The sequence below is a fragment of the Tiliqua scincoides genome, chromosome 6, assembly GCF_035046505.1.
Source record: "Tiliqua scincoides isolate rTilSci1 chromosome 6, rTilSci1.hap2, whole genome shotgun sequence".
In the NCBI taxonomy this organism is placed as follows: Eukaryota; Metazoa; Chordata; class Lepidosauria; order Squamata; family Scincidae; genus Tiliqua; species Tiliqua scincoides.
This window is the reverse complement of record NC_089826.1, coordinates 84,749,229-84,892,092: the sequence shown is the minus strand read 5'-3', so window position 1 is coordinate 84,892,092 and position 142,864 is coordinate 84,749,229. Positions and strand designations below refer to the sequence as shown.

Here is a 142,864-nt window from a genome sequence, read left to right as displayed (position 1 = left end):
CTGAATGCAATGGAGCATTTACACCAGTGTAAATATTACAGCCTTAGTATAGCAGGAGATCTTCAAGCAGGGGCTTGATTTCTTGCCACAGTGGGGGGATTTCCTGCTGCAGTGTGGGGGGGGGGGTTGGACTAGATGGCCTTGCAGGTACCTTCCAACTCTGTGATTCTGTGTTTGGGCATTGAAACCTTCTACATTTTGCCTACTATTTTGGTAGGCATTTTCAAAGGCTGAAGTTACAGCAAGCGTCTTTTCAAACTACCCAGTGTAACTGATGTTCTGATCTTAAAATCCCAAGTAACTATTGTTCTATCTCAGTTCTTAAAGGCCCTGATACTTGTATTTTTTTAGTGCTGATAACAAAGACTCATTTATACCCAACATCATCTCTAAAATCAAAATGTTTATAAACATTGAAACATGAACAGGAGGGAGGAGATGTTGGGTATAAATGAGTCTAGAATGTCACCAATACCAGCTGTGAAAGCCTTAGTATTTATATCAAATTAAAAGCGCTTCAGTTCCATTGACGCCTTAAGTCCTATATGGGAGAGATGAAGCACAGTCTTAACTTGTCAATTGACATTGAGTTAAGGCACCACCCACAAGTACTTTTATGCCCAAATAGGTATTTAAGTGATGAAACTTGAGCAGTTTTAAATTTACTTGGCACTATTATATCCCTGAACCGTAGAGTAACTAGCACAGCGGGCTTGTCTAGGAAAGTTGTTTTGCTGTCCTTAGATAAAGGCTTGCTTACTCTTCAATGTGTTTCTAGTTCACATTCACATGCACTGAGTTCTGACAACCAGTTTGTGTCACTGGCTTAGAAACAGTAGGGACCTAGATTCAAATCTCCAGCCAGCATGGATTCAGTAGGAGACTTGTTCTTCCTACCCTTAAAATGGCACAATCATGTTTGTGGCACATCTAGGACCAAACAGTTAAAATCTGGTGCTGGCATGTAGCCTAGACGCCTTTAAAAGGGGATTGGACAAGTTTCTGGAGGAAAAATCCATTATGGGGTACAAGCCATGATGTGTATGCGCAACCTCCTGATTTTAGAAATGGGTTATGTCAGAATGCCAGATGCAAGGGAGGGCACCAGGATGAGGTCACTTGTTATCTGGTGTGCTCCCTGGCGCATTTGGTGGGCTACTGTGAGATACAGGAAGCTGGACTAGATGGGCCTATGGCCTGAACCAGTGGGGCTGTTCTTATGTTCTAAATCTGTTGATGGGGCTTATTCAGACAGGGGAGGTCCCTGTTTTTTCATTATGGAAGCAGAAGTAAAAGACCACTGCTACTTTTTACAAAGTGTTTCCTTGTCTTAGGCATGCTTGCCGTCATCACCACAACCTTGTTAGCAGTTTGCAAATGAGAGGTACAGAGTTTAGGCTGAGAAATGGAAACTTTCTCAAAAGGCGTTGCACAGAGCGGGCCAGGAATGATAAAAGGGGGAGGCAAATGGGCACAAGGGTTAAGTCATTTTTTCTCCCTTCCCCTGGCCTTTCTGAGATTTGTCCATGTGGTTCCTCCCGCACCATGAAGTTCTGGTTCCTGCCAGAGCACATGTGGAACAGCCCATCATGAGGTCTATAAGATCTTCTTCCACCAGAGGGCACTCCATGCCTTCAGTATGAGGCCAGCTTGTAAAGTGCTGCTCACCAGCTTTGTCAATTATTGTATTTTTTTTTCTTCCCTTTTTAAAGACAGGGATACAGAGACTGATCTTGGAAACCTGCAACTACAGCACAGTGTGTCACAAAACAAGGTGATAGGGAAGGAATACAAGAGAACCTACTGCAGAGCTCAAAGTGATTGATCAAGGGGTCAGGGCTGCTAAGACCTGGCATTGGTCCCATGGAAAGATGCCCAATTAGCCCCTAAATGTATTGGGGTAAAAGAAATGTACTGAAAATGGATTAGAGCTGTAGTGGAAATGCGTTCCTGGATAGGCTGAGGCTGAAGTACCCACATTGATTTTGTAATCTGTTTTGTACTGTATCGTGTTATCATGGCCTTGGCCCTGGAGGTTTTGCCTTTTCAGGCCTGCAAGTGTGTTGGGGGGGGGGAGGGTACTGCAAAATGCAAATAGCTGAGTCTGGAACAGTGACATAGTTTGAGGGGGTGCAAAGCACTAAGTTTTGCAGGCTCCTGAATGCATTTTGCAAGCAGCCCCTTCAGAGCCATTCTGGGCAGCAGAGCAAATGGAAGTTTTCACCTCCCTGCAGTCACCTCCATTTTGCTTTCCCCACCTAAAATGGCTCTGAAGGGGAGGGGCCTTTTGCATGGCATGCAAAACTTAGTGCTTTGCACCCCCTCTATCTACTCCACTGATCTGGAAGATCCTATCTGTAGCTTGAGAACATGCTTGGTGCAGATCAAATTGCGCAAGGAACACCAGTCACTCACAAAGTGATAGGCAGTAAAGAAAAAACAAAAAATGCATCCAGGGGCTCTTCCCAGCATGCCCAACTGCTACTCCACCTACTGTATTTATTTTGCCCTGCTTGTATACTGCTTCTCTGTTCTGACAGTTCTCAAAGCATTTAACAGTAACCAGATATGATGGGCAGACCTGGAGCATGAGTAGACCATCCCAAAGTGACACTGGAGGCGGCTCTGTTGGATGCCCAACCACCCCACCCCTGGTAGAAGGGGCTGTTCAGGAGGTCAGAATTAAGGACCTCAGCTTAAGGGATGGAAAGGATGTGAAGAAAATGGGAACAAATTGTGTCCTACACTATGTAGAATATAGTGGGTAGCTTAAAGATGCGGAAGCTGTTGAAGATAAGAACATAAGAAGAACCCCACTTGATCAGGACAAACCCATCTAGTCCAGCGATTTCTTTCTTTACTCGGTGTGTAGTTGGCCTGTGGAACTCCTTGCCACAGCATGTGGTGATGGCATCTGGCCTGGATGCCTTTAAAAGGGGATTGGACAAGTTTCTAGAGGAAAAATCCATTACGGGTTACAAGCCATGATGTGTATGTGCAACCTCCTGATTTTAGAAATGGGCTATGTCAGAATGCCAATGCAAGGGAGGGCACCAGGATGCAGGTGTCTTGTTATCTGGTGTGCTCCCTGGGGCGTTTGGTGGGCCGCTGTGAGATACAAGAAGCTGGACTAGATGGGCCTATGGCCTGATCCAGTGGGGCTGTTCTTATGTTCTTAACTACAATTCCCAGGAAGCCTTGCAGGTCTCTAGTTATCTGGTGTGCTCCCTGGGGCGTTTGGTGGGCCGCTGTGAGATACAGGAAGCTGGACTAGATGGGCCTACGGCCTGATCCAGTGGGGCTGTTCTTATGTTCTTAACTACAATTCCCAGTAAGCCTTGCAGGTCTCTTGTTGTCTGGTGTGCTCCCTGGGGCATTTGGTGGGCCGCTGTGAGATACAGGAAGCTGGACTAGATGGACCTGTGGCCTGATCCAGTGGGGCTTTTGTTATGTTCTTAGCTTCCTGTTATCTCACAGTGTCCCACCAGATGCCTCCAGGAACACACATGACAGCAAGATCCCTGCATCCTGTAGCCACTTCCTTGCATCTGGCAATCAGAGTTGCCAGGAGGTTGCATTTACCTGCCCTGGCTTGTAATCTGTAATAGACTTTTCCGCCATCATTCTGTCCAATCCCCTTTTAAAGGCATCTAGGCCAGATGCCATCACTACATCCTGTGCCAAGGAGTTCTACAGGCTAATCATATGCTGGGTAATGGCACGATTGTGGGAGAGAACAGGATGGATGAGCAAAGAGAAGGATCTATGAAGTGGGATGAACTCAGGACAGAGGGGGAAACAAATCCTGAAATGGTTCCTGCATTCTAGAACAAGCATGAATTTTGTGACAGATGTGGGGTTGCAGCTTCTGTGGTTGCACTCCACACCATGTGGACTTCATGAGCAGCTTTAATGAGAGCCAGAATCAATGTCTCTGTAGTACTATATGCCTAAACACAGGTCATTGAAACAAGCGGGCAACTTGCTGTGTAACTGTGTACTGTATTTATGTATTGGTTATGAAAAACCACGGTGTGATTTTTTTTTGTTGTTGTTCCAAAGCAGAATATAAATATTCACGATAACTTCAGTAGATTAGTCCTAGGAGCTCCTGATTCAGGCTGTGTCTTTAACACTTCTGGCCTTCCCACAGCCAAAAATGTTCAAAAAAGAAACACCTGTTTCTGAGGCATGGTCTGAGGACCTGGGCCACAGGATCTTGTTGAGGTTAAGCAGGATTAGGTGTCATCAGTGCCCAGATGGGTGACTATCTAAGCTCCCCATCAGCTGCCTTGAGTTCCATGGCAGAAGGTAGGCGGGATATAAATGTAACAAATATATTCTTCTAAGCTCTCTCCCACACGTATCTGTACACAACCTCTGTGCGAACATCAATCATAAAAAAATTGCTTTCATTCTAACAAAAGATGCCCTTGGGAAGAGCACAATATCAAGATAGCCTTGCAGGATGCTCAGCAGTTAGATGTGTTTCAGTTGCACTATGAGGAAACAAGGAGGGGGGAAATCCATATGCACAGAGACATAACAGCTGAGCAAACAAACCAAGATGCAAGTCTTCCCATAGACTCACTGGCTGCACAGATGATAACTGTGTGTGCTTGTGACATTTAGGAAGACTGCAATAGCCTGAGGCGGCATGAAGGAAACATGGGCACCAGGGCACCCAGCTGTACATTTGGGGATGAAAGATGCCTATGAAGTTATATAATTTCTTTACTAGTAAATCCTGTGACTTCATCACCAGGAGGAATGAGTAATTCCATGGCATTTTATGGGGCAGATTTTGGATCGGTTCTTTTGCGTTCCAAAGAGATTGTTCTCCCTTCAGCTGTTTTAGTTCTTGCCATCTTGTCGCATTTGGCTTCTCTTTTAATTTTATCTTACTTATTGGATACATGAGATCTTACCTTTCTTCCATTGTGGAACTCAGACAGCAGTATACGGTGGGAAGGGAATTCCCAGGTGATCAGGTCATCTGTTCAAGGACTGACCAGATCTAAATCTGCTTAGTTTCAATAAGTAGAGGTGACAGAAAGCGGTTTTATTTTTTCACAGATTTCCATGTTTTCCAAGAGTTAGAAGTGCAGAACTGGGTGTTATGTGTTTTTCTTCAAAATTACATTATAATTGCTTTAAAAGTGTACTAGGTAGGTAATATCGGTGGTATCGTGTCAGCAGATGCAGCCACAGTCATTATCCATGCACACACAGCCCATTAAGTAATAAAAAACCAAGTAAAACAGTTTTATTTTTCACGAATTTTGGAGTTTTTCTCTTACAAAAATGAGAAGTACAGAAAGTGGTGTTATGTGTTTTTATTTCGTTATCACCGTTTTCCCCCACCTCTATCTATAAGGCATCATAATACATGAGACCATTTACGTAATCATCATTCCTTGTACTGTAATAAATACATGAAAAATCCAATTCAACCAATTCCTCCATCTAGTTAGCCTTAGGAATTATTATTTTTTACTGACGGAAGTCATCATTAATAGGAATAATGTCAGAAGCTGTCTAGGTTGGGTTCAGCCCAGGGCCCAGAACCATTGGAGGATCTACCTGGCAGGGCTACCCCAGGAACTCTCAATGCCAGTGCCCAATGCGCCATTGGGGGCAGAAGCGTTTCCAGGGGCAGTGTCACAGCATCACAAGTTGTTGTGATGTCACGTGGATGCTGTGATGTCACTTCTGGGTTCAGAAGAGGGTGATGGCAACTTCACCAAATTGCTGCCACTTGCCTCATTCCTTCTCCATCAGCTTCCTGGCTGAGTGTGGGCTTCTGCTGGGCCATTGCAGACCCCTGAGCGGAGCGCTGTGCTTGGAGATTTTCAGCAGCTTGGCAGAAGCCAAGAGTCATCCAGAAAACTGCTACTCAGTGGTGCCCCCTTCAAGTGGCACCCAGGGCATGTGTCCCCGCCTGCCACACGGATACACCTCTGTAAGCGGGTGAGGAGGGGACCAAGAGGAGGGCTTGTCTCAGGGCCCCCACCAGTTGCTGGTTCTGATCATTTATTATTTGCCCTTTAGATCCTGTGTATTTGTTTTTTCTTGAAACAGCCTCTTAAGTTTCCTTGTAACCAGTTTGACATGATGAGTCATTAAATTAAAATTGGCCACACTTTGAGGTTTTTTTTCTCCCTAGCTGTAAGCCCCAAACTAGGCACAACACAGACGATTTGTGATCAGGATCTCTTGTGGTTTTATAAGAAGTTAACAGCTGCGGGAGGGGGGGGGTGTGACCTGGATGGGGGCCACACACTGGGGTGTGTCTCTGTGTTGCGTCTGTGTCATTTTTCCACCAGGCCTTGTTATTCTGGTTAAAATCTTCATCACCCACTGGATACCTCTATGTTTCCCTCCATGGGACAAATAGTAGCTTCATTCAGGAGCAACAGGAAAGAGCCCTGAATGAACAGGAAATTAGTATTAAAAAGCTTTCAGTACCACTTTGTCTGACCACATGAGATGGCTGGTGATGAAATTGCAGTTTTTATTTATAAGGCCATAAATCTGACCTGAAGAAATATGGGAGGACAATACAGAAAACAAGGACTGCAAATGGTCTGAATGCTCTGTGGAAAATGAATGGACAAAGATGGCAATTCTACAGGCAGAGACAAGCATGGAAACAGAAGAACAGCAGGAGTTCAGTGCTGAACAGCTCAAACCTCTTTGGCGGCTGTGTTGCTGGAATGTGCGTTCCAGTAGCGCACGCTTTACAGCTGGTGCAAAACACGACACACCAGAGAGCACAGCCTGGCTGCCGCCGCAAAGGGTGAGTAGGTGCAACAGCAACATCTGTAGCAGCCCCAGTGCTGATATGTTGGTGTGGGGGGTGGGCCGAATGGGGCAGAGGTGGGGATGGGGGTCTGTCAAGGCAGGAAGTGGGTGGTTATAAACTCTGCCAATATCATACCCCCCTACCCAGTCTCAAGCCAATCGTCTGGGTCCGCTCAGACTTCCTTGAGCAAAATGGCTGGTGCAGACCCATTGAGGCAGCTGAGGCTTATCCTGGGATAAGGGAACAACTGTTCCCTTACCTGACATAGACCTCTGGGACTACCCCACCACCCACCAGAGGATGCCACAGGAGCTCCAGTGGCATGGCTGCATTGGTGGAGGCGGGGATTTCAATAGGATTGGGCTGCTAGTTACAAGGTTTGGTTTTGAAATGCCCAAAGGTTTTCCAAGTCCTACCTTGTTGATGCTTTTCCTGTATTACTTGAACAGCCCAATCCTATCCATTGGGCTCTGCTGGGGGAATACATGTTCTACCAGCGGAGCTGGCAAAAGTGCCTGGACACCACACAACAGTGTTGTGTGATCTGGCACTGTCAGCGAGTGCAACAGTGCCCCAAGAGCAGTTGTTGGCTACCACACACACACAGACCAGGGCAAGGCTTACATCTGCTGGTGGGAAGTAAATAAGTAGGTGGTGGGTAGGACAAATGGGGAGGGAGTGGGAGGGTCAGGAGTGTTCCAGGACAGGGAAGGGAGAGGAAGAACGAGGGGGACTGACATAATTTTGTCCCGCCGTGTTAATTCCTTCTTTTGGACTGAGCAGTACAGTATTAAGAATATGTGCTATGCTGGTGTTTTTCCCCAGAGACTGACGCTTCATCGGACACCACCATCTGCATCTGAGCTAGTAATTCAGAAGTAGATTAATTGTATGACCCGTCTCCTCAGATGTTCAGTTCCTCCCACTCAGATTTATGACCAGATGGTTGTTTTAGGCACACGGCCTCATATTGACTTCATAGTTGGCCCAATTTATTTCAAAGAAAGTCAAACAACTTGCAATATTAATCTGTTAGAAGCCGTTTCTGCCCAAAGTTGCATATACGCAACAGGGATCAAATGTGTACACCTCTGAACAGAAGTGGGTTAAAAAAAAAAAGTGAATTGCCATGCTGAATTTGATCATCTGTCTCAGAATTCTGTTTGCAGACTAAAGGCCAACCAAATGGCCCATGGAGCTTTATGGGATTTCATATATAAAGTGTGTTTAATAACCCTCTATGAAAACCCTCTGTGGACCCTCTATGAAAGCACTGAATTATAGAATAGAATTTCTGCTCTTCTATACCTTATGGATTTGTGCTAATTATGTATTACTTTAAACACTACTCTAAACAAAACAGCAGTTGTGTCCTGCCATGCGCTGAGTAGAGCCCACCTTCTAAAGACAGGATTTTCATGTCCCAAATGTCAAATAAATTGGAATCCTTCAATGTGGCATCTTTTCACTCAAACCTGAAAATTCTGCTTGTCTGTCTGGCCATAAGCTTGGCGTAATCGCCAAAGCCTTGACACTGTCTGGGTGATGATTGGCTGGTTGCTTCTGTCTCATAGTCCAAAGCACTGTCTCACAAAGCCAAATCTCACTGGGTTTGTGAGGATAAAATGGGGCATGGGGAAGAGCGCATGTATGCTGCCCTGAGCAACTTGGGGGAACGGTGCGATAAAAATGTAATTCATAAAATAGAGGAATAAAAACAGAAACGTTACTTATATATCCAACACTCTGTGAAGCCAAGTTTGTTTTACTTTTGATATACGGATGCTGTGACTAGCCTTCCCTGTAATCTGTGCAGCCATGCTGCTTTAATCGAAACCTGCGCAATTTCCCTCTTGGGTCTCCAGAGGTCACCAAGGAAATGACGATTGCCTTGCTTTCGACGGCTGCCCGCCCCCCATGCAGCCACCATTGGGCTCAGTGTGCTCTGGAGGAAAATGAGAGGGAACATGGCTGTGACCTTCATTTGTTAGCCATTGAAGAGCTGCCGAAGTACCAGGGTGCTTTCCTCTTGTTGTCACCTCTCCTTAATGTGGTTAATAAACACACAACGCAATTAGTTATGCAAGTTACAGAATTTGTGTACAGTGCACCCTTGGTATCCATGGGGGATCGGTTCCATGCTCCTCTGTGGATACCAAAATTTGTGGATGCTGAAATCCACAGGGGGAAGGGGTCAGAGTTGCGGTACCACAATCTGGAGACTGTGCCAGCCTCCTCACCTCCCCAGAAGGCCTCCCAGATGTGACTGAAAGCCACTTCTGGTTGCTGGCAACTTCTAGTCACATCCAGGCGGCCCACTGAGGCATCCGTGGACAAGAAGGGCCCACTGTAGTTTGTATTCCTTCCATTTTACTTTTCCTGTGGTGCGTTTGGTTGTCACAATGAAAGATTTTTAAATTATGTGCCTGAATTGGCTGCACTTGAAGGAAAACCATCTGGATAGATAATCAAAAGTGCAATAAAGCTATTTGAGTGTCTATGAGATTGCTTTCATATGAAGGAAATTCTAGGGACAGAGAATAAATTTGATGAACTAGACATACTGGAGAATTACAAATCCCAGAATTATGCCAGAAAGCATGATGTCAGGATCATGTCCCTGAGAATTAGAAAAGTTATTCTTGTTCATCCTTCATGTCAGGGCTAATGCAAAGTCTCCCCTTGCTTGAAATGGCACTGGGAGAAATCTGAGGAAGCAGCTCTGTATTTGTTAGGGTGTTTCATAAGGACACCTGTAGGCTACTGTTCCTTTATGTTTCTCTACCACAATCATTATCTTTCTCAGCTACTTTGCTGGCCTCCCCCACCCACACTGTGGTACAGTGGTGTTCCTGTATTCTAGAAGCTACTGTCTAATCTGGAAATTGAATTCAGGAACAGACGACTGAGCGAAACCTCAAGGACATATTCAGAAGCCCCAGTTCTAGTTACTAACAATTGTACATCAGTGACAAGCGGCAGAGCCAAACTTTGGCCCAAGCCAAACGTGCAGCTATTCCATGGAAAATACACCTGTGAATCACATCAGTGGGTTTCAACTCACGTGGGATTTGCAACCTCACATTCAGGGCAATCCAGGGCTTTCTTGGGAAAAAAGCTGTGCTCCGGCAGCTGTCATCCTCCGGCAGATTCCTGTCTGCATATATCCCAGCAGCATTTGCCAGCTGAAAGGAGTGGGGGCTTTCTTCTAAGGCAGTGGTTCCCAAACTTACTGGGTCACAGTATACCTGCAGCTCTTCCTCCCGGCTCAGCCAGGCGCCTCCACCTTGGATCTCATAAAATCTTGCAAGATCCAAGATGGTGGTATCCTGAAGAAAACGTTGGAGGGACCACCAGGGACACAACATACACGCACCCTATCCACTGTGTTTTGGAAGATGGTCTCTCTGTGAAGGGAAGATTGATGCAAGTGGAAAAGCAAGATAAAATGTGATGCTCCTTCCCTGTGCGTTGGGCTGCAGTCTATTCTGAGAGAAAGCCTCATTGAACACAATGGGACCTACTTCTGAGGAGGCAAGCATAGGACATTATAAATAGTGGCACTTCCTCCCTCCCCCCCCCACAGGAAAAAGATCAAAACTCTAGCGAGTGAGGGCTCTGTTGACTCCCCCTGCCCCAAGATTCCAACCATGTTTTGGTAGATAGTCTGCTCAGTGCTCAAATGTTTGATGCAGGCAAGGTCAGCAAGGAGACCAATGCAAGTGGAGAAGTTATAATTTGCAATACAAATGAGCAGATCATTATCACTCTGACTTTCGGAAAGATAGGAAGGGGTGTCATGTCATCTCATTGCAGTCCTGATACTGTAGTCTCTCTTAATACATAAATTGAAATTCTGTGCAATTATGAATTTTAACTTCGTCTTTTAACTCCAATTTTAATTGCAATTCGTCTTTTAACTCCACAACCCTGCCCTTCTCTAGTGCTCCACAAAGCAGTGAAATGGAACAGATGACACAAGCAAAGCTTGAGCCAGCTAGCATAACTCTTGGAGAGTAACGTTCCTGTCAATGTAGACATTTCCCTTCTGCATTTTCCTTGCTAACTAGGCAAAGAGGCACCTTCAAATTGGGGTCTTCTTATATTTAGCAGGGGGAGAGCAACTGTCCCACTGCACCCCGGTACAGCATCTTTTCCAGTGGCTGCTGCTGGTGTCTCTTCTGTATATTTTTTAGATTGTAAGCCCTTTGGGGCAGGGAACCATTTATTGAGTTATTTTACTAGGTAAACTGCTTTGTGAACCACTCCTGTTGAAAAGCGGTGGATAAATAATAAATATTCATAATAATACTAGAGCCTGGAAGTCATCACTTAGAAATGATGAACCATTTCAAAGCAAGAAAAAAAAATGGCTCCCTGAAGTCCTTAGAGGAGTAGTCATTTAGCTGTGACTGGAACCCAAACCCAGCTGGAGCATGTCATGCTTACCAAGGTTCAGAACTACGAATCATGGCCACAGTGTGAAAAATTTCCACTTGCTTACTTGAGCGTCTCAATTGCTGTTCAATAGCTACCTTTCCAATTGCTCTCTTCGACAGTTTAAACTCGACAATGGACCACGGTCTGTACAAATGCAGAGTTGTTGGACTAGACGTATTTGCATGACTCTGTAAATGTATTGTGCAGGCTGAATTTTTGTTAGCTGTATTTTTAAACGCTATGTATTTATTTTGAAAGGTTGCGGTCAGGGATCTTCCAATTCGGAGTCAGAAAGGCCTCTCGGCTGAAACCCGCCTTCAGGCACTGAAGCCGAGCCAGGGAGAGCAAACACAAGCAGCACGCTGCAGGAAATGGCATTGGGATGAAGTCAGAGGGAGAATGTGCAACGGTTTCAAGTATGCTGTGGTTGTGAGCCAAGAGAAGGAAAGAGGAGCTGTGCAGGACAGCCACGTACATGGACGTTTCATGGCAGAGTCAACTTCCAGAACGCCTTTCTCACTAATTACCTGAAGGCACAGGTGTGAAATAATAATAATAATAAACTTGATTTATATCCCGCCCTTCACCCCGAAAGGGACCCAGGGCGGCTTACAACAGGTTAAAAACAGATTAAAAACATAATTTAACAGCAATTTAAAACATATTAAAACAGATACCATAAAAACAGTAGTCAGATAAAAAGTCAGATAAAAAGAGCAAAAAGCAGCAAATCATAGAGAAATCAGGCCTGTAAAAATGCTAAAAGATATAGAAAAGATGTTAAAAAGGCCATGAACTCAGAAGGCTTGTTTAAACAAAAAGGTCTTCAGGCCTCGCCAAAAAGTCTCAGGAGAGGGAGCCATTCTCAAATCAAGGGGCAGGGAGTTCCATAACGTTGGTGCCACTACAGAGAAGGCCCTATTTCTTGCCGCCGCCCCACGTACCTCCTTAGGCGGCGGCACTTGTTAAAAGGCCTTCTCTGATGACCTAAGAGGACGAGCCGGATTGTACGGAAGTAGGCGATCTCTAAGATACCCTGGCCCAGAGCAGTATAGGGCTTTAAAGGTCAAAACCAGCACCTTGAATTGGGCCCGGAAAAGAATGGGCAGCCAGTGTAGTCCCTGGAGAAGCGGACTGACAGAGTCAAACCGCCTAGCTCGAGTGACCACAAGGGCCGCCGCATTCTGCACTAATTGCAGTTTCCGAACCGTCTTCAGGGGCAGCCCCACATAAAGTGCGTTACAATAATCTAACCTCGATGTCACCATGGCATGGATCACTGTGGCCAGGTCTGCACGATCCAAGTACGGCCGCAGCTGGCGCACCAGCCGAAGCTGAGCGAAGGCCCCCCTGGCCACAGCCGCCACCTGGGAATCCAGAGCAGCTGCAAATCCAGGTGGACCCCCAAGGGCCAGGGTGTCGAACAGGCATCCCCAGCACCACCATCTGACACCGACCCTCCAAGTAGGAGCGGAACCACCGCAAAACAGTGCCTCCAACTCCCAACTCGGCCAATTGGCCCAGAAGGATACCATGGTCGATGGTATCGAAAACTGCTGAGAGGTCCAGCAGGACCAACAGGGACGCACTCCCCCTGTCCAGTCCCCGGCGTAGGTCATCCACTAAGGCGACCAAGGCAGTTTCCGTCCCAAAGCCCGGCCTGAAACCAGATTGAAAAGGATCCAGATAATCCGTTTCATTCAAGACCCTCTGGAGTTGGGCCGCCACCACCCGCTCAATTACCTTGCCCAGAAACGGGATGTTGGAGACTGGCCGGTAGTTATCCAACACCGTGGAATCCAGGGAGGGCTTCTTCAGGAGGGGGCGAACCACCCTGAAAGTTACTTGCATTGTCCCTGTGCCTGCCCTCCCTGTTAGTGTGGGTCTGACTCTGTCCTAGTTGGTCATGACCAGGACAGGTCCCAGTAAACAGAGGGTCAGAGGCAGAAGGCACAGCCAGTGCCAGGCTGGGGTCAAGTGCCAAGGGAACCATGCCAGCAGCAAGGCCTGGCTTGGAGATGTGGGCTAGCAGTTGGCATTCAGAGAGGACTCCCGAAAGGACACATTCCAGCTGGACACTTAGAAGTTCAATTTACTTCTCATGGTTAATAGCAGTTGATAAATCTGCCGTCCGTGAATTTGTCTAAGCACCGGTGTGCAAATTGGGTCCGAGAAGACCTTTGGCCCCAGGTACCACCATTGGGGGGGGGGTGACAAGCTGCTCCTGCCCCCCCTGCCCCCAATATGGCAGCAGCAGCACAGCAGGCACCCACTGCAGCTGTGTGGCTTCAGACATCAGCTGTAGCCTGCAGCTGAGCTCCCAAGTGGTGCGGCTGTACCACCCTCTTTCCAACTGGGAGGAGCTGGAGGCAGGGAGATGAAGCTGTGTGGAGGCAGTTGCAGAGTCAGTTCTTCTGTCAGCGGTGGGCACGCCTGTGGAAAACAGCAATGTGGGGGGTGAGCAGCACAGGGAGGGAGCAACTGCCCTCTGGGGCTTGCAAGCAGCAAGGGCAGGTGGATGGATGAGTTAGCCAGCCAGCCAGCCAGCCAGTGAGTGCTGGGGGAGCCGGGGTGCTGCGGCAAGTAGTGGCTGCCTCTGGGAGGGTGGGTGGGAAGGAGGGTGGGCTGGTGGGTGAGCCAGCCAACCAGCCAGCCAGCTAGCAAGAGATGGGGGGGATTTAGGGCACTGCGGTGAGTAGGGGCTGCCTCTGGAAGGGAGGGCAAATGAGCCAGCCAGCAACTACGGAGATAAGGGAGGGTGCAGGCCAATATGGCAGATGACCCTGGCTGGTGCGAACAGCATTATTGGCCCAGCCGAAGGGGAGCCACAAGAGCCTCACATCATGGCCTCTTGCGACACCCCCTGATTGGCTGGTGCTGCTCAGTCTGCAGTTGGGACTTAGGAGGAGGAGCCAGGAGGGAAGGAACCTGCTTCTTCTCCCTCTCCTTGCGGTGGCTTGTGCAAGGAGGGAACCTCGTGCCACACCAGAAAAAGGAGAAGCCAATGCTGGTGGCTGCCTGTCTGGATCTGTGATTGTGAAGAGGAACAAGGGAGAGTGGAGTTACTCAGGGTGCCTGTCTGTGCTCAATTCAGTGAGAGTGAAACTGAGTTGGGGGTCTGAGGAGGAGTGGGGAGAAAGGTGAACAAAGCTGTTGGGGGGTTAAGAACATAAGAACAGCCCCACTGGATCAGGCCACAGGCCCATCTAGTCCAGCTTCCTGTATCTCACAGCGGCCCACCAAATGCCCCAGGGAGCACACCAGCTAACAAGAGACCTGCAAGGCCTCCTGGGAATTGTAGTTTAAGAACATAAGAACAGCCCCACTGGATCAGGCCACAGGCCCATCTAGTCCAGCTTCCTGTATCTCACAGCAGCCCCACCAAATGCCCCAGGGAGCACACCAGGTAACAAGAGACCTCATCCTGGTGCCCTCCCTTGCATCTGGCATTCTGACATAACCCATTTCTAAAATCAGGAGGTTGCACATCATGGCCTGTAACCCATAATGGATTTTTCCTCCAGAAACGTGTCCAATCCCCTTTTAAAGGGATCCAGGCCAGATGCCGTCACCACATCCTGCGGCAAGGAGTTCCACAGACCAACCACACGCTGAGTAAAGAAATATTTTTTTTTGTCTGTCCTAGCTCTTCCAACACTCAATTTTAGTGGATGTCCCCTGGTTTTGGCGTTATGCGAGAGAGAAAAGAGCATCTCTCTATCCACTCTATCCATCCCATGCATAATTTTGTATGTCTCAATCATGTCCCCCCTCAGACGCCTCTTTTCCAGGCTGAAGAGGCCCAAACGTCGTAGCCTTTCCTCATAAGGAAGGTGCCCCAGCCCAGCAATCATCTTAGTCGCTCTCTTTTGCACCTTTCCCATTTCCACTATGTCCTTTTTGAGATGTGGTGACCAGAACTGGACACAATGCTCCAGGTGTGGCCTTACCATCAATTTGTACAACGGCATTATAATATTAGCTGTTTTGTTCTCAATACCCTTCCTAATGATCCCAAGCATAGAATTGGCCTTCTTCACTGCCGCCGCACTTTGGGTCGACACTTTCATCAACCTGTCCACCACCCCCCAAGATCTCTCTCCTGATCTGTCACAGACAGCTCAGAACCCATCAGCCTATATCTAAAGTTTTGATTTTTTGCCCCAATGTGCATGACTTTACACTTACTTACATTGAAACACATCTGCCATTTTGCTGCCCATTCTGCCAGTTTGGAGAGATCCTTCTGGAGCTCCTCACAATCACTTCTGGTCTTCACCACTCGGAAAAATTTGGTGTCGTCTGCAAACTTTGCCACCTCACTGCTCAACCCTGTCTCCAGGTCATTTATGAAGAGGTTGAAGAGCACTGGTCCCAGGACAGATCCTTGGGGCACACCGCTTTTCACTTCTCTCCATTGTGAAAATTGCCCACTGACACCCACTCTCTGTTTCTAAACTACCCCCCCCAAGTACTTTCCATTGCCTGCTTTGAGTCTACTGCCAGTCTATTTCATTGAGTGACCTCAAGTGAAAAATGACTTTGCACATGGGCCCTCCTTATCCGAAGGCTCAGCATCTGTGGATCTGACCAGCCGCAGAAGTCTCCCCAGGTTTCCCAGGGCCTCAGAACAGCTCCCAGACATGACCAGATGTGACTTCCAGTTCATGTCCAGAAGGTGTTCTACAGCCCAGGGGAACCCATGGTGTGGGCCACAGGTTGCTGCAACCTCTGGAGGGCTCGGCGCAACCAGCAAGTAAGTGATTGCATGCTGGACTCCAGCACCCACAAAATTCAGTATCGGGGGGGGGCAGCACCAAACCCCCTGCATATACTGAGGGACTACAATAAACATCTATTATGTCTCCCTTAAGTTGTTTTTTTTCTAAACTACCCCTCCCCCAGTTTTAGCTTTTCCCTACCAAGAAGATACTCCCAATCTCTTGATAATTTGGATTCTTTTTTCAGTACTCCAGCTCCACAATACCTTTTAGGAAGTAGGATGACTAGAATTCTACAAAGTATTCCAAATGTGTCTGTATAACAGATTAATATAAAAGCATAGCCAGGCTGAATTACCATTTTCCTTTCATTTCCTAATAAACTCTAACGTGAGGTTCTCTTTTCCACAGCTGGCAGACGTCTACTGTTTGGTTGCCCATTCATCCCGTTTTGGAGAAATATAATGAAATCTCCACAGTCCTCTTCCTTACATGTCTCTTAGTGCTTTTGCTACTTTGCTCTGATGAAATCAATAATATGGTACCATCTGCAAACGTGGCTAGCTCACTGCTAACTTGACTGTTGATCAGTTATGAATTAAAAAGCACCAGTTCTAGTCCTGAGGGCAACGCATTGCTTACTTCACACTAGAGATGTAAAATTTCTGCAAATTTTGAAGCCACAGCAAATACTGGATTTTTTTAAAAATTGAAATTTTGAGAGAAGGTTGAAATAGACAGTGGGTCCTCTTTATCCACAGGTTCTGAACCCATGGGTTTTGGTCCCACAGCTGGAGCACCTGCAGAGGACCTCCTGGTTATGACCAGAGGTCACGTCTGGGAGGTCTTCTGAGTCATGGGGATGAAATCCACGGTCTAACCTGTTTTCTGATGCACTGGGAGGTCACAACCTCTGCATGACTCAGAATGCCTGCCCGACCTTCTGGCAGACACTTCCGGTTTTTGTGTGTAGGGGGTCTTTGCATCTCTTCACACCTTCATATCCATTGTGAGAACTGTCAATGTATCCATGCTCTCTGCTATCCATTTAAATCTCATTGAAATCAATTTTAATTAAACATTCATAGGATTGGACTGCACATTAGTCTTGATAAATAATGCCATACTTAAGCAAATGGCAGCAAAATGCAACACATTCATACAATCACACTGCTGTGTAGCCCTGGAGCAAGCTTGAAGAAAGTTATGTCTGCCAGGACATTGTTTGCTCTTCAAACCCAAAAATGCATGCTATGATTTTGTTGGGCCTAATTTTACAAGACCTAAGTGCTGTTATTTAGAAATTATCTACTTCCTAATCGGTCACTTCATGTGCATCAGAGCACATGAAAACAGAACCAAAGTGGTAGTGCAGTTCAAAGTTGAAGGTCAGCTGAGCACCCGATCAGTCATATATCTAGTTGTAGATTATGGGCACAAACCTAATTAACTTTCCAGCACTGACATAGCTGTGACAGTGGGGCATGTGCTGCATCCTGCAGTTGGGGTGGTGGTGGTCACGGAGGCCTCCTCAAGGTAAGGCAACGTTTGTTCCCTTACCTTGGAGTTGCATTGCCCTTACCTCAGTGCTGGAAAGTTTGTTAGGATTGTGCCCTTAGTAGAATGGAAAATAATCTGAAAATGACACTGCTGGGGCATTAAGGCTTTTGCACATGTGTTTTTCATTACTCTGCCCAGATTTCATCCTTTGGATCAGCAACATTCACGTAATGAGCCAGTAGAAACAAATATTAAAGGCAGAGAACCTTGCAGCATTAACTGTATCTGTTGTTTTAGCCTTGAAGTTTTGAATGCCACTGGTTTAGTTTTGCACACTACTGTATTTTCAAGGATTGTATTAGGGCAAAGAGATCTTCTGATACTACTTTAAACTTTTTGCATATGGAACACACAGAGAGAGAGGGAGAGAGGGAGAGAGGGAGAGAGAGTACTGACTTAGAACGAACAAATGACTGGAAGAATGAATTGAATCAACTAGAATGAACGTTTCTGCAAACTTAGTGGGGTTCCATTTGTTACTGTCTCTTACTCTTAATTCCTGTAATCGTGTTATCTCCTTTCTCCTCATATACCGTGCCAACAAACATTACAAACATTTCCACATGCACTGATTGTATCATCAGATGTATCATCAGACTCTCATTGCCTCTTCCAGTCCCACGAGAATTGTAACATTTATTCCACAGGGCAGTGGATACAGTACAGCTTAGGCTCAGCCTGCCCGTTTACTCCTCCTGTTTCTGTTGCATCTGGGTATGCTCAAAAAAGATGTAATGGCAGGACTAACAGGAATCCATACTGTTCTTTATTGAAAACTTTGTTGAAAAGTTATTGAAAATACTGCTGTTCTCAGAAAAGTTTGTTTTTTTGCATTGATGAATGTGATGACTTAAGGACGGGGATTCAACAATGGATGGATGAGGCCTTCAAGCGGAATTTTATCAGGGGGTACAAAGTTTCTTTTGGGCCCCTTCTCAAAGGGGAAGGAGTGAAACATAGCAAGGGGGAGGGTAATGATGGGGGCAGGCAGAATGGGGTGCGGAGGGATGGAACAGGACAGGGAAAGGTGTTGACACCCAGAAAGTCTTTGGACTCCAGGTCTACCAGGCTTCCTGACACAGAGCCAGTGTCTACTTGCCCATGCCACATCGGCAACTAGCTACAGTAATATGGAAAAACAAACACACTCCTAACAGCCCCATCCTAACGGGCAGCCCAATCCTGAGCTGCCCAGGGTGCCCCCCGCTCGGCAGCACTACGAGGGCTGCCGCTGAATCCAGCGCCTCCTGTGCTACCGTGAGAGGCACCTTGGGAGTAGGGGACGCTTCTACCCTTCCCCCGGGTAAGGGAGGCAGCCCCGCAATGGGGCTAGTCTCTTTAGCGGCACCCAAAGGTGCTCGTGTAAGGCATGCAGCCTCCACAAGCGCGGAGGATCCTGCAGAGTGGAGCTCCGCGGATCCTCCTCCTGCCCGCCCCCAGGCACACCTCTGGCACACACCCTCTCCCCGCATCACTCTGGCCTCCCTGCCCCCTCCCCGCGTCACACTGGCCTCCCCCCTCCCCGGAACGCCCGTCCCTGCCCCGTTTGGCATTCCACAGCCCGGCGGTCACAGGCACGGCCGAGCTGCGGAACGCGGGCGCCCGCCGGGCAGTGGCTCAGCGCTGACCAGAGCTGAGCCACCTCTGGTGGGAACCCAGCGGTAAGCCCCGCAAACGTGCCTTACAGCACATTTGCAACTGTGGTCCGTGCCACGGAGGCGCGGAGCAGACCATAGGATTGGGCCCTAAGTCTCTCTAAAATCTTTTAAATGTAGAAAATCATTGCAAAAAATTAGAATCATCGTATTTAGACTCATGCTAGAATGGAAGTTGTCCTGTGTGTGCCAAAACCTACTTCTGCAGCAATTGTAGTCCCACAGCTGTGTCCTTGAGCTCCTATACACTTCTTTGTGGTCAGTGGATCCACAAGGCAAAGAGCTCCTGTAGCAGGCCAGTTTCCTCCCAGATTTGACACTGTGTTAAGGAGTGTCATGTATGCATTCCTTGGCCTAGCATATCTGGCTTGCTGCAGCAACTGCCATTGCACACCCAGCATCCTTCCCACACAGTCAGAGAGTCTGGAAGAGTCTTATGAGAATATTGCTTTGTCCCGCTTGGCCTACAGGCAGTGGCATAGTTAGAGGAGGTGCAAAGGCATCTGGAGGTGCTGCTTGCATGCTGCAGTGTGACACTCTGCAAAACTTAGTGCTTTGCACACTCTCTAGCTATGCCACTTTCCACTATGCCACTTTCCCCTGGGGGCTGAGGATAAGAATAGGCCTCAGTTTGGCTGTACTTGTCGTAAGAGGCGACTAAACAGCCACCGGGTAGATGGGACTCATCAGCCTGGGAAGGCAGCTCATCTGAGAGAAGAAAAACTCTGATCCCAGACCTCCACTGCCTTGTGGCTACATCCAGTTATGGAAAAGGCTTCAGGAGTCAACCTCGAGGCAAAATCCAGAGCCAGAGTCCCTGAGGCAGTTCATGGCTGAACACAGTCACGTTCTGGCAACTCCTGTGACGCCACTGGAACCAACCGTATTGGCCTCTGCCTTTCCATTGGACCATTTCAGCGACGTGGAGAGGGGGGATTTGCTGCATGGGAAACAGTCTATCCTCCATACCTACTTTACCCAGGCTTCGCGCACTGGAGAGGACACTCTGTTCGAGAACCACCATTCAGAGCATGACACCATAGTCTTCCGAGACTGAAGGATGCCAACAAAAAGCTATGCCACTGCAGGATAAGAATGCCAGTTTGCACTGCAAGGCACTGATTACCATGATCCTACTAAGGTTGTCTTTGTATTTCATTCTCAATCCTCTCAAGCCTGAAAGAAGAATTTTGCATGTTGTTTTTTTAGGACATGCTTTCAGAATTTAGACTGCAGTTTAGACCAGGGTCTCCAAACGTTTTGGCCAAAGGGATGCATCAAATATCTGGCACAGTGTCGAGGTCAGGGGAAAAAATTTTAATATAAAATTTAAATAAATACATTAGAGATGGAATTTCGATGAATGAATAAAGGGGTTCAAATTTCCAGGATTTCCCCAAGCACCAACACACATCACAGAAATAAGGCACACACTTAAATAGACCTCCATTCCCCCTCCCCACAAGTACAGCTCCATTCGTGTTTGGTCAACTGGGCCAGAGGCTCTCAGGGGACCAGAGGCTGGCTGCGGGCTGCATCTGGCCTCCGGGCCGGGGTTTGGAGACCCCTGATTTAGACTGTGGAAACATTCTTTGTTTCTTTTAGTAACATTTTTTTTTGGGTGCTTCAGCCACTTATGCAGAACTTTAGAAAGTAACCTGACCTCACTGGAGACTTTTGAGGAAAAGAAAGGTCTGAAGAGTTACTCTGGTGGATCAAAGGAGTGAAGAAAATTCTCACAGTACTCAGACAGATGTGATGTGGTTGTGGACGTCTGTTTTGTGTGCCCTCTTCTCTGGTGACACCAAATCTTGAAAACAAACTCGCAGATGTTCTCATGAGATTTTTGGGGTCAGAGGTACATGCAGACTGGGGCTGTGACTAATTCAGGAAATTAACTACAGACAAAAGAATAAATAAACACTGTTGCTGTTTCTCTGCACGGTCTCTCCCCCCCCCCATATATTCTCAAATATCATACATTAAACTGTAAATGTGCTTAACTTGAAATATGTGAAAGGAGCAGTCAAAGGAGTTTGAAGGAGGAATAACTAGCTATGGAATTCAAACACAGAAGTACAGGTGAATGTAAGCTGCAGCCATATCTTGAACATATGAATTAGTTTGTGCAGAAAATACAAAACATTTCAATTCAGGAAATAATAAAAATGCTGCTTTACATTTTCAGCTACCACTAGCCACCTACGCTGACTGCGGGCAGGACATTTGAATCAACAATGTACCTTTTAAAAAAAAATGCAAAAAATTTGTATTACAGTAAGAAGCTTGTTCTTCTTCCCGGGAAGCCAGACTGGGAAGATTTCCTCCTAACTGTAAGCTTATTGTATCCTACCACATCAACTGTGCCACTATCACACATTTACAGCCCATTCCTAACCAGCTTTCCAGTGCCAATGCAGCTGTGCCAATGGGGCACACACTGCACTCTGAGGGCGCAATCCTAACCAACTTTCCAGCACTGGCATAGCTGTGCCAATGGGGCACGTGCTGCATCCTGCAGTTGGGGGACAGTCGTGGAGGCCTCCTCAAGGTAAGGCCATGTTTGTTCCCTTGCCTCGGAGTTGCATTGCCCTTTTGCCAGTGCTGGAAAATTAGTTCGGATTGCGACCTGAGTTACCTACAGCAGTGATTCTCAATGTTTGTCTTCCGCCACAGCCCTTCACACAGTCCACCTATTCAAAGTACCACTGCAGGAAACGGGCAATGACATGATTGCCAGTTACTTCTGGGTTGGGAGGCCAGATGCGACGCAACGAACACAAGTAAGAGGCTCAAGTTGGATGGGAGGGCTTTTTCGAGTGCGGGAGGCATGCTTTGGAGTCTCCTATTGCTGTTTGTGGTCTTGTGCTCCTGTTCTCATTGCCAGGTGGCAGGTTCCAGGGCTCCCATGAGTACCACCAGACACCACCTCAGGTACCACTGGTGGTACCTGTACCACTGGTTGAGAAACTCTGGCCTAGAGTCATTGTGGCTTGTAACCTGTGATAGATTTTTCCTCCATAGATCTGCACAACCCTCTTTGAAAGGCACCTAGGCCGGGTGCCATCACAACGTCCTGTGGCCAGGAGTTCCACAGATTAACTTTGCGCTGGGTAAGCCCCAACTTCCTTTTTCCTGCCCCAACTCTCCTGCCACTCAGTGGAGTGGCTCCTCTCTCTGCCTGCAGACGTCTCCGGCCCAAGCCCCCTCCCCGGTGCCGGTGCCAGTGGGGCAGGCTCTGCGTGCGGTGGGGTGGACTCGACGGGGCGGACTTCGGAGGAGACGTGCGCAGGCTTTCCCGGGACTGCAGGGGGCCGGCTTGCGAGCAGCCAGGGTCCCTCGGAGCGCCTCGGGGCGGAGCCGCCTCCGCGCGCGGGCGTGTCCTCGCCGGCCGGCGGGGCGGGCGGGCGCGCGGCCGGAGAGCGGCTGGGGCGCGGAGGAGCGGCTGGGCCATGCGGGCGCTGCTGGGGCTGCTGCTGGGGCTGCTGGCGCTGGGGCGGGCGCGGGGCGAGGCGTGCCCGCGGCGCTGCGACGTGTCCCGCTGCCCGAGCCCCGGCTGCCCCGGCGGGTACGTGCCCGACGGCTGCAACTGCTGCCTGGTGTGCGCGGCGGGCGAGGGCGAGGCGTGCGGGCTGCCCGGGGACCCCCCCTGCGGGGACGGCCTGCAGTGCCAGCCCAGCCCGGGCCGCGGCCGCCCGGGGGGCCTCTGCCAGTGCCGGCTCAGCGCGCCCGTCTGCGGCAGCGACCGCCGCACCTACGCCAACGTCTGCCGCCTCAAGGCCGCCGGGCGCCAGGCGCTGCAGCAGGGGCTGCCCCCCGTCCTACACGCCCAGAAGGGCCCCTGCAGAGCCGGTAAGAGCGCCCGCGCCGGCCCCGGGGCAGGGGGGCTGGAGGGAAGTCCTGCGCAGGTGATGGGCAGGTGCGTGCCATTCGCCTGCGGCACTCCTGGCCACAGGATGGGGGTGGCACCTCACCTGGGTGCCTTTCAGGGGGGCTGGAGGGAAGTCCTGCGCAGGTGACAAGCCGTGATGGGCAGGTGCGTGCCATTCGCCTGTGGCACTCCTGGCCACAGGATGGGGGTGGCACCTCACCTGGGTACCTTTCAAACTGGGCTGGAGAGATGGATGAAGGGAAGTCCATCGCAGGTGACGAGCCATGATGGGTAGGTGTGTGCAATTCGTCTGTGGCACTCCTGGCCACAGGATGTGCTGATGGCATCTGGCCTGGGTGCCTTTCAAAGGGAACTGGAGATTGATGGAGGAAAGTCCATTGCAGGTGACAAGCCATGATGGGTACGTGCCACCTCCAGGGACATGCAGTGGGTAGGGAAATAGGTGAGGCAGAGCCTCCACTCCGGAGTTCTTTGGAAAGCACTGCCACTGTGTGAGGCACCCATGCACTCACAACCATGTGCAGAGCGTAACCCTGGACCCCAGAGCCTGTGGAGCACGTGGGTTGTGAGTCCTTGGGTGCCTGACATGGAGGTGGTGCTTTTCAAAGAACTCCAGTGGGGAGGCTCTGCCTCACTTGCCTTCCCACGCACCACACATCCCTGGCCACCACTGGGTTTTAGAAGTAGCCTATCTCTGAATGCCAGATGCAAGGGAGGGTACCAGGATGTCTTCTGTTGTCTTGTGCGCTCTGGGAGGCATCTGGTGGGCCACTGTGAGATGCAGGAAGCTGGACTAGATGGGCCTTGGGCCTGATCCTGAGGAGCTGTTCATATGTTCCTAAGTAATTAGTCTGTGGAGGCGATGATTCAGATTTTCAGTGGAATCCCCTTTTTTGTGGGACACCAGAGCTTGCAATGAGAGCCTTGAGAGCCCTAAAAAAAACAAACTGTGCACCAGGGTAAGTTAGCTGTAGTAGTAACACTGCACTGGCAAAAAGTGGCATGTTAGAATTCTCAGCTGGCTTGGCTGGCAGCTTGGCTAGTGAATGGAGACTGGGACATGTCCCAGGGAGATGAATGCCTCCTCTTAGTCAGTAGTGTAGCTGGAGGGGGTGCAAAGCACAAAGTTTTGCACTAAGCACAGTGTGCAAGTGGTTCCTTCCTCTTTGGAGCCATTCCAGATGGGGGGAGCAAAACGGAGGTGAATGCCTTGTTCTAAAGGGGAGGGGCTGCTTGCATGCTACAGTAAGGCTTTGCCTTGGCTGTTCTGTGGGGCCAGACTGCAGCTCCTTCCTTGTCCTGGATGTAACAACAGCCCTGCAGGAACAATATAAATTATCTAAAGGTCAGGTGTGGTCAGGATTTTCTGCAGAGGTTGGGTGGGAGTGTTAAATGTACTGGCAGAATACCAAGTTCTATGTCCTTGTTAGTTGTTCTGGGCGAGCTCAGCTGTCTAGTCACGGAGTACCAGCCAGAAAATCATGGTCCCTAATACTGAGCAAAAATAAATATGTCTGCAGCTGCAGGAAAAGTGCTACATTGACAGCACAAGCCAGTGCACATCTGCTCCAGAAGTCAGCCCCATTTTGCTCAATAGGATTTACTCCCAGGAAAAGGTGTACGCATAGGATTGCAGCCTTTGGCAATAAATGTTTTTGTGCTGACAAGGGGGAGAAGACTCCAGGGATGTGTGCTGGGTGGGGAGGCAGGTGAGGCAGAGCTTCCCTACTGGAGTCCTTCAAAAAGCGTCACTGTGTGTGAGGTGTGCAAGCACACACAACCCACGTGCACAGGCTCTGCCTCGCCTGCCTCTCCACCCACCGCATGTCCCTGGAAGACTCTGTGGTCTAGCCAGAGGAAGAGAAGAAAACTAGCTTGTAACTGCTTCTTAGGGGGGCTAAGTTGCGTGCAGTACGACCTTGTCCTATTAATGATAAACCCCCAATTACCCCTTATCCATGGCAAAGAGCCTTTGGGAAGGGGTGAGTCCCACAAGGTCTTTGGGAAGGAAAGTCCCAAGCCCTGCAATGGGGTTCTTAAATCTGCACCGGCAGCTGGTGCAGACTTGAGAGCCTCTGTCAGGCTTTGCAGACCCACATGAAGGATAGGAGCATGGCCCCACTAGTCCCACTCCCCTGCCCTGGAGTGTCCCCCCGCCCCCAAGGCCCTTACTGCCTCCTGGACCTCTTACCGTGCTTTGGTGCTGGGCTCAGTGCCGACTGGCACTGGGTTGGCTCTAACACTGACACTGACCCACTGGCTCTGGGTGTCACCCTGCACTAGAGCTGGAGCTTAACATCGGAGCTCAGCACTGGCGCACGGCCACAATAGGATTGGGCCCCAGGCTATCCACACTTACATTGAGTATAATGGGACTTACTTCTGAGTAGACATGCATTGGTTTGGGCTCTAAGATGTTGGACCCATTTTAATATCATGGATGTTCTGTGAAAAGAGGCAAAGCAAAGTCGCTTGATAAGTTTGTTCCCGCACTGCAAATGATTTCATTCTCATACTTCGTGTATCAAGTAGGTTGATAGGCACACGTACAAGATGTCACACGTTGTCTCTAGCTATGTGTTTCTGTCACATTTTCTTTCACTCAAAGCAGGGCATGCCTCAGCATTCATGAATCTTTGAATGGTGCCTTGTAGCACAGTTTTTGGAGGACTGCCTGTTCCTCATTGCCTGGCTTTGATAAGAGTGTAAGGATTGCTGCATTGAATCAGTCAAGGTCCATTTCCAAGGATGCCTTTGGAAACTGACAAAAAGCGCATGTTTTTTCACTGTTGATTGTCCCACAACATCTGGTGTTCCACCTACTGCCTTGTATATGGGCATATAACTCCTTTAGCCCTTGTGAGTAATAGCTGTTGATAAACTTAATATATTGGTCCTTGACATTGAGAAAAACTCATGTAATTAATTACATGCTAATTATTAACCCCTAATTAACCCCTGCTAATTGAGTAAGAGGCACTTTTTCAAGTGGGTGCTCCTTTTTTAGCAGGGGGAGAGTAATTGGCCCACCTCACCACAGCACTGTCTGTTCTAGTGGCTGTCTGCTGGTATTCATTTGCATCTTTTTAGATTGTGAGCCCTTTTGGGACAGGGAGCCATTTAGTTATTTGATTTTTCTCTGTAAACCGCTTTGTGAACTTTTAGTTGAAAAGCGGTATATAAATACTGTTAATAATAATTAATTAATAATAATTTTATAAACACAAGCCGTCAAATAATGTAGGAAGTGGATTTCTAAGGAGTACTGAGCTGCAGGTGCTTTTATGCACACTTTTTGCTCCAATTTTTGGAGGTCCTGGTGGGGATGAAAAGGGGATGAACTAGGCTGACCTGTTTTTCATTTCTTTGGCACTGCCTGATTCATGGTGATGATGGTGTTGGCGCACCTGGTGGCAGCTTTTTCCAGAAGCTGTCCTTGAAACACAGAGTCACTATGTAGCTGTGATATTGGGGGGGGGGGGGAGCTGATGACTGGTGCTGGCCACTGGGAGAAGTGCTGCTTCTGCTCTCAGTAGCCCCATCCTTTTGACCCATCCCTCCATCTCTTAATGCTTCCCTATTTTGTAGTCTTCAGAGGTTGGTGAAATGGGGGGAGGTGTTAGATCAGCCCTTCTGGAAAAAAACAGGTAAGGCTGCACATCTAGTTGGGCATATTTGGAGTTGAGCCCTATTGCATTAAATGGGACTTACTTCTGAGACATAGGACCAGGCTGCCCAGCTTGTTGATGTGCATCTCTGTCTAGCTCTGTGCAGCAAAAATACAGCTGAGTATACAAATGCTTGGCTAGTATTTTTGTTTTGGTCAAAAGATCCTCAGGACTGATTGAGACAGTGTATTATTTTAGTTGGGGGAACCCACAGCAAGAAATGCAAACGCTCAGACTGTGGAACATTCTTTTCTTGGTTGTTCTTTACTAGCTTCAGACAGTTTCAAAACATTTATTTTGGTTTTCTGTCTGCAAGAGAAATATTATTTGTGATTTTTTTTTAAAGGCCGCTTTACTGCTCTGCTTCACAGCCAAGTCATGGGCTGGAAAACACTTGGATAAGGGGCTGTGATTCTTGTTGGTGTGACATTGTCGTCTCATAAATCAGGTCACTTCATGAAAATTTGGTAATGCAAAGTTAAAGCTTCTGATTGAGTACATGGAAGTTCAGGGGGGAAAAATAAGAGAGAGAAAAGTCGACTTGCTTTAGCATGAACAACCAGCTCTGATTGTAAGTATATGAAGGGCAAATAGTGGTTGAATGTGTAAAACTCATTTAAAAAAAAATTCAGTTTATTAAAATTAAACACCAGACAGCCCAATTTGAACCTGTGCTGGAACAGGCAGGCCAAGTGACCCGTGCTGTATCCAGTGCAAGTGAGGAGGTGGCTGGAGAGCAACTCAGAATAAGGGGATATTTTTCCCCTTACACTGTGTCTTGCAGCAGCCACCCCAATGGAGCTACTTGGATCTGTACCAGTGAAATAGCTGTTGCAAATCCAAGCATCTTATGTAAGACCGATCAGGCCAGGAGTGGGGTTAGCATTTGGTCTAAGGTGCTGTGGTGATCCCACCCCCTCCCAGGCTTGATCCACCTCGCAGTCTGCACACCCTTTCCCAAAAACACCCCCTCTCCAACCCTGGAACGCCCTACTGCTACCATCTCCAACCGGCCTGTCTGGACTAGCGCAAACCCAAAGTCTCCAATGCTGGGTTCAGCTGTTCGGAGCTGCATGGGCCTCTGCGTCAGTTCAATTCCTGAAATGTCCCAGTAGGACTGGGAAAGACGTGTGTCCGAAACCCTGGAGACAGGCTACTGCCATTCAAGGTAGACGAAGTTGATCTAAATGAACTAATGGTGTGACTCTGTATAAGTCATATTCCTATGTAAAGTTCAGGACAATAACTTCCCATTTCTTTTGGCTTAAGTAATCATTAGGGTGGATTTCTGACTCGGAAAGAAACTAGGTTGAAATTAATCCAAATAATCCTCAATATCAGCCACCGCCCATTCTGGGCCCTAGCTCAGAAATGAGAGGTATGATACAGGACTATGATTATCAAAGCTGGTAGGATCCAGCAGAAGTTTCTTTGTGAGAAGGTCCTTCAGGGCAATATGGCAGGTAACACACCAAAATAGGTAATTGACTATCCGATTGCCCAAATTAATTGACTGTCCGATTGGCCATTTTTACCACTTCCGTTTCAAACAAGCAAATCTGTGCATTCATTAGAGGTATTTTATAGCATAAGTCATTAGCAACTTCAAAGAGAAAACTAATGAAAGGCTCAGATAATATTTTGCGTGAGGTACTGGGAGAAGAGGAGCTAATAGTCTTCAGAATAACAACAACGTGATAGAATCCAGTTTTGATATGACATTTGATATTTTTGAGGATTTCATGTAGAATTTCGTGTAGCTGCTTTCTTGTGATTGCATATTACAGGTGGGGCCTTGGTATCCATGGGGGATCCGTTCTAGGACCCCCTGTGGTTACCAAAAATTGCAGATAATCAAACCTGCAATTTCCATCCCCATAAGCCCTCCAAAGGAGACTGGAGTTGTGCTTTCTGAATCCTACAGAGGCAGCGTGTGTCCACCTACCTCTGCGGGCTTTCCCTTGGGAAACGGAAAGTGGTGTTTTATGCCGTATCGGGCATTCTGAGGCCCGGGGAAGCCTCTGGAGGGATCGGCCCAGGGAAGCCCCTGGAGCGCAGTTCTGGTCACCTCTGGAGGGCTCAGGTGGGGCGAAGATCTGTGGATACGGAAGTCCCACCTGTATTTCTGCAGATCAGTTCTATAAAAGAAGTAAGCCCCACTGCATTTATTGGGACTGAGAGCCCAATCCTGTGGGCTGGAGTGCCAGTGGTACAAAAGTACCGCTGGTGCTGGGTGTTTCAAATGTGCCACAAAGCACATTTATGGCACCGGGAGAGGAGGGAACGCTGGTGCTGGGCCAGTGCCAGTCAGTGGTGGGCCTCAGCACTGGAAGGACGCCAGTGAAGAGCTGTTGATGGTAAGTAGCACCACCAGATGGCAGTGTGGCTTTTGAGGGAGGGGGAGGTGTTTGGGGCAGGGGAAGGTGGAATGGGGGAGGGACCAGCCTGGGAGGAGGTGGGATTCTACATCTGCAAAGCCTGACATGGGGCTTCTCAAGTCTGCACCAGCAAAATAGCTGACTCATGCTCCAGTAGCCCCACTGTGGGGGGCCGGGGCTTTGCTCAGCGTAAGGGGATGACCTTATCAGCGCCGCTGTAACCGGCACTGCTGCGGAGGATAGGATTGGGCTGTTACACTCTTGTATGTGTATAGCATTGCAGTCTTATACACGTTCTTGTTTTGTCTATACATTTTTTATGTTTTGTTAAATAAGATAAAATAAATAAGGACATAGAGAATCTGATCACGATCTTCAGTGTCATGTTAGGTTTGGCCTTGGTGTCGTTTTTCTGACTAAGTTCAGCCTGAAGGCAAAGGCTGCATCTCGTTATCAAGCACAGCAGAGAGCTGGTGATGAGTAGTACCCTGGCAATGTCCTATTGTGTGCTGGAATGGGGGGGGGGAATGTAATAGTCACAGCAGGGTGCATTTCATAAGCCTTTCTTCCCTTTGTGAAACAAGCCTCCCTTTTCTAGAGATTTTTCAGGGAGTGTAACCATCCTCTGGAACTGATAGAACTGCAAGGTAAACATACTGAAAAGATTGATATGTGATTGGTGTAGAATGCTGAGATTTGCTTCCTTTTTTATTCTTCCCTGCCTTGTAACAATTTTGATACTGGCATTAATGGCTAGTTCATGTGTTAGGAACAAAGCTTACTTACCACTTGATGTGTAATCCATGGATTTGTGTTTGTGGTAGGAAAACTCTGCCTCTCTTTTGCATGTACAGATCATCCCTTGATGCTGCAGTCCTCAAGTGGAGAATATGAATTCTCAAGAAGTAGTACCAACCACCTCGTGGTAGAATTATTCTAAGTGGAACTCACATTTCGCCTTGACCATTTTGTGGCTACTGCCAGTTAAGACTGAGTTGTTGTTAGCATCCCCTCTCTGACTCCCAATGATTTCCTTTCCTAGGAAACACCACTCTGCGTGTAGAAAGGGAGCTACTATTTTTTGTTTTTAACATGGTCAGATTGTGATTTTTCCTTCTGCAATTTTAATTCCAACTTTGTTTCTGTTAGTGCCTGTGCACCTGGGTGGTGACGCTCCCTGATATTTCAGGTAGAGCACAGGCCAGCATCAATGCAGAGAAGAAATTAATATTGCCACTTGATCCTCACTATACAGACCCACTCTTTTTGTCTGCGGGTTCAGAACCTGTGGATTTGACTCAGCACGGATGGCCTTGGTCATCCATGTTGAATTACTAAAAAAATACCTGTTTCTTTTAAAATGGTTGAAGATGTAAAAAAAAAAATTCCCCTTACCTTAGCATGGCAAACTGGAGAGCTGCAGGGCAATCTATGGGCTCTCTGAAACCATTTCCAGGTCACATCGAAGTCCCCTGCCTTGCTCACGCATTGCGCCAGAATGCATCGTGAAAGTGTTTCCCAAGAATGCATTCTGGTGTGTTGGAGGGCCTAGGGAGGGGTCCTCTGCACTACCCAGAAATTGCTTCAAGGACCAGGTTTTTTTTAAACCATGATTTGTTTTAACACATTTTTTGTATCCACTGGAATGGATCCCACATGAATAGCAGGGGTGGGCTGTATGAATCTTGTGAAAATAAGAGAATAAAACCTGCTACTTTCTAATTTCTTAATAACTTTTCCACTTTTCTTTGCTAGTATAGATCATCAAAAACCAAACAGCCCAAGGTATAAGTTTAACTTCATTGCAGATGTGGTGGAGAAGATTGCACCAGCCGTCGTACATATTGAACTTTTCCTAAGGTAAGTTGCCTTCATTTTTAGGATTTAAAATATTGTCCAAAACCTTTTTTTGCCAGAATGAGTATAGCTTATGCCAACAGACATAGCTGATGCCCTGTGTTGTTATCCCTGAATGAACTTGGCATGAAGTATTGTACCACACTATAGAGAGCAGAGGACTCCTGTGTCACACAGGAAGACAGTTCTGCTGTCTACTGTATGGTTGAGCCGATGTTTCCTCTTTCCTTATGCATCAATTTGCAAGGGCAGCTCTCTGCCAAATCTTTAATCCTCCTCTGTCAGAGTTTTTAGAGGCTGCAGCGGGAACTTCATTGTAGATGGGTAGCAAACTTGAAGGATAAAACTATGATGTGCTGGCATAAGTGCCTCAAACCTAGCTCATCTGATTTGGATAATCATACCTGGAAACACAAGTTTTGTTACATGATTTTTTTTTCTGTGAATCAGATTTTTACAGTGCATTCAGCTTCCAGTGTTATTTTATCTATGTCTGTTGTGCAGATTATTTATCTCTCCTCACTTCAACACTGTATTTTGTATTGGTCATGGTTATCAGAGAGGTTTGTGGGGAGAGACAATGAGAGAATGTTCTGTTTATTCCTGTAAAAGTTTACAATTTAACCTGATAAATCTGAAAAGTAACCAGAAAGTTTGTTTAATTTGAAATGTAGATTTCAAGGCTTTGATTTTTCTGTAGAGACATTTCAAAGTCTACCATCTGATATCTTTTCTTAGATAAGAGCTGCTGCTAGTCATTTGCTTTCAAATTTATTATAAGTCAGCATGCCAGTTGTATGCTGTGGTCAGACAGAGCTGAGCAACATGAAAGACAAACAGATGTATTGACTCAGAAGACATGCAGTCACACTGAGCAAGATAGTTTTTTTCTACAGTGCTCTGAAGTATAAATTAGTCTTAACATGCTCATGCGCAGAAATCCAGATTATCTTTAAAATGAAGTCTAGATCCCACACTAGCAAAGCTTATTGCTCTGCTTAGCAACCTGGCTATTGCTCTGACACACATACAACACTTTTGTATAAGTAGATTTCCTTATTTACTTCCATGGATGCTGCTCCACGGAGGATTAAGAACCCGGCAGGGTGTAGGGTTGTACTTGTTTTATTCTAAACGTTTAAGTCCTGCCTTTCTTCTCTGGGAGCCAAGGCAACTTACAATAAAAAACATTTAAAAGGCCAAAGTAGCAATAAAACAAAAGCAACGCAAAAGCTTGGGGTAGAGCTGGTTGCCTTGCTTGCTCACTCCAGACACTTTCTGCAGACTCTTTTCCAGGACATATGAAACCGTTTTCTATTGAGTCAGGTCATTGGTCATTCTAGGTCAGTATGGTCTACACTGATTGGTCGTGGCTCTCCAGGATTTAAGATCAAGATCTTTTCCAGCCTACCTGTTCCCTCTAATTTTGCCCCTGGGTGCATGGAGTTCTAATGTGGTTGTGTGGAGACGGTCATGAAGCACTTGGTGATGACGTTGTTGTCATCACCAAGCTCCGGAACATGAGAGGGAAGCTATGTGGGCTTCCATTGTTGCTGCATGGGGAAGGCTGCCTGGAGATACCAGGAACTGAACCCTGGGCTTTTTGCATTCAAAGCAGGTTCCTGCTTTCTTCCTGCCTGAGAGAATCTACCACTGATAGCTAAACCATGCATATTTTCCTGAAAGCAGCTGTAGGATCCAGATTTGAATTGGGGCCAATGGAAGTGTTCTAAAAAAAACTCTCCCCCCCTGATTCTCCCCCCCCCCCCACTGATTCCCCAGTGCTAATTACACAGGCCTACAAAATTGAGGGTCAGAAAAGTTTTTCCCAAACTTTATGGTGGTTTGATATAAATTTGGGGTGCCAATTCCAAAAATAACATCCATTTTGCCCTATCACGTCATGGCTCATGAGGAAGCCATGGTGTAGGCTTTCTCATGAGGAAGCTGCTTAAACCATTCACTAAAGAGGCTATGCTGTATCTCCAAAACTAGACGTGATAGGGCAAAACGGATGCCATTTTTGCAATTGGCACCCCAGATATACCCAGGAGTTGGTGTAACGTTTAAGGAAGCAAAATGTGTGTTGGCCTGTGTTATGGTTCCCCTTCAATCTGCTATAAGCTTGCAGCTGAAGAAAACTGGGAGGTGAGGCGTGATCAGATGTAGGCTGCTCCTGAAGGCTCTTCCTAGTGAATAACCAGTCTGCCTCTTGAATGATTGATGAGAATGTGATGGTGGGCTCCTGGATTTCTGTAATTTTTTTTGGTGGGCCGCTATGAGATACAGGAAGCTGGACTAGATGGGCCTATGGCCTGATCCAGTGGGGCTGTTCTTATGTTCTTATGCAACATTCCATGATTCTTCTCATATGTGAATATCATTTATCAGCTTTATAATCTTTGCAGTATTTCTTATGAATAGGTACTCTCAACTTTTGTACTCTCAACTTTTCTTCTCTTGGTTGTGGATAAAAATGTAGACCAGCCGTTCCCTACCTGAAGGAGACCACAGACCACTGCATCCGCACTAGGGTCTGTTGTGGACCACAAAGTGCGCAGCTGATGCAGGTGATGGCACAATGATGTCATCGTGCCATTGCCAATGGCTGCCAGATTGCCCCAATTTTGGGCCATTCTGAGCCATTGGAGGGCAGGATGGTCAACTCAAGTGCCAGCGAAGCAATGAACACACACACTTTGTTTACCTGCCAACTGCCTGGCCTAGCCAGCTTGTGGACCACCTCCTGAGTTCCCCTGGACCACCTGTGTTATGCATGTCACAAGCTGGTAACCATTGATTTAAAATAGATGATTCCTGTGGCCAATTTCAGTTGTTCTATAATCTGTCTTAAGAGGTGTCCTTGACTGTGATGGCTTCATTTGCAGGCATCCGTTGTTTGGCCGCAATGTCCCACTTTCCAGTGGATCTGGGTTTATTATGTCAGATGCAGGCTTAATTGTAACCAATGCCCACGTAGTGACCAGCAGCAGCACATTGGCTGGGCGGCAACAGTTAAGTGTGCAGCTGCAGGATGGAGATACATATGAAGCAACAATCAAAGACATTGATAAGAAATCTGACATAGCAACAATAAAGATTAATCCAAAGGTAAGGAGCCAAATTTTAATTTTAAGCTCAGTCTTAACTCTGACATCATTTCTCACATTCTTGGGGTATCACTCCATCTTTTCACATATGCAAGTAATTTTTGCTAAAATAAAACTTACGGTTTTGCAGACTTCAAATTGGGTAGTTTTCCAAGTTTCACTTAAACCCGTCAAATGAACATGTCTTAATTTTGCAAAACAATTCAAAGGTTGATTGAAACGACTCCTATCCCACGGTTCTTTCTCCTCTCTTCTCCGCAGTGTCTTGCTATGTGGGTGGGGGAGACGCACATAATTGACAGTTGGTGGTAGGAATGGAGCAACATACAGTGTGACTACATCACTTCAAATATTATGTTATTGCATAAACTCAGATCCAATTCCCCCCTAAGGAACTGATTTTAGAATGGCTGATAGTGAAGCCTATTCAGGCTGGTGATGTCTTACTGTGATAAACACCAGCTGAAGAATGACAAAATATCCTTTCAGTACTGACTTTTGCAAAGTTTATTGCACTGGTGCAGTTTATTACTACTTAAGAATGCTGTCAGCCAGTGGCATAGCTAGTGGGGGTGCAAAGCACTGAGTTTTGCAGGGACCCGCACCACTGTATCCAGACAGCCCCTCCTCTCCTTTGGAAAATGGAGGTGAATGCCTGGCTCTGAACGGAAGGGGTTGGTTGCATGCCATGGTGAAGCTCCCTGCAAAACTCAGTGCTTTGCACCCCATCTAGGTACACCACTGTTATCTGCAGTCTTACATCCACAGGATCAGCATACAGGGTAGATGCATCCCTTAGAAATGGATTGATTGTAGTGTATATCTTAGAACAGTGAGTTCCAGCATTTTAGTGCTCCAACCCACTTTGTCGCTTCCTGTAGCACCACAATGCCTTCTGTGAGACCCTGAAGACTGCTTGTGGGTTGCGCTGGGTCTGCGGCCCACTCTGTTGGCCTCCACAGGTACCAGGAGGCCACGCAGAAGTGACCTGCGGTCAAAACGGAAGTTGCGTCTGTGAACTGGGTTTGCAACCCACTGCACATGAGTTCAGGACCTTCAGTTTGAGAAACACTGTCTTATAAGTGAAATGCGTCATAACTGAAATATGCCATAAATGGGAGCATGTTACATTTCCCTAAAATTCTTTCAGTGCCTTTAGTGTGGGAGCAGAATTTCAGAAGACCGTATTGGCTCTGAAACATCTAAAATGTAACTTGGGCCTGGAAACTGCATGAGAAATTAGAAAGAAAAAAAGCAGTTCCAACTGGGTTCAGGTTCAAAAATACAGTTTTTGTGTTTCTTTTCACTGCTATAAGTTTAAAGGCTAGATTGAGTTTTCTATGGTAAGGCCACAAGGAAGAAAATTAGTGATTGGTAATTCCAGAATCTCCAAAAGCAGAGCTCAGTCTTCAAGGTTTGTGGCAGAAAACCGCACTGATAACACAGGAAGGTTAGATACCCAAGCCGGGCTCCTGGGATTTCTGACTCAAGATTTAATCCACCCCCAGGAATCTCTGATCTGGAATTGCAGCTTAATTTGTGGCGTTCTAGCTTTTGATCAAAGGTAGAGGTGGATGAAAATGCTGATAGTGAAATAAAAACACATAACGCTGCTTTCTGCACTTCTCATTTTTGTAAAAACAAAACAAAAAGACACTCCAAAATCTGTGATAAAGTAAAATCATTTTATTTGGTTTTTATTTATTTAATGGGGTGTGTGTGTGTGTGTGCATGATGGTAGCTACATCTGCTGTACCACCTATATCACCTACTAGTACACTTTTAAAGCTTTTATAATTTGTAATTATAATGTAAATTTTGATTAAAAACACATAACATCACCTTTTGCACTTCTAACTTTGGAAAACACTGAAATCTGCAAAAACCATTTTCTTATACCTCTTCATAGGGATCTTCTTCCACCCACTTCCCCAACCCCTAGATCTGATATCACACTTTGAAGAAAAAGTTATATTTGGATTTGGTGGGGTTTTTATCTTTCAGAAAAAATTGCCTGTCCTGTTTATGGGCCAGTCTGGTGACCTGAGGCCTGGGGAGTTCGTTGTGGCTATTGGGAGCCCCTTTGCCCTACAGAACACAGTGACAACAGGGATTGTCAGCACAGCGCAACGGGATGGCAAGGAGCTTGGCTTCAAGGACTCTGACATGGATTATGTCCAGACAGATGCGATTATCAATGTAAGTGGCTGTCTGTGGCTTCGGTCAGTCTCAAACCACAAAGACACGAGTTAGCCACTTGCTCCAAACCTATCCAAAGCTTGCCAAGAATGAAAAAGTTGTTAAAGCACCTCCAGGCCTCGCACTAATAACAGACTTTGCAGTTTCTGCAATTTATGGCAACCTGGCACAATCTAGCACAGCTCAACACATCTTTCAGCACTTCAAAGAAACCTGTGCTGTTTTTAAAAGGGGTATGTAATAAAGAAATAACAAGTACTGTATGGATATAGATCTTCAGAGACAGGCTTATAGAATGCTGCATTCTGACTCATTAAATCTTCAGTTTGATGGTTCAGTGTGTGTACTTTTGAATAAGGCTCCTATCCCAAACTTCCATTCACTGTACCTGATTCCTAACTACTGCTCCTTTCATTACCTGACCCCTACCCACCCTGTTCCTAGGGCTCATGGGGCCAGACGGATTGCCTAGTGTATCCATTTCAGCAGCCTGCAGGGATGCTCTAGACCAGTAGTTTCCAAATTGTGTGCCACAGTGAAGTAGGAGGTAGGCAGGAGAGCAGCTTTGTATTGTCTGACCTTCCCAGGGACTCTCGCTCTCTGTGTGTGACAGAGTAGGGAAGTGTGAGTCAAGCCCTGGGAAGAGAGGGCGTGTGGAAGAATGCAGGGCTTTTTGACTTGATGACCACCCTCTTCAACCATTGACGTTATGCCCCGTGAAGCAAAGCACTTTGTCTTTTGTATAGATGCTTTGTGTATAGGCATAGATGTGGAAGGCAGTAACTACAGGTTGGTCCTTGGCATTCATAGACCCCCCACCCACAGATACTGAACCCATGGATATTAAGAATCTGCAGGGTGCTTTCAGAGGACCTCTGGACACGACCAGAAGACACTTCTGGTTGTGTCCAGGAGGTTTGTTGAGGCCCTTCAGGTATGGATTGGAACCTGCATTAAATAAAATCTGCCTGTCTCAAACCTGTGGATAAGGAGGGTGAACCTATACTTTAGGTATTTAAGTTTCTGCCTATATTAATTTTTCCTGATAATTTTGACTGAACTACAGCCTAACTCATTTAAATATCATAACTACAATAGTCATGTAAATAAATGTCTTCATGTGTGTGTGATTATATGCAGTTGTTCTGTACAATTAATACGTGTGTGCACATCTGTGGGTGTTTCTGCAAAGGGTAGACTGGATGTAGAGAGGAAAATATGGATTGGCTTTCATACATCTTTCAGTCTGTTCTTTAAGAACATAAAAGTCAGTTATGTACTTACAATATACCTTCCATGAGGTGCAAAGCATTGAATTGCCTTTTGAAAACACAGATTTCATTTTCTGAAATAAAGCCTACCTTTTCTGACATTTTAACATTTACTGTTTTACAGTATGGAAACTCAGGAGGACCTCTGGTAAACTTGGTAAGAACCAATTGCATCTATCTGTTTGTATGATGTAATAAAATAGTTGTTTTGAAAAGAGAATCAGAAAAATAGTTACCAAAATAGTAATTTTGATACCCTGGGTTTGGCCACATTGGTAGCAGTTGTGGGAGGGAAAAAGTGATTTCAGATGGCGCAAAATCAGAGCATTGGATTTTTTTTTAAATTTACCTTTCTTTCATATGCCATGAAAACAGGAGGTCAACTCTGTCAACGCATTTAGTGACACTCAGATTTGACTCCCCTTTTAATCTGATTCCATTCCTTTAGTGTTGGTCTCTAAGGCTGCAGTCCTGTACATATTTACGTGGAGTTTGTCCGATTGAATTCAGTGGGGCTTAGTTCTAAGCAGTTACAGATAGGATTGGGCTGTAAGTTTCCTCTGAATGGTAGTAGCTTTCCATGGTCTCAAGCAACAATATGGCTTCCTAACTTTGCTCTCTGAAACTTGGAGCCCAATCCGATGCAGCTCTACTCAGAAGTAAGTCTCATTACAGTTAATAGGGCTTGCTCCCAGGTAAGTGTTGATAGGATTGTAGCCTTATTAACCCAAGATGTCAAGAACTGAGCATGGAATCCTATAAATTCAAAACACACGCTGTTTTGAATTTGCACATCTATTTTGTGCACAATAAATGCACATCTATTTTGTGATACCTGAAAATGCCCTAGAATGCCAGTCCTCTGGCCTACCAGAAAAGTCATGGCAAGGGGACGGATTAGGGTGCAAAGGCCAGTTCAGTGTTGATTCTGTGCAGCTAAATGCCTAGGGCGTTCCCCAGAGACAAGAACTCAAAATGGGGCCACTATTTGGTGGAAGGCACTGAAATAATCAAGTGAGGGGGAGGCAAGGGTAGAGAAAGGCAACACCAACCACAGCTCTGTCCATGTCCAAAAGGTAGAGTCCCTTTTTCTGGGGAGTGCCAGCTCAGAAAGCAGAGCAACAAGTGTGTCAGAAAATAACACCTACAAAACTTGAGTAGACACAAATAACTACATGCTGTCCATGTGGCATTTCAGCCCAGTGAGGCAGTACTGAACGACCACACTCCCAGTGGTGATGGGTCTGCTGACCACAGAGGGAGGATGGGGACAGTGAATGAGTGTGAAGTCTTCTGAAGAAAAGGCCTGCACAGCAGATTCCTGGCTGTCATGTTATGAGCATCAGATCTCCTAATTGGGCATGAATGCCTGTTTCATGCTTTCAAAACACTGGAGTGTCTAAGCAAATGTGACTGAAGAGCTGCAAGCAAGGAGCTAACTAAGCAGATGAAAGAGAGAAAATGTAGAAATCACTAGTTTTTACCGCAGCAGTGCAAGTCTGTAATATGTTGAGAAGCTTGAGCACTCCAGATGGAAGTAGAGTGAGAAAAACCCAGCTGGCTCTCTGTGCACACTGATGTTCTGCACTTGGAGTACATTGATGGTCTGCATCTGGAGTACAGGTTGAGCCTCATAATTCGCATGAGCCTCATAATTCGCATAATTTCGCATCCATTCTAAGCAGGCACCTGGATGGCAAAAATGGTACTATAGCAAATCAATTTAAAAAGCAAAGTTTCTTTGCTCCTTTGTGTGATTTAAAGACAGCCTTGCTGACCTTTGTGTTGTAAATTAAGAGTCATTAAGAAGACAATCCATCAATCAGTCCTCCTCCAGGTACTTCACTCAGCCCCTCCCTTCACCAATGCAAAGTAATAACCTTTCTTTCACCACTGAGGGGGAAGGGAGGGGTCGCCTGGAGAGAGAAGGATTGATGGATTGTCATCCAGCTGCCCTCCCTCTCTCTCTCTCTCTCTCTCTCTCATTAAGGAGGCTATTGTTAAAGGACTGTTCAGTTTTTTAAACTGATTTTAAAGGGATGATTTTTCCCCTTCTCCAGGGATCAGCACATTCCTTCTCATTTACAGGGGCCATTCGTGTCCGTGTATAAAAAATCCGTGTATAAATAGGCTGGACCTGTACTGCCTTCCTCTTTGGTAACTAGCGCTGTGCTTCCGAGAGCTCTGTTTCAAAACAACTTGAAGCTGCACAGTGCTTCTTACTGTTCTCTGGTAAACCACTCAGGAAAGAGTGGCAGCCATTTGCCCCGTCAAGCGGGAGAGATCCTTGAGCAGAAACACGTCTTTCCCCATGGATCTCCTTTGCTGTGAGCCTCATCACACTTTGGCTTTCGCGCATCTGTGGCTTCTGTTGCATGCTTGTACAGCAGTCAAAGTAACCTTGGCTCCCCCAGCTACCCATCAGGTTATCAGGGTCGTCAGAATTGACCAGGTGCATGTGGGGGTAGGGTGGGGAAGACTGGTGCACAACAGGCGTGGAATTGGGCCAGTTCCCTAGAATGAGGCACATGTGCACTTCTTGTTGAAAAACACCTGCTCCAGATCCAGCTTTAAGCATTGGGACGAATTGCTCCCACCTAAGGGGGCCCCTTGCTAGGGTAATCTATTCTCGTCTTGTCAAATACTCCTAACAGCACTTTGCAATGTATACGTTAACACCACTTTGCAGGTTTTGTCTAGAAAAGCAACAATTTTAATCTTTTTAATTCTAAAAAATTGTCATGTTTGTTTATACTGGTTATCTTTTGAAAATGTTTTCCTGTGCTTGACTTACATAGTATGTTAATTCATAATAGCAGTGTTTCTCAAACCGTGGGTCGGGACCCCCTAGGTGGGTTGTGAGCCAATTTCAGGTGGCTCCCCATTCATTTCAATATTTTATTTTTAATATATTAGACCTCATGCTACCATGGAATGTGACTGCATTTGGGGAAATGTTAAAAGTGCAGGTCGGTAACAAGCTACAATGTATATTCTTTTAACAATGATAGTCAATGGGACTTACTCCTGGGTAAGTGTGGGTAGGATTGCAGCCTAGGATTGTTAAAAATTTTCATGCTTGATGATGTCACTTCTGGTCATGACATCACTTCCAGTGGATCTTGACAGATTCCCATTCAAAAAGTGGGTCCCTGTGCTAAATGTGTGAGAACCACTGTATTATAGAACAGTGTGAAAAAATATTTCTCTGACAAAATGTTTCTAATTGGTCCTTGCAGCAATTGATGGGTGGAAGAACTGTGACATGTTCTCCAATCCTGTGCATATTCAGAGGTGCCCCTTCTATGGAAGTGATGAGAAAGCACATTGACGCAGACACATTGAGCATATACTGATATGCTCAGTATATGCATTGATCCTACTTGCTAATCAGGTGTAATTTTGATAACATGGTAGAAGCACAAGCTGCCTATTATGAATGCATTTTTAAAAGGTGAAATGGTTTAAAATAACAAATGAAACAAGTGTGTTTGTCTTATTTCAATAGGACGGAGAAGTGATTGGCATCAATACCTTAAAGGTTACTGCAGGGATTTCGTTTGCGATTCCTTCTGATCGCATTGCCCGGTTCCTCTCAGAGAATCATGACAAACACAGTAAAGGTAAAGATTTGTAAGCTACAGTTGTTACATGAAAATCCCCTTTTAGTTGTGATTTTCTCTCTATATCTGGTTATGTTACTATGGACTAAAATATCATGCAGGCTAAACTTCTCACACAGGCCACATTTCCAAAACTCTGGTCAAGTCACAAGCTCATGGTTACACAACCACCACCTCCCCATGGTCACACATTATGGGAGGAAGTCTGGCATCTTAAATCACTGTTTAAGTGTCTCCTACATTACTGTATTCATTGTATCGTTTTAACCCAATCACTGTTTAAGAACTGTATGCAGAAGTGTCTCCTAACCCAATCACTGTTTAAGTACTGTATGCAAACTTGAACTGCCTTCTTGGGTTGCTGATTCATTGTATTGTTTAAGTTCCCCCATCTAGGAAGCCAGCCATAGACCCCATTGAATGTTGCTGATAACTGACATCCTGATCCTTTCAATGTTTTATACACTCCAAGCACGCTGCTGTGTGGTAGTAATCCAGCTACCATCCAGCTGAACCCCTTTTAAGTGAGGGCTTCCTCTCACATGCTCTCTCTCTCTCCAAGGACCAACACATCTGTGTTGTGTCAGAGGGTCCACTTCACAGGACTCTCCCCCCCCCCATCCAACTGCTCTACAGGACAGGTAACTATTTTGCGCCTGGAACTCTTTCCCTTCTCCCCCCTTTTTCTCCCCTTCTCTTCCCATCTTTAGTTAGCAGCTGGGGCTTGGCAGACCAGGGACCCCTAAAATCCTTCCCTACAACCTTTCCCTTTTCTAATTTCATCGGATGCACCAAATACCGTATTTTTCGCTCCATAAGACGCACTTTTTCCACCCCAAAAAGTGGGGGGAAAAGTGTGTGCGTCTTATGGAGCGAATACTGCAAAAAAAAAACCCCAAAACTCCGCCCCTGCCCTGGCCCCGCCCCCTGCCCACTCGGTCTGCTGCTCTGCTCGGCTTCCCTGGGCAGTCAGAGGTTGAGCTGGCTGGGGGGCTCCTGCATTCCCTCAGCGCCCGCGCAGACTGTGGCAGCGCTGGAGGGAGCCCAAGCCCATGTGTCTACTTAGAAGTAAGTCTCAGAGTCACTGGGGCTCACTCCCAGGAAAGCGTGGGTGGGGTGGCAGTCTCACTGCCCAATCCTGTGCATGCCTACTCTGAAGTAAGTCCCATTAGAGTCAGGGGGGCTTACTCCCAGGAAAGCCTCTCTCTCCCCCCCAAGCCTGGAGCATCACAGCTTCTCTCTTCCGCCCCCCAAACCTGGAGCATCACAGCCTCTCTCCCCCCCCCCAAAGCCTGGAGCATCACAGCCTCTCTCTCTCTCCCCCCCCCCCAGCCTGGAGCATCACAGCTTCTCTCTTCCCCCCCCCCCAAGCCTGGAGCATCACAGACTCTTGCTTCCCCCCCCCAAGCCTAGAGCATCACAGACTCTTCCCCCCCCCAAGCCTGGAGCATCACAGCCTCTCTTTCCCCCCACCCCAAGCCTGGAGCATCACAACTTCTTTGCAACACAAACACTTTCCCCCCTCTCTCACACACACAGGTTGCCCCCTTCTCTTACACACACAGATGCTCTGCCCCCCCCCACACACACACTCACACAGCAGGGGAGGAGCGCTTTCACTCACCACATCCAGCATCTGAATGTAAGCCCCCCCCCCCCCATCACAAAGAAAAAACTGTCTCCTTGGTCAGAATGCCAGTGTTTGCTTATTGCACAAGCCTCAAGTAAATCACCATAAATTCAGAGGTTTGTTGTGTCTTGAGAATTCAAGTTGCGGTTGGACTTTCCACTTGTTCATTTGTATTGGAATCACGGAAGAACTGGCGAGGAGATAGATGTGGTGTCAGCAGTGGCCCCTTTAAGGGTAAGGCCTGGGCATCCAGCAGAGTGTGCTGCACAGCTGCAGCCACTGGAAGGCAATAGGGCCCTCAAGGAGTACCTGAGGCAGAAAGGGTTTGTGGGTTTTGAAGGAGTGCAGGTTGGAGGTAGGACAGGAGACTGACTGGGTTTATTGAATTTGGAATCTGACTGTGGATTGTGACTGGACTTGGATACCCTGACGGATTTGACTAACCTACCTGGAACCTGACCTTGGACTGTAATTTGGCTTATTGGCTCTGGACTCTGATTTGGCAACTCTTATTGATGGGACTGATTTACTTGGCATCTGTGGACTAGAACTGGACTCACTTTTGCTTGCTGCACTGGTGAGTTGCACAAGGGGGACTGATCAGCCTTAAGCTGGCACGAGGCCCAGTGGATTGGAATTTGGCAGAACATCATTGTAGCAGAAAGATGATGTGATCCCCTATTTGTGTGCACCTGCTTTTGTGAGCTTCATAAATTCTGACTCTAGCGATGATGAGTTCTTGGCGTTTCCAGAAAACTAGAGTACTCAAACCTTTAAGTCTCTCCATTTGTTAATGACAGTGATAATGGTTCTTAATGCCATTGTTGACTGCTGTTCACTTTACATGGTTCAAATGTTATTCTGTTATAGTTTATTAAATATTTTATTACACTATTTGGTTCAGAATATTTTTTTCCCTGTTTTCCTTCTCTAAAAACGAGGTGCATCTTATGGAGAGAAAAATACGGTACTCTTTACATGCAACCACCATAAAAGCTGTAGTTGGCAACCTTCAGTCTCGAAAGACTATGGTATTGCGCTCTGAAAGGTGGTTCTGGCACAGCGTCTAGTGTGGCTGAAAAGGCCAATCCGGGAGTGACAATCCCTTCCACACTGGGAGCAAGTGCAGTCTGTCCCTGGTCTGTCTCCCTGGCTATGGGCCTTCCTTCTTTGCCTCTTAGCCTCAGACTGTTGGCCAAGTGTCTCTTCAAACTGGGAAAGGCCATGCTGCACAGCCTGCCTCCAAGCGGGCCGCTCAGAGGCCAGGGTTTCCCACTTGTTGAGGTCCACTCCTAATGCCTTCAGATCCCTCTTGCAGATGTCCTTGTATCGCAGCTGTGGTCTACCTGTAGGGCGCTTTCCTTGCACGAGTTCTCCATAGAGGAGATCCTTTGGGATCCGGCCGTCATCCATTCTCACGACATGACCGAGCCAACGCAGGCGTCTCTGTTTCAGTAGAGCATACATGCTAGGGATTCCAGCATGTTCCAGGACTGTGTTGTTTGGAACTTTGTCCTGCCAGGTGATGCCGAGAATACGTCGGAATACCATAAAAGCTAGCTACATTGGATTCAAGTACTAGGACCAAGAAACATACACATCATTTCTCCATGTGCATTATGTTTATCTTTGTGCTTTTGTAATAAAACTATAAACTTTTATTAAAAGTTATCTTTCTCTCAGTCTCCACTTTAAGCAAAAGGGAATTTCTCTGCATTACGCCGTCTTGTTATCCAGCCTGCGATCCTGAGGTTCCAATAAGGGCAGTGTAATAATTCCCCTAAACAAAACAACCCTTTTGGTAACACAGTGACTAGAGAAGGATGCTTTGAATTGGACATACTGCAGATAAAAACGTTTCCTGAGAGAGACGCTTTGGGACCAGCAGTGTTCCAAAATGATATACCTATCCCAACCGGTAGCATAACCAGAGGGGGTACAAAGCACTAAGTTTTGCAGGGAGCCGTGCAAGCAGGCCCTCCCCTTCGGAGCCATTCTAGGTGCTAGAGCAAAATGGAGACGTACTAGCTGTTGCAAGTTTAAACAATGGGTAAGACTGCCACAGCAGAAGGAAAAGCAACCAGTGTGCAGAGGCAGCAACGGGCAAGAAGTTTGTTTTGCTTCTGACTTCCCACTGTTGCTGGGGAGCAGAGGTCTGTATGCTTCCAGAACGGTTCCCCAGCAACAAATTTACCTTTCCAGCTTGGTTTTGTCTTTTAACACATGTGTTGTAGTTGTGAAGCTTCACGTGTCACGTTTTTACTATTTCCTTAAGTCATCATCTCCAGAGTTATGGAGTTGCAACTGGAATATCCATCGGCTGTACTGAATTACACTGGGGGTGTACAGCAACTGTACACTCATTGTAGCAGACAGGTCCAGATCACATGTTACATTGAACACATGATCAGGGCTGATGTGCTTTTTATTTTTTTAACTCAAGTAGCAGCCATGGGGGGGGGGGTGTAGCAATTTGGACTTGCACCAGTCTGAATTGAATTGTGCCACTGCTGTTTGCCCCAGGAAGGAAACTCCCATAGGCAGCAGGGAGTTTCCCTCCAGGGTCATATAGCAGGCATGGTCTGTGAGATTAGGGCCATGGTGGAGGCAAAGCCTGCCCTCACCATGGCGACGTCTTAGTCCTGTTCGGTCCCTTCATGGCAGCGGCTGAAGCTATAAATTGTTTTATCAGCCGCAATCACATACTTAACCTTTGGTTGGCCCTAAATCAGGATTACAACTTATAGTAATATTCATCATTAGGTGAATGCGCCTCCGACGCATCCTCGGCATCACCTGGCAGGACAAAGTTCCAAACAACACAGTCCTGGAACGTGCTGGAATCCCTAGCATGTATTCACTGCTGAAACAGAGACGCCTGCGTTGGCTTGGTCATGTCGTGAGAATGGATGATGGCCGGATCCCAAAGGATCTCCTCTATGGAGAACTCGTGCAAGGAAAGCGCCCTACAGGTAGACCACAGCTGCGATACAAGGACATCTGCAAGAGGGATCTGAAGGCCTTAGGGATGGACCTCAACAAGTGGGAAACCCTGGCCTCTGAGCAGCCCGCTTGGAGGCAGGCTGTGCAGCATGGCCTTTCCCAGTTTGAAGAGACACTTGGCCAACAGTCTGAGGCTAAGAGGCAAAGAAGGAAGGCCCATAGCCAGGGGGACAGACCAGGGACAGACTGCACTTGCTCCCAGTGTGGAAGGGATTGTCACTCCCGGATTGGCCTTTTCAGCCACACTAGACGCTGTTCCAGAACCACCTTTCAGAGCGCGATACCATAGTCTTTCGAGACTGAAGGTTGCCAATACAATACATCATTAGGTAGATGTGAGTCTCCTGTCTCTGATGGTGAAATGAGAGCCTTTGTTTTTTCCACTAAGAAGAGCCAGCTCCTCCCTCACTAAACCTAGTATGAGGGGTTTTTTTTTTCTTTAAATGTGAAATAGACAATTTCAGTAAATGCGAACAACTTACTATGGGCACAATCCTAACCAGGTCTACTCAGAAGTAAGTCCTATTTTGTTCAATGGGCCTTAATTCTCAGGAAAGTGTGGTTAGGATTGCAGCCTATGTGTGGTAAGTTGCTGAAGTCCTTTTGAAGGTTGATATTCTTTCTTTCTTTCTTTCTTTCTTTCTTTCTTTCTTTCTTTCTTTCTTTCTTTCTTTCTTTCTTTCTTTCTTTCTTTCTTTCTTTCTTTCTTTCTTTCTTTCTTTCTTTCTTTCTTTCTTTCTTTCTTTCTTTCTTTCTTTCTTTCTTTCTTTCTTTCTTTCTATAACCTTACAGCAACAATGTTTACTCCCGTTTGCCAGATTAACAGCTCTGGGGATTGCTTTTGCACAGAACAGACCCAGCGAAGTAAGCAGTTGGCCCAGCTTTCCCTGTGCTGCTCCTGGGCAAAAGTGATTCCACCTTCACCTCGGAAGCAGCAGCAGTGGAGGCAATGAAGTGCTAAGAGCAGTGTGTTGAGGTCCAGGTTTTGTTGCTGAGCCAGCCAGCAAAGCAGCCAGTATGAACTGCTGTTGGGATTTTCTTGCTCATATTTCCGTGTGTGGCTGTGGCCGTGGATTAGAGTCCAACTGTGGCAGCAACAAATGCAGAGATACCTTAAAGCTGACCTAATTTCTGATGCTGTTCCAGCCAACTTAGGAGAGCTCAAGCCCCAGCTCTGCATAAGTAATTAAAATCTCTGTCCTCTGCCTGTTTTTTAAGAAAGGAAGAAAATATGTTTAAATTGTTACGTTGCCCTATTTTTATTATTATGATATTTTCACACGGTCAAGCAGATGTTATGGAGTGGTTTGAACATTTGAACTGGTTTATTATTATTAATTCACATCAAAATGACAACATGGCTGATAATGATCGTATATGTGCACACAAAAATCACAACATTTATCATGGTTCCATGTTTTTCTGTTTTATGTGCACTGTGTCTATTCTAATACTGTTTTTAACCACATTTTGTTTGTATTTTATGCTGCTGGTTGATTTTGTTACCTCTTCTTTTTATTGTATAATTTAAGTACTGTGTGCATTTTTTGTTATTTTTATGCACTGCAGTCTGCCCTGGGTTCCCCATTATGGGATGGGGGAGAGTGGGGTAGGATTTAATTAAGTAAATAAATTTGGTTTCCCATCCAGCTGACATATGAGTGCGGACGTCCATGTGTTGTATCTGGACTTTCAGAAGGTGTTTGACACGGTCCCTCACCAAAGGCTACTGAAAAAACTCCACAGTCAGGGAATTAGAGGGCAGGTCCTCTCCTGAATTGAGACCTGTTTGAAGACCAGGAAACAGAGAGTGGGTGTCAATGGGCAATTTTCACATTGGAGAGAGGTGAAAAGCGGTGTGCCCCAAGGATCTGTCCTGGGACCAGTGCTTTTCAATCTCTTCATAAATGACCTGGAGACCAGGGTGAGAAGTGAGAAGTTTGCAGATAACACCAAACGTTTCCGAGTGGTGAAGACCAGACGTGATAGTGAGGAGCTCCAGAAGGATCTCTCCAAACTGGCAGAATGGGCAGCAAAATGGCAGATGTGTTTCAATGTAAGTAAGTGTAAAGTCATGCATATTGGGACAAAAAAATCAAAACTTCACATATAGGCTAATTGGTTCTGAGCTGCCTGTGACAGATCAGGAGAGAGATCTTGGGGTGGTGTCGGACAGGTCGATGAAAGTGTCGACTCAAAGTGCGGCAGCAGTGAAGAAGGCCAATTCTATGATTGGGATCATTAGAAAAGGTATTGAGAACAAAACAGCTAATATTATAATGCTGTTGTACAAATTGATGGTAAGGCCACACCTGGAGTATTGTGTCCAGTTCTGGTCGCCACATCTTAAAAAGGACAGAGTGGAAATGGAAAAGGTGCAAAAGAGAGCGACTAGGATGATTACTGGGCTGGGGCACCTTCCTTATGAGGAAAGGCTGTGGTGTTTGGGCCTCTTCAGCCTAGAAAAGAGACACCTGAGGGGGGACATGATTGAGACATACAAAATTATGCATGGGAAGGATAAAGTGGATAGAGAGATGCTCTTTACACTCTCACATAACAGCAGAACCAGGGGACATCTACTAAGATTGAGTGTTGGGAGAGTTAGGACAGACAAAAGAAAATATTTCTTTACTCAGCATGTGGTTGGTCTGTGGAACTCCTTGCCACAGGATTTGGTGACGGCATCTGGCCTAGATGCCTTTAAAAGGGGATTGGACAAGTTTCTGGAGGAAAATTCCTTTATGGTTTACAAGCCATGATGTGTGTGTGCAACCTCCTGATTTTAGAAATGGGCTATGTTAGAATGACAGTGCAAGGGAGGGCACCAGGATGCAGGTCTCTTGTTATCTGGTGTGCTCCCTGGGGCATTTGGTGGGCCGCTGTGAGATCCAGGAAGCTGGACTAGATGGGCCTATGGCCTGATCCAGTGGGGCTGTTCTTATGTTCTTATGTTGTGCCCTTAACTGATGAGAGCAAAAAGAAATAAGCCACTTTGGGGCTATTTTAATAACTACTTGGAGTGGGGTGATGGTGGTCAGGAGTGTGAGGGGAAAGAATTAACCACTCCATACACTACAGTTGTGATTAGGATTCAGGCCCCCCCCCCAGAGGTTTTTGGGGTGAAGGAGGAGGCACTTTTGATCACAAGCATGCCTCTTCAGCAAATATTGGCATGCTCATCTAGTTTGATCCTTAGGCTAGAATCCTAACTAAGCACCATTTGCTAGGAGTAAGTATCACTGAACTGAGTTGGACTTACTTCTGAGCAAATTAGCATATCATTGTTAGTGAGCTACAGGCTGCAGTACTATCCACACTTACCTGGGAGTAAACCCCATTGGCTATAGTGTAACTTCTGAGTAGACACTTATAAGATTGAGCTGACATGCAGATATCAGTCATCCCTTAGAGCAGAGGTCTCCAAACATTTTGGCCAGAGGGCCGCATCAAATATCTGCATGGTGCTGAGGGCTGGAAAAAAAATTTAAATATCAAATTTATGTAAATAAATTAGAGGTGGAACTTAGATGAGTGAATAAATGAATGAATGGGCTCATTCATTCAAACTCTCTGGCCCTTAGAACACCCTCCAGATGCAACCAGAGCACAGTTCCAGTCATGTTCGGCCAAGTGGGCCAGAGGCTTTCAGGGGACAAGAGGCTGGCCATGGGCCAGATTGAGGCTCACCATGGGCCTCATCTGGCCCCCAGGCTGGAGTTTGGAGGCCCATGCCAGAGTATGCAGTGGGCACCTTAGCTTCCTTGGCTCTTGCAGAGAAAGATAAATTCAAGAACTAATGTGCTTTTTAAAGTATAAAAATTTAAACGCCTGATCACCTTTCTTTTTGTCTTTCACAGTCATCCTTTGGGTGAAAGTTTGACTGCCGGCTAAGCAGATGTGTATAGATTTTATAAGCTGTAAGATCTAAAAATATGAGGCTGCCACTTCATTAAGAAACTTGGCAGATCACCTGGCCTTTTCATGAGGAAACCATCTCCTCTCTGAGTTGCAGTTGAGCTTTTCTCACAACCTGATGTTACAAGTCTGTTCTTTCACATCCTGTGCAAATGGGAAAGAGAGACTTTCTACTTTGCCTTTCTTATAAACTTACTGCTAGGACCCTTCATTACAGAGGGCCCTCTTTACCCATGGGCTTGACATCTGCAGATTTGAGCTACTGCGAATGCTGAACCTAGAGGGCCTCTTGGATGCAATTGGAAGTGACTTCTAGTGGCATTTGGGAGGTGTTTTGAGGTGCGGGGAGGCCAATGGGGGTCTCCTTGCGCCTCAGAACACCTCCTGGATGCAACCAAAAGTTGCAGACATGAAGCAGATGTTGCTTCCAGTCACACCCCAGAGGCCTTCTGAGGAGGCAGTGATGCCAGCACGACTTTGAGAGGGCCTGGCGTATCCTTCAGGTAGGTCATTGCAGCACCCCACCCCACCCCCAGATTCAAGCATCTTTGGATTTCGGTGTCTGTGGGGGTTCCTGGAAGTGATCTCCAATAGATACCATGGGCCCACTGTATTGCCTAAGGGAAAATTTCCGGTTTGTTTCCTATCCCCATCCTCAGAATTCTGCTTGTGTGGCATAGCTGTGCCATGGATAGTGCTAGCACTGGAACCAGGCACAAGGGGGCAAGTTTTCACCTTAGGTAGGGCTACCAATGGGACACAACCAGGTAGCCCTAACGTCAGACCTCCAGAGGGGTCAGTGTTAGCAACCTTCTGTCTGTGTTGGGCTTAAACGTTCAGTCACTGTATCTTCCATGTACTAGTCTTACATCTTTCTGTTTCAGGCTAAGCTTGTTCTCAAGAATATATATATATTTAAAAAATAAATCCTTAACCAAGGCTTTTATTTTTATTCCAGATGGGAAAAAACGGTTTATTGGCATCAGGATGCTGACCATAACGCCTATGTAAGTCTCGTCTTCGTACTCTCAGATGCAAATATCCTGAGCTGCACTGATGCCTGTAATTCCCATAAAATAAGTGGCTTTCCCTTGTGTGGAACTGGACCAACATTCAGGTGCAGTTGCGGGTAACTAATCATATACTGTATTGTAACTGGTAGGCCAGATGAGTATTCTCATTTAATAAATAATAATAATAATAATAATACAGGTATTTATATACCGCCTTTCTTGGTCTTTATTCAAGACTTTATTCAAGGCGGTTTACATAGGCAGGCTTTTATTTAAATCCCTTATTAAATAGGGATTTTTACAATTTGAAAGAAGGTTCTTTCTTTCAAGAGCCACTACATTCAGATGTTTCATTCTGATCTGGCCTCCCTCCTCCCACGCTCAGAGCAGATGGAATAACTGGGCTTCAGCTTCTCAGCTGCTTCAAGGTTGCACGGTGCCGGTGGCCTCAAACTGGCAACCTTGTGGACGTTATCTTCAGGCAAATGGAGGCTCTACCCTCTAGACCAGACCTCCTGCCATTTACATTAAAAATGGCAGAGTCAGCATCAAGGGTCAGGATCTTCAGGTCACTGCCAAGGCCGCAACACCAAAGGAAAGCACACTAGCACTTCTCCACATACAGTCAACCCTCCTTATCCGCAAGCTTGGCATCAGCGGGTTTGAATATCTTCAGGTGCCGAACCCGTGACTGGAGGGCCTCAGAACACCTCCCAGACACAACTGGAAGTGGCTTCGCGTCATGTGTGGGAGGTGTTCTGAGGTGAAGGGAGGCTGTGTGTCATGTCTCTGTTTCTCAGGAGGCCTCCTGGGCATGACTGGAAGGCACTTCTGGTTTGTACTGGGATACTGGAAGTGCCTTTCAGTCACAGGTGCCTTTCAGGCCCAGGTTGGCACATGCTACTTCCGGAGGGCTGGGCACGGCCCCTCAGGTTAGTAATGCAGTATTGTTCACCCTCCCCCCACCTATTTCATTATCCATAGAATTCAGTATCTGTGGGGGGCCTGGAACAGATTCTCCATGGCTACTGAAGACCCACTCTACCTGTGCTTGAGCAGGGGCACCTGCCATCTCTCTATGGGTATTGAGGAGCCATCCTTTCCGTGATTCATCACCTGCAGTGATGGCTCCATCTGTCCTCCCCTTCCCATCTCACCCTGAGTGTGATGGCACACACTGCAATAGTACCAAGAGCTTCTGTTCTTTGTGGCACCCTTGCTGGTTGCTTGCCTTAGAGGACCAGCAACAGAGCAAATGCGTGGGAGCGACAAAGAATAGTGCAACAGTAGAAATGTTTTCAAAATTGAATCATTATGATATTTGGGTGCTTTATTTTTTTTAGGCTAGTTGAAGAACTTAAGCTTCATAACCCAGACTTTCCAGATGTCAATAGTGGAATTTATGTTCATGAAGTAGTCCCAAATTCGCCATCTCAGAGGTATGTTGTTCATCCCAAGTCAGCAGCAGGCATCTTGCAGCAATCATGCTAATGTATAGATACCAACAGTGTCACATTTAGATTTGAGGTTCAGCTCGGGGTTGATGATTTTGATCTTTGTTTTCTGAAACGAAATTGTGATGAGATGTGTGCTTTTATTTCAAGATCAGTATACCTAATGATCATGTGTTGTTTTCAGGATTCACTCTACAGTCACTCTAGACCAGGGGTGTCCAAAGTTTTTGGCAGGAGGGCCACATCAGCTCTCTGACACTGTGTCGGGGGGGGGGGGAGAATTAATTTACATTTAAAATTTGAATAAATTTACATAAGTTTGCATAAATGAATATATTAAAGATGAACTTATATGAATGAATGAAGGTCTTGCAATAGCTCAAGGCCTATAAAAGGCCTTACGCAAAGCAAGGCTGGCCTTTCCTTTGCTGCTGCTGCTGCGTCACAGATGTGAAAGAGCAAGCAGTGGAGGGAGCTCTCATCCCACAGCTCACATGAGAGGTCAAACAGTCGCCCTCACGCTGAGAGAAGTTGCATTGGGCCAGTGCGGGCTTCAACAAATCTCCAGAGGGCCAGAGGCTCATTGGAGACTGGGGGCTCCCTGAGAGCCGCATTGAGAGGCCTCGAGGGCCACAAGTGGCCCCCGGGCCGGAGTTTGGGCACCCCTGCTCTAGACCTTCATGTACCTAAATTAAGAGACAGTTGATAATGTTTGCTTTTGAAACATAGAACTTTTGGAAGCAGGGCTGCTTTCAGCCACATTTGTTTGTCTTTAAAAATTCTCCCCTCTCCGCTGATCATAACATAGCAGCTCCAGTGTTGACATTTCTGCACCTCAGAATACATTCAGAGACTTTTACAAATTTCAGAACACTTTCAGTGGTAGAAGTGTGTTTGTGATGAATTTCTGGATGCATTTTTTGTAAGGAAAAATATTAGACACATTTTGGTATGTGAAAAAATGAAACTGTTTAGATAGTAAGGGCAAATACTTTTTTTTAATCCTCTTTAGACAATCTGTTAACATATTGTAGGATAAATCTTTGGTTTAAGAGAAGGTGCTTACAAATTTACTCATGCACCACGAAGAAGAAGTTGGGTGTCAGAATTAAAGAGTTTAAAAGCATTTTAAATTACTATTTCTGCTCCAGATACAAGACAAAAAATATATACCAAATAATTTCTAGGTCCAGGAAAAGAGAAGGAAATGAAAACCATAAGTGATAGTTATGTAAAACCATATTTTTAGAACAATTTTATATGGCTTTCTCTGTTTTGACTTAATGGTCTAACTACAGGTTATATATGCATAATGTGAAATGATTTTTTGTTTGTTTGTCTGTCTGGAGGGGTGTAAAAAGGGATGGAAACATGGCAGGGAGAAAAGTTTCTTTTAGGATTTTCCCCCCATTACTGTTTTGATCCAGTTGCCTCCCCACCATGTGCTATTTTATATGGGGGAGGGGGAAGAACACTTCTCTTGACTTTCAGTTGAAAGTGTTTTTCCTGTGTAAAATAGCACATGGGTGGAGCTGAGATCGGAATTGGTACCGCAGTGAAGACAGGCTTACAATCCCTTTACCTCTTCTGCGGTTCTGCCCTATTTTGCATCCCCCAACCGCAATTAAAAAAAACCTCAAGGCTAACCACATTATGCATTTCAAGCTTGACCCTCAAAGGATATCTAATATTTCTTCTTAAGCCATCAGTTCTATAAGTACTTTTCCAAAAGCCCATAAAGACATCCATCTGTCTACAAAAAAAATTGTCAGGAGTTTTCCCTGCCTGCCCATGTATGCACATTTGCTGTGATTTTACTCATTAATGTTGCCTGCCAAGTTTTTTGGAGCCAATATTATATATTAGGAACTTTGGTCTTTTTCCAGTTTTGTGCAACAATCATTTTTGCAGCTACAGTATAAGTGCACTGCCAGACATATCCCTGTTCTGTTTTTTAACATATACGGTAATTAAATGTCATTCAGAACAACAGTTCTTAGAGAAGAAAGCCATTTGTCTCCTGTAATTTCATATATTAATTCTAAATTCTCATCCAAAATGGTTTTATAACTTTATAACTCCACCAAAAGTGGAAAAAGTAAGTTTTTTAAACATCTTGAACATCTATTACTTTTAGGTCCATACATTTTTCATGCAGTGCCATAGTGAGATTATTTTAGAAGTGCTTTAAAATATTTACAGTTTTAATATGAAAGGCTTATTTTAGCATTTCTCCTGTTGCATACTAAAATAATTATTTTGAATATCCGTGTGCTGCTTTTCAAGAAAAAAATAACTCTCATAGTAGTTTGGAGAACAAAATTACAATTATAAGATATTTCATTTTCCCAAAGGAACTTGCAATATGAGAAGGCATGGAAGGCACCAGCAAACAGCAGTAGGAGAGAGGGTATGCTGACATGAACAGACCCTACTACATGTAAAAATAAAAATCCCACTACTTCAAAAGGTATCTCTTTGCCCAATTGGTTGGTTGGCAACCTTCAGTCTCGAAAGACTATGGTATAAGCCTACAGCACCCAGTATTCCCAGGCGGTCTCCCTTTCAAGTACTAACCAGGCCTGACCCTGCTTATCTTCCGAGATCATGGTATAAGCCTACAGCACCTGGTATTCCCAGGCGGTCTCCCATCCAAGTACTAACCAGGCCCGACCCTGCTTAGCTTCCGAGATCATGGTATAAGCCTACAGCACCCGGTATTCCCAGGCGGTCTCCCATCCAAGTACTAACCAGGCCTGACCCTGCTTAGCTTCCGAGATCATGGTAGAAGCCTACAGCACCCGGTATTCCCAGGCGGTCTCCCATCCAAGTACTAACCAGGCCCGACCCTGCTTAGCTTCCGAGATCAGATGAGATTGGGCATGTGCAGGGTAACAGTTGCTTTGCCCAATTAGCAAGGGTTTATTGGGTTCTAATTCCATCGCTACAGGTGCCCCACTGTAACTGGATCCGGTATCCACAGTTACGCTCATCTGCAGATCTAGGGGGCCCTATACACCACCATCAATCACCTTGCCCATGACCTTTGTTTTTCTTTAGCAGCAATGGAAGTACAGGTGATTCTTGTTAAGAGAGGAACATTCTTTAACTGAAGAATAGGACATGCAGGCAACCAGCCTGCAACCTAAATTAACAGGAAGCAGGACAGTTCCTGCTTCCTATTAGTGTTCAAATAGTCTCCTCTCTGTAGTGTTCAGGCTGGTTGCCTACATGGCTAGTTCTTCAATTAAGCAGAACGTTCCTTTCTTAATAAGAAACACCCACGCTTCCACTGCTGCTAAAGAAAAACAAAAGTAATGGCACAGGGGGGCACTATTTATATAGGGTTCCCCTATATCTTGGTTTCTGTATCTGTGGGGGACAGAATGGAACCCCCACGGGAATGGGGGGAAGGCCCTGTATTTCATAAATACACAATACACATTTCACCTGATACCCAAATTATTTTTTCTTTTCATTTTCATGTATTGGAAAATGAGATGACTGTAGTTCTGAGTGCTTTCCACACAGTGCCATGAAAGGCAGAAAGGGAGAATTTTTACTGTCCATTACTAAGTCTGCAATTCTGTGCACACTTACCTGGGAGTAAGCCCCACAAACATAGTGGAATTTACTTCTAAGTAAACAAGTATAGAATTGCACTGCAAGTCCTGCATTCTCAAAGTTAGCTGATTCCCATTTTGAGAAGTAATTCATGGATCAAACTGCTATGACTTCTTTATAAAATATTATTTTCTTCAATGTTAAGCACCTTTGACCTTTTGAGAACAGCTGCGTTTTCATGGAACACTAAACAGTCTTGCCTAAGTGCCCAGGCTCAGCTTACATTTTCTCTGTCTCACCTTTGACAGATATATACTTAACGATGTGCTGAGCTTACTGAGCGGGATAGTGAAGGCCCCCATCTGCTATTCTTGTTGTACTGTCCTAGAACAAATTCTTTGAGTTTTATTTACCCATTTATTTATTTGAGTTTTATTCTTTGTGTTTAATTTCTCTGAGTGATTTTCGGAGTCAATGCTATTCTCCACCTCCAAGGGAACGTTCATTCATGTTTGTGCTATGTTCACATACCAATTTATGTGTTCACATACCAATTTGGTATGTGATAAATACCAAGCTATAGCTAATGCGTTTTATGAAAACAGTATGGATTGAGTTAGGAGCTGATTAGGAACAAGTCTTTTCTCTGATCGTGTTGCAAAGCCACCCTATGTGTCATTGTTTTTCCAGAATACAATTAATTCTTTGATTGACCTGCAAATATGTCTGAGTATGTATGTTATCATAGGTAGATAGATAATTCCCCCTCCACTGTGTCAAGTGTTTCCCCCCCTTCAGAGCGTGTGTGTGTGTGTGTGTGAGAGAGAGAGAGAGAGAGAGAGAGAGATGATTAAAAACGTATGATGTGAGAAAATTAAGTTAGTAAATTCTGGCCCTCATTGCCCAGCAAAATGCCAAAGCCCACCACAAAACACATGTTTGGAAAACAATTTGGTATGTGATAAATTTTCGCTTCTAACTGTTTCTCTCTCTTGACAACACAGAGGTGGGATTAAGAATGGAGACATCATTGTTAAAGTGAATGGACGTCCATTGATGACTTCTGCTGACCTACAAGAGGCGGTGATAAACGAATCGCCTCTACTACTTGAAGTTAGACGAGGGAATGATGACTTGTTGTTTAACATAGAACCTGAAGTAGTTATGTAACGTTGAACTGAGGAAGATCATTGTGACACAAACTCCTTTATTCTGGAATATCGGATAAGATACCTCCTTTGCCAAGACAATAATGGTACCTCATATGACAAGGTGATCTAACAAGTGCCTGAGCCATTGCTGTGCCTGGCAGCCAACAGTGAGTGAGGCGTCAATAGCATTGCTTCATATTTTGAATCATTGCCAATGTATTTAGAGCCAGCTTCCTTGGGGTTGTTCTTCAGCTCAGATAGTATCTAATACTGCAGTACCTTGACTTTCATCCACTTGACTTTTATCGCTTTGCTCTTTCAGCCATTTTAAGTTATAACCACATTTCATATTTTGTCCATGTGCTTTCCTTTTTTGTCCAATATCATCCAACCTTCCATGACATTCATTGACATGTTTATTTTTCTTTTATTTCTGTTTATTTAGGTTTCACACACATTTGTGTGTTAGTTTTTTTTCTGTTTTTGCCAGCCAAAATAAATGTGCAAGCTAAATAAGGCTATGCTTTGATATTTCTACATTCTTGACTTCCATCCATGCTCTGGTCCCTAACCAGGCTAAAGGGCAAGGGCCTGTTATATGAGATGGCTGTATAGGGAAGTGCCTTACCGTGGTTGTTTTGAAAACCAAAAAATACAGTTCTTGTGGTTTAAAAATTTGACTTGATTTGAACTGTACACACTAAGCAGCAAAATATGCCTGCCCCCTGCCTTCATCCATCCTTTGTGTGGACCTTACCTAAACTGCCAGCTTCTGTGTGGTTTGTGAGTGGCTGTGTAACTGAACTCTTGGCAGACTGGTTTAAATGTGAGATGCTGTATTGGCCCTAAGAAGTCTTATGTTGCATGGGAACAAGGCTGAGAAATCATAAATAGCAAAAGGAAGGAAAGTGAGCAGATGCACAGACAGGTAAAGATGTTGGCATCCAAGTGTGATGTATACAAAAGCAGTGGTGTATGCATGTTCAATTTACAATATCTGTGTAAATGACCATACTGGGCAAGCATAGTTAATTCTGGGATGGAAATAAACTTCAGACTCAGAGGCTTGTAGAAAAATGTTTCTGTTTCGTAAAGGATCTTCACAGTGAAGTTCACCACTACCACCATCACCACAAAAAGGTTTGAATGTCTCCTTAGTAGAAAGTCCCACTCTGCTCTTACTCCCAGCTGTATAAGATTGCAGCCTTATTTAGAGAAGTTCTCTCCAGGCAACAGCTCTGTTAAAGGTGCAGGTCAACTTAAATGTGTATGCAGTCTAGGTTGTCTTTTTTTTAAGTTTCTGAAGCCTGTAGGGTTTGTAGAAGTGTGGGTCAGCAAATGTGATTAGGGGTTCATGGTTGTGTTGTTCCTAGCGAAAGGGGTGTGTTTGCACAAAATCCAGGATGCGTGGATTGCATATGTGATAGTGGAGTTTGTGTGTGTGTGTGTGTGTCTGTGTGTGGCAAAGGGAGTGTGATAGGGATTGTGTGCATTAATGTGAAGAAAGCCATGTGTTAAATCATTAAGAGAGTGAAAAACACTTGTGAATTCCAATCTGGCATTGTCACTGAAATACATAAGAAGAGCCTGCTGGGTCAGGCCAGAGTTCTTTTAGTCCAGTATCTTGTTTCCTCCAGTGGTTCACCAGCTGCCTCTGGGAAACACACAAGCAGGTAAGAAAGGCACCCTTCTTTCCACCATTGCTCCTCTGCAACTGCTATTCAGAAGGCATACAACCACACTCAGATTGTTTCATTTGCAGCCCTTTCCCCGGAATTGCCACCCTTTGTTCACTCATTAAAAGTTAACTTTTAAAGTAATGGAGCACCCAGACTATGCCATTGTCGACTTGTTGCACCCAGTGTCTAATGTATTAACCACTTTTGTTATTTCCAACCTGAGTTCTGGTGACTTGTTTATGATAAAACAAAATTCCATAAAGCAGCCATAAGCAAAGCCCAGTTAAGACTTTTAGGGCTCTTGTACCTTTTAATTAAAACATTTCCTGTTTGCAGGTTCAGCCCATTTTATTTCAGCCTATCTTCATTGTCCCAGTATTGTATTCCTGCCCTGGTGAGGGAGGTTTTTGTTAGTGACTTCCTTTCATTCTTTTTTTCTTTTCTTTTGGAGCAAAATAGAGCTACTTAGTTTAAAAAAAATAAGAAGAAAGGAAATCAGTAAAGTCTCTGCCACGTTGCAGGAACAGAGACTGGCACTAAGGCAATTACGATATGCTCTTCAAAGGCCAATTTACAAGCTGTTCATCCCTCCCCACCTAGCTGAAATAGGAATCAATGCAAGGAGCTGAACTTGCGAACAATAAACTTTTAACTGAAGCTTCCAGAGACCTTTACCAAAATGAGATTTGCATAGAAAAATTTTGGCCATAAGAAAGGACATTGCTAGATGATGTGCCATCAAGCATCCATTTTTGTTGGAGAATCCAGTTTAATCCTGTTTCCTCTTAGTTGCAGAAAAGGTAAACCTCAGCAGTGCCAAAGGTCTCTACAGCAGAAGCAGTTTTAGATGGAAGGTATCTTCCCCTCTGTTCCTTCAAGCATTGAATTGCCATGTAAATATCCATGTTTGAACCCCATCCAGTTTAGTGAGTGTTCTCATATCTTCAGTAATTTTTTTCCAGTGTGCCAGGAATGCTCCAAACAGAGGTGAAAAGGAAGACAATTGGTGGGGTAAGGAGCAAAGGTACCCATGGCTATTAGGGATAGATAGGCAGGTGTACAGGCAATACTAGCCTTGAAAGAGGACAAGAAGCTGTGCAGATTATGGAAAAGCCACCTTTCACGAGAAGCTCTGATTTATGAGACTTCAGTAGGTGAAACCTAGATGTGCTAGGGGTTCAAATTTTATTATTATTTTTTAAATGCAGGCTTAGTTATGGCTCCATTATGCTGTATGTATACTGAGGTCATGAAAAAGTAGAATGTAGCAAATGATTCTTATAGAATTATTGACTGATTTAAACTCAAACAATGTGCAAGACAAAGCTGAAAGCTTTGAGAAAATGCACAATTTTTCAGGGGTTTAAAAATATTTTTTTCATTGTATTGGAAAGCATCATTGTACAAATTGTATGCATTATGACATGTACTGTATGTTCCTACTGTACAAAAAATAAAGTTTACACAAATGAAAGTTTCATTTTTGTTTGTAATTCTGTTGAATTTGGTACATTCGTTAGTGCTGACTGGATTAAAATTCCATTAGTAGAGGTGTTTGTTTACGATGAGTAAGATAGGTTTACAGGCTAAGTGTACTGAACACAATAGGTTTCCTTCTGAGTAAAGTAAACACATTTTCAAATACCTCTACTCATAAGAGAAAATCAAGGTGCTTTGAAAACATCAACATAGGTTATTGCTAAGCTCTTCTTATTTGAGTCACTTAACTGTGGTTGCTTGTGGATAAAACTAATGAAGTAAGTGCCATTTGTGGATAAACTCAGATAAACCTGCAGTGCCAAAAGTGGATAAACTCAGAAGTAAGTGCCATTTGTTTTAATGGTACTTACTCCCATGGAAGTTTGTATAGGATTGTAGCTTTAATTTGTCTTGCCTTTGGCTGATCTTTATATTCTAAGAACTGTTCCAATCTAATTTAGACTTATTAAGAACATCAGAACAGCCCCACTGGATCAGGCCATAGGCCCATCTAGTCCAGCTTCCTGTATCTCACAGAGGCCCACCAAATGCCCCAGGGAGCACACCTGATAACAAGAGACCTGCATCCTGGTGCCCTCCCTTGCATCTGGCCTTCTGACATAGCCCATTTCTAAAATCAGGAGGTTGCACATACACATCATGGCTTGTAACCCGTAATGGATTTTTCCTCCAGAAACTTGTCCAATCCCCTTTTAAAGGCGTCCAGGTCAGACGCCATCACCACATCCTGTAGCAAGGAGTTCCACAGACCAACCACATGCTGAGTAAAGAAATATTTTCTTTTGTCTGTTCTAACTCCTCAACACTCAATTTTAGTGGATGTCCCTTGATTCCGGTGTTATGTGAGAGTGTAAAGAGCATCTCCCTATCCACTCTGTCCATCCCCTGCATAATTTTGCATGTTTCAATCATGTCCCCCCTCAGGCGCCTCTTTTCTAGGCTGAAGAGGCCCAGGATTTCTTATTGGGATTTCGAGTTCCTGCAAAGACAGAGAATCCATTAGAATGGGTTGATCTAGAGATGCATTGATCCAGATGGTTCTGAGGGAGTTTCATGGTACTGTGCTTTTATCCCCTTGCCCTGGGAATATCAGCTGCTATGGAGCAACACAAACCTACACCAGCTCAATTGTTGGCACAAGTCCACATTGTTCCATCAGGGTGGGTCAGGCCTGGAAAGGGGCTTGGGATTCACAAGTGCCACTGCTTCTACCCCCTCCCACACCTAATTCCTTTTCCCCTACCCTATTCCATCACTGTTTCATCCTGCCCACCCCTTCCCCACCCTGTTCAACCCCTTCCCTGCCTCCCTCCAATCCCCTGGGTGAGCTTACCTGCTCCAGTGGATGTCCATGGGACCACGAGCGTGGGAGGCTGCTGTGGCCTATCTACTGATGGGCCTGCAGCACACGTCAGCCAAGGGTGCTTTGTGGTCATCCTAAAGCAGCTTCTATGGGCACAATGCTAGTTACGTCGTTGGGGACGGGCTTAGGATTGGGCTGTTTATCTGGGCAGCAACAGATACTACTGATCATGGAATAGGCATACCACATGTTTTGGATGGGATTGCAGTCTCCCTGAAGACTCTGGTCCACACCCTGGGAATGCTCCTTGACCTGGGCATATTCAGGTCAGTGACCAGACTGCAGCCAGGAGTGACATTTGCCCAGTTTAGATTGATGTACCAGTTGCACTCATTCCAGAAGCAGGAACTGGCCACAATCATGTGTGTCTTAATTCTTTCCCAAATACAGATGAACAGTAGACAGTCAAAGAACGACACCTACAAGGGAATTTGGGAATTCCACTGGCCATTTTGTGCCTTAGCATCACATTGTTCACTCAGCCTCAGTTTGTGGCTTATTGAGCTTTACATCCTTATCAGAAGTGCTGCCACCTGGTCTTTTATCCCCCCATTTTCTTTCCTGTAACACTTCCCAGCTGCTGCTGTTGAACTTCTTTTGTGCTGCGATTCATGCAGCTCATGCTGAATTTATCACTTTTCCTATAGCAAGTTGTTATTCCGTTTAAATACTTGATGACAGAAAGGTGAGGCTTGGAAATTCACCTTCTGCAATGAGCTAAGAAGCAAAAGGCTCAACACCTATTTCGGGCTAAATGATAGGAAAATCTTTCTAGCCAAATAAGGAGACAATTGAATGTCTTTCACTATGTACTTTTCCAGAAGAAAAAGGACATGCCTATCCTTTGGAACTCTCTGGAGCATGCTGTTAGGGAAGAGCTTGGCACTGATAGTCCATTGGGGCTTCTAATAGTTAAACTCTTTTAATTGACTACGATGCCATTCTCTTCTTACCACTCACAGAAAAGCTATACTTTTGAACCGTTAAGTACTTGGCTGCCTATTTAAAACAAAATGTTCAGTTGGTTTTTGTAAACGCCCTGTTACTAAGTCCATATCCAAGACAAAAATATAGGTTACACATTAAGCCTGGGCTTTGTAGATGGAAAAAAATTTGGCAGCCGTTAACTTGTTTCGGTCAAATTCAGGTCAAGCGAATGAATGCATTTGAAATGCATTAGCTGACTCGTTCTGTTCCCAGAAAGATGCATCAGTCCATCACCTTACTCAGAATTTGATCAGCGTCCCAACACAACTAATGAGAAAACTTTAGTGGAAAGCTGACGTGAGTCTTCATAACAAGCTATGGAATGCTAGGACCGTCAAAGAAATCACCAAGTACTCATCAAGCTTTGGAGTAATCCAGATCTCTTCTCAGATTAGAGGGTAAGCAAAACAGAAGGGAAGAGGGGAGGACCAACTGGGTGAAAGAACCCAAGCTGTGCAAGATGGAGTTATGATGATGGGGGGTGCGTTCTCATGTGCTGGTGCTACAGTGCCTTGTGGTTATTGACTAGCACACAATCCTGTTACCATACACTGCTAGAAGCCCAGTCAGAGAGGAGGCCACCTTGAAGAAGCTTGTCTCCCATCCAAGAGTAATAAGGAGCCCCTAAAGCTCTGACAGATCCACAGGAAGCCAAACTTCTGTGAAGCTTTTACAATCAAAGGGATGCGGCCGCCCAACCTTCCCTTGTGAGCAAACACTAGGCTGTTAGAACAGTAAAAAGACGAAAGGTTTATTAAAAGGGGTTACAAGACCTTAGAATCACAGGGGAGATAATCGCAGGCCAGAAAAAACGTATGCATCTCTTGGCAGAACAACAAAAGGTGGAAGTAAAGGTTTAATGGCAAGGAGATTACAAAGCAACCTAAAAATAAATGAATCCTGAAGCAAATAAACTATGGTCTCTATCTCAGGCTCCTTGTACTAGCCAAGCTCCCAGTACCCCAGACTGAAGCAACTATTTCAAAGCAAAGGCAATGGGTAGGTTTTCTTTCATTCAACAGACTGTTAGTAGAGATTGCAAGAGGCTCAAATCAGAAAATACAGCATTTTCAGAGTACTTTCAGTGCTTATATTGCATGAATTTTATCTTGACACTTCCATCTCTTCGCTGCCTAATCCATTCTGAAAAAATTCCCACCACAGGCAATCTAAAAGTCTTTTCAGACATGTCATACACAGAAAACAAATTAGGAGCCGGGGAAACAAAGGCCTCTTTGGCAAGCAAGCCCGCACCAAGAACCAGGCACAGCCAGCTGGGACAAATCAGCTCCCAAGTAGGTCTGGGTGATGTAGCCAGGATACTGATGACACCCACTCATCATCTGGATGAGTTTATGAAGAACTACAAGGAACTCCTATCTTCAGCTGAGCACAGCATTAAAAACAGTTGATTTCTTAAGAACATTTGATTCTCTTTAAGAGAATTTCTCTTAAATAAATTGCCTTTTCACTTCCCATTATGTTTAATACACCCAGGACCCAATCCCATCCAACTTTCCAGTGCTGATGGAGCCGTACCAATGGGGCATGTGCAGCATCCTATTGGGGGGCGGCAGTCACAGAGGCCTCCTTAAGGTATGTTTGTTCCCTTACCTTGGGGCTGCATAGAGGCTACATTGGCACTGGAAAGTTGAATAGGATTGGGCCTTCGATGGCTTAAAGTCCACACTCTTACCTGTCTGTCAACACAACTGTCACTTTCCCAAATTTGGAACTTAAACTTTTCACTCATCATCTTTTGTGAGCATGTCCTTCATTTATCCTGCTGCACGTGGATACACACACTTCCAATTGTCCAGGTTACAATGTTATATTGCCTCCTAGTTCTTTTGTTTTTTTTATAGTGTTGGGGATTTCTTTAGCAATACATTTCACTTTTAAGCCTTTTCACTGCCAAAGAAGCAGATGATACAACTTCTGAGCTTGTCTCACATTTCATCAAAAATGCAAGCATTAAGACTCTAAACACAGTGGTTCCCAAATTATGGATCGGGACCCACCAGTGGGATGTGAAACTGACAAGCTGATAGCTGAGAAGAAAAATGTATTGAGTCCTATTGAGCACATGTACAGAGCAGCATGTGCACACTTACTCATGAGTAGGTGAATGTGCCTCAGGTCACATTGAAGGGCAGAACGAGGGGAATACAACAGTACCAGAATAGTCCCAATCCAATTAATGCAGGCCCCAACAAACTCTCAAGAAGGAAGGCCCCCCCCCAGCTGACAAGGAAAACGTATTGAGCCCTACAGAAAGTGAAACAGTCACATGTGCATGTTTACTTGTGAGTAGGCAACTGTTTTTCAACACTTAGCAAAGGCAGGTGAAGGGAAGCACAAGATCACTGGAATGGTCCTGATCTGATGAAAGTGGAGCTAAACACATGCTTCAGAAGGCGATTCCACCCCCACCCCCAAAGTAAAAAGAATAAAAACAGAGGCTTGAGCAGCAGTAAAGTGAAACTTTTTTTTTTAAGTTTTGTAAAGCTAGGTGGGTCCTGATAAGAGTGCCTTTTTAAAGTGTGTCTTGGTGCTCAAAGGTTTCTCGAATGTGCACAAGTGGTCATTTGTTTCATGTACTGGCTGAGTAGAAACCTGGCTGTGTTGGCTCTCTGCTCACCAACCCTATTCTCCCACCACTTCTCTATTTGACCCCTTTCACCTCAGCACCACCTTCCACTGTAGTTTCCCCTTGGAAACTTGGATTGTGCATGGACAGCCTGAGGTCTTACATGTTCTGGGGAGAGAGGAGGAGATTTTTGGTTCCCCATTTTAGCGTGTTTAAAATAAATGTATGGGATCCATGGAGTGATCCCTTCTACCCTGCCCTTCCACCTGTTGCAAAGACCAGAATGACCTCTTCACTAATACAGAAAGTGATCATATTAGGCAGCAAAGAGAAATCAGAACATCTTACAGCAGCTTTTCTAGCCATGCTTCAGTTCTATTGGAAAGTTATTTCTTGTCCCACCCTGGAAGCAAATGTTTAAAACAAAGCTGACAGTCATCACAGCTCATACAAAACTGAGCCACGCTCATCCCAAAGAAAACCTCATTGTATTTGGCAGCAAGACATGGGAAGCTCACAGACAGAAAGAGAACAATGAGAGAAAATGAAGAATGGAAAGGAAAGAGGGAGGACAAACAAAACATTTGCCAAGGAAAAGACGCACACAAGAGCAAAGAGGGACAAGGCTGGGGTGAGGGGGAGATAACATGGGGCTAGAAAGGAAGATTAAAAGGATAGAATTGTTTGTTCTTCTACAGTTGTTGGTGTTTTGAAGAACATCCTCTGTTGCTCTCTGCAGAGCCCTTGGGAGACAGAATGGATTACATATTTGAATAGCCATCAGACAAAACACTTAACCGCCTTAAGGATGTATGCAGGATAAATGTTTTTTATTAACAGCCCACTAATAAAATTCTATTCTCCAGATACCAAGCTGAAGTCGACTCTCCACGTTCACCATGTAGATGGACACAAAATATTTCAGGCCCACACAAAACAAAAGGGCAGTCCTGGTCAAGGATGTCCTTGTCCTTGACATCCATCAAGGACATCCATACAAGGACATCTGCAAGAGGGATCTGAAGGCCTTAGGAGTGGACCTCAACAGATGGGAAACCCTGGCCTCTGAGCGGCCCGCTTGGAGGCAGGCTGTGCAGCATGGCCTTTCCCAGTTTGAAGAGACACTTTGCCAACAGTCTGAGGCTAAGAGGCAAAGAAGGAGGGCCCATAGCCAGGGAGACAGACCAGGGACAGACTACACTTGCTCCCAGTGTGGAAGGGATTGTCACTCCCAAATCGGCCTTTTCAGCCATACTAGATGCTGTGCCAGAACCACCATGCAGAGCACAATGCCATAGTCTTCCGAGACTGAAGGTTGCCAACAAGGTCAAGGATTTAGATAGAATTAACAGTGGGCCCTCCTTATCTGACTAGAGGGTCTCAGAAGGCCTCCTGGACACAACTGAAAGGCACTGGCACAGCTACAACAGGAATGTCAGAGGCTTCTTGGTGTTTAGAGCTAGGCAAGGATTCGGGAGGGGTGGGGGACATCTGGTCAATCCAAATCTAGGTGCACATACTGAGCAGAATTGCCCAGTGGCACTTCATATCAGGGCATCAGGAGACACCAGGGACTTTTAGGTCTGTAGAATGCTGGATGGTTCATCTAGAGAGAACCTTACCTCACGCACCTGTACAAGACATGTTTCAAATCATGGAAACTGTTTTGCATTCTCCCCCATTTCTAAGATTAGTCCAAAATATTTTCCAAAAAAATAACTAGCAGTTGTAATTACAGAAATTAAGCCTGAGTACTCAGAAATCAGTTTCTTTAGGCACTCACATTGAAAATAAAAACGCAGGTTTCATGTGGACGTTTGGTACGGCTATATTAATGTTTAAAAGCATATATTTGTTTTGCCATCAATTAAGCCACAAACAAAACAATAAAACAAAGATACAGAAAACATAATTAGTCAAAGTTAGAAATTTCTGATCTATACGGAAAGAATAAAGAACTTATAAAGAACTCCATGGGGTAGGTTCTGAGAAGGTCTAAATTCATCCAGTCAGTGTCTTTGATCAGAATTGTCACCAACTTTAACAGAACCATTTAAGTTCACTGTAACAAAGAATTTAGCTGACTTCTGTGGGCATCATCTTCTTTCGTTCTATCTAGTCACTGTTCAGCAAGAAACCGGATTTCAGACTTAACCTACCATCAACTGACTGACCTACTTATGCTTGCAGAATTGTTCATTATAAAAGGGCTTCATTTGCACAGGTTGAGACAGCATTGCAGAAATTGGAATTGCACTAACTGACTGTGTTGTTCTTGATTATTCCAACAGTCTTGGGAAGGAAATTAGATGCTGTCTCTGAACTACGTGCATCCTCACATTCCCGTCACACAAATCACCTTCATTTACAATGTCTCAAACATGATCTCTTCACCTCCTCGCATCAGATTCAGATCCTTCTGGCCATTCCTCTATACTGTTCCTTTTACATTCTTGACTTCAGCCTACCTACAACAGGCTTATTGGTACAGAATTCAGGCCACCAAGATGGCCTCTCCAGCACCTTGCTGCCTTGAAGGACGGAACTCCACAGGTTTTTGTAAAGCTGCAAGAAGAACCAAAGAGGTTTTAGTTAGAGCAGCAGTTTCCAACCGTTTCAGAGAAGGAGCTTTAACCAAAAGCTGCAAAATGGGACATACTTTTATTTGTTCTGCTGCATGTGCCCCCCTCTTCCCTCTTTGTGGAATAACTGGACATAAAGGAGGGAATTTTGGCAAGTGTAAAGGATCACACTGGATTCCCTTTCCTACCCAACGACTGAAAGTAAAGAATTCTGTACTCTTCTGCATTTGTTCACTTGGACCCTTTCTGATTTTTTTTTCTGTCCCATCTATTTAAAAAAACAAATTCTTTTTAAATGTTTAATTTAATGTTTAATTTTAAATGTTTAAGTTTAAAAATTAAATGTTTAATTTTTTCTTTTTTAAAAAACCCTAAATAAAATAGAACAAATCAAGTTCTATTACTGGTGGTAATTCTACCAGTGCAATTCAACTTAGCCTATGATACTAATATGTTTGTTGCATCAACCCAACAGATGAAGACCAAGCAAATCCATACTTGCAAAGTGACACTGCAATGGTTAAACTGAATTTGCACTGCTGCCTAAAAAGTTCATTTGCAGCTTCACACACTAAGATCTAGTTCTCAAAACCACCAGCAGCAGAGAAAGTAGGTTTGTTTCTATTTCAGTCTGTAGGCAGAGCTTAGATCACCAATTTTCAAGTGGTGTGCCATGGCACACTAGTGTGCTGCAAAAGGTCTGCAGGTGTGCCCTGAGAGTTTGGAGCACAGTGGTTGAAAATCACCGAAAAAAACTCTTCTGGGTTCTGTTTCCAAGGCAACTGTCTATAGTAATTTAGAAATAAATTACTAAATAAAATTTAGTAATAAATTTAGTAATAAATTGTCTGCTGGTGGAGGCAGAGGGACAGACAATTCGTTACTACTGACAGTTCCCCTAGAAACAGAGCTGCAGAACCCGGATGAGTCTCCCAGAAGCTGAAAGTGACATCACAAGAAGTGAAAACCGTAGAGAAAAACGCTGAAAATAGCTGGCTTACAGCCCAATCCTATCCACACGTTCCTGGGAGTAAGCCCCATTGACTCTAATGGAACTTACTTCTGAGTAGACATGCAAAGGATTGGGCTGTCAGATGATTAAATGCTCCTTCATACAAAATAACATACAAACATAAGAAGAGCCCCGCTGGATCAGGCCAAAGGACAATCTAGTCCAGCTTCCTGTATCTCACAGTGGTCCACCAATTGCTTCAGGGAGCACACAAAGAAATTCCCTACACAAACTAGTATATCAAGGAGAAAATTAAGGTAGAATCTCTCTCTCTCTGGCATCTGAGTAGGTAATATTTCTGTACAGAGAAGGATTCAAGGATTGGAGCCCTACCTGCAACCTGGGATGGTACAGCCCACACACAGGTTTACCCCTCCTCATCTGTTAGTTGTGAGAGCTAGACCTGGGGAGCCAGTGTGATGCAGTGGTTAGAATATTAGACGAACTGGGGAGACCAAAGTTCAAATCTGCACTGAAGAGTGAGCCTCACCAAGATTTTGGGCAAGTCACCACATTTCTCCCTGATTTCTCACCACATTTCTCCCTACACAAGGTCAACTGTAAGGAAAAAACGGTGGGGGGGACTGATGACCATGTATGGCACTCTAAGTTCCGAGGAGGGAGGGTGGGAAACATCACATGTGCAAACATGACATTTGGCTAAAGATCATTTGTCTTTTGTCCTCAGCAGACTGCAGCTAGAACATAAATCTTTCCTTGTTTCCTATTGTGTAACGCATGACACTTGTAAGCACAGCATTCAAAAGGTCAGAGTAAACATATGCTGGAGCTTTGCAAAACCAAAAATGTATTTACCTCGCCATCAGCTCTGCCAATTGGGGAATTGAGAATGAAATCCGGAGGCGCAATAACATCCACCAAAGACACAGCCTCTTGCTTCAGCTGTGCAGAAAAAAAAAACAGAACACAAATGAAGTTCCATGTTGAGGTTTCTATGGCCACCAACCAGCTACAGAGCAGGAGCGTAACTGTTATGACAAATGTCTGGCAAACAGCAGCTGAGTTGAACACTTCTAATTTGGAAAATTCCATGACAGCACCCATGTTTGCTTTCATTTCAGAGCAGTTTGTGTAAAAAGTTAAATTTGTGCCTTTGTCTTGCAAGCTTATGTTACCAAGGAATCTTGCTCTCTTTCTGTAGTACTTTTCATTCTCCTAGAAGTGTGACTTTTGAGATTTATTACCACCAGTAGCAAAATGCCTGTCATACTGACATACTGTGCCTGAAAGTAGGGTTTTCCCTATTGCAAAAACCTTGCTTGGCCTGGGTAGTATTTGGGGCTGCACCTTTTCTTTACCATGAAATATGAAGCTCACACAGTCATGCAATGTTCCAAACATCTCAATGGGGTAAAACTGGCTCTCTCCAGGCTATTGACACTGGTGCCACAAGTAACGCTGGACCATTGCAAACATTTCAGCTATGCAGGGGCAGTTGGCAGCAACGGAATGGTGACAAAACATGTAATTTCAGGGACTGAAGTGAGAAGTTAGTTTGGCAAGGAGAAAAACATTTATATAGGGTGTAATGTTAGCAGGAAGAATGGAGGAGGCAAAGGTGATGAGCAAGGATACCAGCTCTGTAGAGGCGGGTGTAGAGCAACATTCTATAAGAACACAAGGAGAGTCTTGCTGGATCAAGTCAAATGCCCATCTAGTCCAGCTTCCTGTATCTCCCAGTGAACCACCAAATGCCTCAGGGAGTACAAAAGACACCTGTTGCCACTCCGTTGCACCTGGCAATCTGACGTAGCCTCCTTCTAAAACCAGGAGGTTGCACATTCCTATTATGGCTTGTCAGCTGTACTGGACTTTTCCCCCATAGATCTGTCCAATCCCCCTGCAAAGGCATCTAGGCCAGGTGCTATCACCATATCCTGTGGCAAGGCATTCCACAGATTAATTACACACTAGGTAAAGAAATATTTTTTTTTGTCTGTTCTAATTCACCTGACACTCCATTTTAGTGGATGTCTCCAGAGGAAAGGTGGCTGAGGACACACAAGAGAAAAGTAAGAATCTGGAGAAAGAAGGTGTGGGGGAGGCAAAGGTTTAAAGGGGGAGGATGGGGGCTTTCTTGGAAAAGAAAAAGGAAGAGATGGACAGGCGTTGATGGCTAACAAGAAAGGGGGAGATGTAGGCAAGGGAGTGACTGGGCCACGTGCCTTACTGTGGGTCTTCCAGTCTATGTAACAATGAAGTCGATTAATAGTGAGATGACACAAGGACATAAATGCATATCGTGGCTTCTACCAGTCTGCCACAAATCATGTAAACTGAAAGTGACAGAAGACAACCTGGGCATACCTTCCAAGTACTTCCTCCCCGCCCCCCCCCAATGGTGCAGTGGAAGCCACTGGAAGCACAAACTCCAAGTGGCTTCCAGAGCACCCCTGAGTGCCCTGCAAATGGCATGTTTTTGCAGCACCACAGTAGGAAAGTCCACTACTTTCTGACTTATTTTGACTTTTAAAATCACTTTTAAAAGCTGACCATAGCACCTGCAGATCTTGATACTCGGGGGGGGGGGGGGGAAGGGGCGGAACCGAACCCTGTGAATACTGAGGGCCGACTGTATTACAGATAGTCTTCTGGTGCTGGAGGAAAAGGCCCCAATGTTGTCTAAAGAGTGTCTGGAGTCTGTGTGCCCCTAAAGACACTGCTGCCTTTTTTCTCGGGTATTGAGCAAGGCAGCAACCTATGGCACAAAGAGTTTCTCCTGCCCTAGCCTTCCTCTCTCTCTCTGAGCATGTTCTCCTGTTGTTCTACTGACATAAAAGGACGGACAGGCGTTGTATTCGGGTCTTCAGAGAACTGCTCAAGTGCAGGGAAAGAGGTGAAAGAGGACTAACAGGACAGCAAACTCTCCAGAAATCTGAACAGAACCTTCATCCTTGGGAATAATTGGGATAAACAGTTAATTGAAATCTCATATCTAACATGAGAAACTACACCAACGTTAGAATGGGGCTGCGTACTTGGAGACCAGTTCTCTCTAGTGTCTCACCCAAATCTATGAGGTGATCTCTCCAAAACTGAAGCAGAACTATTCTATAGCAATATGCTTAGCATCAAACATTAACACATCACATTCATGTGATATCTGTTAATCTGAGATTTGGACATGAGTTTTGGTGGCTCTGAAGGCTCACCTCAAAGAAGGGGTCCCAAATTCTTCTCTAGATTGGAATAAAATCTGAATGCGAGATTTCCTGCAAAATTCTGACGGATCTCAGTGCTGGAGGGCTGGAGGAAGCCCATCAGATAAAGACATTACTGCAGGTGCCCCAAACCGCAGCAGAATATCCAACGTACCTTTGAACAAAGTTCTAGGATTGCATCTTGCACAAGTCTACCAGGTTTCTCACCTGAAACGTAGCCACCTGCAAAAAACATTTACAATGATAATGCAGCCAAAGAGAAATGTTTGGATCTCCACATTTATCAGGTGTACGTAGAACTAATTTCTGGTATTAATTCAAGGTGCTGATCATTTCAGTGGCAATCCAAGGGCCCCCATGCCATGTTGGCATCCAGGAGCAGAGATATGTCTGGTCTTGACACTCTTGCCTCACAACTCTTGCAATGCATCATGCCCCACCCAGCAGAGATGAACTGGTAACTTTGGTCCTTGGTGCAGCCTGGCCATCAACTCACAAACTCCTCTTTATCTTCCCATGTTCCTCTCATGTGCAGTCAAGACTGGGAACATGCTGTCTGCCTCTACCATTTTCCTCCCCTGTGCAAGTCCTTGTTGTTTTAATTGGTCCAATTGCTTTATTTTTATTCCCCTTCTCTATTACCGTTAACTTATTTACTGTTAACAAAATAAAGTTTGTAAGACCTTTCACCCTTGTCTCCTCTTCATTCCTCATGGAATGGTCATTGCTACAGGCCATAACGCCGAATTCCAACTCATACAATAATTTTCCCCTTGCATGTACATGCTATGAGTGTTTAAAAGTACACTTGGTAACACTCCCTTTTAGAAAGAAACTTAAAGCTGTTTTCTTTTCATCAGACCTGAGGTTTTTTTTGGGGGGGGGGGGCGCACTCCAGCTCTACCTTTCTATGCTGCTTGTATCTTTAATTTTTTTAAAGATGCATAATTATATAATATATTTTAGAATTTTAACAAGGGCTTATTTGGAAGAAAGGTGGGAATAAATTAAAGTAAGAACTTAAGAAAACTGCTGCAGAAGTTTGGGGTGTGTGTGTGTGTGTGTGTGTGTGTGTGTGTGTGTGTGTGAGAGAGAGAGAGAGAGAGAGAGAGAGAGAGAGAGAGAGAGAGAGAGAGAGAGAGAGCCTTATGGCTGACTGGAAGACAAATCACATCAGTCAAACCTCTCATCTGTTTTGAGATGTCTGCCACTGATTAACTTGATTTGCAATCTGCAGTAACAGCCCCAGGTTGCTGTAAGCCTGTTTTGGGTTCAGCCCTTCCCCCCTTGTGGTATTATGAAGATAAAAATCAAGAGATCAGGGCACAGCTTGAAACTTGCAGCAAAGCATAAGGCAGCAAATAAAATTCAAGATTCACAACAGGGTTGATGGAAAGATTACTGAGGCAATTTGAGGGATGTACTTTCAACACCTTAATTTGAAATATAAAGCTAACTAATATTAGCCTTCCCACACAGCCATGGGTGCAGCCACACTGAAAACATGCATGCTGTATCCAGTGGGGGGGGGGGCAATTAGGAAGCTTCCATAGGGAAATTCCTTTACCCCTCTGTAAGCCTCCTGTTCCGCAATGGGTCTGCTCAGACCTGTACCAGCTCTTTAGCTGATGCAAGTCTAGGAGTGAAGGGGGATTGGAAGGCTTGAAAAAGAGGGGATAGGATCCTGCGTGTGCCATCACAGCTGGATCCACCCCCTCCCACAGCTTCTTTGTCTCCCCGGTCCTCCCCCCTCACCAGTTCCACGCCCGCCCCACTCTCTGCTGCCGCCTTACCTGCTCTGCCAGGTCTAGGGAGGTCTGCCAATGGAAGGGGAGCACTGCCACCTTTTGTGGCAGCGCTCCCCAAATGGCCACTGATGGAGAGCTGCGCACTCCACTGGCAGCCATTTTATGACAGTGGAACTCTGTCTTGTAAATAGCAAGACAACCCAATTCTGGATAGGATTGGGCTGAAAATAAAGGTAAATCTCCTCCACACCAAAAAAAGAGCTTGTGTAATTCAGTCAAGAAGCTTTCAAATTTCAAATAAATGTTTAACAGCACAGTCCTATGCAGGTTTACGGGGACATAAGTTTCAGTGAATTCAACAGGATTTAGTTCTACAAAAGGGTAAATAGGATTGCAGCCTAAGGATCCAATCCTATCCAACCTTCCAGCACTGATGCAGTCGTGCCAACAAGGTGTGTACTGCATCCTGTGTTGGGCAGACAGTCATGGAGGCCATCTCAAGGTAAGGAAACGTTTGTTCCCTTACTTCAGGGCTGCAATTCAGCTGCATCAGCATGGGAAAGTTGGATAGGATTGGCCCTAAATCTTTTACAAATTAGTACACGTACTAAAAAGCACAAAGATTCCAAGTTAAGGCATTTTCCTTAAACTTAAATTGTTAGACTTTGCAAGTAGAGAGGAGCAAATCTGCAAGGCTGATGTTCTGATAAATGCTTGAATAGTTACTTTGCTGATTTCTTTTTGGTTAAACAAAATTTAGCTCGATGCAGTGCTGGGTTAATTGTGGGGGGGGGGCTGCTCTTTCAAAGATTTTTAGGTGTTCTTTCCAGTTTCAAAGGGACCAGGCACTGAAAACAGTCCCTGAAAAACTAGTAAAAGTGCTACACTTTTGGGTTGGGGGAGGGCTCAGGTACTTTCCTGAGAGTAGTGTAGCAGAAATAAAAGCTCTGCTTGTGTACTGGGTACCTGGCAGCTCTAAGAAGCTCAGAACTTTTCAGAAGTTGATGAAAGTTGCAGAATCAATTTTTAAGGCAGAAAAGGGCATTCCCCCAACCCACAAATGCATGGGATTGCCCACAAAAATCAAGACCATTTGCTATTTACTTTGATATTTGAGGGCTGGAGAAAATGGCAGGGGAGGTTTGAATGAACTCTGCTTTCCATTTTAAAATAAGCTTTGTAAGAGATTTGTTCTCAGAATTAAACCTTTAGAACTTTAACAAGTATATTAAAGATTGACCTATCACTCACCCTAGTTATAGTATCGTCTGCAAGCTGGAGATGAAGAGGATTTGAGCAAAACAGCCTAAGAAGTATGGGTATATGGAAGTTATGTTGTAAGTGAGCATTATGTGTGAGACTATAAAATGTTCACTGCTTACACAGGAAGGAATTAACAGCCCAATCTTATTGACAATGAGGGCTGCTGCAGCAGCTGCTGCTCTGCCAATGCTGGGTGTCCTAAAAGCTCTGTCAAGCGCTTTTGACACCTGGAGTGTAAGTGGCACTGGCAGAAAGGCCTGTGCCATCCTGGAGGCATCACATCCAGGCCCAAGGCCACTGGGGTAGGTAATTGCTGCACCAGGTGGCAGTGGGGTGAGGAAAGAGCAGAACAGAGACAGAGAGGAGGTGTTTCAGGGTCGGGGGCACTTCAGGCCTCAGAAGGGAGTGGGGTCAGCAGAGGAGGCCTCCACCATATCCTAGCTCCTGCCCTGGGCCTGAAAGCCCCACATGAGGCTACTTGGTTCTGTACTAGCAATTTAGCTGACAGAGATTCGAGCAGCCCAACTGATTGGGCTTAGGGCTCTACACAGGGTAGGGGAACATATCTCCTTACTCCAAGGAGACCTCCAGCTCGCTCAGTTTCAGTGCTGGATACAGTGGAAGCCCAGTAGTCCCACTGTACCAGCATTGAAGAGGACTGGTCCGCCTGAGTGCCTGAACTTATTATTTCTTTGTTTTGAGGGGCATGTGTGAATTTGTAAGAGGGTTGCTGATCCTGGAATTTACTCGATAGGAAGAATGTTGATCTCACCTTGGTAAAGCACAGCCATGTGCTTATTTAAAGACCACAGTCCATACAGCGAACAGAGACACTTCAGTACCGCCTGAAGGTTAGCTGGTGTGTTGGAACTGTGAACATGGTCATGATATCGTTGCAAAACCGTGTGTTCAATAAAAGCTATAGCTAAAGAACGACAGTAGTACACCTTGAAAAAAAGAAAAAGCAGAATTCAAAGTCAATGCTGAATGAATAATAATAATAATAATACAGACATTTATATACTGCCTTTCCCTTTATTAACAATCCCTTATGGTGGTCCACTCCTTTGTCCAATTTATTTACAATAATAAATAAATCTGGTTTAATTCCTGCTACTTGGCTAGCCTCTGTAATAGTTCCAATTTTTAAAAAAGGAGACCCAGCCTCCCCTAACAACTATAGGCCAATCAGTCTCCTTTCATTCATTGGGAAGTTGTGCTCCAGGTATCTTTTAAATAAACTTACATCCTGGGCTGATTCAATAGGTCTCCCGGGTAGGGAACAAATCGGTTTCCGCCCCGGAGCCTCCACTATAGATCATACATTTACTCTTTCTTTTTTAGCTAGCAAGCATTCTGTGCATTATGGCATCAAATTATATTCTGCTTTTATTGATCTTAAAGGTGCCTTTGACTCTATTAATAGAAATATTCTGTGGAAGAAATTGACTAAATGGGGGGTTGACCCCCACCTCCTCTTTCTGATCCAACAATTGCATTCCTTTAACACCTGCCGTATCCGTTTGGATCGTTCAGGTGTCATGTCTGATAGTATTCTGGTGAACAAGGGTGTCCGACAAGGATGTATTCTGGCTCCTTTTTTGTTTAATCTTTATCTTGCCGATCTCCCCTCTTTTCTTCCTACCTTAGGAATTTCTGCCCCCTCTCTACATGGTACCTCTATCCCGATTCTCCCATACGCAGATGATGCTGTTTTACTATCCATCACCAAACTGGGTCTTCATAGATTGCTGATCTCCTTCCAAGAATACTGCCTTTCTAACCTTTCTGTCAATTCCGAAAAAACAAAGATTTTAGTTTTTCTAAATCTTGGACATTGTCCTCCTGGAGGATTGACAATCTAACATTCCAGCAAGTTAAATCCTTCAGATATTTAGGAATTATTTTTCATTATAGACATTCTTGGTTGTACCACCGTAGATCTGCTATCTCCTCAGCCTTGTTATCTCAGAATGCGATTGCTAGGTTCCATTTTTATAAAGGTAACCAATACATCCCTGCTGCCATTCACGCCCTCCAAATACAAGTTTTTCCTCAATTATTATATGGAGTAGCTGTTTGGATTGAAACAGCTAATCAGGAGATAGATAAGGCAGTTGCTAAATTTCTGAGAAGAATTCTTGGAGTTCCAAACTTAATTAGGTTGTCCACTATCATTTTGGAACTGGGTATTCATCTTCCCACTGCTATAGCTTGGACTTCCACTTTTAAGTTTTGGCTTAGACTCTATCTTAATATTCACCCGAATTCCATTCTCCTAGATTTATTAAAAGACCCTTTGTCATCTAATTGGTCTAAACTTATTCATGCTAAATTATCTTCTTTAGATCTTTCTCCTGAACTTTTAGCTGATATGGACCTTCAAAAAGCGCATCATCTCATTAAACTCAAACTTTGGGAGCAAGAATATGTAACACTATTGTCTAATTTAAATCCGACCTGTTCACCCCTTTTCTTTGGATTGTCCCCCTTCCTGGGCCGCCCTGCAAACTATTATGTCCAATTTACTAATCCGAGCAAAAGAAGGGCTTTCATGTTAGCAAGACTGAACATATTTCCATCTGCAATACACCAAGGGAGATTTTCTAAAACCCCACGTTCAAATAGATTATGTTTATTTTGTCCAGTTGAACCAGATGCTCTGGATCACATCCTTCTTCAGTGCACTGTCCATCATAATCTCAGGTCCCACTTACTTGACCCTTTTCTTTCTTCTCTTCCTGTTTCCCTTGTTGATCCTTTCCCAATTCTCCTTAGTGATTACTCCCCTTCCATCACCAATTTGGTGGCAGAATTTTTAGCGGTAGTTTCTAAGGCAAAGGTCAGAAGCTAATACCTTGTAAAGTTGCATTTACTTGTTATGCTATATTTATTATTGCTTGTGAACTCCCAATATGCCAATAAAGGTTATCGTAGTGAAGTATACCGCCTTTCTTGGTTGTCAGATTTCTCCTCAGACTTTAATTCAAGGCGGTTTACATGGACAGGCTGTTCTAAATCCCTGTAGGGATTTTTACAATTGAAGAAAGGTTCTATCTTTCAAGAACCACAACATTTCAGATGGATCTTTTATGGTCTGTTATCACTTTCTGGCCTCCAGAATCCTCCCACGAAGGCTGACAAGCAGCTCCTTCATCACTCCAAGAGCAGGTGGAATAACTTGGCTGGGCTTGTCAGCTGCTTCAAGGTCTCACCATTCATGGTGCCGGTGGCCTCGAACTGGCAACCTTCGGATGTTATCTTCAGGCAAACGGAGGCTCAACCCTCTAGACCAGACCTCCTGCCCCTTTATATCACCACTTTATATCAATATACAACATATTTTAAGCTCAAAGATTTGGAATAAAGGACACTTTCAAAGGAAGTCTACACCACCCTCTCTGCATGAAGCTGTTGCAGTTTTGGGGCAATCTATAAATTTGAGGCCAGCTCTAACCAGAATTCTCCCCACCCCCAGGTTGTTTCCCAGTATTTGGTGGGTTTCTTGGTAGTTGTGATATCATGCTCATAGCAAAATGTATGTAGAGGCTGCTGTTAGACTGAAAGCTTCACATTTTGGTTCTTTTAAGTTGCAGCTAGTGCATGAAGCACAACACCTTAGCTCTTCCAAGTTAGGGGACCTCAGCAATTTTTTACTTTGTTGTATTCTGCAAAAGTTGAGACAGAGAGAAGGGGGAGGGAGTATATGTGTAGGCCTCCAGGCTGCAAAACATGTTCTGGCCTTAGCATCTCTGAGCATAAGCAAAGTTCCAGTATGCTCCAAGCAGAGAAGTTAGTCAAGTTAGTCAGTGTTTGCTTCTTGTTCTGCCTGCCAACAGCCTGCATTCCAAGTTCACACTATTCTTGCCAAGCTGTCTTGGCAAGAGGCTTATCAGTTGAGCAGCCCAGCCACGCTCTAATTCTGTGCACCTGTTGTCTCAGTTATCTCTTAGTCTCAGTTCCCATTTGCATCACTGCTACATTTTATGGAGCTACATCTTCGCTAGTAGACAACCCATGTATAAATGCCATACTGCCTGTTCCAGTGGCTAGGGCACTTAAATAACTCCTTGCAAGCAGACTTTGCATCTGTCATGTCATTTCCTTGACATTGCAAAAAACCTGCAAGCCCACAACTGGGGACAGTAGTGTGCACGTGTTTGGGAGCTGGAGCATTGTGTACCAATGTGCACAAAAAATACTTGGCACTATAAAGCATGACATTACAGACATTTTTTTACCTGGCTGTTGTTCTTTGCCTCAAATTCAGTACAACCAGACTGTTCCTGGTCTCTCAACTTTTGGAGACTCTCTCGGAGCAAGTAACAAACAAGCCACTTGTATGCTTTTAGAGGCACTGGAAAAAGAAGATGTACTGTAAATATTTGAACCCCATGTATCAGAAACCATAATAAAAGGGATGGCAAAAAACAGTGATAGTTTGCAACCATAAATGAGTTCCAGTTTGAGTTGCATGCATAGAGAATCTTGTTCCCTCCCCATCCTCCGAAGGGAGGTTGAGCTGCTTTACATGTGGCTGACAGGAGACAGGAAAAGATGTATGAGGTAGCTGGGCTGGCCAAGGTCAATAAGGTATGTGGGTCAGTAATAGTATTCACATATTGCAGATATGGTTGAGGCCAAGAGGTTGTGGCTTCCCCAGTGCTACTTAATGAGTATAAGTTCACAGCAATCTTGGAACAATCCTTAGCCACCATGCGACACTAAGGGTGCAACCCTATACACACTCACTTGGGAGTAAGTAAGCTCCATTAAACTCAACGGAGCTTACATCTGAACAGGCATGCATAGGATTGCGTTGTAACAAAAATCAATTAACTGGCAATCAGCGCAGCACCTGGATAGTGAGCTCAGAACCTGGACAGAAGTTTATTGGTCTTCTAACAACCCCAGATGGCTGGCAAATAACTGCAGGGGGACCCTTGAACTGGCATCTCCCTTTTCTACCCAGTGATGGTCAACTGCAAAGCCCAAAGAGCAGAAACACCATTTTGGCTTTGAGGATACTATTCTCAAAACAAAACACACGGAATATAGTTACCTGAAGAATCCATGCAGTCTTGAACATTTGACACCGTGAATTTCTGGCGAAGAATTTGGTCAGAACCTTCCAAAAAATTGACTGATCCTAGTGGTGATGTAATCGGACCTTTGTCTGAAATGCCAATGAGAACAAATCCAAATGCCATGTCACAACATATTAATATCTAGGCAGTAATGGCTTTGATAGTCAACGAAAGGCAGAAATCTGCTCATCTGGGCATTCACTGTAAATAATCTTCTCTGATTAAGTTGTTTTATTTTTTCTTTTCTTCATCCTGAACTAAGCATTCTGCTCAACATCAGATTATCATTCCCTATTTGAGAAATTGCTCTTTAATCTCTAAAGTGGCAGTCTTAAAACGCAAAAAGCCCTGAATTTTGTAAATGATACAATTAGGCCTTGAGGGGTTCACAGCTGTGTATTGTAATTGTTCAGCAGGGCAATTCCATATGTGTCTACATAAAAGCAAGGACTACTTAGTTAAATGGAAATTACATTCGTAAATGTTTATATGATAGCCTAAGGGTGCAATCCTAACCCTTTATGTCAGTGCTTTCCAGCACTGGCACAGTGGTACCAATGGGACGTGTACTGCATCCTGCAGTTGGGTGTCACTCACAGAGGCCTCCTCATAGTAAGGGAATGTTTATTCCCTTACTTCAGAGCTGCATTGCCCTTATGTCAGTGCTGGAAAGCACTGACATAAGGGGTTAGGATTGTGCCCTAAGAGTACAATCCTATGCACGTCTTTCCATGTCGGTTCCACTGTGTTCAATGAGGCTTAATCCCAGGAAATTTTGGATAGGATTGCAGGCTAAGTGAATTGAATTTAGGAGCTAGGTGTCTCTCTTTTCTTGAACTTACTCAAGCAGAATAATACCAAAAAAAAGCAGAAGTCAGATTTGAAATAGTGCACTTTTTGGCATCCTCATCCAGCTGAGGATGTTAACACGACATGAGACTCTGAACTCTACGATAAGCATTATATTATTTTCAGGCCTCCAACTCGCTTCCTGATGGCATTTACAGACACCAAAGAGCCAGTGAGACACAGGAGACAACAACAGGAAGGCTGTAATCACAGGCAGATAACTCATTTCCATGATGGAGGATTTTTGAACCACTTTTTGTAGGGGTTGCTGCTTTCCGAGGCTTCCGCTGCTTTCCATGGTGACAGCTGGAACCTATCCCCTCTGGATATGGGGGCACACTTGTATTTTAACTCTTCTAACTGCTGAGCCTTGTCTACCCTTCTGAGTCAATGCTTTGCATTCCAGGCACTAACCTTGGTTCTTGGCATTCATCCAGCTCAGCAGGTAGTTGCTAGTTTGCTGCAGCAGAACATTATTATCTCCTTCATATGTGCAGTTTGGGTCATTGTCATCGCGGAGACCACCCAGACGATTCACTTTTGAAATGAGAGACAAGGAGCAGGAAAGGTCATGAGTCAATGAGCTGGCCCAATGATCAATTTCTTGATTTGATTCAATGTGTGCCCCACCTTTCAATTTTTCACATTTTTAAGATCCCAAAAGAATCTTTTTACTGAAAGGACAGAAAATATTTTAAGAATCTGAGGGCGCAATCCTGTCTTGCGCTGGAAAAGGGAAGCCAGAAGGCTTGCATTGTATCCAGCATAGGATAGGTGCCCAAAGTGGCTCAGCCAGGGGTAAGGGGATACTTTTCCCCTTACCTCTGGGGTAAGTCACCCTGGCCCCAATGGGTCTCCTCAGACTAGTGCCACCTCCTGGCGAGAGTGGAGTGGCTTGAAGCCGATCCGCGCTGCTTGGGGAAAAGGGTTGGGGTCCGGCATAACTGCTGGGTCCCAGCCCCACTTGCTGATCCCTACCCGCCCGCCCCAGGGCTGCGTACCGCCTGCCCTTACTTAAACCATTTCTACCTCACTTGTCAGTTTAAATAATGTCCAAGGCAGCTTACAAATTCAGGGTAAAAACAGTTAAAACAATACGGTAATTGTATTGCACACAATTAGTTGTATACAATGAATGTACACAAACAGCATTAAAGCAGTGAATAGATAAAATGACATCAACAAATGGCAGCATCTGAATTAAACATTTAAAAGCCTTCAATAAATAGGAAGGTATTTGCCTAAAGGTAATTAATGCTCAATAAAGAGCTGGAAAGGCTTTGGCTGGAAAGTAATGTATAGAGGCTACACTGTAGGCAAGCATTATACACAACACTGTAGAACATGTTCATTGTTTACATGGGGCAGCATTCAATAAACAAGGCATTACAATTGACTGAGCAGTCAATGCAGGGAAGTACAACAGGGCACCACAACCAAGCAGGCCATGTTCCTGATTACTATGCACTAAATTTCTACTGGTGGGGGAACATTCAGAAAAGGGTCTCAGATGCATTAGTGCAGCAAGCAGGAGGCAGGTGGGCAGTCCGGCTCGGGTTATGTGCCCTGGGGGAGTGACAGGTGCGCCACTCAAGCCCACACCAAGCTAACCCTGTGCCGTGTTTGGTGGTGGGTTCAGTGGGTCCTCCTACCCTCCCCAAGGCTCTGAACAGCCAGAAATGGCCACCCTGGAAGTAATTTAGTGGTGTGCACTATGATGCAATGATGCCATCGCGTCACCACTGAATCACTTCCAGGTGCTAATCATTGCTCTGGGTAAGTACGGGGAGTGTTGTGTGGCACGCAGGGGGTGACACGTGTCCCAGGCAGGGGCCATACTGGTCGCTGCTCAGATGACCATCTTAATAGACAGACAGGTTTCCCAGTTAAGTCTGAGTAAGGACAACTAACTAGATTGAAGAGGCTCTGGAAAATCTAAAGAGACTACAACACAATAACAAATGCAGGAGAGACAACTAGGTAAAGAGTTCATGTATTCACTGAACTGTACAGCTGACTAAGCACTTCACTTACTGGCCAGATAGCCATGTCCCCCACAAGCTTCTCGGCATTCTTGAGTTCCTTGTTGTGCAAGCCAAGAGGCCAGCGGTTTGCCTGAAGTAGACAAGGCATGGATCTCACGCCCAAGTTCAGCCTAGTAGAAAAGGAATTAACAAATGAGTAAAGAACACAAGACCCAACATGCAGCTTTATCCCTTTACAAAGATATCCTGGTTGCACTGGGGTGAACAGGGACCATTCCTCTCCTGCTGATAAATATAATGGGCACCCACTTTGCCCATTTAGCAGGGCAAAACTGAAAAATCAAGAATACTCCAAGAAGAGAGAATGTGAGCAGTCAACCCTAACAAAGGTCAGAAAATGAAGTAAAAAAAATCTAAATTTTCAGACTTTGCAGCAAGATTAATGAAAATATTAGAGCCATCCCACCTGAGTGAAAAGTGGATCGGAAAGCATCAGGAAGAGAACTGGTAAAAGGAAAGTAAGGCAAATACTAAACACAGTTACTGGAGTGTAAGGGCCCAATCCTATCCACCATTCCAGCACCAATGCAGCCCTAAGAAAAGGGAACAATAGTCACTTAACTTGAGGAGTCCTCCATGATTGCCCCACCACCAGAGGAAGCAACACACACCTCATTGGCATGGCTGCATCAGCGCTGGAAAGTTGGATAGGACTGTGCCCTAAGCCCCACTGAAGCCAATGAGACTTCCTTCAGAGTAAACTTGTTTAGGAATATGCTGTAAGATACTGCATGAGAAGAACGTACTTGAGAACTTTCGAAATAAAAGGAAATGAGGTAAGAAACAAGGCTCTTTGACATGAAAACTAAGATGGTAGTTTAACAAGAAAAAAAGAATCAGGGAAATATCTTTTCCAAAGAATTGGAATAACAAGCACACTCTTAAATAAAGAAGGAAAAGAACTGGAAGACAAATTGTAAATATGAAATAAGAAGGCATACAGTGGGCCTTTGGTATCCACAGGGATCTGTTCTAGGACCCCCACCCCGTGGATACCAAATTCTGCAGATAATTAAATCCATGGATGGGCCTCGGAGAACCTACAGATGCAACTGGAGGAAGAATGAAGAATTTGAAGAAATTTTTACTCAAGAAGAATTCACCAAAAACCTGCGGAGATGAGGAAGAGGGAACAGAAGGAGGGACAGTGTGGAAAGCAAAGTTACCATAGGAAAGAGACAACAGGGGAAATGAGAACTGATTTATGCATAAGAGAAAAGAAATAAATTCAGCTTAGAATAAGAAAGAAAAATACAAAAATATAAATTGTAATGAACGTAAATAGAACAAGAATGAATTCCCTTCACCACAAACATTACATGGAATTAATGTGAAAATGGAGATGTTGAACGCCTGGACTGGGGCTTGTTCCCAGAAAAGCGTCCACAGTATTGCTGCCACAGTGAGACTAGAAAGACGACACAGCAAAGCAAGTTTCTATTAAATGATATGCCCCATTAATATTATTACCTAAATTTTCTATGGAGTACAGAATTGGCTGTTCTGTATCAAGCTAAGAAGGCTAATGGTACAGTGTATTTTTCTACTGTGGGAGATGTAATGACTACTCCCTCTAATGAAATTAAGGGCAACTAGCTACCATTTTCTGAGTTGTGAACATTTTCCGGGGATCCCACAAGAGCATTCTTCACATGGAGGTACTGATAGCCAGGAGCTGTTCAAGAGTTAGATCAAAAAGATCCAGGTTCAAATTCCCACTCAGCTATGAAGCTTCCTGGGTGACCTTGGGCCAGTCATTATTTCTCAGCCTCACCTACCTCACAAGATCGTTGTGAGGATAAAAAGGAGGTAATGAGCTATGAGCTCCTTGGAGAAAGGGCGGTATAGAAATGTGAAAAATAAACGAACAAATAAATGTGAGAATAGAGAAAGCAGCCCTCCCCACAATGGATAAAGACCAAAAAAAATGGCTCGGACATCTCTCACCTGCTGTGAACTCTTGTCTCTCAATAGAAGGCCTACGTGGAACTCAATGAAGTTCATGAACAACGTTCTAGAGAAATGATCCAAGGCATACGCGGCTGCTAAATAAGGAAGCAAGCGCCATTGCTGGAATGAAAATTGAGCCTCCGTGAGGGAAAACTGGAAGATGTAAATCACTGCAATTATCATTCAAAACTCACATAGAAGACATTTTTCCCCCTCTGTGATTTCTATACACACTCTCTGAATCCCCTTTCCAAAAGTGCTTTAAATCCTACACAGATCTGTTTTGCCTTGCTGACCCAAAGCATGTACAGTGGGCCCTTAGTATCCACGGGGGATCCATTCCAGAACCTCCCCCCCCCCCCCCGGATACTGAAGCCCACAGATAATGGAATGCGATTCACAGATTCTGGATGTGATCAGCACTGCCTCCCGGTTGCATCTGGGAGGTCTTCGGAGGCCCTCTAGTCATAGGCTCAGCACCAGTAGATATTCAAATTACGGATGCCGGGCCCGTGGATAAGCAGGGACCACTGTAACTTACTCTGGGTTTTGTGACCCGCAGCTTTAACTGAAAATGAACACAATTCACAAACAGTAATTGACAGTACAGAAGTGTTTGGGACAATAATTTCATATTCTTTACTTGAAGACTCATTTGTGCTGGTAAAAAAATTAAAAGCAGCTTTGGCATTCGTATGATCTCAAAAAAATCCAGCTCTCCTCGCTAAACATGGAGCTGTGCTGAACTGACAGTGCTTCTTCACTGACTATCACTGGTTGTTATTATCTACCACCCTCCAATACCAACTAAGGGCCTAATCCTATCCAACTTTCCAGCACCAGTGCAGCAGCAATGCAGCCCAGAGGTCATGGAACAAATGTTCCCATACCTTAAGGAGGCCTCTGTGACTGCCTTCCTACCACAGGGTGCAGCACACACCCCCTCGCCACAGCTGCACCGGCACTGGAAAACTGGACAGGATTGGGCCGTAAGAAGACAATTCTTGCTCCTGATGGAGTTGGTGCTTTCAGATATCAGGATCTGAAAGCAATACAGGCATGTACTGCTTAACAACGGACTGCATATATGATGGTGGTCAAAGCACAACAAAGAGGCTCTTAATCAGGTCTCCCATAGGCTGCAGCAGAGTGCCTGTTTACAAAACAAAGGCACTAGATCGGGTGGAATGTCTGCTTAACAACCTAACCGTATAACAATGGGGATCGGAGAATGTATCCCTGTCGTTAAGTGCTGCACAGCTGTAATTAACAAAGCAATAACTAACACTGGTCAGTTTTGTGGAATTTGCATGTAAAGTTACAATGAACGAGAATACAGTGGCCCCTCGGTATCCATGGGGATCTGTTTCAGGTTTCCTCCGCTCCAGGTTCCCTGCAGCTACCAAATTTGCATGCCATCGCAATTACTACCTGGGGGCTGTGGCTGGTCATCTGGAGGTTGTGTGCGGCCTCCCCACACCTCTGTAGGTCTCCCAGACACGACTGGAAGGTACTCGGAGGCCCTCCAAGAATCCTCCGAGGCCCACCAGCCAAGGGCTCGGTATCCACAGATATTAGATTCTGCAGATGCTGAGCCCACAGATAAGGAGGGCCCACTGTATTAAAGACAGATCCATTGATGTATATTAATGTTACAAGTTGACATAGCATTTGTAATCTGTGTCGAGTTAGATCTTCAGGAAGCAAAACATTTCACGTATCAGATTTTGACAGAGGCCCAGTTTTACCTGCATTTGGTATTCAAGAACTGGTATTTCTTCATCATCAGTTGGTCCAAACTGGCATCGAGTAGCTGAGAAGCGAATTGCTATTGATATGGCAAGCTTTAAATTGGCCACAGACATAGATATGATCATAACTCTTCCGCTGGACAAAGCACCAAGGGAAGCCCCCAAACGCTGCTTGAGATCCTAGGGAAGAACAGACAGTTCAAATGGAGAGCCTTTAATTTTAAGGACTTTTCTTTGAACATTTTACATCAGCAACCACTTCTTCCAAGAACACCAAGTGTTAATGTTCAAAGAAGAGCAAACTGGTTTAGCTTCCTAATCTTCAGTTACTGTAATAAGTAGGGTGAAAATCATCCAGAGACCATGCAAGGAAGAACTAAATGGATCAGTGAATAAAAAGAATCCTTTTCTGATGCAGATTAAGCATGTGCATGGAGTACACTGATGCTCATTAAGCATGACTGATACCTTGAATGTGCTTGTATATCTCCCATTGGCTGTGACATCTCCAGTTCGGTTCAGCAAGTTTGCTCTGGGTATCCTGACATTGTGAAACATGGCAAACCTGCCAACAAGTGGAAATAACTCATTTAGAGACAACACTGGGGTTCAGATAAGCTGCTGAAATCAAAGGTCGAATACAGAGAGAGACCGAGAGAAATTGTTGACTTGGAACGGACGTTTCTGAGCAACCTTCTGAGCAGTCACATATAATGGGATCTGGGGCTGCACAGAACAGCATTTCAGAAAGTCTAAGAGTTGCAAGAAGTTTTCTATACAGCCTGCTCTCGGTATCCACAGAGGTGCCCCCCTGCCCACCGCAGATACTGAAATCCCTGAATACTTCCCGGACGCTTCTGGAAGGCAATTCTGGTTTTTCTAGCAAATTGAAAGTACCTTTCAGAAGCATCCAAAAAGCCCTTCTGAGGTATGGAGAGGTCACGTGTGGCTTCCCTGAGCATCAGAAGGTCTCCTGGACACAACTGATGGGCCTTTGGTGTGATGGGCCTTTGGTGAAGAGCAGGGTTGTTCTTAGGTTTAACTGGAAGGCACTCCTGACTGTGTCGAGGAGGTCCTCCCCCTGCAGGCTCAGCATCCACAGACATTCAAATCCATGGATGCTGAGGCTGTGGATAAGGAGGGCCCGCTGTATTCTCACAATCATTATTCACTATTTGCTGTGTCACTATCCCAATATCCACATATTGTGCATTACTGAGTGTACTGCCCCACAGACAAGGGTTGTAGAGTTGTGTGTGTTTTAGTCCTAGCCCACCCCCAGCCCCAATATTGGGGGAGAGGATCTATTTACTCAAGGAAAAAAGGTTCCATTGGAGCTAATGAGAGTCTGGGTTACCTACCCATTCCTCCACCATTGCTCTGATTTGACTGCTATTCACTGAAGAAAAAAACCCCTGGAGGCTGGGGATAAGAATAGGCCCTCAGTTTGGCTGTACTTGTCGTAAGAGGCAACTAAACAGCCACCGGGTAGATGGGACTCGTCAGCCTGGGAAGGCAGCTCATCTGAGAGAAGGAAAACTCTGATCCCAAACCTCCACTGCCTTGTGGCTACATCCAGTTATGGAAAAGGCTTCAGGAGTCAACCTTGAGGCAAAATCCGGAGCCGGAGTCCCTGACGCAGTTTATGGCTGAACACAGTCGCGTTCTGGCAACTCCTGCGACGCCGCTGGAACCAACCATATTGGTCTCTGCCTTTCCATTGGACCATTTCAGCGACATGGAGAGGGGGGATTTGCTGCATGGGTAACAGCCTATCCTCCATACCTACTTTACCCAGGCTTCGTGCACTGGAGAGGACACTCTGTTCCAGAACCACCAATCAGAGCGTGACACCATAGTCTTCCGAGACTGAAGGATGCCAACAACAACTGAAGAAAAAATAAGCTCGCTTGGAAACTCTGAGGGTCCAATCTTATCTAACTTTCCACTGCCAATGCAGTTGCAATGCAACCCCAAGATAAGGAAACAAATATTTCCTTACCTTAAGATCTCCATGACTGCCCCCCCTCCCCCAGCAGGATGTAGCACATGCCCTGTTGGTACAGCTGCATCAGTGCTGGAAGTTGGATAGGACTGGGCCCTAAATGTCACATGTAGTTGGTCTTTACAGTGGTAGTACAGTGGCTTTACCTCTTTCATCACTCTGAAAAACCCAGCTACTAAGAATTACTCTACAATTCAAAAGAGTGCACTATCTTATTCAGAAGTCCATGCAACATGATGACACAGCACAAGTTACATAAAGATAATTCCGCCACCTGCTGGATAGCAGCTGATAGTACAGTTGGGTGAAAATACAAAAACAACGGTTTAATTACAATTAACAGTATTTTAAAAAGGGATGGTAATAGAGAGCTAATGTTCTTAAGCCTATACATTGGTGCCTGCCCATGAACTAGTGTGAATGCCTATTTAGTCTTCCAACCTGTGTCCAAGCATGCTTCTGGGGTATGCCTTTTATTGCTTTGCTGAAAACTTGTGTAAGTTTTTAATTGTTCCTAGTTTACCTGTATTTTGAACTTCATTTGTTCTTTCACTAGGGCTAGCCTGCCCATGGTGCCAAGTGAAAGGCTTGCATTGAATGTTGGTTGGGGGGGGGGTGTGGCAAACTGATGAGGAATGCCTTGCCCCCTGCATCTGTCCACTTGCTCCCCTATGGCCCCCACAGATTCAATTATCCATGGCATTTTGTATCCAAGGGGAGTCCCGGAACGGATCCCTTGTGGATATCAAAGGCCCACTGTAATCTAGTACTGGTCAACCTCTGAGCAGCTGCACCTTACACAAGCTGACATTTCTGAAGGGTCTTCAAAAGCAGCCCCATTTAAAGCACATTGTAGTGCTCAAAGTGATGCACAAGCAAGGATTTGAGAAATTTGTGCTCAAGAAGCCCACAGAAGCGACTCTCAACTTTTGTAACATCAGCCTGTGAACTTAGCTGAGACAGAGTATTTTGGTATGCACTTACCCATTATCTAAACCATTCTGTCCAAGTTTCCTTCCGATATCACCTACCAGCACCCCCGGCATAGGAAGCAGTGTTTTTGGATCACGAAGCTGTAACCAAAGTCCTTATTATAACAAAAGCTTATGAAACCTATGACAAACCTATGTCAACAATTTCCAAGGCAACACTGAACCCTCTTTTTGTTCTGCGTATTTATTTACATCAAAATTTGCATTTATTTATATTTAAAAAAAATCTGTTGTGTTCTACAGACTTGTAAATAGAGTACAGATAAAAGCCAGACCCTGGGTTCTATCACATTCTACCATGCTCAAAAAAACAGGAGAGAGGTTCAACGTGTGGCTATATCAGTACAGCAACAATTTTTAACCTTCTTCATCTCACAACACGCTAACATTTTCAGGGTACACCAACAATTTTTTGACCACACTGCTGGCGGGGGGCTCACATCCCCAAAGGCCCTATTAATAAATGACCCTCCTCCAAAGTCCCGCAGCACACCTGTGGATCATTTGCAGCAAACCAATGAGCTGCAGTATACTGATTGAAAATTGCTGCAGTAGGGTTTGGCTCAGTTTTCAATGACTTTTTTACTTGGGATATAGTAAACAGACTAAGGGCATAATTCTAACAGGAGGTTCGCAAATGTGCAGTAAAGCATGTTTGCACCTCTTTGTGTGTTGGCTGGGCCAGCGCAGGGACACACACTGGCCCACGGAAGCTGCATCCAGCCTCTCTGCTGACATGTGGAGGGAAGGTTGGCCAAGCTCGGCTGACACAGGGGTCTGGGGAGAGCGGGGAGGAGGTGGGAGGGAGGCGTTCTGGGGCAGGGGGAGGGTGGGTGGAGGGCATTCCAGGGGGCGGGTGGGTAGGCAGGGAGTGGGAGGTGGCCTGGGACCCGGCAGTTATGCCAGATCCCAACCTAGTTCTCTGAGCAGCACAGAAGGGCTCCAAGCCGCTCCGTTCTCCTCGAACTTGTGTCACCTCCTGAGGTGGCACAGGTCTGAGGAGACCCACTGTGGCTGCAGTGGCTTACCTGGGGGTAAGGGGAAAAGTTTCCCTTGCCTCCAGCTGAACCAGTTCTGGCCCCAATCTTGCGCTGGATACAGTGCAGGTCTCCTCCAGTGCAAGATAGGATTGCGCTGAATGGGTGCAATCCTAACTTGCGTTGGAACAGGCAGGCCAACTGGCCTGTGCTGAATCCAGCGTAAGGTAGGTGTGGGCTTGGGTGCCCACACTTACTCAGAGTAAGGGGATTTTTTTCCCTTACCCATGTTGCACGCCAGCCAGCCCTACGGCACTGCTTGGATCTGCGCCAGCAATTTCACTGGCACAAATCCGAGCAGTCTGTGTAAGGCTGTTGATCTTGAGAGTGGGAATTAGTCAATCCCACTCTACTCCTGGGTCTGATCCACCTCCTGTTCTGCCCTCCCCCACCCCAATCCCCCACCTCCATTCTGCGCTCCAACACCCTCTCTCACTCTCTGTGCCAGCCTTTCCGGACTGGAGAAAACATACCCCGTTGGGGGCTGGCTGCCACTCTTCAAAGATGGTGTGGGCCCCTGAGCTGACCCAGCCAACTCCTGAGTTGGCATGAACATGCTTTACAGCATAGTTCCAATCAGGATTGTTCTGACATATATTCAAAAGGGACAAAGCTTGCCCCCTTCCCCAAAAGAGAGAGACCATTATAGGCTGGGGTAAAAATGGTTGGCAACCTTCAGTCTCGAAAGACTATGGTATAAGCCTACAGTACCCGGTATTCCCAAGCGGTCTCCCATCCAAGTACTAACCAGGCCTGACCCTGCTTAGCTTCCGAGATCATGCTATAAGCCTACAGCACCCGGTATTCCCAAGCGGTCTCCCATCCAACTACTAACCAGGCCTGACCCTGCTTAGCTTCCAAGATCATGGTATAAGCCTACAGCACCTGATATTCCCAAGCGGTCTCCCATCCAACTACTAACCAGGCCTGACCCTGCTTAGCTTCCAAGATCATGGTATAAGCCTACAGCACCCGGTATTCCCAGGCGGTCTCCCATCCAAGTACTAACCAGGCCTGACCCTGCTTAGCTTCCGAGATCAGACGAGATGGGGCAGCTGGGGTAAAATTCAGCACTCAATCCAATGGCGTCTCCAAAATGACCCTTGGACTTCCTCTTTCATGAGTGCACTTGGGGATAGGCAAAACCCGGCTACAATCTCTACTGCATGAATGCTTTGCATTTACAAATAAGGACCATTTGGGGAGGGGGCCACAATGCATTTTTGCACACTCGACACACAATTTCGGGACCTAAATTGTGTGTCGAGATCTTTGGGATCTTATCCAACTTTCCAACACTTGCTGCACCCTGTGGTGGAGGGGGGCAGCCATAAAGGCTTCTTCATGGTAATGGAATATTTGTTCCCTTTCCTCAGGGCTGCATTTTGGCTGCATCGGTGCTGGGATGCTGGACAGGACTGGGCTCTTACTCTTCGAGGACCAGTTCAGACAAGCACTCTCCTAATGGATATGACAGGCACTCGGATTCAGAAATGTGCCTGTGCTCTCTCCTCTGCCTCCTCTTGGAACAAAGCTACATATGACTCAATACCATGTTCACATGCACAAGCAATCTCCCTGAACTTACGGTCAGACTTGGACTGGAAGAACTGTACTGAAAGTTTTTGGGATGGGACAAACTAAAATATAAAGGAATCAGAAATTCTACTGGGTCATATGTTACTTTCTTCCTGGAGAGAGCAGATGGTGAGAAGAAAGGGAAGAGCTGGGTAAGGGTACAAGGAAGCCTTTCAAACCAGATAAAATTTTTCTGTCTGAATAGGGCCATAGTTTTTGAGGCACATGAGAATAGCATTAAAAGCATGATAGCGGTGTTGTTAAATTGCCAGATTACTGCAGTTTTCTCTACTGAGAAACATCACTATGGGCTTATCCACAGAGTTGGAAAAGCACTGTTGGTGATCTATTGACTAACAGGTCAGTAGAAAAAAGAAAACACAATTATTTGCACATCTACAGACATGGACCTAAAAGCAATTAAGTAAAATATTACTATGGACACCAGCTGTATGTTACAGACAGAAGAATTCTTCATTCTGTTCAGCACATTTGTCAGTGAATACCTCACATGTAATGCACATGTCTGAACATTTGTATTTCCTAGATAAAGAAGATACAATTTGCAAGGAAAAATTTCTCAGAATGTTTGTTGTTCTTCTAAAGTATGCAAAAGACACACGCGATACATTTTAATGGAAAAGATAGTGGCTTATTCCAAAACTCTAGAAAGTCAATGGCACTTATCCATTCCCACCTGTACAACAAAGGCATGCAGTCCATGGCACTGGCCATCTGGAGTATACAGCTGGGCATAGACAACAGCATGTGTTGCATTCTTCCCCATATTGCCAATCCAAAACTTGGCTGCTTCAAAATCAGGCGTGTGGACAACAAATTCCTGCACAATTGACAAGAGCAACTATATTAATATTTCACAGTACACTTGCAAAGTACAAAGTTGAAAGAATCTACTGACCCACTTCTATTTTATGCTGTCAAGGTGTCAGATTAAAATACAATAGAAATGACTGTGCAGGAACTCTCAGCACTAATCTCATATATACAAGTGAGGCTGCGTTATCTGTGGGGATTCCATTCCAGGAACCACCGTGGATATTGAAACCCATGGAATGATGAAATCCGGGGGTCTCAGGGTTCTCTAATCATCCAGAGGTGATGGGAGATCCTCCCCAGCTCTCTAAAAGCCTTTTAAGGCCTTTAAACATCACTTCTGGTTTTTCCCAAACCCTGGAAGTGACCTTCTAAGGCCTCCTGAAGACCTTAGAAGGCATTCTGAAGCCCGTGGTGGCTGTGCCTCCAGTCACCACTCGAGGGTCCATGTGGGTTCAGGACCCATGTAGTTCAGGACCCCCGTATAATGAAATCCATGGGTCCCAAATCTGTGGATACAGAGAGCCCACTGTAATTTTTGGAACCATCAAGATCAAAATCTAACAGTCAAAAATAGACCAAAAGTGTCACATCACCCTGCTCCTATCAAATGATGAGGCTTAGTAGAAAAGATGCTGTTTCTTTGCTGTGAGTGTTAAAAAGGCAGTGAATGACTGGAACCTTAACAAGCAGCACCAACATTACAGCCTTAATGCCAGACATTGGGATTCTCTTTCCTTTCTGGTCTTGAGACAATCGATCAGAGTGCCTGGATTCACAAGCACAAGGTTTCATTTTCATAAAAAGTTAAACAACAAAACATAAAGAGATTTTCTATGGGTTGCGGGCTCACCTGTGTCATGGGATCATATCTAGCAGTAGTACGTATGTTCTTGGTGTTGCTGCCATGACTTAGTTCAGTTAGAGCAAAACATCCAAAGATCTGTAGACAAATTACACAAGTACAATTGAAAACGGGAATCTCTGGGATAGCACAAGGCACAAGAAAGGACCACAACCTAAAAAAGCTCCATTGCAGTAGTCAAACTTATCATCTTCCAACAGTTTATCTGTGTTAAGTCCTGACCATACACTGGGCTGTTGCTTCCTGTTTGGATGATAAGTCAACCAAGCCTCCTACTTCCCCTTCTGTACAGCTACTTTTATCCTTTTGTAAAAGCTGTTCCCCCATTGAACTGAGAAGGGGAAGCACTGGTACCCTGGTCTGACATAATTATTATCAGTATGTGAAAAAACCTAAATCACGGTTTTCTAATATTAACAGTGCAGTATGGATAGATTATAATGGTCACCACATTTTTATAAGAGATATGCAGATTTTGCCAACTTGATCATCTTATCAAATAATCATTTAATGTCAAGTTTATCACTTATACGCATTGACATTTAATCTTATTTTTAAAGGAAGTGGTTAAAACAGCAGCAAAAAATCAGTAAATATAGTATAAAGTACCTCCATATTTTCATCTTGTTTAATAAATTCTGAATGTCTTTCAGAGCCTGTACTCTCGATTGTAGTTTTGAACACCTGTAAATGTTAAGACAAGAACCTGATATGCATGAACAACATACACAATTTTGGAATGAGAACTAGAACAAACTAAGGAAAGCAAAAGGAAGTAAAGGGTCATAATGAAACTTTCAAGAAAAGCTGAGGTTAAAAAGGTACCACCATTTGCAGCTCAAACACACGAATAGGGTGCCCTGCTTCCTTCCCACAGAAAACTTAATTTCAGTGGCAGTAACCACAGGGATGATTATTTTTCCCCTAGTTCCAACTATATTCTGAAGTAACGTACATAAATCTGAATCAAAATGTCCAGTATATTTTCTTGCTCCCTGGGTTGCTCTTGAGCAATAGTTAACCTATAGACTGTATCTCAGTGTTTTTCAACTTTTGTCCTCCAATGTACCACTTCTCATAGTCCAATTATCTTAAGTACCACTAGAAGTAAGTGGTGATGAAGTCATCACTAATTACTTCCAGGTTCTGAGGCCAGAAGCAACACTACAAAGAACGATAAGAAACTCAGGCCAAGCAGGTGAGCTTATTCAAGTGCTCAAACACGATAAGCTGGAGCTCTGCCCGCCAAGCCATATCAGGCCCATGAGTTGGGCAGGATCAGTGGTGCTGAATCCTATTCCCCCTCCCACCAATATGTGGCTTCTCGGGCTTGCAACAGAGATTTCACTGGCACAGAGCCAAGTAGCCCCATTGTGCAGGCTCTACACAGGGTAAGGAAACAAGTGTTCCCTTACCCCAGGAGACATCCAGCCTGCTCCTCCCCAGCACTGGATATAGTATGAGCTGTGCAGCCCCCTCACACCAAAGCTGATTAGGACTGGGCTGCCCATCATTTAATTTTAAGCTTCTGTAAGGACACAGAAGTACTCTAGTAATTTTCTGGTGAAGATATGGAGGCCATTCTTCCCTCTGCCATCTGGTGCTGCCCTCTAATAGGGAACTGGCAAGGAGAGGTACTGTTCATCATTTGTACCCTCAGATGGTCCAGCAGGTGTGCTAATGGCATACATAAGAATGATACATAGGAAGGGGGGGGAGTCTAGTACTGTTGCTCAAATTTAGTATTCTTTTTTCATATGCGGCTTATAGGCCATGTGCAGAAGGCTTGGAACTCAGCAATGTTCAGACACAGACGAGTTCTTGGCATGCTTTTCCCTCCCTTCGTTTTTGCAGATTAAGGGCACAAACCTAACCAGGTCTTCTCAGAAGCAAGTCCTATTTTGTTCAATGGGCCTTCTCTCAGGAAAGCGTGGTGAGGATTGCAGCCTAATTCAATAGTTGTTAAGCTACAGTTTCATAATGGAAAACAATTTTTGAGTACCAGCAACTGGGACATCAAACCAGGATTAAACTATAATGCGATGTCTCAGTTTGTAGGCAGTGGCCAAACCAGTTTCCTGGTTTCACGTTGTGACACACTGTGATTTAACAAATAGAAAGTAGTGCTGTGAGCACAATCGAGGAAAGGAGCAAGCAGGCACACAGCTTGTACCTGCTGCAACAAGTTGAGCAAGTTATCCCTGAAACAGGTCAGAATATTACCCTTGGTTTCCAAAGGGATTGTGCTAATGCAGAGCTTGGTCAAGCAGGTTAGGTAATAGTATATACGTGATCGTTCAATCACATCCAATTGTAAGGTAATTGGGAGACTTGATGAGAGATGTTATTATACTTCCTGAGATAATATCAGTTTCATATATTCAATCCACGTTTAAGTACCGCATTAAATTATCACACTAAAAACATGTGACAGTTTTAGCTTTCCAATCAAGAATGCATGTACAGGGGTTAAGAACAGTGGTGTAGTTAAGTAGGGGTGGGGGATGCAGAGGAGAGTGCAGGGGCTTCTTCTACAGCAAGAACACATCAGCAGGAGTGCTCAGGTACTGCCTGTGAAATTCTTTTCTTTTACATTTATTTGGGGTATTCTTTAATCTCTTATTTTTATACACTTGTTTTAAACCATTGCAACCCACTTCAAGAGTTTATTTATTTATTAGTAGAATTTATATCCTGCCTTTCCACTCCAGAAAGGAGCGCTCAGGGCGGCTAACAAATAAAATATGAACACCATGAAAAATATAAATAAGTATAAAAATCAAACATTTAAAAACAATAAACACAAACAAAACAATTGGTTCCCCCCCAAAAGGAAGAAAAGGCCATGCCCCCTTGTGTCAGCATTAAAAGTTTGTGATGAAATGAGCTACAGCTTTAAATGGAATACAGTGGGCCCTCGGAATCCATGGGGAATCTGTTCCAGGATCTTTGAGGATACCGAAACTACTGTATAAATAAATCTGCAGGAGAGGGGCCAGTGCAGTGCCACAACAGCTTACCTATGGTGTGTGTGCTGCCTCCCTGTGCTTCGAAACACATCCTGGATGCGATTGGAAGCCACTTCCAGTTGCATCTGAGTGGTCCCCCAAGGGCCTCTAGCCACAGGTTTGGTATCCACAGATGCCAAGCCCTTGGGTGGGGGGGGGGGGCACCGTATAATAAGTTTAAAAGAATAAATACATGACAAGAGAAGAAAATATTCTAATGAAGGCGTTTAGAGTTGACTTTTGTTACTGTATAGTTTTAGTTTTGTGTGGCTATGGTGCATGTCATGATGAGGTCCTGCACTTTGATGCTTACCACTATAGCACTGGTTGAGAATAGATAATGCACAGAATACTCTCCAAAACATTTATCAAAAATAAAATAAGGTACATCATTAGAGGTTTGGAGTCTGCAACTATAGCAATATGAAGGCTTGCACCTGTCGTACGTACCTGGGAATTCAGCAGATATTTGGCTCCAAGTGACCAATCATACATCCCCAGACAGGAAATCATCGTTGTGACTTTTAGTGGTTCATCTATGATATCTTCTAGTGCTAGAAAATTGTACTCAAAGAGTTTCTTACAACGAAGGAAGGTTAACTCTCGATATTTCTCAAGGGATAATTCTTCTCCAGGGAGACGAGCAAAAAGAGGATCACTTTCAAATGTTGAGAATATTCGCTTCTACGTGCAACAAAATTGGCAACAGAATGACTTTAAATATAAAAATATTTTTAAAAAGTAATGCCTGAATTTCCCACTAAATAGAAATACACTGACAGTGCAAGCCTGTGCAGGTCTACTCTGAAGTAAGCCCCACTGTGCTCAGGAAAGTTATACAGGAAACTTATACAGTTTCTCTCAGGAAAGTTATACAGGCGCGCAGCCTTATTTTATTAACATAAATGCTGTCTAGTAATTTCCCAAGCAAGCAACAACAAACATAAGAATATTGATGAACACTGTGCAAGGTTGGATGAAATTGGACAAAAGAGGAAAGCACATGGACAAAATTTAAAATGTGGTTACAAAGGAAAACAGTTGAAAGAGCAAAGTTATGAAAGCCAAGAGGATGAAAGTCGAAATATTGCTGTATAATCATTACATCACATTGGCACTCCTTATCCATCTACTTTACATAAGAGGCTGCATAATCACATGGATCCTTTGGCCCTGACATACAGATAAGAAGCTTTTTTTCTGGTCAATTTCATGGCATCAGTGAAGTGCCGGCTCCTGTGCATTTGACATACTTCACGATATATTATTTGCGTTTAAATATTCTTTTAAAGCGTACCTTAAACTGAATGAGATCTTCACTCTCTATGAACAGTGCCATCTCCTTCCAATTGAAGGATGCTTTCTTGCGATAGTCACAGAGCGGTCCTCTGGGAAAATCCGGCAGCAGTGAAGTGTTCATGGAGCTAACCTCTTTCAGATCACTGGGAGATGCCATCTTGACCATGAAACACAAGTTCTGGAAACAAAACCAAAACATATTCAGAACAAACAACGATCCATTTAAGGACTCCACCCAGGCTTTTGAAAGAGAGAGAAAAAGGTCGCTGGTGGATAATGCTCTCATGCCACAAACTGCTGTCAAAAGTTTAGTGAGAGATAAGGTAAGCAGATACAGGACTAATAAAACAGGACCTTTTTAAAGTTGGTGTAATTACTATTTTTGGTCAGTGCAAGTAACTCTGGGCCTGATGCAGCCCTTATACACAACAATGGAGGAACACAGTTGAACTGGTCTGCAATGTCAGTAGAGTCCAGAGACCGGGAATGCACTTCAGGGCAGAATGGGAGTCTTTAGCCTTTATGAGGATGGTTGATATTCACCAGGCATGATCCTGGAGGGCTTGAAAGCAGGAATGTGTGGTGGGTGGGGAGGCAGGTGAGGCAGAGCCTCCCCACAGGAATCCTTTGAAAAGTGCCACCACCTTGTGAGGTGTGCAAGCACAAACAACCTACACACACAGCATGTGGGTGCTTGCACACCTCACAAGGCGATGGTGCTTTTCAAAGAACTCTGGTGGGGAGACTCTGCCTCACCTACCTCCCCACTCACTCACCGCACATCCCTGCTTGAAAAATGCTGGAAAAAGCCAAGTCATCATCTGCAAAACTGCTATCTTAAGTTACTGTTCTTTTTAAATTTGTGCTGTCAGCCTCCTTGAGCAACCCCCTAATGGAAGATATAAATTTTTAAAATACATACACCCATTCAAGGTGTCAGATTGTACTTGCAATCTGTGGATGAATTCCAGTACACATCATCCAAAGGGCACACATTCAGGGTAAGGAAAAGGAAGCTGTCCAACTGCTGCTAGTACACATTGAATTAGCTAGATTACCACCCCCAGAAATGCTTGTCTCAGTATTTGTCCAGATTCCTTGAAGCAAGAGACTTTGGTGCAATCCATTCGATATAATCCTGCAATGTGCTCCTTTACAGACAAGCAAAGAAAGCTATATGGGGGGATGATCAGATGGGGGGGAAGAGGCAGCTCTGTTTTCTCTTTCCCAATCTCTGATTCAGCTGCTCTGCTGGCCATGCTGGCACCATCCTGATAAGAAGTGCTGATTTTCAGACAGCTCCAAAGTACAGGTTTCAGGTGTCTGAACGCACGGCTGTGCACAAATTATGGGGGGGGGGGGGGAGGTCAGAAGTGCTTATTGAAAATCACAAGGTTGATTCAGTTATGCGAAATTATATCCCCTCCCCACATAACTTTCTGAAAAACAGTAGCCAAGGGGGAGTGCCAGAGAAGGCCATTGGCATTCCAGCACTGGCACCTCCAAACAGATTCCAGAAGCTGCCAGTCCAGCAGTGGGTCATCTGGGGTGCTGTGACCCACCTCCCACCAGGGCTTCTGTGCCCCAGCAAAGTTTCAAGCCTTTGCTTTCCCAGTGGCAGCAGCACCCCCCATGAGCAGAGCACTGCGCAGCAAATAGGGTCTCCCCCCCCCCCGCTAGCCAGCTACCCACCCTCCAGTGATGCCTGAATGGTCCTCTGCTGCTGCCTCAATGACATGCCAGCGTTGCCCTAGAGATCTAGGAGGATGCGGGTCCCCGGGGAGCCTTTCCCACGCGCAGGAGGGACACGACGTCTCTGCCTGGCTTCCTTCCTGATGCCCCCCTCCAGGGGATGGACCCCTCCCTCCTGCCACTCTGCAGGCACCCGCCAGGCTCCTCTTACCTTGTATGATCCCCGCAGGCTCTGCGACCCTCCCGGCCCGACGGCAGACTTTCTCAGCGCTAGACTCACCGCTGCCGCAGGGGTCAGGAGGTGGCAGTGCGGGCGTCGATGCGGCCAACGGACGTCGCTTCCGCACGCATCTCCCGGGTGCAGGCAGCAAAGCGGCTTCTTCCCGGAGTAGGCGGGGAGGGGCGGAGCTGGGGACGGTGGCGTAGCTGGAGGGGGTGCAAAGCTCTAAGTTTTGCAGGGAGCCTCACTGCAGCGTGCAATGCACTAAGTTTTGCTTCCCCCACCCGAAATGGCTCTGAAGGCGAGGGGCCCCTTGCACGCTGCGGCGAGGCTCCCTGCAAAACTTAGAGCTTTGTACCCCCTCAAGCTACACCACTGGCTGGGACCTTCTTTGACCATCTCTTTGAAGTGCAAAATAGATCCCCTCCCAGGTGGGAATGAAGCCAGGTTTGGATCGCCCAAACAGCCCAAAGGGGAATGGCCAACTTTGCAGGCCCACCCATGTTCATCCCCTAAGAGAGCGGGATGTCCAGGATGCTGACCAGATGGTGCATTTGATCATCTATCGCACTGTCTACAGGTGCACAAAATTGCAGGCGGTTTTAGAGAGCATGCTTGCATTGACCCCAGTCCCAAGTAAAACCCACCCAGAATAAGGCTGCAACCCTATCCACAGTTTCCTGGGAATAAGCTCTATTGACTCTAATGGAACTTCTAAGTAGACAGACCTAGGATTGGGCTCTAAGACAGAACAAGCTGGAAGGGATACTTTCTCAGACTGCAATCCTATCCACACTTTCCTAGGAGTAAAGCTCCATTGTCTATAATGGGACTTATGTGTAGTCTGTGGGACCCCTTGCCACAAGAAGTGGTGATGTCATCTCACCTAGATGCCTTTGTTGCCAGGCAGGCCTGACCCCAGAATCGGACCCCAGGGTCCGATATGTTAGATATAGCTGAGCAAGCCTAATAAAAACAGGAAGTCAGTGTGTCTTTCTCAACACCAAGAAACAGCCTTAGCTAAGTGCAACAAAATCTGTTGTATTTAACAGACTCTGAATGAGTGGTCTTCAAGCAACAAGCAAAGCTGTGCAGATGGTCTTCTGGAAAAGGGGGCAGAACAGCCACTTCCAAGTTGGTCAGAGCAACCCAAATCACTAGGCTCTTTGGACTCCCTGGTATGATTTATCAAACCATAAAGAAGCCCTTTAATTACACTTTCTCCTGCCTGTTCAATGGAACTTGCTCCCAGGAAAGTGTTTATTTTAGGATTGCAGCTTAAAAAATAGGGATGGGTGGAATGCAAAATAGGAGAGAGAGGCAAAGGTGTGCTTTCTGTCAGGATAGGGCCCAAGGATGCAGATACCCCCAATCTGCAACATGGAGTGATAACCTAAAACTGCAATTGCATACTTTCCTGGGAGTTAGAGCCCCACTGAACACAATAGGACTTACTTCTGAGTAGACATGCATAAGGCTGTGCTCAGTCTGCTGCAGCAAAAAAACCGCTGAGCCTTCCAGGAAGCCTCTGCTGGGCTACCCCAAAGTAAGCCCCACTGAGTTAAGTGGAAACTTATCTCTGGCTTTGCAAGTGCCTGCAGGGGAGATGTAGCTGGAGAAGGGACTGTGGACCAAGGCAGCTGAAAAGGAAATGAAGAGTCCACATAAGAGCCCCACTGGATCAGGCCACAGGCCCATCTAGTCCAGTTTCCTATAGTAGTAGTAGTAGTAGTAGTAGTAGTAGTAGTAGTAATAATAATAATAATAATACTACAGGTACTTTCTTTGTTTTTATTCAAGACTTTATTCAAGGCGGTTTACGTAGGCAGGCTAATTTAAATCCCCGTAGGGATTTTTACAGTTGAAAGAAGGCTCTATCTTTCAAGAGCCACAACAATTCAGATGTTTCATTCTGATCTGGCCTCCATCCTCCCACACTCAGAGCAGATGGAAATAGCTCTGCTCAGCTTGTCAGCTGCTTCAAGGTTGCATGGTGCTGGTGGCCTCGAACTGGTGACCTTGTGGATGTTATCTTCAGGCAAATGGAGGCTCTACCCTCTAGACCAGACCTCCTGCCCTGTACCTCACAGTGGCCCACCAAATGCCCCAGGGAGCACACAAGACAACAAGCACAACCTGTGTCCTGGTGCCCTCCCCTGCAGCTGGCATAGCCTTTTCAAAGGATCCCGGCCAGATGCCATCACCACATTCTGTGGCAAGGAGTTCCACAGACAAACCACATGCTGAGTGAAGAAATGTTTTCTTTTGCCAGTTCTGACTCTCCCAACACTCAGTTTTAGTGGCTGTCCCTGTTCTGGTGTTGTGCAAGAGGAAAAGAGCATCTCTCCATTCATCACCACCTCCTGTGGCAAGGAGTCCCACAGACCCATCCCCCCTGGCTACAGGAGTCTCTTCTCTGTAGCTGTGGCTGGGCCTGGCTGCGCGAGGGGCTCGGGCCTGGCAATGCAGCAGGCCCTTCCTCCATCCCTTTCTATGGCATCCCGCCAGAGACGAAACAAAATGGCGTCCAGAGGAGCCCAGAAGTCTTACAAGTGGGCCATCTAGCCATTTTGTGTCTATGATCCCGGAAGTCATGCTTGCTCTACGCAGGTACCTCTCTAGCCCTTTAGTATCTATAACACTAGAAGTCATATTTGTACTATGGAGGTGCCTATCTAGCCCTTTCAGTGTCTATGACCCGATACTCGGTGCCTCTCTAGCCCTTAAGTGCCTATGACCCCAGAAGTCTTCCTTGATCTATTTATGTGCCTCTCTAGCCTCTTATTGTCTATGATCCCAGTAGTCATACTTGGACTATGCAGGTGCGTCTCTAATCTTTCAGTCTCTATGACTCAAGTTCCTGCCAATCAGACGACCGGGGGGTGTCGCCGCGCTGTGACATCACCGCCGCGCGCCTGCTGGGTCGTCTCCGCCGTCGGATGCTATGGAGATGCTGGGCGAGGCAGTGCTGCGGGAGGCGCCGCGCGGGGGTTTCTGGGCGGCGGTGGGCGTGTGGCTGGAGCGGCCGCAGGTGGCCAACAAGCGGCTGTGCGGTGCCCACCTGGACGAGGTCCGCAAGGTGAGGCGGCCTCGCCTCGGGGCAGCGCAGGCCCAGTCACCTGCGGGCTCCCCGCTGGAGGCCGCCTGGGAGGCCCTGTGCGGCTGCGAGGACCGCGAGGCCCTCCACCGCCTGCTGCTGCCCGAGGGGCCGGCCCGGGAGGAGGAGGCGCCGCTGGAGGCGCTGCTCAGGACCCTCGTGCCCAAGGGGGGCGCCCCCGCCCAGGAGATGGTCGTCAAAGGTGACTGGGGGCTCTGGAGGCCAGGCTAGGCCCTTGGCTGTGCCTGGGGGGTCACGGCGTCTGCTGGGGGGCAGGTGAGGCAGAGCCTCCCGCTGGAGGCCTTTGGAAGGTGCTGCCAGCTTGTCAGGTGAGGCAGAGCCTCCCCCCCCCCCACTGGGGTGCTTTGGAAAGCAGTGCTGACTTGTGAGGTGAGGCAGAGCCTCCCCCCCAGAGTCCTTTGAAAAGCGCCGCCGCTGTGTGAGGCGCTCAAGCACACCCAGGTGGATCGGGTGTGCTTGAGCACCTCACACAGCGACAGCGGTGCTTTTCAAAGGACTCCGGGGGGGGGCACTGCCTCACCTCACGAGGAGGCACCTCTTTCCCAAGCACCCCATGGGGGGGAGGCCCTGCCTCACCTGCCCCACTTCCCACAGCAGCGGTGGCGCTTTCCACCAGCCTCCCCACCACATGTTGCTGGTGGAATGCTTTCTGCGCAGCGCTGTCTCCTGTAAGCAGCGGCACCACTATGTGGTCTTGTTGGTCTGCCGCCGTGTGCAGAAGCCACCCAGGACATTGTCTGGCCCCGGAACACTCCTGGGGAGAGCACACTGGCGCTGACAGCTTGTCGACTCCACAAACCTTTATTTGGCATACATATAGTCTTGGCTTTTCCAGCTTTAGAAAACAGTACCAAAGAATTCTCCTGACTTCTTCCATCTCTGTGCAAATGCCATACAGAGATTAAAAACCAAAACAAATATAAATATATGTGCACACATGCATTACATACATACGTGGACGCTGCTACCTTGTCAACTCAACTCAACAAACCTTCATTTGGCATAGAAATGTGATAGGTAACGTCTCTGTGCAAATGCCATACAGAGAATAGAAACCAAAACAATGCACAAATATAAATATCTGTGTGCGCATACACACCTACATACACACCTTGTCTTCTGTAGTCCCAGCCATAAAACTCTCCCCCCCCCACACCCATTCATTTGGGGTTTGGAGCAGGCACGTGCGGTGGGTGGGAAGGCAGTGAGGTAGAGCTTCTCCTCCTCTCCGAATCCTTCAAAAAGCACTGCTACAGCGTGAGGCACTCAAACTCATGCACAGAGTGTGGAGAGCACAGAGAGCACATGGTTTGTGAGTGCTTGGGCACCTCACATGGTGGCAGTGGTACTTTTTGAAGGGCTCTGGTGGGGATGCTCTGCCTCACCTACCTTCCCACCCACCACATATCACTGGTTGGGGATGCTTTCTGCATAGCAGTGTTTTGAGTAAGCAGCAGCACCTCAAAGCAAAGGACAGTCTTCATAGTGCCCTCATTTGAGGGGTGTTCTTTTCTCTCTCACACACAACACCAGAACCGGGGACAGCCTTTGCAACCATGGCAGAAGAGTTAGAACAGACAAAAGAAAATATTTCTTTAAGCAGAATGTAATTAATATGTGGAACTCCTTGCCACAAGATGTGGTGGTAGTGTCTGGCTTAGATGCCTTTAAAAGGGTAATGGGAAACACTGGCTGTGTCATCTGTTTATTACTACATCTTTATTTTCCCACTCCCCCCCCCCCCACCTCAAAATGGTGTGTGTATATTCCCCTGTTTGTTTGTCCTCCCAGTTGCCCAGTAATGTGGGTTTTCAATAAACTCTTCTGGAGTAAGGTTCTTGTGATCTCTCTCTCTCTCCCCCCCCCCATCAGAAGATAATATATTGTACCACAGATGGAATGCAATATCAGTGCTCTTCTCTAATGCAGTAAATTGCTGACATGGGCTTTGAAGCCAGAAAGTTTTCATTGACTTTTATGCTCTTATAGTCTATGTCGGTAGACAGTACGATTACATGACGCCTGTTTGAGTTGGCCTTCTGTTATGCTCAAACTTTATTTACGATCATAAGATTGCTTGCAGGGACTTATAACTGCTGTGGGGAGAAGGCACAGCACCAGTTAGGATGGTCCACCTTAGAAGTCTGATGAATTGGAATGGTTTCTTGATGGCATAGCTGATGCTCCTTTAATGGCCTGGGTATGTCTCCAAAATATGTACTTGACATGAGAGTTGACATAAACTGAGAGCAACAAAAAATGGTGGGATGACAGATTGAGTCCAACTGGAGAAAAGCTTAGTAATCATGTCCAGATGTGGGTATGAATACATTTTGGAGCCTATTCTGTGGCATTGAAGTACTCAAGAGCACTTCATCTGACTGTTCAATATGGTAACTTAATATCTTCAGAGTCATCTTGTAATTAGTTCACAAGGCATTTCATAAATAAAACTGCTTGCATCCACTTTGCCCTGGCATTGACAACTGTGCAATTGAAGCAGAGGGTACCCCAGTGTTGCTGGTGCCTAGATGAATTTCAGTACTTTTGGCCTGATGGCTTTGCTAAGTTGCCTGGAGGGGTGTGTGTGGGGGGGGGGCATATAATGCAGACCAACACACATTTTGCTTCCTTAAATGTTATACCAATTCCTGGGTATATTTGGGGTGCAGTTTCCAAAAATGGCATCCGTTTTGCCCTATCACGTCTAGTTTTTGAGACTGGCATAGCCTCTTAGTGAATGGTTCAAGCAGCTTCCTCATGAGGAAGCTGCTTGAACCATTCACTAATGAGGCTATACTATATCTCCAAAAGTAGACATGATAGGGCAAAACGGATGCTATTTTTTGAGTCGGCACCCCAAATTCATATCAAACCACTATAAAGTTTGCGAAAAACTTTTCTGACCCTTAATTTTGTAGGCCTGTGTAATTTCACCATGGAATCCTTCTAGATCAGTTATCTGGAGTGAAAATTGGGACCACTGTGCTGTGATTATTCTATTTCTATCTGACAGACAAGTTTTAGAAGATAAAAAGACTACTAATAACTAATACTACTAATACTACTAAATAACTACTAATACTAATAAAAGACTACTAATCCAATTCATGGCATATATCAGTGGTTCTCACACACTTAGCACCGGGACCCACTTTTTAGAATGAGAATCTTGTCAGGACCCACCGGAAGTTATGTCATGACCAGAAGTGATATCATCAAGCAGGAAAATTTTTAACAATCCTAGGCTGCAGTCCTACCCACACTTACCCATTGAGCAAGTCCCATTTACTCTAATTGTTAAAATTTTTAACAATCCTAGGCTGCAGTCCTACCCACACTTACCCATTGAGCAAGTCCCATTTACTCTAATTGTTAAAAGAACATACATAGTAGCTTGTTAAAAGGACAGGTCTGCAACATTTCCCCAAATACAGTCACATACCATGGCAGCATCAAGTCTAATATAGCAAAAATAAAATATTGGTGAATGGGGACCCACCTGAAATGGGCTTGTGATCCACCTAGTGGGTCCCGACCCACAGTTTGAGAAACACTGGCATATATACTTTGGATTTTTTCTGGGTTCCATTTTGTTAGCTCATAAATAGCAGAGCAGATACCTATGTAAAATGACAGGGCTCTTGGGGATTTGTAGGAAGTTAAGAACATAACATAACATAAGAACAGCCCCACTGGATCAGGCCATAGGCCCATCTTGTCCAGCTTCCAGTATCTCACAGCGGCCCACCAAATGCCCCAGGGAGCACACCAGATAACGAGACCTCATTCTGGCGCGCTCCCTTGCATCTGGCATTCTGACGTAGCTCATTTCTAAAATCAGGAGGTTGTACATGCACATCATGGCTTGTACCCCGTAATGGATTTTTCCTCCAGAAACTTGTCCAATCCCCTTTTAAAGGCATCCAGGCCAGATGCCATCTCCACATCCTGTGGCAAGGAGTTCCGCAGACCAACTACACACTGAGTAAAGAAATATTTTCTTTTGTCTGTCCTAACTCTCCCAACACTCAATTTGAGTGGATGTCCCCTGGTTCTGGTGTTATGTGAGAGTGTAAAGAGCATCTCTCTATCCACTCTGTCCACCCCCTGCATAATTTTGTATGTCTCAATCATGTCCCCCCTGAGGTGTCTCTTTTCTAGGCTGAAGAGGCCCAAACGCCGTAGCCTTTCCTCATAAGGAAGGTGCCCCAGCCCCGTGATCATCTTAGTCGCTCTCTTTTGCACCTTTTATTGAAGTTATCTTCAATAAAAGCAACTCTTTCTCCTTTTCATCATATGTAATATCAGCTGTGGGCATTCTGAATCAGTAATTGACTATCTGCATTTGGTGGGATCTGAAAAAGGTTGCTTTTTAAATTACGTTGGGTTTTTATTTGCTGGCTGTTGTATTGTTGTAGGCTGTGTCAGAATTATTATTATTAATTATTAACAGTATTTATATACCGCTTTTCAACTAAAAGTTCACAAAGCGGTTGACAGAGAAAAATCAAATAACTAAATGGCTCCCTGTCCCAAAAGGGCTCACAATCTAAAAAAATGCAAATGAATACCAGCAGACAGCCACTAGAACAGACAGTGCTGGGGTGAGGTGGGCCAGTTGGTTTAGGCAAATATAAATATGTTAAACAAATCAGCACTAAATTAGGGTAGTTGATTCCATATGCAGTCTTGGTTTTTCCAGCTTTAGAAAACAATGCTAAGGAATTTGCCTGACTTCTTCCATTCCAGCATAATCTTTACTAGTTAAAGCCAAACATTTTCAGTGTCTGTGTGTAGAAAAAAGAGTTATTAGAAACATAACAGTGCTATGATAGTCTTATGAACCTAGATTCAGTGATACTTTTTCTTGCTTTGTGATTGTGTTACTGATGTGTTCTATGCTGTATTTATCTGTCAGTTTTGTATTTTAAGTGGTTTGTACAGTATAGTGTTTGAGAGACTGAGCTATAAATCATTAAGTTCCTGGTTTGAATTTTGCCTTTTCCCATGAACTGACTTGGTGGTCTTAAGCAAGTTGCAAAATCTTGGTCTCAACTTTCCATGTACTATAATGCTAGTGCATTTCTTGCAAGGATTACAGTAAGCTAATAGATGCAAAATACTTGAATTCTTAAATGCTATGTTCATTCTAAATAGCATTATACATTATCCTTTCTAAAAGTAACAAATAAAGAAAGTTATACTGTTTATAAATATTTTCAGATATCTTTAATGGAACTGTGACCTTCTTGCCTTTGGAAAAAACCCATGAAGGAAGATACAAGGCCAAGATGTCTAATGTTTATCAAATTCGACTTCTGCACACCAAAGATAATGAATGGTGGGTCTAAGAAAATTTTTCACTTTCCCCAGTATTTGTGCCGAATGATAAATGATGTTGTGGAATTATTGCAGTGTTCAGTTGTGGCCCTCTAGACCAGCGATTTTCAACCTTTTTCATCTCATGGCACACTGACAAGGCACTAAAATTGTCAAGGCACACCATCAGGTTTTTGCCAATTGACAAGGCATACCGTGCTGCCAGTGGGGGGCTCACAATCCCATTGGTCCTACTAATAAATGATCTTCCCCCAAATTCCTGTGGCACACCAGTGTGCCACAGCACAATGGTTGAAAATGGCTGCACTAGACTCTTAAAGCAGTCTCTGCTTCAGAAACAGCTGACTGGCTAAATGGTTTCCATAATGTGTTAGATGGGATGTTTCAGTTCATTTAGTTAGTTATTCTTTGTTCTTCTCTTTGTAAGTCTGACTGTTTTTGCATTTAGTACAAACATACGTATGCAGTTATGTCAGAAGTATTTGGGATCCACTTCACACAAACAGTGTCTTCTTTTGGCACTTAACTGGCACGCCATTAAGACACAAAGAGATCCATGCTTAGTTGACTTGTGGCACCAACTGAACAAACATTTTATTCTTGAACTGCTCTGATTCTTTTTTTAATGTTGTTTAAAGGTCTGTGTCAATTTTATCAGCATCTCCAGAAAACTATATTTCAGATGGAATTTTATACCCTAAAACAACCTGGCTTGGAAGCGAGCTGCTGTCTAAAGTGGCCAAGTGGTCCACGGAGATAACCAAGCGTGACTTTAAGCATACACTTTCTCTCATTTCTGTGGCTAGATACAGCAAAATTTATCAAGAACTAAAAGAAAAATACAAAGAGATTGTAAAGGTAAATGGCAGAACAGTGACCCTTTTCCCTCCTCAGTGATGCTGCATTTCTCATTCAAAGAAGAAGACATGATGAAACTTCATTAAAGTATTTTATCCTGGAGAGAGAGAGAGAGAGATGTCCATACAGTATGGGGAGTAATACAGGCATCTCTCCCCCCCCCATATCCTTTGGATCTGGTATCCATTGTTTCACTTATCTGTGGATGGGGGGGGAACACACCACCCCTGTGCCTATTACAGTACCTTTGTTTTTCTTTAGTAGCAGTTGAAGCATAGGGCAGGAGGTCTGGTCTAGAGGGTAGAGCCTCCATTTGCCTGAAGATTAACATCCACAAGGTCGCCAGTTCGAGGCCACCGGCACCGTGCGACCTTGAAGCAGCTGGCAAGCTGCAGCTGAGCTGTTCCATCTGCTCGGAGCGTGGGAGGATGGAGGCCAGAATGTTAAACCAGATCGGAGCGTAACATCTTGAATGTGGTGGTTCTTGAAAGAGAGAACCTTCTTTCAATTTGTAAAAATCCCTGCGTGGATTTAATAAGCCTGCCTGTGTAAACCGCCTTGAATAAAGTCTTGAATAAAGACCAAGAAAGGCGGTATATAAATACTGTATATTATTATATTATTATATTATATTCTTCCTTAACAGAGGAATATTCTTGCTTAACTGAAGATTGTGACATGCAGGCAGCTAGCCTGCACGCTGGAGGAAGACTAACCAAATGATAACAGGATCTAGGAACTGTTCTGTTCTGTTAGTCTCCTCCTTGTAGTGTGCAGACTGGTTTCATGTTCTTCAGTTAAGCAAGAATGTTCCTCTGTTAAGGTAGAAACACCTGTGCTTCAACTGATACTAAAGAAAAAGGAAGGTAAGATGTGCAGGGGGCTGCTACTGAATTTATCCCCTTTTATCTGTCCCCTTTTATCTGCGGGGGTGGGGGATGGGAGGTGGAATGGAACCTCCATGGATATGGAGAGACTCCTGTATTTGTAATATCTATTGGCACAGTTATGGACAAACTTTTTGACAGGTATTCTTAGGCAGCTTATCTACAAGCTCCTTCTAACGCACCCCCAATTATTCAATCATGTCAACTAATTAAGGCAAGGAGATATGTTCAGCTGTCTGTTCCACACTGAGCTCCATCTTGCTTCATTCGCACTTGCAGTATCTGCATATCATTGCAGCATATTGGAGAGGACAGAAATCCTTCCATTTATTGCAAGGAGAATTCTTCTCATGAGCTTGTCTTGGTATATCCTTGGAAAGGAGATTGTGGGGAGGGGAAGGTATTTGCAAGCAGGATTTAACCAGAAGCGGAGGTTGGTGGTGGAGGATTGTGATTGTGAAGTGTATGTTTAAGCATGTATTGGAATAGCAGTAATGTTGAATGTTCAGAATTAATTGCTTTGCTTGTTTATATGTAGATATGGCCTGAAGTAACAGATCCTGAAAAGTTTGTTTACGAGGATGTTGCTATAGCTACGTATCTGCTGGTAGGTAGTGGCTGAAGACCTAACTAATACTTTTTAAGTTATCAACTTAAGAAAACAACAGCTCAGTCATAAGCCTGTCTACTCAGAATTAAGTCTCATTGAGTTCAGTGGAATTTACTCCCAATTAGCACTGCAGTCCTATTCATGCTTAATTTTACAAAGTGGTTGAAAATGACTAAATGGTTTTGAGGACAAAATGGAACTTTGTAAAAAGTAAAAACCCAGAATGATTTGGAATTTGGCTTAAAATTCAATTCTTGGGCAAAATTTTGTGCCATCTAAAGAGTAAATAGTGTTACAAGATTAACTTTGGTTGCTGTCCTTTTGAAGAAAGGACATTCTGTAGCCATGGTGCTATTACTAAAATGCTCCAGGTTCCAAGAAAGCAGGGCATCGCTGCTTGATCTCAGGGAATACAGGGAGTGAGTACAGGTGAAGATGTTCCCTGAGGTATGCTGTTAAAGAAGGACACCTCAAATGCATTGTTAAACTTCATGGTCTTGTATCTAATGACATAATTTTATTATTATCTTGTTAAAAAAATGAAATGGCCACATAGCAGTTTACAGTCTCATTGTAAAAGCTGCTTGATTTCTGTAAATCAATATTGATGTCTGTCGATCTCTGATTATAATTCTGTTAAGTACTGCTGTTTGTCATTTACAGTATCTAAAACTTGGTTTGTATGTTTGTTTTTGCCTTAGATCCTCTGGGAAGATGAGAGAGCTGAGAGAGGGCTGTCTAAGAAACAGTCTTTTGTGGATCTTGGCTGTGGCAATGGTCTCCTGGTTCATGTATTAAGCAATGAAGGGGTAAATAACTTCCATTGAGAAAACATCACCTTTAGTAATCTTCCTGTTTCTGACACTTTGCTACATGAAGTATGATCCATTTTTTCCCCTCTTCTCCCCCCCCCCCCCAAAAAAAAAACAAAAACTAGAGATATATTTTGGCAGGCTTTGTTCTCAGAACTTTGCTTGAGACTTTTAGTCTTGGAACCCATTTTGTTCCATCTTTATTCTATTTTGTGGTAATTTGACTAGAAAATGGAATCTCAGTAGACTTGAATTTTTTTCAGTGACTTGCTTTTAGTGCTGTGGAACAAATTTGCTTTGCTTTAGTGGGACAAATTAAACTAAAATAATTGGCAGAACTGTTCGAGCTGGGGTGGAGCAGGGCTGCTGTTTCTAAGAAAGTGGCAGCCCAGTCCTATGCACACTTTCCTGGGAGTAAGCCCCATTGACTCTAATGGGACTTGCTTCTGAGTAGACATGCATAGGATTGGGCTGTGGGTCACCCAGATCACAACAGTCAGATTCAGCCCTTAGTGCACCAGCATTGCTGTATGCATACCTTACCACTGATTAAGGATAATTGGGTGACAATACTAGGATGAGGGGCAAAGTTTTTCACTTAAAAATTACAGGCAAGTCTCAATCCCACCATCATCTCTCACTTTAAGAACTGAGCTCTGTCTGTGTTCCATATGTTTATAAATTGACTGTCATTGGAATAATTCCTGAAACAAGAGATATGTGTGAGATGTACAGTATTATGATCACTAATAATTCATCTGCTGCATTTTCAGCATCCAGGCAAAGGGATAGATGTTAGAAGAAGAAAAATATGGGACATGTATGGCCCACAGACATGCTTGGAGGTATTGTTAAAATGTGTGTCTTTGTCTTCCTCAGTGACTGTTCATGCAAACCTGTATTTTGCAAACTCCCATTCTGAAACAGTGTTAACTCTTATAAAGTAATCTCCCCAACCCACTCGTATACACAGTTAATTTTATTATAGTGTATGTTTTATAAGTCTCTTATGTACAAGATTAGGTTGAAATGTTAATATATTCAGAAATCTTTGTAAGCAACTTCATTTGTCTTGATTTGGCTGTGTTTTTTAACAGTAGATATTTACACTTGGACCTCTATGGCAAAGAACCCCCAAATGGGATAACTGCAGTTAAGGTGCCTGTAAGATGAGAGTGGGTGAAATAGTAGACTCAGTGACTGAACCAGAATTGACTCTTTTGGGTTTTGTCAAAGTCCTGATATTTCATGTTAATTTCTAATATGATCAAGTGCCACCTGTCATGACTTTCTCATATTTTGTGTGGAGAAAATTTGAATAGAGAGAGAAACATGTGCAAGCAAGATTAACAAGCCTGACATTTACTTAAGGAAGTGTGAACTATTAAACACACACTGAACTTGGCACTGAACCCTCCTGCTTTTATAAAAAGCAATTTCCTAATTGGATATCAAGGTTTTAAAAACTCCAGTTTAGTCATAGTGGAGTGTCTTGGTCTTTATATTAAAAAAAAAAAAAGATGTATTTGGCACCTCTAATTTAATGTAACATTTGAAATTGTATTGAGGATTATTGTTTATAGCAGAGGTCTCCAAATTTTTCGGCATGAGGGCTGCATGTATTTCTGACACAGTGTTGAGGAAGAATGGATGGATGGATGGATGGATGGATGGATGGATACATACATACATACATACATACATATGTGGAGAACTGATATGCTGAGAGTTTGATTGAATACAATAAGTGGGTATGAATGGGAAGAGGAGGGGAGCAGAGGGGAAAAAAATCAAGCAAGCTTTGATGTAAATCACAAACTTCTTTTTGTCTCCATTTCCGCTCTGTTTAAGTTTAATGTAGGCATTAGTTTTATGTTTATATTTATATTCCAACGTCTCCCAACATTGGTATATATCTCATTCAGCCTTTAGAGGTGCTGAATGTAATGCAATGTAAGGGATTGTCTTTCCGTTATATTACATTCAGTGCCTCTAGTGGCTGAATGTGGTATATACCCATGCTGGGAATCTGGAATCTGTTAATCTTATTAGTTCAAAATAGAACTACACTCAGATATCTTCTTTCTACCCAAAATCTCCTGAAAAAGTGTGTGGGTATGTGTGAGTTAAAAACCCTGATTAATACCACTGTATCTTAATTGTTGCATCAACATAAAGTGCTTGTTGTGTTGTCATCAGGTTAGTCAAATTAACCTTCCAGTCTCTGAAATATACAGAGATGACATTTTCCTGTAGACACTAACATTGGGGTCCAGCTGATCTTTATTACAGGAGAAAGCATGGTGTATGAAGTGGAGCAGGCTAGACAGAGAAGTTTTTCTTCTGTTTAAAATATCTTTGGAAGAGATTGTGACTACATAGTGATTACTATGATTGTTGACAGGAATGTGGCAGTTGGCAAATTGCATTACTGATCTCCTTGTCAGAAAAGATGAGTAAATCAGTCTCGAAGTGTACAACCTGATGGTAATAACCCACACTATTTTAGAAAAAATAATTATTTAAATAACAAATTCAATATAGCCAATAATAGAGTTCAGCAGTAAAACACTATCAATCCTTTTTTCTTTCTGTTACTTGACATAAGGTATATGCAGTTGTCTTTTCTTCTTCTTAGGAAGGTATAGTTCGTCCAGACAGTCTCTATCCTGATGTTGACTGGTTAATCGGGAATCATTCTGATGAACTGACACCATGGATACCTGTAATAGCAGCCAGGTACTACTTAAGGTTCTGAAAACAGGGAAGCAACTGTGGATACCCAATATGCACATGCATTGTCCCATTAGGAAACAAAAATTAAAATCTGTGGCAAACTCTTGCTTCATCTGTCCTATATTATCAGCCTGATTTCTGTTGCTCCCTAATTAGATAAATACTGTGCATGTACAGCTCCAAACTCCTCAACTGACTTCAATTTTTGAGCTTTCCTCTTAAAAGAAAAATGCAAAGAATATTGCAGTACCAGTATTGTAAGCTAGTAATAGTTGCTGCTGTTACCCTTTCTGACTTCAGTGCTGAGGGCCAGTGCATCCAACAGCGACCTAGCAGAAGTCATGTTTAATGGCTTTCTGTAGGGCTTGATTGACTTCATTTTTATACCATGTTTCTCCAAGGAAGTTGGGACTGCATACATGGTTCTCTTTGCCTCTTGTGTTATGCTTCTAAGCAACCCTGAGGTTCATGGTTTGTTGAATTTCTCTGAAACTATAACTCTGGATTTCATACTGTCTTCTGAAACTGCTTCATACCTCTGCATAAAAAAACAACACAAATAGTTTGCAGTGGTGTGGTATAAACCTCCCCAATCTCTGTGGTGTGGGTTGTTGCTGTGTGCACACAAGGCTCATGGCATGGAAAAATAATCACAGTAAGTTATTTAAATAAGCATCCTGGTGGTGGTGGTTTAGTGTGCTGATTTTATGTGCGCCAATCTTTAATTCAGCTGTGTGTTTATATTTCGTCGATTGAAGAATACATAGATAAATGGTAGATATTTTTAAGATTTTTTTTCTCTCCTCTTGGGCTCTGAAACATGGTATTATGCCCTGTGAGAATTTCAGGCTCACCTCTTAAGCATGAATACTTGTGGGATTCACTCTGAGTTTTGCAGATTTAGATTAAGCTAAACTTTCTCCCAATTCTTTTAATCTTGGTGTCTTTGAAAAGTCCCTTTGTCAGTTTGAGCATGGCCAAAGGATGTTGGAACTAGCTTTTTGACTATCCTGATAGAATGGGAAACCGAACAAACTAATAGAGATGCCTTTTGCAACAAGCCTCAAGGGAAAGGGTGAAAACTACAGGGTGTGACCAAGTCTAAAAACTTGCCAGAAAGTGGTGGCGTTTCACTTGAAAGCAAGAGTCAGGGAGGTGCTACAAGTTGAGGAGGACATTGGCCCTCTGTGGTTCAGGATACTAAAAAGATACTTCAAGTTTCTAGCCTTGGGTAGAACCTAGAACAGCGGTCTCCAAACCATGGTCCGCTTCATCACAAGACTCCTTTTCGGGTGTGGTGATAGTGAAAGTTTTCTGTCCCATGCTCCAGTCTCCCCTTTTCCCAGCGGATATTTGCAGCAATTTATACTGGGCAGCCACTTCTGCTGCCTGTCGCTCCAGCATGCTCTGCATCCTGATTTCCCAGGGGAAGTGGCTGCCTGGCGCAAGTTGGTGCAAAGATAGACTGCAAAAAGGGGAGGCTGTGGAGCAAGATGGGAAACCTTAGCCACTGCCGCACCAAGCCCAGGCGCCTAAGTAACCTTGTGATGCCGGGTCTGCCCTGTGGGCTACAGTTTGGAGGCCCATGATCTAAAATATTAGTAGCTGTAGTTTGGCTCTTATTGGACCTTTTATTTTTTCTCACCTTGTACATAGGAGAACATTCTCAATCAGGCAAAGTTCCTGCTCTTCGGCACTGGGAAAGCAGGGCTAAGAACCACCTCTAGTCTAAGGTGGGAGCTCCAGTTTATCTTTATACAAGGGAAGCAGGGTGTTTTGGGGGCTCCTGAGCACCTCTTAAGCCATCTTTTTAAAATATATAACTTTTTAAAAGGAGACAGAGGAACCCAGACATTTATTTTTAATATGCCTTGCTTTGACTGTGTAGAGAGAGGCTGGTGAGACTACTCAACGGCCTGTCTTTTGGTAGTTTCCTGAGCATGGGGCTAGTTCCAGTCCTACTTTTCCCGCGTTACAGAATCTAATATTTGCCCACAGTTATGGTGCAGAAGAGTGTGGTTTCAGCTTCCTCCAACCAACTTCTCAGGGAATCAGGTTGCTGTTTGTGGCTTGCTCAACCACAGGTAAAACTTCACTGAAGTTTTATCAAATGGGGGAAGTCCTTTCTGAACAAAATTCCCCTTGGTAGAGGAGGAAACTTTCATCTTGACTTAGTTTAATATTAAGCTACATTAGACCATGACCCTCTAAAGCTGTTATCTTTTGCAGGTAGAGCCCCTTATATTGGCATCTCTTGGCAAGAACTGGGGGGGGAATCATGTAGGGGTTCAATCTATGATCTCCTGAGACCTTAAATTTATGTGTCACTTGTTGTGCCTCCTGGATTGGAACGAAGGTTCTTAGGCCAACAAGTGTGTTTGCAAATGCCTTTTGAATTGTTACAGCAGATGGTGTGTTAACCTCTCATTCTTTGCAGGTCTTCATATTCTTGCCGCTATTTTTTACTGCCTTGCTGCTTCTTTGACTTCCATGGAAAGTACAACCGAAGGCAAAGTAAGAAGACCCAATATCGAGAATATCTTGATTTTATCACAGAAGTTGGATTTGTGTGTGGCTTCAGTGTGGAAGAAGATTGCCTTAGAATTCCTTCAACCAAAAGGGTAACTGCCAATTATATTCTTTCTCATTCCATAAACTTTAGTTGCCTCACTGTATGGTGTTGTTGAGCCAAGATTCCAACACAGAGAATTTTCTGAAGCTAGGGCTATGTGCCATACTTTTATTCAATCAGAAAAATCCAAAATAATAAAATTAGAACTGTCATCAAGAGGAGGTGAAGAGTTCTTTTGCATCCATGCTTTCCCCAATAAATATCTTGTATTGCTGTGGTTTCCTTTGGAAAAAATAAGGGAGGAGGAGGTCAGCTTTGAGAAAGTACAATCATTTGACCTGTACAACTGGCTCTAAATTAAGAACTCTAACTGCAGAGTAGCAATATATTTAGGAGAACTGTACATACTTCAGTTACCTTCTGTAGAGTGGGTGGAAGCAAGGTACAGGTTTCTAGTCAGAATGGGGGGAAATATAGGAAAGAAATAATCAGTGTTCTGGGATATCAGGATGAGTTAAACATGCCTGTTTGTCACTCATTGCTTACAACATCACTGTTGTTGTTGTTGTCGTTGTTGTTGTTATTATACAGTATTTATATACTGCTTTTCAACAAAAGTTCACCAAGTGGTTTACAGAAAAAAATCAAATAACTAATGGCTATTCATCAAGTGGTGACTTGCAGACATGAAACTTCTATGTATGCCCAATATCACAGGTGTGCTGATTTACCTGATTTGCCTGATTTACTTTGGTATACTTTGATGGAAGTCATTCAGACATAAATGTTTGAGTTATCATATAGCAAGTCCTCAAGTGATGAGATTGAGTTGTCAATACCTTAGAGGTTGTCTCTTTTTTCCCTCTAAAAATCTTGGGGTTCTCTTTTCTCCCACTCCTTTTCCCACTGGGGGCCTTATGAGTTACCGTAACCAAAGACCAGATATTAGATGGGGTGGGAAGTCTGTGGGAAAAGTTCAGTGGTTGCACAAGTTTGTACTTAAGGTCTAATTGACCTTTATATTTGGGGTAAGAAATGGATTTCTCTAGGGGGTGTTTGTTCTCTGAGAAAGAAGATTGGTCTCTCTGTTTTGCAGTCACCTTTAGAGTGTGCCATCTTGTCTGGAATCCAGACTAATAACATAAGAGGGTGACACAACTGTAGGTGATTGATGCTTGGTGGTGATCTTTGCCTTAGTACAGGGTGTTAAAGCTGTACTAGGTGATGATAACTGATGGTCACTATAACCTGTATACCAGTATTCTTTTGAGACAAGCACTTGTCGGGGTGGGATGGGATTCTCTCTTTGTTTTGGATAAGTAATTCTTGTATTAGGTGCTCAGAATTTAAACTGAAAACATTTTGTTTTAGGTTTCCTTAATCGGTAAGTCTAGAACTTATGAAGCCACACAGGAGACTGTACTTGATGAACAAAGAGCACAATATATCAATAGCCGTCAGTTGTGCAGCCTCACAACACCTGATGGAATGGATGGATTGTACCCAAACAGCAGCCCCCCCAGTGCCAGCAGTCCTGGTGGTCTGATGGCAGATACCGAAAGGCTTCCAAGGATAGATGTGGAGAGTGTTTTAATATCTGGATTTCTGCCCAGGGGAAAAGAACAAGTCAGAAACTGTACTGCTCTGCCTCATGATTTTGTGGACAAAGTGGTGTTGAAAGTAGCAAACTTACTATTAAATGAAACCCAAGTGGATATGCCTGGAAATTCAAACGCATGGAGTCGAGGAGGTAAGATTTTGCTTAATAGGTATATAAAATGGGAATCTTATAGTACACTGGGGGCATGTTGTAGCTCGGTGATAGAGCTCCTGTTTTCCATGCAAAAGGTCTGAGATTCAGTCTCTGAAACTTCCACTGAGGGCTGGGAAGTGCTCATCAGAAACCCTGAAGAGCCACTGCTAGTTGATGTAGACAAGATGTAGCTAGATGGATCAAGGAGAATCTGACTTAGTAGATGGTAGCTTTCTGGTACAGGGGCTTGTTTATTTTGCTATGTAAACTGCTTTATGAACATCTGTTAAAAAGCGATATATGCATATTTATAGTAATGATGATTCTTTCCAGTAAATATTTTGTAAGGTCTAACAATCTAGAACAGAAGCCACCAAATTCCAGCCCGTGGGCCAGATCTGGTGTGCCCAACAATCGTGTCCAGGCACAGTGCAGTGGTTCCGAAGCCTCCCTGTTTCACCCTGCAGCCTACCCTTTTCACTCCCGAACGATGCTGGGCCTTGCACTGGTCAGCCATTTCCCCTGGGAAATCAGGGTGCAGAGCCTTCTGGGGAAGCAGCTGCCCGGCGCAAGGCGCAGCAATGTCCGGTTGAGAAAAGCGGAGGCTGCAGGATGTAATGTTAAGGCTTTGACATGGCCACACTGTGCCCAGACACAATTGTTGGATGCACCATGGGCCACAATTTGGAGACTGCTGATCTAGAAAAACATAGCCCTGACCTCTTAGACGTAACCATATGCTGGAGGTTCATGTATAGGGGGAAATTTCATGCTGAGGAGGAAGTTCCATTGCAAGAGTGCTGCTTGAGTACTTAGATTATCTCCCATAGTTCCCAGAGAGATTAGAGATTGGAGGCCATGATTGACCTGAAAGGTTTGTACAGTTTTATTGTTATGTTGTTATAAATATGTATACCAGCCATTTTCAACCACTGTGCCGTGGCATACTGGTGTGCCACGAGTGGTCCACAGGTGTGCCACAGGAATTTAGGGGAAGGTCATTTATTAATAAGGTAATTGGGAGTTGTGAGCCCCCACTGGCAGCATGGTGTGCCTTGTCAAAAACCTGGTGGTGTGCCTTGACCATTTTAGTGACTTCTCAGTGTGCCGTGAGATGGAAAAGGTTGGAAATCACTGATGTATACCCTAATTTCCATAATAACATACGTAGATAACTGACAACAATGCAATTTAGAATAATGAAATGTACTTAGAAATATAATATACAATAAAAAGCCAGCAGATAACTAGCATTGAACCAAGATGGCAGATGGCTAAAAAAGCAGGCCAATAAAATGTGCAACTTAATCATTTAACCCAGGGGTGCCCAAACCCCAGCCCTGGGGCCACTTGTGGCCCTCAAGGCCTCTCAATGCGGCCCTCAGGGAGCCCCCATTCTCCAATGAGCCTCTGGCCCTCCCGAGATTTGTTGGAGCCCACACTGGCCTGACGCAACTGCTCTCAGTTTGAGGGCAACTGTTTGACCTCTCGTGTGAGCTGTGGGATGAGGGCTCCCTTCACTACTTGTTGTTTCACGTCTGTAGTGGCTGCAAAGGAAAGGCCAGCCTTGCTTTGTGCAAGGCCTTTTATAGGCCTTGAGCTATTGCAAGACCTTCATTCATTTGTACAAGTTCATCTTTAATATAGTCATTTATGTAAACTTATGTAAATTTATTCAAATTTGAAATGTAAATTAATTCTTTTTTTCTCCAGCCCTGGACACAGTGTCAGAGAGACGATGTGGCCCTCCTGCCAAAAACGTTGGACACCCCTAATTTAGCCAGTTGGAAGGCTTACTGAGAGGGGGGCTTTCACGCAACAGTAGAAAGGCTATCAGGGAAAGAGTGTGAAGGGAGTTCCAGAACTGGGACACAGCCTCTCCTCTCCTGTATCCTAAGCAAATGCAGTTCAGATGTTGGGAGGATGTGAAGGAGGGCTTCTCCAGCTGATTGAAGAGTGCAGGCAAGTTCATATGGGAGAGAAGATAGTCCTTCAGGTATCCCAGTTCTAAGCTGCATAGCTCTTTAAGGATCAAAATCAGCATTCTGAATTGTACTCTCAGACTGGAATGCAATAAAACTGCCTTGTGGGGGACCCTATTGCAGTGAAAAGTGGGATATAAATATCCAGGTAGATAGCTAAAAAAACATAAAGCTCTTGTGACAGTTGTGTTCTCCTACTGTCTCTCTGTTAACTCATTATAACAACTTAGAAATCATTTCTGTCCCCAGAAGCTCAGAATTGAAAATCTTATCTATTTTACTTAAATATGCTGTTTTCTTCAGAGAGTCTCACCTTGACTGAAATTGCAGAACATTTAGACAAGGACACTTTAAGAAGTCTGAAGAATGAATATGGCGGCCTCCAGACATTGCTTAGAAACAATCATCAGGTATTTGAAGGTAAGCCTTTGAAGGGATGATCAGAGATGGAAAGTTTTCTATATGCTAGTTTAAATGCCTTGAAAGATCAGTTGTCTTTGGACCCAGTCCTGTCCAACTTTCCAGTTCTGATGCAGCCATGCCAATGGGGTGTGCACTGCATCCTGTGGGGGGGGGGGCAGTCATGGAGGCCTCAAGGTAAAGGAACGTTTGTTCCCTTACCTCAGGGCTGCGTCGCAGCTGCATCAGTGCTGGAAAGTTGGATAGGACTGGGCCCTTAATCTCTTTTTAATTACTGTTTCCTCTCTGTAATAAGCATAAATAGGATATTAGGCATGGTGAGTTGCAGCTTGATTGATGTTTCATTGGATATTCTGGAGCAAGTTGCCGCTCACTCTTTATTCCAAAAAAGGAATAAATGGGATTTGACTCTGTGGGCTGTTACAAATGAAACAGCTAATTGTTCCTCCACCAGAGCAGGGGAGAGGATTGTTTATCACTGCAGGGATGAAAGCCAGCAAATTGGCCACAAACTGCAGAAACAGAGCTTTGTGCAACCATTATCTTTGAACTCCAGTATATACTGCTCAGCATCAGCTCCCAGCTTGAAGTTCTTGTCCAAACTGGGTTAGACGAATTCATGTTTGTTTTTCTTGAACATCTATCAAAGCCATCCCAAGTACAGAGGATGAAATGCTTCACTGGACTTTCCAAAAAGTTTAGACTAGAGTTAACAAGCGCTGCAGAGAATGGCAAGAGGAAAAGGGACTTGCGTAAACAAGAGTAGCCAATTACACTGGGCAATGCACAATTTGCCTCTGAAATGAGAATAGCTAAATCTTTACTAATTCTGATGTGCTGAGCACAAAAATGACAATGAAATCTGTCGTTTAGGAGAAACAAAACGCATTGAGTACATAGGTGGTGGGAAAGATGCAGTGATTTACCAGTACGTGTCTATGGAACTGTCTATTGCAGATCTTTCACAAACCATAGCCAATTTTGCATTTTCATGTTCGTGTTCAGCACCTCAAAATCTAAAAGAAATGACTAATCTTGGAGGCATGATTGTTGTAAAAATTTGTCTGGTGTTACATGAGGCTACAGACACACTGTAATAACTTGCTAAGGCCAAAAGTGACTTGTGCAAGATATGTGTGAGCATGTGCATGTTTTCACAGTATAGGTTTTTTCAACAGTTGTGCTTAGCAGCAGCATACAACTTTTTTCTCATTTGGTTGATGGGTGTACAGGCTGCTGTGAAACTTTGGTTTTAAAGGTTTTAAAGATTTGATAAACCCACATGCGGTTGGGGGTGCTTGGCCATCTCACACAGCGACGGTGCTTTTCAAAGGACTCTGGTGGGGAGGCGCTGCCTCACCTGCCTTCCCACCCACCGCAAGTCCCTATACTAAAGCAATACTGCAGCCGACAGCTTGGTGATATCCAGGGCTGAGAGCAGAGACCGATGGTCCAGGTGGCTTCTGAGAACCAGGAGTCTGAGTGGAGGTGAGATGGGAGAGTATGGATCTCCCTTGCCTGTGTGTATGCGGACCTGATGGTACTGACCTAGGAGACTAACACTCTAGTTGGCCTCTCAGAGTGGGAGCCTGTGAACTAACATCTCCTACTGGCCTGCAGAAAGTGAGGTGTGAGACCTGAGCAGCCTGAGAGTTCTCCTTTTATACACTACTGATTTGTGTGTGTGTGTGTGTTCTCCTTGAGGCTCATGATCATATTTGATCATATAACCTTCTGAGGCAATATTTGTCCATCTGGCCAGGTGTTCTATCCATCACTCTGAAAAGGTGGGAAACTTTGCCTTAGGAGCTCAACTCTTTTAAAGCCATTTACACCGCTTCACGCAGACTTTCCCTGATATTTCTGTCTAGGTGTTAACAATATACTGATAACTTATTTCTTCAGTGCTTTACTGATTATTTTTTAGTCTGTGGTATGAGTGCTGTCTTCTGTATCTTTTTTTAAACTTTCGTACAATTTCATGAGGGTGAACACAACCATTTCATAATCTGTTATCAGTTAGGGGTAACTTTGGACTTTTCCAACAGTATCCTAAGATTTTAAGCCATTTCTGCCCAACGTTGCTTATACGCAACAGGGATCAAATGTGTACACCTGTGGGCTGGGCAGAAATGGGTTAATGTCAGTTAAAAATATTATGTACATAGGCTGTGGAGAAGTTATGAATTTGATATGCACAGTCCTGTATCTTCAAATTTACTCTCAAAAATGATCTGTGTTTTTTCTAGTGGTTTTCATACAGAATTCTTCCTGAAACACTGTACTGATATGTGTGTATGTCTGTTAATTTTAGTTCTAAATGGGAGAGTTCATATTCGTGACTGGAGAGAAGAGAAACTGCCAAGGAAAAGCAGGGCAAGCAAGCATCCTAGACACAGACTTTCTTCTAAAGCACTGAAAACTCGTCTCTGTTGGTTTTACGTGCACCATCCTCATGGCTGTCCCCGGACTTCAGAATCCTGTCCTTTTGCTCACGGGACTGAGGAACTGAGGCCATCTCAGACTGTGTCAAAGAAAATTCATGTTGGGCAATAAGGAAGAGTTAGCTGAGCTTACGCTGTTCAGATGGATTTCTGGTTTATTGCAAGGCCCATTATGAAGAGCTCATATCTATTGAAATATCAGCGTTTTGTTCTAGCTTGTGCATCCTCTTCAGTGAGACCTCGGTGGTTGCTTCACATTTCCTTTTGTGGAGGAAAGAAAAGATATTGAATGGTATTCTGGAAACTTCCCTGGTTGGTTGACTTATCTTCAACTTACCTAATGGTGTGGAAGAAGTTCATTTGTACATTAAAACATATATGTGATTTGCTGCATGTATGAAACATGATTTGTGATTGCCTTAAACATCTCTTCTAAAATCCCTTCTGTAAATTGTCAGACTGTTCAGTCAGCGCCAGGTCTCTTCAATAGTGTTTGTTCTGGCAGAGGCCCCTCAGTATTGGTGGGGGGATCTGTTCCAGGACCCCCACAGGTACCGAATTACACAGATAATGAAATCCTCTCCCTCCCCCCTCCCATGAATTTGTGGGCACACCTCTACTACATTATACCCCAGCCATTTGGATGATAAAGATGGGCAAAGGCCTCTCTTCCACTTACGGTTGCCATATTTTTTCTTTTTCCAGGCAGAGGTCCTATTGCCTTTAATAGCTGCACAACACCCCAGAGTTTCTCAAGTGTTGGTTTATATATCCCTGCATGTTTTTTTTTCCTGGAGGAAAGTTTCATCATTTGAATTTCTGTCTATCAGCTGGCATTACAGGCTCACGAGTTCTGTTGGGGGGTGGTGGCAAATTTGTTTTGCTCTACTGAAAGCAGAAGTCCCTGGAAAAGTCTCTTGGCTACCGTCCAATCACATTGCCACGACAGAGGGCAGTGAATGTATGTTTGAAAGTGGAACCCTGTTTGTTTACTGATGGTTCTGTTATCAGCAGGTACCATATTATGACCTGGATTGGATGCAATCAGAAGCTTAAAATAGTATCTGCATGCAAGTTGCAGGATAGATCATATTGTGTCCTTAGCTATAACTGGTGATAAATAAGCTTGGCATTCTGGCCCAGACCTTGGTCCAAAGTTCTTCCTAATTCAGTAGGGTATGACGCAAACCATCATCTCTCTAGATCAGCCTTGAGGGTGTAACGTTGCCTCTTCTTGTCCTCAGTCTCCTGATCTTTGCCACTGCCTCAACCAGTGACACAGAGCTTGGTATGATCTATACCAGGGGTGTCCAAAGTTTTTGGCAGGAGGGCCACATTGTTTCTCTGACACTGTGTCGGGGGCCAGGGGAAAAAAAATTAATTTACATTTCAAATTTGAATAAATTTACAAACGTTTACATAAATGAATATATTAAAGATGACCTTATATGAATGAATGAAGGTCTTGCAATAGTTCAAGGCCTATAAAAGGCCTTGCACAAAGCAAGGCTGGCCTTTCCTTTGCTGCCACTACTGCATCACAGACGTGAAACAGCAACCAGTGGAGGGAATCCTCATCCCACAGCTCACGTGAGAGGTCAAACAGTTGCCCTCACGCTGAGAGCAGTTGCATCGGGCCAGTGTGGGCTCCAACAAATCACCTGAGGGTCAGAGGCTCATTGAAGACTGGGAGCTTCCTGAGGGCCGCATTGAGAGGCCTCAAGGGCCGCATGTGGCCCCAGGGCTGGGGTTTGGGCACCCCTGGTCTATACAGAGGCATAACTCTGCATGGTGCTGGACATATAGTGGCAGATTTATATGGGGGGGGGAAGTGATCTGGTTATGGAAGGAGATTAAGATCCCTGCGTTGTCATGATTGCTTCCTGGTAGGATTTAGACTACTGGAAACTCCTTTCATCAGCAAGGAGTTTCCAGCAAGGACAGGGGACCAAATTATATGGTCTGCCCCTGAAGACTAATGGATTTCTCTTGGGGAGTTTCCTGTCACCAGGGCCTGTGACTCATCTACAGCTCTTACTGACTTCTGGAATGAAGAAATGGTTATAGCTGAGAGATCAGATAGCACCTGCGTGATCTCTGCCCTGTCACAGAGCTGTAGTGGCCCCTTGGTTGACTAAAGAGCAGGCAGTGAAACAACTGGCAGACATCTTGAAGAAGGGGGATGACTCATGATGAATTTAACTGAGCACAGGCTGGTGCGCCTGCCGAGCCCATTCTGTTGCCAAAGGCAGTGAAGGTTCCTTTTCTGCCAGCATTGTGCCTGCAGAGTGTGCTAGCCAGCTGAGTTTTTCAGGCTAGCGGGGGTCAGGGACGACTTATTACATCAGGGCTTGCAGGCTGTGTGTGAAAACTGCGAGGTGTGAAAACAATTTTGCGATTAAATTGCTCACTTCCACTATGATTTTGACTCATTAGCAGTGTCTATGGAGGTCCCCCAGGTGTCTGCTTGTCCAGTTTGGGATTCATTTTACCTTATATTACCTGAGGAAGTGGACAGGGTTCTTTAGAGTAGGGCTCTCCGAACGCTGGCCAGTGGGCTGGTGCCAGGGTTTGGAAAAAGCCCTCCCCTCTGGGAGTGGCGCTTACCGTTCTGCATCCCTGTGCCCAGATCAGCTTGAAAGAAACACAGCACTGGGGCAGAACAGTAAGTGCCATTTGGGTCACAGAGGCTGGCTTCACCTTGTTTGCACAGCACCTTTGAATCTGTAAGCAAAGGCTCCTCAGAAACCCAGGGACGCACCTTTGCTCTTCAGGGTGGCAGAGCCTGCTCAGAAAGTATCTAGTTCCCCATCCTGGCAATTTTCTTATTCTAAAGGTCAACCAAAGCTGCATGCACACTGCCAGACCTAGCAGCAGGAAATTATTATTGCTTCATCACAACCTATGCCGGGCTGGTTATAGTCTGCAGTTCAGGATCTAGCCAAGATCCTGGGAATCACAGAAATAGCTTCACAGGATTCTTGCTGGTCTGAGGTATAACTGTTATTCCCAAGATCTTGGTTAGACCCCAAATTGCTGACTATAACCAACCCAACATAGGCTGTGATGAAGCAATAATAATATCTTCTAGTCTTGTTCTTCTAGCTTAGCCTCTTAATATCATTTATCTATCAGGCAGGAGGTCTGGCCTAGAGGGTAGAGCCTCCATTAGCCCAAAGATAACAGCAGAAGGCCGCCAGTTCAAGGACACCGTCAGCTCCATGAACGGCTGAGAATGGCGAGACCTTGAAGCAGCTGACAAGCCGAGCTGAGAGATTCCACCTGCTCTTGGTGTGAGCAAGAAGCGTCTTGGCTGCCCTCCATGTGAGAGATGGAGCTGCTTGTCAGCCTGTGTGGGAGAACTGGAGACCAGAAGTGAGACCAAACCAGGAAGATCCTTTCTGAAATGTTGGTTCTTGAAACAGAGAACCACTATGATTGTAAAAATCCCCTTGAGGGATTTAGAAACGCCTGCCTATGTAAACTGCCTTGAATGAAGTCAGAGGAGTAATTCGATGACCAGAAAGGCGGTATATAAATACTACTACTACTACTACTAAATAATAATATATAATTATTTTATTTATCGTTTTACATATTGTATATTTTTTATGGAATTTTGTAAGTCGCCTTGTGCATTTGGTTTGGAAAGGTGGGGCATACGTTTTTTAAAATAGTAAGTATTCCACCTTTCTCGAAGATTCGAGTCACATAGAATCAAGGCAGTTTACATAGGCAGGCTGACCATAAACCCCATTTTCTCTCTCTCTCTCACCCTGGTGGTCATTCAAAACTTGTTCAATTTTTTTTATAAATATTATTCTATGAGAGACACTCATACAGAGGCTGGCACTCAGGATGGTATCCTTTCTAAGTAGTGTCATTTGTTGTATGTTTTTGACGTCCAGTGTAAAAACTTTTTTCACCTGGCTCAAACTTGCTCTCGGCTTCCTGACTCCTTATGTGCCCATATAACTAATGTCTGTCTGCACAAAATATAAATAAAAAAGTTATCAGGCATCTGCCTGAGATACTGCCATCTTTGCTATATCTCCCCATATTGCAGTGCTGGGCTGGAACCTTGACCATAGAAATGGATTGTGAGACTAAGCTCCAATGAGTGTGGCTCATTCATGTTTGTTAGGTCCATAAATAAGAAGAGACAAGGACAACCAAGCCAAAAGATCATCCAGTCTGTCTACTGAGATGTTCTTGCTCACAAGCATGGCTGGAAGACAGAGGCTAGACCCGAAGGTTTGTTCCCAGAGCTGACGCTCATATAGACTGCCCTGAACATGGATACTCTGTTTAGTGATTATGCTTCTTGATAGACCTGTTTTGCATATGTGTGTACCTTTAGCTTCTCTTATCAGTGTTATGATTTTGTCAACGTCATTATAATTTCTATCCAGCATAACCCAGTAGATGGTGCTGAGTGATTTTCTGTTGCCCTTTGCCCAGGGAGTAACACCCAGCTGCATTACAGGAATTCTTCCCTTCCGTTCTGCCCCCCACCTTGTTTCTGACTATAGATAAATGATGAAACAGCCACGTGAGAGCAGCCTTCCTATATCCTGCTCAGGATGGGAGCATGTAAAGTTGCCAAAATGGCCTTTTTAGTGGAATCAGGAAGGCCATGCCAACCGCTAAATGACAAAAAAGGCAAAGTCAGGTTGCGAGAGGAACAGCTTTTATTGAAAACTTCGTTTTGGAATTTCGCAGAATACCCAAATGTTTTGCTCATGCTCTGAGAAACTTATACACCAGCTTTGCAAGCTTAAACATGGATTGAGCAGAGCAGTTATTTAACATCTGGACTATCGTAGATATATGTTAAGTTTAAAACACAGCCAGTGCACAGGTACAAAGTGTCCTTCTTATCCTTTATCCTGGGCCCTTAATGGGCTCCGCATCTGCAGATTTGAGCATCCATGGTTGCTGAGCCTGCAGCTGGACGACCTCAGAGGACTTCCAGGACATGACCAGAAGTCTTCTGGTTCGCGCCAGTGACTTCTGGTTGCATCTGGAGGTGTTCCGAGGTGTGGGAAGACTGCAGATTTAATAATAGATTTCTGAATTGGTGGCAGTGGCGTAGCTAATCCATTTGCTACCAGGTGCAAAGCAAATTTTGTAATCTCCCCCACACCTGCAACAAAATCAAAATCCAGGGACTGTTGAGTACATCCAGGCTTTTACAGTGCAGGCCTAGTCATGTCTTTTCAGAAGTCCCACTGTGTTCAATGAGGCTTATTTCCAGGGAAGTGTATATAGGACTACCTGAGCAGTGACAAGCATTACCCACCAGTCTTAGCTCCCAGCTCCTGCCAATGGGAGCCAATGCGGGAACAGCGCAGCAGAGCAAAGCTGGGGGCTGCCACCACCACTCCCATAGCAATGTGTGCTCCCTTTGCACCTCAGCACAGCCCCTTCGCAGTGCACACAAGATGGGAGGCATTGCACACCCGCTCCTGCTGCCATGGGGGGCACCTGTGCTCATGAGGGTGCCCTTCACACATGTACACACACACACACAACCCAAGGGTAAGCACTCCCCTCCCTACTCCTTCCCGGTGCTTGAAGTCTGGCCAAGGTGCTTGAGAGATTCACACAGTGGCGGCAGCCATGTGGCCAGGAAGGGCCCGGGAGGAATGTACATGGCACCCCCTGCATGTGCAGCCTGGGAGAAGAGGTGCTCCCAGGGAGGCCTTCCTCCTCCTCCTCACTGCTACTGCCCCACATGGTGCCAAGTCCCACAGCTGCCCAGTCCAGCTGGGGCAGCTACATGAAGGAGGGACCTCCCAGACCTAGCGAGATAAGAGTTCAAGCGCTCCCTGGCCAGCTCTGCTCTGCTCCCCTGTGACCCCCTGCCGCAGCTACCAGGCTGGCTGGCCGGGGAGAGCCTCTCCCACCCCAGATGTGCAGCTGCTAGTGCTGGCAACTGGTGGTGGTGCTGCCCAACTTGGTGTGCCCATCCAAGGGCGGTTCTCAGCCCTGAGGTGCAAGTAGGTGTGCTGGCATCCCGTGGCACCACCTGGGACTAGAGCCCAGCCAGAGGGAGGGTCGCTGCTGCTGGTGCTACTTCTGTCACCGCAACCACACCAGGCTTGTGCATGATGATGTTGACGGGTGACTGTTGTCCCCCTGTAGTCTCCTGTTTACCAGAGGGGCAGTAGCAGCCCGATGTAAGTCACACTCGCGCGTTGTTGCCTGCCAAGCCTGTAGCCCAGTGCACCTGCTGCCCCCTGCACTCCCTTAGCTGCACCAGGCTGTGGGGGTGGTGGTCCTCCTGAAACGAATCCCCTGAGGATACAGAGGGCCCACTGTCGTTTAGAGAGGACTCTATCTCATTCATCCTTCCAGCAGCCTTATCAGCAGAGGCAACTCCCCCAAGCCCGTTGTGTAAACCACAGGTGGAAACAAGCCAATGCAAAGTCACCCTGTGGCAAAGACCAGAGCTTTAGCCACTGGGAGCCTGGCAAGGACACAAAAATGGCTTTTCCAGACCACCATATTGGTTAGTGACCAATCTCACTTCCCTCTAAGGAGAAGCACACAACATCTGCCAGCTGCCTTTGGGAATTCACAACTTCTTATCACGTCCCTTATCAGCCTTCACACAGGCTGATATGGACTTTCCCCCTCCACACCAGAGTGCAGCTGAGAAGAAGGAGTTTGTGAAAAACACCTCACAGCTCCTTGATCTTCAACATGTTGTTTCCTCATTGACTTGCAAATTTCGAGCCAGCTTTATTGCCCTCCTCTGATGCACAGGCTCAATACAAGGAAAAGTATCTGTGGCAAATTATTAGTTGATCCTTGTCCTCCGTCCTTTCAGGAGTACAAAATTCTCACAACTGCTTCCTGATTCTTCAGAAACTAGCCAGAGTCCCCTGATGGTGGTTGAATCCCACTTCTCCGTGACTGCTTTAGGTTGTCTGAGGACTTTGAAGGCTAACTGATGAAAAAGACGGCAGCTTTTCTCCTCTTCTTCACCTTCGCTGTGACAGGTGAGTGGTGCTCAAGTCCTCAGGGGGCACTCAAATAGTCTTGAAGGGTCAGAGCATGTGGGCCTGGCTGCACATATATAGTTGCTTCTACTTCTTTCTCAGAGAGGTTGAAGGTGGTGACTTGGCTCCAGATTCAAAAGAGGAAGACCATGGAGTTGCAATCCTAAAACCCGCTTACCAGGGCGTGACTCCATCTGAACTTAGTAGGACTTCCTGGTAAACACATTTTGGACTCCACGTTATGACTAAATATCCCTCTTCAGTGGGCTGCACTTCTTAAAAAAATCTGTTTTGGAAAGCATGAAATAGTAATGATGAAATTGCCTTTGATCATCTGCAGAGTACCTTTTCCTCAGCAACTAGGAGCAACTCCCTTCCTTGACTAGCTTGCCTGACCCCAAAAGTGAGGATATTTAGTCACCTGTTAAAAATGAAGGTGCCTGAGGGGGTTATGATTGAGACATATAAAATTATTCATAGAATTGATAAAGTGGATAGAACCAGGGGACATCAACTCAAATTGAGTGGCAGGAGAATTAGAACAGACGGAAGAAAGTGTTTCTGTACCCAGCATGTAATTAGTATGTGGAACTCCTTGCCACAAGATTGGGTGATGGCCTTGATTCCTTTAAAAGGAGATTGGACACGTTTCTGGATGAAAAGTCCATCACAGGTTGCAAGCCATGCGGAGAATACACATCATCCTGGTTTTAGAAATAGGCTACCTCAGAATGCCGAGTGCACGGAAGTGGCAACAGGAAGCAGGTCTCTTGTTGTCTTGTGTGCTCCTTGAGGTGTCTGGTGGGCCACTATGAGATATAGGAAGCTGATCCAGTAAGACTCTACTTATGTTCTTATGATTTTGAGTTGCTTGTTTTCAGTCAGTTTTTAGTCAGGGCCAATGAGGACTGCTGGGAAAAAAAATACTACGGTTTCCTTTGCTTTCTTGTTTTCATCATTATATTTGTTGACCACTTTTGAAAATATTGTGGGAAAAAGTTGGGGAATAATAACATATAAGTGCAGCTGGCCCGTGTGCCATACTTTAGAGCAGTGTTTCCCAACCTGGGGGCAACTGGAAACACTGAATTCCCCCATAAGGGGAGTGGTGACTGGCAATCATGGCACTGACAGCATTCCCAAGCTCCTGTTGCCAAAGTAAAAAAACTGGGGTTTTTTGGACTTACCTGGTGGTGACAACAATGGCCGCAGTTCCTGCCACAGGTTAAGTCTGGAAAACCCTGTTTTAAAACTTTGTCAGTGGTGAAACATTTGAGTAAAGGTTGGGAAACACTGTTTTAGATTGTGCAAGTGCTTCCCATGGATCATCTTGTTGAAATCCTTTAGGACAGGGCGGTGGCATAGCTGGAGGGGGCGGAGCAGCCAGTGTGGCAGGGAGTACACACCGTATGGCTGCATTTTGTTCCCCCCGCTGGGAATGGCTCTGAAGGGAGGGGCTGCTTGCCCGCCACGCTGAGCCTCCCTGCCACACTGGCTGCTCCGCCCCCTCCAGCTATGCCACCGGGACAGGGATATCAAACTCATTTCATACAGTGGGCTGAACAGCATTCACAGCATCTGTTGAGAGCTGGAAGTGATGTCATTAAGCAGATAACGGTCAGAAATAAGCACTTTTTTCTCACTTAGGAACTCATTAGCTGGCAGACAAGAAAGTAGGCAAGAAGAGACAGAAAACAGGCAAATCTTGATAATATTTTCAAGATATGCGCGAGCCCAATTGTCACGCAGGCCGCCTTTCAGTAATGACATATCAGCACAGCTGAAAGGGCAGCTCAGATGAGAATTGGACCCTCCCAGAGCTGCCCTTTCAGCAGCACCGCTTCTGCCAAGGCATTCAGGTGGAGAGATGGAAGGAGGCCCCAGAAGGCGAGGAGCAGGAATACCCTTTTGGCAGTGCCGCTTTTGCCAATGGGTCACTTTGCAGCTCAGAGCAGCTAATGGTGGTGCTGGGAGAGCCCAACTATTGCATGGGCTAGATAACGAAACTTTATAGGCTGCATCTGACCCGCAGGCCTTGTGCTGGACATCCCTGCTTTAGAAAAATCCTAAGATAGATGGGTGAGTTTGATTCCCATACTGCAGATGGGCGGTTGAGGCTGTACAAGCCAGTCAGAGAGTTCTTAGTGGAGGTGAGAGTTGAACTGGGGCTTCCTGATTATGGTGGGTGGGGGGGAATCCTTCTAAGAACATGGTGGATCTGAGGCTGAGTAGACCTTTGGTCTTGCAGGAAGAAAGAGCCAGGGAAATCTTGACTTCAAAGAACAAAGACCTTGGGAACAGTTCCAGGGGGAAAGAGAGACTGCAATGCCCCTTCTTGCTCCCTTTCCCTTCCCTCTTTGGAAGATGCCCTGGGTGACCCTGACCATGGACCCTGTTTGGCTCTGCCTCTTCTTCCATCCCCACCCAGATTCCATGGTTTATGGAGTGTTGCTTGTAGATCGGGGATGCTGGAAGGGTTTTTCAGAGGGTTGGTGCCTCAAGATGGTCTTGTCATCAGGACATCCCTTGGATCTTCAATGCAGTGATTATTCCAGTCTGCATTCTGTTCTCTGGAAAGTGTTGACAAGGGGGCGTTTGGACCAGAGTAACCAGCAGAAGGACCCTTTTCCTATGGTAAATTCCACCGCCAAGCTTGTTTCTGCTATCAATAAACATAACAAGTGCAGAGGCTGTAAACATAAGATGAGCCCTGTGGAGATGAAGCTCAGGCAATTTTCATCTTTTATTGATGGTCTGGGAGATAAAAATTGGGGAGAAGAGGCGAGGGGAACAGCATCAAGGACAACAACACCTGCAAGGGTAAAAGAAAACAAGAAAAGGATCTCAGGTGTCTGGCTATTCTACTCCCGTCCTGAAAGCAATGTTGGATCCAAATTGCAACAGAACGAATCCCATCTCATTATCAGAGATTAATCCTGCAATGTCTAATGGGGTGATGTGCACTAGACAAAATTACAAAGCATGAATACTTCACTGTATTTCTCTCTCAGATTTGTCCAGATATAGGCGACCTGGAGGTGGATCTATGAAACATAGAAGTCCGCAGCAGTCATCACAAAAATTTGGTTAATTAACTAAAGATTAGAGGTCACATGGATAAGAATACATTTGTCATTCCCACAGGTGCATTCAAGAAAGTGGTAACATCGCATCAAAATGAGGAAAAAGAAGAATCGGCTGCCATGGGTTCGAATTCTCCTACATCTAGTACCAAACTGATAGAAACAAGCACTGCACCAGGCATTGATACAAACTCACCAGACACATCTACCCGATCTATGGACAAACCCAAAGATTCCCCTATCTCCAGTGCTACACCTTTTGAGGCAAGCACTGCCCCAGGGGGTGACACCGTCTCACCAGACACAGTTAACCCGTCCGCAGAAACACCCACAGACTCCCCTCCCTCCAGTGCCACACCTTCCGAGGCAAGCACTGCCCCAGGGGGTGACACCGTCTCACCAGACACAGTTACCCCGTCCGCAGAAACACCCACAGACTCCCCTCCCTCCAGTGCCACTCCTTCCGAGGCAAGCACTGCCCCAGGGGGTGACACCGTCTCACCAGACACAGTTACCCCGTCCGCAGAAACACCCACAGACTCCCCTCCCTCCAGTGCCACACCTTCCGAGGCAAGCACTGCCCCAGGGGGTGACACCGTCTCACCAGACACAGTTACCCCGTCCGCAGAAACACCCACAGACTCTCCTCCCTCCAGTGCCACACCTTCCGAGGCAAGCACTGCCCCAGGGGGTGACACCGTCTCACCAGACACAGTTACCCTGTCCGCAGAAACACCCACGGACTCCCCTCCCTCCAGTGCCACTCCTTCCGAGGCAAGCACTGCCCCAGGGGGTGACACCGTCTCACCAGACACAGTTACCCCGTCCGCAGGAACACCCACAGACTCCCCTCCCTCCAGTGCCACTCCTTCCGAGGCAAGCACGGCCCCAGGGGGTGACACCGTCTCACCAGACACAGTTACCCCGTCCGCAGGAACACCGACAGACTCCCCTCCCTCCAGTGCCACTCCTTCCGAGGCAAGCACTGCCCCAGGGGGTGACACCGTCTCACCAGACACAGTTACCCCATCAGCAGAAACACCCACAGACTCCCCTCCCTCCAGTGCCACTCCTTCCAAGGCAAGCACTGCCCCAGGGGGTGACACCGTCTCACCAGACACAGTTACCCCGTCCGCAGAAACACCCACAGACTCCCCTCCCTCCAGTGTCTCACCTTCCGAGGCAAGCACTGCCCCAGGGGGTGACACCGTCTCACCAGACACAGTTACCCCATCAGCAGAAACACCCACAGACTCCCCTCCCTCCAGTGTCTCACCTTCCGAGGCAAGCACTGCCCCAGGGGGTGACACCGTCTCACCAGACACAGTTACCCCATCAGCAGAAACACCCACAGACTCCCCTCCCTCCAGTGTCTCACCTTCCGAGGCAAGCACTGCCCCAGGGGGTGACACCGTCTCACCAGACACAGTTACCCCATCAGCAGAAACACCCACAGACTCCCCTCCCTCCAGTGCCACTCCTTCCGAGGCAAGCACTGCCCCAGGGGGTGACACCGTCTCACCAGACACAGTTACCCCGTCCGCAGAAACACCGACAGACTCCCCTCCCTCCAGTGCCACTCCTTCCGAGGCAAGCACTGCCCCAGGGGGTGACACCGTCTCACCAGACACAGTTACCCCGTCCGCAGAAACACCGACAGACTCCCCTCCCTCCAGTGCCACTCCTTCCGAGGCAAGCACTGCCCCAGGGGGTGACACCGTCTCACCAGACACAGTTACCCCATCAGCAGAAACACCCACAGACTCCCCTCCCTCCAGTGCCACTCCTTCCGAGGCAAGCACTGCCCCAGGGGGTGACACCGTCTCACCAGACACAGTTACCCCATCTGCAGAAACACCCACAGACTCCCCTCCCTCCAGTGCCACTCCTTCCGAGGCAAGCACTGCCCCAGGGGGTGACACCGTCTCACCAGACACAGTTACCCCGTCCGCAGAAACACCGACAGACTCCCCTCCCTCCAGTGCCACTCCTTCCGAGGCAAGCACTGCCCCAGGGGGTGACACCGTCTCACCAGACACAGTTACCCCATCCGCAGAAACACCCACAGACTCCCCTCCCTCCAGTGCCACTCCTTCCGAGGCAAGCACTGCCCCAGGGGGTGACACCGTCTCACCAGACACAGTTACCCCATCTGCAGAAACACCCACAGACTCCCCTCCCTCCAGTGTCTCACCTTCCGAGGCAAGCACTGCCCCAGGGGGTGACACCGTCTCACCAGACACAGTTACCCCATCTGCAGAAACACCGACAGACTCCCCTCCCTCCAGTGCCACACCTTCCGAGGCAAGCACTGCCCCAGGGGGTGACACCGTCTCACCAGACACAGTTACCCCATCTGCAGAAACACCCACAGACTCCCCTCCCTCCAGTGCCACTCCTTCCGAGGCAAGCACTGCCCCAGGGGGTGACACCGTCTCACCAGACACAGTTACCCCATCTGCAGAAACACCGACAGACTCCCCTCCCTCCAGTGCCACTCCTTCCGAGGCAAGCACTGCCCCAGGGGGTGACACCGTCTCACCAGACACAGTTACCCCATCTGCAGAAACACCCACAGACTCCCCTCCCTCCAGTGCCACACCTTCCGAGGCAAGCACTGCCCCAGGGGGTGACACCGTCTCACCAGACACAGTTACCCCATCTGCAGAAACACCCACAGACTCCCCTCCCTCCAGTGCCACTCCTTCCGAGGCAAGCACTGCCCCAGGGGGTGACACCGTCTCACCAGACACAGTTACCCCATCCGCAGAAACACCCACAGACTCCCCTCCCTCCAGTGTCTCACCTTCCGAGGCAAGCACTGCCCCAGGGGGTGACACCGTCTCACCAGACACAGTTACCCCATCCGCAGAAACACCCACAGACTCCCCTCCCTCCAGTGTCTCACCTTCCGAGGCAAGCACTGCCCCAGGGGGTGACACCGTCTCACCAGACACAGTTACCCCATCCGCAGAAACACCCACAGACTCCCCTCCCTCCAGTGCCACTCCATCCGAGGCAAGCACTGCCCCAGGGGGTGACACCGTCTCACCAGACACAGTTAACCCGTCCGCAGAAACACCCACAGACTCCCCTCCCTCCAGTGCCACTCCATCCGAGGCAAGCACTGCCCCAGGGGGTGACACCGTCTCACCAGACACAGTTAACCCGTCCGCAGAAACACCCACAGACTCCCCTCCCTCCAGTGCCACACCTTCCGAGGCAAGCACTGCCCCAGGGGGTGACACCGTCTCACCAGACACAGTTACCCCATCTGCAGAAACACCGACAGACTCCCCTCCCTCCAGTGCCACTCCTTCCGAGGCAAGCACTGCCCCAGGGGGTGACACCGTCTCACCAGACACAGTTACCCCATCTGCAGAAACACCCACAGACTCCCCTCCCTCCAGTGCCACTCCATCCGAGGCAAGCACTGCCCCAGGGGGTGACACCGTCTCACCAGACACAGTTACCCCGTCCGCAGAAACACCCACAGACTCCCCTCCCTCCAGTGCCACTCCTTCCGAGGCAAGCACTGCCCCAGGGGGTGACACCGTCTCACCAGACACAGTTACCCCATCCGCAGAAACACCCACAGACTCCCCTCCCTCCAGTGCCACTCCTTCCGAGGCAAGCACTGCCCCAGGGGGTGACACCGTCTCACCAGACACAGTTACCCCATCTGCAGAAACACCCACAGACTCCCCTCCCTCCAGTGCCACTCCTTCCGAGGCAAGCACTGCCCCAGGGGGTGACACCGTCTCACCAGACACAGTTAACCCGTCCGCAGAAACACCCACAGACTCCCCTCCCTCCAGTGCCACTCCATCCGAGGCAAGCACTGCCCCAGGGGGTGACACCGTCTCACCAGACACAGTTACCCCGTCCGCAGAAACACCCACAGACTCCCCTCCCTCCAGTGCCACTCCTTCCGAGGCAAGCACTGCCCCAGGGGGTGACACCGTCTCACCAGACACAGTTACCCCATCTGCAGAAACACCCACAGACTCCCCTCCCTCCAGTGCCACTCCTTCCGAGGCAAGCACTGCCCCAGGGGGTGACACCGTCTCACCAGACACAGTTAACCCGTCCGCAGAAACACCGACAGACTCCCCTCCCTCCAGTGCCACTCCATCCGAGGCAAGCACTGCCCCAGGGGGTGACACCGTCTCACCAGACACAGTTAACCCGTCCGCAGAAACACCCACAGACTCCCCTCCCTCCAGTGCCACACCTTCCGAGGCAAGCACTGCCCCAGGGGGTGACACCGTCTCACCAGACACAGTTACCCTATCTGCAGAAACACCGACAGACTCCCCTCCCTCCAGTGCCACACCTTCCGAGGCAAGCACTGCCCCAGGGGGTGACACTGTCTCACCAGACACAGTTACCCCATCCGCAGAAACACCCACAGACTCCCCTCCCTCCAGTGCCACTCCTTCCGAGGCAAGCACTGCCCCAGGGGGTGACACCGTCTCACCAGACACAGTTACCCCGTCCGCAGAAACACCCACAGACTCTCCTCCCTCCAGTGTCTCACCTTCCGAGGCAAGCACTGCCCCAGGGGGTGACACCGTCTCACCAGACACAGTTAACCCGTCCGCAGAAACACCCACAGACTCCCCTCCCTCCAGTGCCACTCCTTCCGAGGCAAGCACTGCCCCAGGGGGTGACACCGTCTCACCAGACACAGTTACCCCATCCGCAGAAACACCCACAGACTCCCCTCCCTCCAGTGTCTCACCTTCCGAGGCAAGCACTGCCCCAGGGGGTGACACCGTCTCACCAGACACAGTTACCCCATCCGCAGAAACACCCACAGACTCCCCTCCCTCCAGTGCCACTCCATCCGAGGCAAGCACTGCCCCAGGGGGTGACACCGTCTCACCAGACACAGTTAACCCGTCCGCAGAAACACCCACAGACTCCCCTCCCTCCAGTGCCACTCCATCCGAGGCAAGCACTGCCCCAGGGGGTGACACCGTCTCACCAGACACAGTTAACCCGTCCGCAGAAACACCCACAGACTCCCCTCCCTCCAGTGCCACACCTTCCGAGGCAAGCACTGCCCCAGGGGGTGACACCGTCTCACCAGACACAGTTACCCCATCTGCAGAAACACCGACAGACTCCCCTCCCTCCAGTGCCACTCCTTCCGAGGCAAGCACTGCCCCAGGGGGTGACACCGTCTCACCAGACACAGTTACCCCATCTGCAGAAACACCCACAGACTCCCCTCCCTCCAGTGCCACTCCATCCGAGGCAAGCACTGCCCCAGGGGGTGACACCGTCTCACCAGACACAGTTACCCCGTCCGCAGAAACACCCACAGACTCCCCTCCCTCCAGTGCCACTCCTTCCGAGGCAAGCACTGCCCCAGGGGGTGACACCGTCTCACCAGACACAGTTACCCCATCCGCAGAAACACCCACAGACTCCCCTCCCTCCAGTGCCACTCCTTCCGAGGCAAGCACTGCCCCAGGGGGTGACACCGTCTCACCAGACACAGTTACCCCATCTGCAGAAACACCCACAGACTCCCCTCCCTCCAGTGCCACTCCTTCCGAGGCAAGCACTGCCCCAGGGGGTGACACCGTCTCACCAGACACAGTTACCCCATCCGCAGAAACACCCACAGACTCCCCTCCCTCCAGTGCCACTCCTTCCGAGGCAAGCACTGCCCCAGGGGGTGACACCGTCTCACCAGACACAGTTACCCCATCTGCAGAAACACCCACAGACTCCCCTCCCTCCAGTGCCACTCCTTCCGAGGCAAGCACTGCCCCAGGGGGTGACACCGTCTCACCAGACACAGTTAACCCGTCCGCAGAAACACCCACAGACTCCCCTCCCTCCAGTGCCACTCCATCCGAGGCAAGCACTGCCCCAGGGGGTGACACCGTCTCACCAGACACAGTTACCCCGTCCGCAGAAACACCCACAGACTCCCCTCCCTCCAGTGCCACTCCTTCCGAGGCAAGCACTGCCCCAGGGGGTGACACCGTCTCACCAGACACAGTTACCCCATCTGCAGAAACACCCACAGACTCCCCTCCCTCCAGTGCCACTCCTTCCGAGGCAAGCACTGCCCCAGGGGGTGACACCGTCTCACCAGACACAGTTAACCCGTCCGCAGAAACACCGACAGACTCCCCTCCCTCCAGTGCCACTCCATCCGAGGCAAGCACTGCCCCAGGGGGTGACACCGTCTCACCAGACACAGTTAACCCGTCCGCAGAAACACCCACAGACTCCCCTCCCTCCAGTGCCACACCTTCCGAGGCAAGCACTGCCCCAGGGGGTGACACCGTCTCACCAGACACAGTTACCCTATCTGCAGAAACACCGACAGACTCCCCTCCCTCCAGTGCCACACCTTCCGAGGCAAGCACTGCCCCAGGGGGTGACACTGTCTCACCAGACACAGTTACCCCATCCGCAGAAACACCCACAGACTCCCCTCCCTCCAGTGCCACTCCTTCCGAGGCAAGCACTGCCCCAGGGGGTGACACCGTCTCACCAGACACAGTTACCCCGTCCGCAGAAACACCCACAGACTCTCCTCCCTCCAGTGTCTCACCTTCCGAGGCAAGCACTGCCCCAGGGGGTGACACCGTCTCACCAGACACAGTTAACCCGTCCGCAGAAACACCCACAGACTCCCCTCCCTCCAGTGCCACTCCTTCCGAGGCAAGCACTGCCCCAGGGGGTGACACCGTCTCACCAGACACAGTTACCCCATCCGCAGAAACACCCACAGACTCCCCTCCCTCCAGTGTCTCACCTTCCGAGGCAAGCACTGCCCCAGGGGGTGACACCGTCTCACCAGACACAGTTACCCCATCCGCAGGAACACCCACAGACTCCCCTCCCTCCAGTGCCACACCTTCCGAGGCAAGCACTGCCCCAGGGGGTGACACCGTCTCACCAGACACAGTTACCCCGTCCGCAGAAACACCCACAGACTCCCCTCCCTCCAGTGCCACTCCTTCCGAGGCAAGCACTGCCCCAGGGGGTGACACCGTCTCACCAGACACAGTTACCCCGTCCGCAGAAACACCCACAGACTCCCCTCCCTCCAGTGCCACACCTTCCGAGGTAAGCACTGCCCCAGGGGGTGACACCGTCTCACCAGACACAGTTACCCCATCCGCAGAAACACCCACAGACTCCCCTACCTCCAGTGTCTCACCTTCTAATGCAACCACAACCCCATACTTTAGTACATCCACTCCAGGGATAACTCCAACATCTACTGTCACAGCCAGTACGTCCCCACTGCCAATTACCGAAAGCACCATCAGAACAACTACTGCAGGTGAGTATCAGATCTACCCTAAATATCAGTATGAGATATTTAAATATCTAAATATCTATCTAAATATTAGTATGAGATTTTTGGGAGGCTTGGTGTGATTCCGTCCACCCAACTTGAAATATCTTGGGGAGCACCTGCCCTTCATCAGATTTAAATGAGTGGGGGGGGGGGGGAGTGCAAGAGATTCTTGGTTGTCCCTCCATATGCCAAACCTGTCTACTCCCTGGTTCTCCCTTGTGGGACTCAGAAAATCTGTATTATTTTATAGGGTTATGCAGACATGGCAAACGCTTGGGGTGGATTAGTAAAATGGATGTTGCAAAGGGTGTATGAGTCAATGACCAGAAGGGCCACCAGGGCATTGAAAAACCATGGAAGCCGTGAGATATCATCCAACAGCCCATGGCTGAATTTCAGCATTCACCATAGCAGCAGTGACAAGGTCTGTGGAGGAGTAAGCCATGAGTGATGCTGAAACGTGGATTGGGCAAGTCAAGGAAAAGGCAGTGAGTAGCAAGCAAAAGGGGGGAAGCTTATAGTGGTCCTAAGGGCCTTCTAGGTGACATCAGTTGTGGGATACCAAAGAAACCGAATGGTGGTTGTGTGGTTCCAGCCTCCCTCTGGGGCCTGTCAAAGGCCACTAGGACCCCTGGCAAACAATGGCAGCGAGTGTATTTACTTAGCAATGATGTCAACTCTGAGTGCCTGGAAAGAAGAGGCTGTTGGTGCAGCACCTGTGGAGGGAGCCCTTTAAGAGAATGAAGGAGAATGCAGGGAGGGAAGAGAGGATAGGAAGAGAGGCAGCACAGGGCAGACAGAAGCAGTCAGAAGGCAAGAGATGAGAGCGCTAGAAGGGAAAAAGGTAAGGAGGAAGTTTGAACTCAGGGCTGGCCTTAGGAAGTGCACAACCATTGGGGTCGTGTGGGGGGTGTGTGTGAGAAAGGATAGGAGTCATCTATCTAAAGCAGGGGTAGGCAACCTTAAACACTCAAAGAGCCATTTGGACCTGTTTTCTGGGGGAAAAACAAACCTCGGGAGCCACAAAACCCTTTTGACATCTAAAATGAAGATAACACTGCATATAGTTTTTTTTTTTTTACCTTTATGCTCTTATAGGTCCCATGTTTATAATGTAGCCCCCTCTTGTAGCTTTTAGTTAGTTTTCTCATACATTCTTGTCCTGTGTTTTCAGACGCCTGGTCCTCTATGGTGTTTTGCCTGATACCAAGGCCATTCTCTGCCTGGATAATTATGCCCACTTTAAGCAAATTAGTTCCCCTTCTTTCCCCCAACAAATGACCTTGGTTCTGCCCTGCACTCCTGCTGGACCAGGATAGCTTGGATACTCCTCCAGGGTAGCTTGCCTGTTCAACCTGCAGAGGTCCTCTCTCCTGCCAGCAGCCTCCCACCACTACAGCAGACCCTTGGTCCTCAGCAGGTCTTGGGCACAGCAGCCACACACCAAACTCCAGTGTCTCCAGCAGTCCCTTAGTCACAAAGTCAGTCAGAGTATCCAGGGCAGAGTCCAAAGTCAATAAGCCAAGTCACAGTACAAGGTCAGATTCCAAAGTCAGTCAGTCTAATCAGTCAGAGTATCCAAGTCAAAGTCAATAAGCCAAGTCCCTCTCATCTCCAACCTGCACTCCTTCTCCAACCCACAAATCCTTCCTGCCTCAGGTGCTGGTTATATCCCTGAGGGCCCCATTGCCTTCAAGTGGCTGCAGCTGTGCAGCACACTCTGCTGGATGCCCAGGCCTTACCCTTAAAGGGGCCACTGCTGACACCACATCTACCTCCTCACCAGATCTTCCAGGATTCCAATACATATGGCGGTTATGACATCTGCTTATCTTACATGGATACTAAAGAACTCCCCCCCACCTTCCAGAGG

The 142,864-nt window shown here is 45.8% G+C and overlaps 3 protein-coding genes and 1 pseudogene across 5 annotated transcripts; 2 read left to right on the top strand and 2 right to left on the bottom strand.

Moving 5' to 3' along the window:
* Positions 1-22,633: 22,633 nt before the first annotated feature.
* On the top strand, positions 22,634-59,979 carry HTRA3 (HtrA serine peptidase 3). The gene is made up of 9 exons (XM_066631927.1): positions 22,634-23,033; positions 30,880-30,979; positions 33,865-34,087; positions 36,091-36,285; positions 37,681-37,713; positions 41,065-41,179; positions 50,689-50,737; positions 52,087-52,182; positions 56,766-59,979. The coding sequence occupies exons 1-9, from the start codon at positions 22,634-22,636 to the stop codon at positions 56,929-56,931; spliced, it is 1,377 nt and encodes a 458-aa protein (XP_066488024.1). The 3' UTR covers positions 56,932-59,979.
* On the bottom strand, positions 54,987-55,105 carry LOC136656203 (5S ribosomal RNA; annotated as a pseudogene).
* A 6,855-nt stretch (positions 59,980-66,834) lies between the features above and the next one.
* On the bottom strand, positions 66,835-100,146 carry ACOX3 (acyl-CoA oxidase 3, pristanoyl). 2 transcript variants are annotated; one of them, XM_066631920.1, is made up of 18 exons: positions 100,022-100,146; positions 98,117-98,296; positions 97,270-97,503; positions 94,421-94,495; positions 93,800-93,889; positions 92,810-92,953; positions 89,490-89,578; positions 86,969-87,065; positions 86,498-86,680; positions 84,747-84,869; positions 82,789-82,909; positions 81,169-81,291; positions 79,881-79,994; positions 79,060-79,175; positions 75,591-75,765; positions 71,962-72,029; positions 69,442-69,528; positions 66,835-67,596 (listed from the first exon to the last, which is right to left on the bottom strand). In XM_066631920.1, the coding sequence occupies exons 2-18, from the start codon at positions 98,282-98,284 to the stop codon at positions 67,477-67,479; spliced, it is 2,127 nt and encodes a 708-aa protein (XP_066488017.1). In that variant the 5' UTR covers positions 98,285-98,296; positions 100,022-100,146; the 3' UTR covers positions 66,835-67,476. The 2 variants fall into 2 exon arrangements, with proteins under 2 accessions (XP_066488017.1, XP_066488018.1); XM_066631921.1 differs by lacking the exon at positions 100,022-100,146 and adding an exon at positions 99,811-99,998.
* Positions 100,147-102,913: 2,767 nt separating this feature from the next.
* On the top strand, positions 102,914-123,946 carry TRMT44 (tRNA methyltransferase 44 homolog). Of its 2 annotated transcripts, none has more exons than XM_066632618.1 (11): positions 102,914-103,329; positions 108,375-108,492; positions 109,130-109,349; positions 110,775-110,843; positions 111,548-111,655; positions 112,432-112,503; positions 114,297-114,397; positions 116,832-117,015; positions 118,338-118,716; positions 121,005-121,121; positions 123,436-123,946. In XM_066632618.1, the coding sequence occupies exons 1-11, from the start codon at positions 102,975-102,977 to the stop codon at positions 123,675-123,677; spliced, it is 1,965 nt and encodes a 654-aa protein (XP_066488715.1). In that variant the 5' UTR covers positions 102,914-102,974; the 3' UTR covers positions 123,678-123,946. The 2 variants fall into 2 exon arrangements, with proteins under 2 accessions (XP_066488715.1, XP_066488716.1); XM_066632619.1 differs by having other exon boundaries at positions 103,025-103,109.
* Positions 123,947-142,864: the final 18,918 nt, after the last annotated feature.

Coding starts and splice junctions, on each gene's coding strand:
- HTRA3 (XM_066631927.1), top strand. CDS start 22,634: ATGCGGGCGCTGCTGGGGCTGCTGCTGGGGCTGCTGGCGCTGGGGCGG. Junction 36,286..37,680: donor AGACAGATGCGATTATCAAT/GTAAGTGGCTGT, acceptor ACTGTTTTACAG/TATGGAAACTCAGGAGGACC. Junction 52,183..56,765: donor CCAAATTCGCCATCTCAGAG/GTATGTTGTTCA, acceptor TTGACAACACAG/AGGTGGGATTAAGAATGGAG.
- ACOX3 (XM_066631920.1), bottom strand. CDS start 98,284: ATGGTCAAGATGGCATCTCCCAGTGATCTGAAAGAGGTTAGCTCCATG. Junction 86,681..86,968: donor GATATACAAGCACATTCAAG/GTATCAGTCATG, acceptor GTTCTTCCCTAG/GATCTCAAGCAGCGTTTGGG. Junction 82,910..84,746: donor GAGACAAGAGTTCACAGCAG/GTGAGAGATGTC, acceptor CTTTTCTACTAG/GCTGAACTTGGGCGTGAGAT.
- TRMT44 (XM_066632618.1), top strand. CDS start 102,975: ATGGAGATGCTGGGCGAGGCAGTGCTGCGGGAGGCGCCGCGCGGGGGT. Junction 114,398..116,831: donor ATACCTGTAATAGCAGCCAG/GTACTACTTAAG, acceptor CATTCTTTGCAG/GTCTTCATATTCTTGCCGCT. Junction 121,122..123,435: donor CAATCATCAGGTATTTGAAG/GTAAGCCTTTGA, acceptor TGTTAATTTTAG/TTCTAAATGGGAGAGTTCAT.